The following is a 127,137-nucleotide window of genomic DNA, read 5'->3' on the forward strand; positions in this document are numbered from 1 at the left end:
CTGTTTCCCTGGTCATACCCAGCCCTAGCACACACATCCTTGGCAGGCTGCCCCGTGCGGCTTCTGAGCTGGGGAGGCTGATGGCAGACCGTACATGGCAGGGTTTGCTTATCGGTCTTTCTGGGGCAGTCAGTTGGCCTTGCCCCAGTGGGTAGTCCACTCTGCTTAGCTTCATCATCTCCTTTTTAAAAACTGAGCAGTTACTATAGTCAGAGCCTAATGCCATATGCATAGTCTCGTCTAATCCTCCCCAGGTACTTACTATTATATTACAGACGAAGAAACTGAGGCTCGCAAAGGTTTTTGTGCTCTAGATTCTGGAGCACATATGGAGTGAGCTATGTGATTTAACCACGTCTTTTTTTTTTTTTTTTCGAGACACAGTCTCCCTCTGTTACCCAGGCTGGAGTGCAGTGGTGCAGCTGTGGCTCACTGCAACCTCCACCTCCCAGGTTCAAGCGATTCTCATGCCTCAGCCTCCCAAGTAGCTGGGATTACAGGCATGCGCCATCACGCCTGGCTAATTTTTAGGGGCTATTTTTACTAGAGACGGGGTTTTGCCATGTCGACCAGGCTGATCTTGAACTCCTGGCCTCAAGTGATCCACCCGCCTTGGCCTCCCAAAGTGCTGGGATTACAGGCATGAGCCACTGCGCCTGGCCAAACCACTGTCTTACATTGCCTTCCATAGACCTCAGCATCTGATACTATAATATGCCCTTAAGCACAAGAGAATCTTCTCCAAATACTTAGACCCAAATTGTGTGAGAAGCCAAGACACTGGGAAATTTCCTGCCATAGTTGAGCAGCTCATTCTCAAAATACACAGGGCTGACTTCTTGGGTCACTGTGGGCCCAAGACTGAAGAGGATGACTGGGTAGGGCCTACCAGGCACCTCTCAGGGAGGCTCAGCCCTCTTTTCCAGCCTTTTCTCCTCTTCTAGCACTTCTTGGAGGTCAGGACAAGAGGACTAAAGTGTTTGTCCTCTCCAGAGAAGAATGCTAAGGTCTTGCAACACAATCCTGGAACCAACAAATATGCGTCCTTCAAATGCCACGCCAAGTGCTGTGCCATGCTTGCCCTCCATGGTTTTACTGTAGCTGTTCCTCTGCCTGGATGCCCCCCATTTTATTGCCTTAGTCTCTATTTCAGCTAATTTTTTTTATAACTAGCGTGGGCCCTCTTGAAAGGAGACCCTGAAATATACACCTGGGTGCCATACCCATAATTTATTTGGGAGGCGATCTCAAGGAGTGCGGAGATGGAATAAGGAAGTGAGACAGGGAAGGAAAGGCACTGATGATGTGTTGATGAGCAGAGACTGCCATGGACAACTGGGGCTCCATCTTGCTGGGGGCCTCATCTTGCTGGGGGCCTCTGTAAGACTGTGTAGAGCATACCTCAGGATTGTTCCATTAAGTGGCAAGGAAGAGGGGATATCTATCCACCAGCTTCTGCTTTTTGTTGGTTTGAGGGTTCTTCTGTGGCTTTAACTTCCTGGCACATAGATCAAGCAACTCCATGGAGGGCTAAGGGGATAGGGTAGGCACTGACAGCACCTGCTATAGCATCCTTCAAGATTTCACCCAAGCGGATGCCCCCAGGCGAATTAAGTGCCTTCCTTGGTATTCTTTCCTAGGTAACATTGGCTACCTTTCATCAAGCAGATTGATGTGGCTCATTCTGTAGTTTAGGACTAAACTTCCTGATAACAGAGCCGCATGGTTTATTTCCTAGCCCTAGTGCCTGGGGTGGTGTCTGGCACACAGGAGAAATGTTCTGACAAATGAATGGGAAAAGGTATGACAGTGTACATGGAGGATCATGGTGTTCTTCACAATTCCCAGGAGTGGATGGGGCAGGACTCAAAACAGTAAAAATCAAATTCAAGTTCCTGAAATTCACAGCTCAAGTCCTCCAGCATCCCAGCATTGAGAAGGGCTAAGATGAGAGTTGAGACGGAGGAGTGAGCAAAAGTGGAGGTAGAAAATTGAGTCCCAGAAAACCTTCCAATTCAGATTCCCCACATTCTTAGGATCTTTGAGAGAAAAAATCTGTTGGAAGATTACAAGGTTAGACAGTAAAACTATAGCAGCAGGGGGAAAAAAGAGCCAGTAATTATATACTTGGCCACACTTTTATGGATTTAGATAAAAATCAGAGTCATGGATCTTTGGCCTTAGAAAGAACTTTAGAAGTTGTCTGGTCCCATCCCTCCTTGTCGATTTTAGGAGAAAACTGAGCCCCAGAGAGAGAAATTGGCTTGTCTGAGGTCACACAGTGTTGAGTTCCTAATTACCCAGTGAAAAGCAAAGGCGATCTAATTCTCACTGTTTCACTCTGGCTCTGGGTTTATTTGCACAGCTAACCAGGTCTCACCTGCCCTGATATTAGCAATGTGAGTCTTTCCCTGAAGGTATGGCTAAGTAAACACACCTGGCAAGCATCAAGCCACAGAGCGGTTTCAGGGGCTCTGACTCCAGCTGTTCCCATTTACCCCCAGAACTCCAGGAATAATTACTCCCAATACAGACTGCCCCAGAGACCCAGAATTGGTATCTTCTAAGTGAGTCCTGTCCAGCTCTCTTTACAACTCTTGCAGCCTGCAATGGGGTGATGAGGGCTGGCCCAGGTGACAGGTGACTGCTTGGCCAGCTGCCCCTGCCCTGCTCTCCAGATGCCAGTCAGCTACGCTGAGGGGTCTTCCCCAAAACATGGGAGTCAGAATGTACACGCCTAAAGATTACATTCTTCTCTGACACCAGAGATAAGCCAGAAGAATGGGAGGGTGATTGTGGGAGGAGACGGTACCAGGTTGTCAAGTCTCCGGGAAGAGCCAGCTCTCTCCCAAAATGGAATGTAGAAAAGAGGCTTCCAAGTGGTAGAAACCAAGATATCTGAGTGGGTTCACTGACGTGGCTGCCCTGCCTGTGAGGAAATGATCTGGAGGAAATAAAGTAGTAATGGGTTGAGACGCATGTTTATTTTCTTTTTGAAGTGTCACTCACCAAGTCATATTTCAGCATGAGGATTGATAGAATGCTTAGAATTTTAGAAGATACCATTTGAGATCCTTTTAAAATCCATAGTGGAAAAGATTCAAACAGAAATGTGAGTTCAGACTCTAACCTGCCACTTTATTTTGCATGTGACTTTAGGAAGTGGGATGGGACAGTGGATAGGAAAATTTACAAATTATATTCTGGAATTTACCACAGCCAGAGGCAGCATACTAGGGGAAAAGGACCTTAACTGGGACACAAGACGCTGGATTCTCATTCCGACACCGCTACCATCTTTCTGGGTACAGTGTCTGTGTTCTTAAGCTTCTGTCTATTTCTTATTTTTCATCTGTAAAGTAAATGAATTGGCTTAGCAGTTCAGCACATGTATCTTGAGACCATGCTAGTGTACGACCCAGGTGCTCAGGAGATAACACGGGGGCTCAGAGATGAACAAGGCTTGGACCCTTCCCTCAAGCAGTTCCCAGCCTAGAAGGGATGGAAGACAGAAAAAAATCATGCACAGTGTGAGCACACAGCACATCACAAAAAGTTGAACTGTGAGCTCTGTTCATCCAGAAATTATGTCTAACTTGTTCACTGCTGCATCTGAGTATCTGGCAGCAACTGCACACCATAGATGCTTAAGAGAGATTTACTGGGCTGGGCGCGGTGGCTCACACCTGTAATCCTAGCACTTTGGGAGGCCGAGGCGGGTAGATCACCTGAGGTCAGGAGTTGGAGACGAGCCTGGCCAGCATGGTGAAACCTCATCTCTACTAAAATACAAAAAATTGACTGGGTGTGGTGGCACTCACCTGTAATCCCATCTACTCAGGAGGCTGAGGCAGGAGAATCGCTTGAACCCAGGAGGTGGAGGTTGCAGTGAGCTGAGATTGCACCGTTGCACTCCAGCTGGATAACAAGAGCAAAACTCTGTCTCACAAAAAAAAAAAAAAAGAGAGAGAGAGAGACAGATTTACTGAATGAATGAGTGTGACTGTGCCCTCTCCTTCTCCTGTTTCTGATCAGTTACATTTCCTTATTTGGAATTTTCTTCAGAAGAGCAGTCGGGGTTTGTCTGTGCATTTATTTAGATTTCTAATATGTTAACGAAAATTCTTTCAAAAATAGAAGTGCTTGACAAACAAAGCAATGATTTGGAATCTTGTGGAGCTCGAGTGTTATTTATTCCCCATTGCTATAGAAACGTGCAGATGCATTGTGGATGTTCAGGAACATTTTGTTGAATGAAAAAATGCATGCTGTTCAATAAGTATAGGAGCATATGCTCAACATCATTATTTACCACTGAAATGCAAATTTAAGCCATAATGAGATACTATAGTACACCCACCAGAATGGCCAAAATTCAAAAGATTGACAATATCAAATGTTGCCAAGGTTGTGGAGCAAATGTAACTTTTTTTGAGGTGGGGGTCTCACTATGTTGTCCAGGCTAATCTCAAACTCCTGGGCTTAAATGGTGCCTGGCTAGAACTCATATGCTGCTGGTGGGAATGTCAAATGGTATAGCTACTTTGGAAAACTTCTTGGCAGTCTCTATGAATGCTAGGCATATGTCTACCCTATTACTCAGAAATTACACTCCTGGGTTTATACTCAAGAGAAATGAGTGTGTATAGCCACCAAAAGAATGTTTATAGCAACTTTATAAATGCTCCAAAATGGAAACAACCCAAAAGGCTATCAATAGAAAAACTGATATGTAAATCATGGTATAGTCATACAACGGGTTACTATACAGCCACAAAAAAGAATGAACTATGCCATGCTTAACAACACAGATGAATCTCTTAGCCAAACACAAAAGAGTACATACTATATGGGTTTATTTTTATGAAATTCAAGAACAGGCAAAACTAATCAATGGTCAGAATAATGGTTACCTCTTAACAGCATCCCAGGCAGAGGGAATTCCCGTTCTAAATCAGTGGTCAGAATAGTGGTTATCTTTTAAGAGCATCCCAGGCAGAGGGCCCAGTATGTGAAAGAAATGGAGGCTTGACAAGGCGTGGTGTGTTGAGCAAACAGGTAGTTCAGTATGGTGGGGGGGGGGGGTGGGAGGATGTGGGGGCCATGGAGGAGGAGTGTAGGGAGGAGAGATTGGAAAGGTTATTTGGGGTCATTCTGTGAAAGGCTCTGTGGTAGTCATCAGGGCTATTGGCCATATACTTCAGGTTTTGCCTCTTTTGGCTACTGGTAGGATTGTACTGCCTGGCCCTTTGTGGGTGGGTGGGGCCATGTTTCCACGTTTTGTTCTGGCCAATGATTTGCAACAGGAAGTGATGTGTGTCACTTCCAGACAATGCCATCCAATTGTTAGTATGAGGCCCTCCAGAGCTCTGTCTTCCTCACTGGCATGCCAGTTGCCACTATTTGATGGTGGTTGCTCCATCAGCCTGGATCCCTAGGAAGACCCGAGCTCCCCCAGGGCTGATCACATTGCATAGATAGTATGAGAGATAAAACTTTGTGGTTTTTGGGTGCTTGTTACCACAGCATAACCTGTTTATTTGGACTGACACAGGCCTTGATTACAGTGTCACGTTCATAGGTTCATTTATTCATTCACTCATCACGTTGAATGCTGCTCTGTGCTAGATACTGTTCTAAATGCCAGAGCAGGCATAGTCCCTCCTCTCAAGGAGCTCTCATTCTGTTGGGGAACACAGACAATATGCAAATAAATGAACACGGTCATTATGGATTTTTAAATTTTTATTTATTTAAAATTTTTTAATTTCTGTGGGTGCATAGTAGGTAATTATAGATTGCAATTAGAGTTATAAAGGAAATAAACAGGGTGATGTGACATAAAGGAATTGGAAAGGAGAGTGGAGATGGTCATCAAGAAGGGTGACTTTATTTGAACTGAGACCTGAGGATGAGAGGGAGCTGTCATGCACGGGGCCATGGGAATTATGTTCCAGGCAATAGCAAGAAAGAGCCTGCTATGTTTGAGATGCCCTTGTTGCTGTGTGGATTGCAGGCAAAAGCAAAGCTGGAGAGTTACATTAGGAAGCTGTTGAAAATGCCCATGGGGGGAGGTGGTGATGTTGCCCTGAGAGTAATGACAGTAAAGGCGAAGACAAGTACACGGATTTGAAATATGTTTTGAAAGTAGAATCAACAGGATCTGTTGGTGGATTGGAAGTGAGGTGTGTTAGGCTGAATAATAGTCCCCAAAGACATCCATGTGTTAGTCCCTGGAACATGTAAATGTTATCTTATATAGTAAAAGGAATTTTGTGTGTATGATTAAAGTAAAGACCTTGAGATAAGGTGATTATCCCTGTGGGCCCTGAATGTAATCACTACTGTTCTTTTTTTTTTTTTTTTTTTTTTTTTTTTTTTTGAGACAGAGTTTTGCTCTTGTTGCCCAGGCTGGAGTGCAATGGCGCAATCTCAGCTCACCACAACCTCCACCTTCCAGGCTCAAGCGATTCTTCTGCCGCAGCCTCCCGAGTAGCTGGGATTACAGGCATGCGCCGCCACCACGCCCAGCTAATTTTGTATTTTTAATAGAGACAGGGCTTCTCCATGTTGGTCAGGCTGGTCTTGAACTCCTGACCTCAGGTGATCCGCCCACATCAGCCTCCCAAAGTGCTGGGATTACAGGTGTCAGCCACCCCGCCTGTCCTATAATCACTACTATTCTTATAAGAGGGAGGAAGAGGGAGAACTTACTACAGAGAAGGCAATGTGAAGACAGAAGGAAGGCCGGGCATGGTAGCTCATGCCTGTAATCCCAATACTTTGGGAGGCCAAGGTGGGAAGATCACTTGAGCCCAGGAGTTTAAGACCAGCCTGGGTAAGATAGAGAGACCCTGTCTGTACAAAAAGTTTAAAAATTAGCCAGGCATGGTGGTACATGCCTGTGGTTCCAGCTACTTGAGAGGCTGAGGTGGGAGGTTGAGGCTGCAGTGAGCTGTGATTGCACTGCACTCACAGTGCACTCAAAGTGTTGAGGAGACAATTGGCCATCCAGCTCTGGAATTCAGGGGAGAGCTGGGGCTACATTTGGGAGGCATCAGAGTGAGATGGTGCTTAAAGCCAATAGACGGGTTGAGGTCACCTAGGGAAGGTGAGTAGAGACGGAAGAGAAGGGGATTAAGCTATCATTCTATCCTTTGAAGGTGGGCAGAGGAGGAGGAATGAGCTGAGGTGGATGAGAAGGAGCAGTCAGGGAGATAGAAGAAAACTCACGAAAGTTTGATACCATGAAAGGGGAGAGGCCTGTTTCATTGAGGAAAGCATGGCTGATCAGGTTTTTAGAGACTAAATAAGAGGAGACATTTATGACCTGGACAAGAGCAGGGTCTACTGAGGGGTTGAGACTGAAGCAGGAGAGGAGTGAGTTAGGACACGGGAAAGTGTGTGTTAGCCTTCTTAACTCTCTGGAGAAGCTTTAGGGTGAGATGGAGCAGAAGAATAGGGCGAGGTAGAGTTTAAAAACTATTTAAGGTGGGGGACGTTGTTGTGATTATTTCTTGCTGACAAGTATCCCAAAACTTAGTGGCTTAAAACAAGTCATTATTCAGTACATCGTCACTTAACGTTGTTGATAGGTTCTTGGAAACTGTGACTTTGAATGAAGCCATGTATCATGAAACCAATTTTACTATAGGTGAATTGATATAAACAAGAGTTAGGCTCCTGTGGCATATTTATGGTCACGAAAACATCACCAAACCTTATAAATAAAGACCAAAACACTTCTAATGTTAAATATTAAAATAAACGGCCTGGTGCGGTGGTTCATGCCTGTAATCCCAGCACTTTGGGAGGCCGAGGTGGGCAGATCATGAGGTCAGGAGTTTGAGACCAGCCCGGTCAACATAGTGAAACCCCGTCCCTACTAAAAATACAAGAAATTACCCGGGCGTGGTGGCGGGTGCCTGTAATCCTGGCTACTTGGGAGGCTGAGGCAGGAGAATCACTTGAACCTGGGAGGCAGAGGTTGCAGTGAGCCAAGATCGTGCCACGGCACTCCAGCCCAGGTGACAGGGCAAGACTCCGTCTCAAAATAAATAAATAAAATAAATGTGAGCTATACATATATTTTATATTTAAGAAAGATTAATAAAAACAAGATCATTATTTACCTGCTTATTCCAGTTCAGGGTAGCAGGTGGTCAGAGCCTATCCTAGCAGCTCAGGGTGCAAGGCTGGAACCAGCCCTGGGCAGGATGCCATCCCATTGCAGGGTGCGTTCAGACACGCATACACACTCACTCAGACTTGAACCATGTAGACACGCCAATGAACTTGATATACACAGCTTTGAGACGTGAAAGGAAACCAGAATGCCTGGAGAAAACCCACGTAGACATGGGGAGAACCTGCAAACTTCACAGAGACAGTAGACCAATTTTTTTTTCTCATCCACATTATAAGAAAATGATATTGAATAAAACAATATGATTTGAGGACCTGCTGTATTTGATTCCGTTATTTTGTGGGTTAGGAATTTGGTTAGCGCCCCCCTAGATGATTGTTTTGCTTCTTGCAGCATTGACTGGGGTCATTGCTGGTAGTCAGCTGTTGAAAGGGCTGGTTTGAGGGTTTAAGGTGGCTTCACTCACATGCCTGGCACCTTGATGGGGATGACTAGAAGGCTAGGCTCCACCAGGACTATCGACTGGAGTGCAGACATGTGACTTCTCTAGCATGGCGGCCTCAGGGTAATTGAAGTTCTTGCAAAGTGGTCTCAGGGCTCTGTGAGGGAGTGCTCCAGCACAGGACAGATGCTGCTTGGCCTTTCATGACCTATGCATGGAGGTCACATAGTATCCCTTTTGCTGTACTCTATTGGTCAATCTAGCCACAACCCCTCCACCCCCCGGATTTAATTAGTGGGGACGTAGATACCTCCTTTTTTTTTCTTTTTTTTTTGACAGAGTCTTGCTCTGTCACCCAGTCTGGAGTGCAGTGGTGCAATCTCGGCTCACTGCAACCTCAGCCTCCCGGGTTCAAACGATTCTCCCACCTAAGCCTCCCTCATAGCTGGGATTACAGGTGCACGCCACCATGCCCAGCTAATTTTTTGTATTTCTAGTAGAGACGGGGTTTTGCCATGTTGGCCAGGCTGGGCTCGAACTCCTGACCTCAAGTGATCCTCCCGCCTCGGCCTCCCAAAGTGCTGGCTTTACAGGCATGAGCCACCGTGCCCTGCCAGATCCTCCCTCTTGATGGGAAGACTGTCAAGGAATTTGCAGCCATGTTTAAACCCCCACAGATACAGAATATGTTTACAGATTAGATGAGAAGGCACTGGGGAGTGGGGGGAGGTGAATGATGCAGAAGAGAGAAGAGGAAACTGCAGGAATAAAGTCCTTCAGAGGCCACAAGGGGATAATACTCTGAAGGCACTCCTCACTGAAACAGAAGAAAATAAGATATGGCGAGGACAGGTGCACAGTGAAAAGATGAGGCTGTTCCCATATGATAACTTCATGCTGCTCGATAATGTGCAGGTGAGCTCAACAGCTGAGGGGCGGATGTGGAGGGTTGAGAAGAAAAGAGGGTAGGACAGTAATCTCAGAGAATTGGAACATTAGGTATTTTTTTGAAGAAGATTTTAATAGTGATGACATTTTGTCATTTCTGGAAAGATTATAATACATGATTATTAATCCTCAGTAATATATTAATAACACAATCTCTTTACTAGCAATTATTAATTATGCCAACTATTTATGGAACCCATGAGAGATACTCCAGATTCTAGGTGTTGCTGACCAACTCTTGTTCACCACATTTCTTTAGGAGGGAGGCAAATGCTATTATTTCCATTTTATTGCTGCAGAAATTATATTCAATTTCATAAAGTAAATCTGATAAAGGACCCAAGATGAGAACTCTGAGACCATTTCTGAGGGAGGAGTATTGAGAACATGGAGAATACTTGCTTGTTTTACTTGAGAGAATGTTTGGATTGCCAACTTTTAAGAGAGATAAAAAAGATTATTTGGCAAAAGTCAGTCTTCAGCAAAATTACTTAGTTAAGTGAAATATTTTTGCAAATGATGCTTCCAGTGTTAAAAACATGTTTGTAATTCATGTTCTGGAATTGCTTTCAGGAGGAGTTTCTGATACACGCGTGCGCACACACACACACACACACACACACTCTACAATTATCAGGATTATGTTTATTTATTAAATCACTCACCCAAATATTTTATTTATCCTAATCTCATAATGCACCTTACTTAGTCTCAGATATTTCCAAAAATCAACCCCCCATGAAAGTACTGAAAAATCATCGACAGTGAGGAAATTACAGAGAAGGTGAATCAGGCTTTGCTGAGAATTTCCAAAGGGGGGTTCCAACGATGTTCTGAGCAGCTCCATTGCAAAGGTCCACACACATGCGTCACAGAATCCCATTATGTCAGGCATGACTGAGGTCTTAGAGTCACCCAAATAAAACTTATCTATGTGCTCTGACCTCTCCTCCTTCTGACACTCTTTATATTTATCTACCAATTGGGCTTCCAGTCATTCAATTAGTCAAGCTAAAGATTGTAGGGTCAACTTGACCCTCTGCTCCATTACTGTAAAATTCACTTGTTCATTGCTCACCACTATCAGTTAGAAATGCGTTCAGCTATGAGGTACAGAAACCCTACCTAACAATGGCTTAAATACATTCATTTATTTTTCTTACATAACAAAAAGTCACATCCACATTCAAGGCAGGAAGAATAGGAAGGTGAAGGGTGACGTCAGCTGACTTTCCCTTTTGTTAGGATAGAAAAATCTTTCCCAGAAATCTCCAAAGCATACTTCCCCTTAGGCCTCATTGGTCAGAATTGGATCCCATGGCCCCTCCCCGGCCCCGCCAACCTACAAAGGAAGCTGATCAGTTAGGGAATAAGATTGTCATAATTGGCATAGACCAGTGTAGATCTATCACTGATCTGGACACATTGATTCAGCCCAAATCAAGTTCTGTTAGCAAGGAAGATGGGAAAATGGTTTTGGGTAAAAAATGGTGTTGGCCACAATTGCAATCTGCTCATTTTAGTTCTGCAGCAGCTGATTTTAGGTATGGCACAGTGGCTCATGCCATATATAAATGGCCGGGTGCGGTGGCTCATGCCTATAACCCTAGCACCTTGGGAGGCTGAGGCCAGTGGATCTCCTGAGCTCAGGAGTTCAAGACCAGTCTGGGCAACATGGCGAAACCCTGTCTCTACCAAAATCACAAAAAATTAGCCAGGTGTGGTGGTGCGTGCCTGTGGTCTCAGCTACTTGGGAGGCTGAGGTGGGAGGATTGCTTGAGCGTAGAGGTGGAGGTTGCAGTGAGCTGAGATGGCACTGCTGCACTCCAGCCTGGGTGACAGAATGAGACCCCATCTCAAACAAAACAAAGCAAAAACCATAATCATGAATACTAAGGGCATGCCTCACAAATCCCTGTGGTCTCATATCTGACCAACTGTGCCCATGTATGTTTCTTACCCCAACACACAGTAACATGTGCAGCCCCTTATCTTAAAAGGGTGAACTTTGCTTGAGTTACATGCAATGGATTCAGCAGGTTCTTGCCAAGTGTTGGCTGCCTGTTTGCTCTCCTGATGTCTACCTGATTAAAAGAACCTTATAAAAGGAGGAAAAGGTCAGGGTAAAAACATTTCATGCAGCCTCTAGAAACAGAACTCAGTCCCTTAGGAAAAGTCACCTCTCTCTGGTAGGACTTGGCACCAACGATTGCCACACACTAGTGAGAGTTGGGCCAACCAGTTGTAGGGGTGGAAAGTCCTCTGGTTTGGTGTCGTCTTTGTCGGGAAAAAAGGCAGAACCCTTTCCTCCCCTTCTTAACTCCACCTCTCACCCAGATTTGCAAGCAAACGTTACATTGGACCAACAGTGGGAATCTGAGAACTTTTTAGCAGAAATTTTCACTATTTTGGCATTTGAAACCTAGTGTAAAGTAATTGGAAGAAAAAAGTGTCTATGGAGTTCTGTAGGTCTTACTCAAACATGTTCTGAGAAAAATCAACTCAAGGACATTGTCACGAGTAAAGACTATCTAGGGTCCTTGGCTCCGGAGGCCTTGCCTTCTCATGGGAAATCAAGAGTAGTGTTGAGGAGCAAGCTCAAGTCAGAAGATTTTCATACAAATCCTTGCTTCCCACATACTAGCTGAGTGACTTTGACAAGTTGCTTGACCTCTCTGTGCACAGTTCCGATGTGTGCTGGAGCTGGTTTATCCCCACTGGAAAGACGGATGTTTGCATTTCTTCCCAACTCTGTGTTCACTGACATCATGTTGGCTGTGGTGGGAATCTTTATACCATGGGAATTGGCAAATCAGTGTTTCCCCAGTCCACAGAGTTGTAAACATTTACCAGTGCACCACTGCATGTTTTCTACTTTGTACAATGGGCTGATAATACCTTCCTCACCTAGGGGATGAATTGAGAGAACTCATAGGAGACAAAAGTGATAGCCCTTAATACACACGAGTTTTCTAATTCTTTTAGCCATGTAAATGTTTGCTATATTATTGTTGAGACTGCTTTTTGGAGAGGTGGGAGCTGATTTCACTTGCTCTATCATTGGTTTGCAAAGCCACTTACCATTTTGGTATCCCTGTTGCTCCTGGGGCCTATTTGACTGCTATGGCAACCTGTCAACCTACCCTGAAATTCAGCAAATTATTTAACCTGATGGCATGGCCGGAATAATGGGGTTGTGTTGGCAGAGAGACACCGGAGTCTCTGAAGAAAACACATGCATGATACAAAGGTCCCAGATTATTACACCTGAGTCGGGGATATATCTTGACCTGATTGTGGTGGAGATGGACTGTAATCAATGGAGGACTACAATGGCATGGTCTCAGCTCACTGCAACCTCCACCTCCCAGGTTCAAGTGATTCTCCTGTCTCAGCCTCCCAAGTAGCTGGGATTACAGGTGCGCTCCACTTCGCCTGGCTAATTTTTGTATTTTTAGTAGAGATGGGGTTTCTCCATGTTGGTCAGGCTGATCTTGAACTCCTGACCTCAGGTGATCCACCTGCCTTGGCCTCCCAAAGTGCTGGGATTACAGGCGTGAGCCACTGTGCCTGGCCAATTTCCATGAATTTCAAATGGCTTAATAGATAGCTTATTAAAATACAAAAACAAAAACCAGGAGACAGGATGGTATAAAGATGAGAAAGACACACTCTGAAATGCCATCAGCTGTGTCTTAGGATACCGCTAGAATGGGATAGATTTCTTATTCTCCTTTTTGGGGATATCTCATCCTGCATTAGTCAGCTATTCCACAATGATGCTGCTTAACACACTGCTCCAGAACTCAGTGGCTTACAATAACAAGAATTTGTTCCCACACAAATTGTCTGTGGGTCAGCTGATCTAGCTCGGCTTGGCTCCAGGCTGTGGACTCCATTTAGATCTGCTACATGGATTCCATTCAGTGGCTCAGGTGATGACCTGGGGAATCCTGTTCTCACAGTGGAGGCAGGAGTGCAAAAGGATTGCAAAAGCACAGTGGCAGCCTCTGGGCCAAAGGAAGTCAAACGGCCAAGTCCAACAGTAAGTGGGCAGGTAGTATGTGCCACCCATGGTAGGAGAGGAGAGGGGAGAAAATATTTGCTGAACAATGATCCAAACTGTCACACAAACCATCACACTTATTTGAAAATAAGCTGATAAACTATTTTTCTAATTAAAAATATGTTCTTGTTAAAAATAATACTTTACATTTGTATTGCATATTATGGTTTTAAAAGCATTTTTGCACCATTCTCTCATACGTTTCTTCCAGTGATAGAGTGGAAAGGTAGCATCCCCATTTTTAAAGATGTGAAGATTCTGGCTGCATTATTTTCCTAGAACTGGTGTAACAAAATTACCATAAGCCTTGTGGCTTGAAACAGAAATTTATTCTCCCACAGTTCTGGAGCCTAGAAGTCCAAAATCAAGATGGCGGCAGGGCCATGCTGTCTCTGAAGGGCGCAGGGATGGATCCGTCCTTGCCTCTTCCTGGCTTCTGGTGTTTGCTGGCCGTCTTTGGGACTCCTTGGCCTGCACCTGCATCACCCCTGTCTCTGTCTCCATCATCACATGGCCTTTCCTGCTCTTTTCCTTTGTTAGTTAGTTTGTTTGTTTAAGACAGAGTTCTGTTCTTGTTGCCCAGCTGGAGTGCAATGGCACGGTCTTGGCTCACTGCAACCTCTGCCTCCCAGGTTCAAGCGATTCCCCTGCCTCAAGCGATTCCCAGTAGCTGGGATTACAGGCGCCCATCACCTTGCCTGGCTAAGTTTTGTACTTTTAGTAGAGATGGGGTTTCACCATGTTGGTCAGGCTGGCCTCGAACTCCTGATCTCAGGTGCTCTGCCTGCCTCAGCCTCCCAAAGTGCTGGGATTACAGGCATGAGCCACTGCCCCCAGCCTACCTTTTCCTTTTTTTAAGGACACCAGTCATATTGAATTTAGGACTCACCTTAATCCAGTATGACCTCATCTTTACTTGATTACATCTGCAAAGACCCTATTTTCACATAAGGTCACATTCACAGGTTCTGTGCAGATGTGAATGTGGGGGGACACCATTAACTCAGTACACTGGCTGGCAGAATTTATGGCATCTACACTCTTTCTTGACAATTCCTCTGGTGTCTGGTATCCTCCCTGCCAAATCCATGCCACATCTCTAAGGCCAGATCTTCTTACACTCCTCTGGGCATACATATCGCTGAGAGTCTTGTTAAAAGGCAGACTCTGACTCAGAAAGGTCTGGGTGGACCTCAGAGCTGGGATTAGGGTGAGCCGAGGAGGTGCCCTGTACGACCCTGACAGTGAGGGCCTCCTTAAATGCTGTGCCCGGGATGCCTCACCTGTGCCACCCTAGTCCTGGCCCTGTGAGATTCTGCCTTTCTGACAAATGCTGCTGGGCCAAGGACCACACTTTGAGTTGCAGTCCACGTGGGTTTCATGCGTGGTATCTCACCCTCAATAGCAATGAGGGTGTTTCTATTTTGAAGTTGGATGTCTGTAACTCCTAGAAAGGTAACAGTGGTTCTGCTACATTTTTCTTTTTCTTTTTAAATAACATTGGGTCACATGGGCTGGGCTGGCTGCCAATAATGTTGGTTCTTTAGTGACATTTCAGGAAATTAAGCTGGTAGCACAGAGATTCAGGGCCCCTTTGTAAGCACCTGGTCAGACCTTCATCCCCAGCCCTCCTGGCTTCCCAGAATATCCCACCATTAGTTCTGCCTCCTGACCTCTGTAGCACTGCCTGGAAGAGGTCTTTGCTCTCTTCCAATAGCCTCCCCTACCAGCCAGGGGCTGGGCCCAAACCAGCTACCCCATCACCAGCAATAGAGCCTATGCACTGAGCCCTGACCCCAGGCCTTGCTGCAAGCCCTACTCTTTCCTTACAGTTTTATATATATATTTATTTATTTATATTATATATATATTTATATATTTATTTTAAAATTTTATTTTTAGAGAATAAAATTTTCTCAGGGTCGTGCTTTGTCGCCCGGGCTGGAGTGCAGTGGTGCAGTCATAGCTGTCTATATTTTTGAACTTAATTTGCCTTCCCTGTTACCGGCCCCATTTATGTCCATCAACACATCTCTTGAGTCAGAGGGCACAGGCTTGGGGTGTTGGGCCCTTCCCTCCCCCAGATCCTCTGCTCCTCTCACACAGGGCTCTGCCTTCTCTCCACGCTCCACTTTTGCAACTGAGGGATGTCAGAGGGCAGCCAGAGGCCTCCCCGCCCAACTTCCAGGGGTGAAGAAGAGAGACACTATCCTGTTAAGTCCCCATGCAGCTTTTGTCATTTGCAGTGGCTAGGGAGAAGCGGCTATAGGACTTTTCCTCTGTGATGACTGAAGACACTGCAGCACATGGGGAATTATGGGTGTTTTTGGAGCTCACAGAGTAAGTTGGAGAAAAGAGGTAAATCCTTTTAGTGGAAAGAATCTTCCCCACAGGTGTTAGTCAGGAGCATTCTCATTCAGGTTTTTTAAAAATTGGGACTCCTCTGAGATAACTGAGCCTTTACAAAAATTATTATGATTATTTTAAATAGAGACAGGGTCTTGCTGTTGCCCAGGCTGGTCTTGAACTCCTAGGCTCAAGCAATCCTTCCGCCTTGGCTTCCCAAAATGCTGGGATTACAGATGTGAGCCACCACACCCGGCCAATCACTGAGTCTTGATGCAACATGAGATGTGTGTGCAAATGTCAGGATAGCTTTTTCTTTTCGGTTTTTGTTTGTTTGTTTGTTTTGTTTGTTTTGTTTTTGTTTTTTTGAGATGGAGGAGTCTCGCTCTTTCACCCAAGCTGGAGTGCAATGGTGTGATCTCGGCTCATCGCAATCTCTGCCTCCCAGGTTCAAGTGATTCTCCTGCCTCAGCCTCCCGAGTAGCTGGGATTACAGGCAGGTGCCACCACACCTGGCTAATTTTGTATTTTTAGTAGAGACGGGGTTTCTCCATTTTGGTTAGGCTGGTCTCGAACTCCCGACCTCAGGTGATCCTCCTGCCTCGGCCTCCCAAAATGCTGGGATTACAGGCGTGAGCCACCGTGCCCGGCCTCCCCTCTTTCTGATAGCACTCAATATTTCCACACAACTCCAGTGAGGTTCAAGGAATTGGAAAAACTTTGAAGCAAGTGAGGGCCAAGGGCTTCACTTTTTCAGTTTTTCAGATTTTCCAGCTATGATTTCCTGGACTCAAGAGTCCTTGGCTGTAGGGTGCATGAGAAGGAAAGATGGGTGAAATAACAAAGAGGAATGTTCCCTTTCTGTCTCCTACCACTGAGAGATTCTGGGGTGACAGGAGTGGAAGGGGGAGAGGCAGGAAAGTCACGCTATGTGAGAAAATAATTAAAATGAATATAGAGATACTAAATGTAGAAGCCAATTTTTTTTTTTTTTTTTGAGACAGGGTCACTGAGGCTGGAGTGTGATGGCATGATCATAGCTCACTGCCACCTTGAACTCCTGGAGCTCAAGGGATCCTCTCATCTCAGCCTCCCAAGTAGCTAGGACTACAGGCATGTGCCACCATGCCCAGCTAATTTTTTAAAATCTTTGTAGAGATGGGGTCTTGCTGTGTTGCCCAAGCTGGTCTTGAACTCCTGGGCTCGGGTAAGCCTCCTGCCTTGGCCTCCCAAAGTGCTGGGATTACAAGGTGAGCCACTATGCCCAGCCCCCAAAAATAAATCTTGTGAGTTAAAAATAAAATTTTAAAGTGATTTTAGAAGACAGATATTATAAAATATCTTGACTTCTTGTATTAAATGAGTTTTCAAATTAAAGCTTCCTCATTTCCTTACTTTTCTGACCGTGGGACTAAAAATGAAACTTTCCCAAAATTAAGCACGGTGGCTCACGCCTGTAATCCCAGCACTTTGGGAGGCCGAGGCAGGCGGATCACCTGAGGTCAGGAGTTCAAGACTAGCCTGACTAACATGCAGAAACCCCGTCTCTACTAAAAAAAATACAAAATTAGCCAGGCGTGGTGGTGCATGCCTGTAGTCCCAGCTACTCGGGAGGCTGAGGCAGGAGAATCGCTTGAACCTGGGAGGCGGAGGTTGTGGTTAGCTGAGATCACGCCATTGCTCTCCAGCCTGGGCAACAAGAGTGAAACTCCATCTCAAAAAACAAAAACAAAAATTAAAACAAAGAAAAAAACAACAACACTCTAAGCACCTCATTTCTCTGGCTCCCAGACCTTTTTGGTCCAGCCTCTCCTCCCACAGCTAACTGCTCTTAATGCCCCTGGTTCTCTCTTACTGGTATGAGCCTGAGCTCAGGAACGCCTGCTCTGGAGCTAGGGTAAGGGGCATTTCAAGGCTGGGCAAGGCTGGGAAGGAAGGGTGGGGTTTGCTGGGTTAAGCTTAGTGGCTTCTGGAGTCAAGACAAACACTGCTCATTGGCAGTGTGACCCTGGGCAAGTTCACCTTCTGAACCTTTCTCCTTTGTAGAGGAAGCCATTTCTACCCTCTGTGGGCTGACAGGAGAATTGCACAAAGGGATATCTATAAACTGCATGTCACTAAAGCAAAGTGCCCTCAACACTCAGCCATCAGAATCAGAGGCTTCTGCTGTTCTATTGCCGCTGGGGATCTTTGCTTGCTGGTGTGTGTGTGTGTGTGTGTGTTTTAATATAGAACTGGAAAGAGACAAAAGAGCTCATGATAAGGCAGGATATGCCAGGAAATCTGTGACCAAGTCAGTGAGAAAGGAGTTGAAACCAGCGGGTAAGTGAGGTTTCTAAGGGGCTCTCTGAGGACCCCTGGAATCTGCCACTCCCCACACCACGGGAGGGAACGACCCGGAATCTTGGCGCTGTGAGGAGAGACACATGTTAGACCTCAGAGTTGCAGTCCCTTTTCATAAGAGAGGAAAAAGTCACCTTTTTGGAGACAGTAGGTTGGAGAGGACACAACAGGACCGTACTCAAATCCATATAAATCTTTTACTTAAAAGTCATATAAAAGAATAAAAAATGCAGATTTCTGAATCAACTGTAGATAAGGAAGCAAATGATGTTGAAAGGTGCCCATTAATTTAAAATTTCATCATAGGAATTTGGGTGACCTTTTGCACTCAGTATTAAAAAAAACCATCAAGTTGCTCTTTGGAACAGTAGCATTTAGGTTTGTTTTTTTTTTTTTTTGTCACACTTGTTTATTTCTTTGGGATGTTGCTGTGTGTCATGGAAGAAACGCTCCCCTGAAAACTGTAACCAAACAAAGTTTGGTTAAAACAAAGTTGGTTCCTTTGTTTTCATGGAAATGTCAGACAACTATGAAAAGCTAAGGAAGCATGTTGAACTGAAGGTCTGGCTTTGGTAAATTAGGCAGAGATGTTCTCAGCAGCAAACAGGTAAAATCTGACATCGAGAAGCATTATTTTAATGTAGGACCAGTTATAATCTTAAAGAACTGACTAGGTTCTAAAATAATAGAACTGAGAAATAGGACTGAGAAATGACCAACATCAAGTATATACGGTACACTTAGCACTTGTTTCTATAGAAAACATTTCAAATCAAGTTCTTTATGATGTGAACCAGATTTTCCAAATGCCTAAACCACTTCTGAGCTTTAAGCAAGGCCTCAGAAATTCAGCGGGTGCCTGGGAGGCTTCATTCACATTCACCTCTAAGGAGAGGCTAAAAGAGGAATTTCCAGATGGCAGCTACTGGCTCAGAACCAGGGGGTCCCTTGCCAAGTCTGTCTCTATGTGGCTCCCGGAATTGCTGAGGTCTCACTTCTCAGAGGGCTTTGATGGAAAATAAAGCAACAGCTGACGCTCACGGGCCTCGGAACTCTGGCCAGGCTCCCTGAGGGGTGCATCCTAGGAGAACTGAAAAATGGGATTGGAGCTTTTGCCTTATCCTTACACCCCAAGTTCTTTGTGTGGCAGAACATCTATGAAAAAATAATAAAATATTGTCTGATATTTCCCTTTACTTCTGGTATTGCTTTTGACCTTCTCAAAACCCACCCCTCCCACCTCTAACAAACCAAAATGGAAAATGACAATTCAGGCAGCTGTTAATTGGCTCACTCTCTCAAGGCAAGCACTGTCTCAAGGCAGTCTCAAGGCAGAGATGACACAGCAAAAAACAGAGGGGGAGAAAAAAGTCTATTATTGGCTTGTGATTTACAAAAGCCAAAGTCCTTTAGATAAAAGGCCAGGAGTCGTACCAACATAGATACCAAATCCAGGAGAACACAGACCAGCGATAAGAGGGACGCTTCCCCATGACCCAGACCAGCCTAAAGCCCCTGTGGGGGCAGCCAGTGGGGAGCTGTCAGACCTTGGACATGGTGGTCTTTGAGAATGGGTCTGCCCTTCTCTCCCTGACCAGTTGGGATAGACACCTGACTGGAATCCTTGACACTGGCAGGTGTTTCTATGAACAGAGAGGACTGTGCCTGTCTTCCTGAATCCCAACCCAGAGTAGAAGCAGTGGAGACATGGATCTGGGTTGAGAAATGGGTTTTCCTGTCCCCCTGTGTCACCCACATCTTCACAAAGGACTTACAGGTGGCTGAGAGATCTGTAGGAATGGAATGGGGCTTGCAGGTGGCCCCAGAAATCTGAGGAGACCAATGACTAAGACCAGATGTGGGTCAGTGGTCATCTTGGCAGGTATCACTGTGGACAGATGACACTGAGGGCCACTCCTCTGACCTTGGGTTGTCAACTGCTACCTGGTAGCCCCACCCCTCCCCTTTCTACCCCTAGACCTTGGCCTCCAGGGAAAAAGTGTGTGTAGGAACTCCCTCTGCCATTTTGAAAAGACAGGAGCTAAAAGCAGTTCCATGAAGGACAGGCGTTTCGTTTCATACCTGAGTTTGTGAAATAAGAGTTGTTCTTGCTACACGTGATTTTTACCTTTCTGTCTTCTCCATTGACTTAGTAATGAGACAGATCAGCACGAGGATAACTTGTAGCCATACACCTGGCAGGTTCTGCAAGTCAGAGAACTGTAACCACATGCTGGGCCTTAGAGCAATCTTAGGGCACCTGCTTTTCTCCTGCCTACCCATTTTATAGAAAAAACAAGAGAGGCTCCTTCCGTGGCTGGTAGCACAGGGCAAAGTAAGGAAAGGGATGTGCCAGCAGTGGGTTTGAATGAGGATCTGGGTGACCAGCGGTGAATGTATGTTGTCTGTTAGTCCAGAATCTACATGCTGGGCACGTTAGGGATCCCTCTGGGGAGGGGCGCCTTTGGCTTGCCTTGTTGGTGTGAGCCGAGCACGCGTGCTTGTTTCAATCCTGACCGCCGGTCAATTTGTGGAACAAGTCCTCATCGAGTGTTTCATTCTGGTCCTTGGAGCGGGTGGACAAGAAAATGTAGCCGCCAATGTACTCGTGCACAATCTTGCAATCTGCACTCAGGCAGGTGAAAGCAGTAAAGACGTTTTGGTCAAACTCGATGACCACCTGGAAGAGGAAGGCACAGAGAAGCTTAAACTCTGACAAGGAATGATGAAAAAAAAAGTGCTTTGCTGGACTGGCCCCTGGAGCTGAGGGCTGCTGAGGTGGATAACAGATGGATATCCCTCTAAAACACACAGAAAACCATCACTTCCATTAAACGCTTCCAGAAAACATCTTTGCTCTCTTTGCGCCCTCTGGTGGTGTCGACTTTGCTGCACGTCTGGTTAAAAAAACTCCCAACACATTTTCTGTCTACAGTTTAGATACAAGGATTTTGCCCAAGCACTCTCTGTCTCCCTGTGTTGAGGGGCAGGGTGCTTCGCAGGCACTTTATTTTTATTTTTATTTTTTTTTTGAGATGGAGTCTCTCTCTGTCACCCAGGCTGGGGTACAGTGGCACGATCTCGGGCCACTGCAACCTCTGCCTCCCAGGTTCAAGCGATTCTCATGCCTCAGCCTCCCAAGTAGTTGGGATTACAGGTGTGTGCCACCACACCTGGCTAATTTTTGTATTTTCAGTAGAGACGGGGGTTTCACCATGTTGGCCAGGCTGGTCTTGAACGCCTGACCTCAAGTGATCCATGCCTCGGACCCCCAAAGTGTTGGGATTATAGGCGTGAGCCACTGCACCCGGCCTGCAGGCTCTTTAATGAATAAAAGTCTGCCTGAATTTTCCTACAGCCACTGCCCGGAACCCTTTCCTAGCTGCAAGTCATAAACTCTAAGCACTAGAAGAAAGACTTAGAGACTTTGCTGGTTCACAACCTTGGCTGCCCATTGAAATCACTTGTGGACCTTTAAAAATTACTAATGGTTCGTTCCTCCTCCCAGAGATTCAGATTTAACTGGCCTTGGGTGTGGTCTAGGCAGTGGTGTTTTAAAGCTCCCCAGGTGATCCTAATACGCATCAAGGCTTTAGAGCTACCGCCTTAGAGGTCATCTAATCTCTGAACTTGATTTTACAAATAAGCACCCAGATGATTATCAACACTGCTGAGAGGAAGTCAGGGTTCTTAACAAATGTGTGGGTCTCTTACCATCCCTCTACGTCAGTGACTTTCTATTGGAAAATGAGAATGCCAAAGGAATGAGGGAAGATTGAGTCTGTATCAGCAACATCTGAATGTTTTAATTAATTCAAGAATGAATGAAACAGGGTCTTGCTTTGTTACCCAGGCTGGAGTGCAGTGGCACAGTCACTGCTCACTGTAACCTCGAACCTCAACTGATCATCCCTGGCTGAGTAGCTGAAACTACAGGTGCACACCATCACACCTGGCTAGTTCAGCGTTTTTTTTTTTTGTTTTTTTTTTTTTTAATTTTCTGTGGAGACAGGGTCTCATTATGTTGCCCAGGCTGGTCTCGAACTCCCAGCCTCAAGTGATCCTTCCCACCTCGGCCTCCCAAAGCACTGGGCAGAATGTTTTAAATTAGCGGCAGGATGCTAAGCTGCCTCTAACTTCATCTGGAATTTTCCATGATACAGGCTTGGCCTGAACTTAGCTCCTAGGATGGGAGATGATGGGAGGCTGTAACATAGGCTAGGGGTTTGAGGGCTCCTGGTTTTAAGAGGTGAAGCTTTTCTCAGTCATCACTATGGACCTCACTTTCTTCTTCAGCAGTTTTTCCCTTTTGGGCCTGGAATGCTCTCCAGGTGAGCAACTGAATCTTCCAGTCCTCCATCGGGTTTCTTGGCAGCCAGTCAGATGAGGCTTTTTTTGGATTTATTTTGCATAGCAGTTACATCTCCAGTAGTTTCTCATAAGTAAGTATCAAGCTAAATCCTGTATAATCCTATGCTGAGTCAATGAAAATTAATGAAACTGCTCAGCGATTTCAGAACCTGTCTGTATTGAAAGTCTGCATGGAGACTAAGCCAACTTGCAGTGCTAATGCAAGAGCATTTGGCCTGTGCCTGTTAGGAAGCTGCCCAGAATTGCATATGATGATTTTAGCAGACAGACAGTTACCATATGCTTGTGGTTTCTTAGGTCTAAATAGAAGAACACCTTTTAAAACTCAGAATAATCTGCAATTCTGAGGGACACACATTTATAGGCTCAACACTGAAGAGCAAAAACTTTCACTTTACCTGCCGGGTTTCCCAGTTTACATTCCACTGTTTGATATTTGTGAATCTCCATGTTGTCACTGGAATCCCGGTGGCTGCATCAATTTTAATCAACCTGTTATATGAAACTCCCAGAATGTCATCTTTTTTGCTTCCTTTAAATCTGAAAAGAATCATAATATTAGTTAAGAGAAGCAACTGCTTCCTATAATACAATGTTCACTCACATATAACTTCTTAAAAATACTACCAGTATTTCTGAATCATTTCAGAGGAATGGACAATGAAGAATTAACTTTCTGCAGGGGGGCATTTTTATTGGGATATAGACAGCGTGAAAAAAGAATGAAGGCTATCCTGCAGATGGTCTTTAAGTAAAACTGACATCAGAGAGAAGAAAAATAAGATGGAATCAAATAAATTCATTCAAAATGATTACTGACTCTGTGTTGGGCACCCTTCTAGGCATGGGAGATATAGTAGTAAACTAAACGGATGGAAAATTTCTGACTGTGGGAGGGAGAAGATCATAAGTATGAGGTACATATGCCAGATAAGATGAAGGAAAATAAAGTTGGAAGGGCTACAGGGAATACTGGTAATAAGGTGGTTACAGTTTGAAACAGGGAGGTCAGTGAAAAGGTGACATTTGATCAAAAAATGGATATGCATGAGGATGTGAGCCGCGTGGATATCTGGGGAAAGAGTATTCCAGGCAGAGGGCACAGCCACTTAAAAAAATTTTTTTTTTAATGTGCTTAAGGACCTGCCAGGAGGCCCATGTGGCTGACACAGTGAAGGAGGGGAGAGAAATGTGAGTTCAAGAGCAAAGGTCTTGTAGGCCACTGTAAGGATCTGGCTTTTACTCTGAGTGAGATAAGAAATCCTTCAGATTTTGTGTGTGTGTGTGTCTTGTAGAGACAGGGTCTTGTTATGTTGCCCAGACTAGTCTTGAACTCCCGAACTTAGGCAATCCTCCTGCCTTTGCCTCCCAAAGTGCTGGGATTACAGGCATAAGCTGTCACACCTGTCCCAGATGGTTTTGAGCAGAGGCTTCACAAAATCTGATTTAGATTTTAAAAGGATCCCTCTGGCTGCTAAGTTGAAAATTTAGTGGGATCAGGGTAGAGGCAGGAACACCAAGCAGGATCACTCTGGACCGGCTCTGTGATGGTGGTGGTGGAGGAGGAGGCGGAAGAAGTGGTCGGATTCTGTGTGTACTTTGAAGGTAGAGTCACTAGGAGTTGCCTATGGGCAGGATGTTGGTGTAAGAGAAAGAGCAGAGTCAAGAATGACTCCAAAGGATTTGGCCTGAACATCTAGGGCGAGGAGTTGCCTTCTACTGAGATGAAGAAGTATGTAGCGGGGAGCCAGTTTAGGGGGAAGATCCGGAACTTTGGACATGTAAAGATGAGATGCTCATTAGATATCCAAGGGTCACTGGATTTATGAATCTCCAGTTCAAGAGACAGTTCTGGGCTCAAGATATATATTTCAGAGTAATTGGCATATAAATGAAGTCAAAAGAATGGCTGAACCCAAGAAGGTGAGTAGAGATTGAGAAGAGGAATGCTTTAAGAACTGAGGCCTGGCTGGGTGCAGTGATTCACATCTGAAATCCCAGCACTCTGGGAGGCCGAGGCAAGGGGATTACTTGAAGCCAAGAGATTGAGAGCAGCCTGGGTAACACAGTGAGATCCCATCTCCTAAAAGAAAGTTAGCTAGGTGTGGTGGCTCACAAGTCGCAGCTACTTGGGAGGCTGGGGTGAGAGGATCACATGAGCCCAGGAGTTTGAGGTTATAGTGAGCCATGATTGTGCCACTGTGACAGAGTGAGATCCTGCCTCTAATTAAAAAAAAAAAAAACCAAAAAACTGAGGACTGTGCACTCTGGTATTATAAGAGATTGGAAAGATGAGAAAGAACCAGCCAAGGAGACCAAAAGAACTGGTCAGTGAGGGAGGAGAAAAGCCAGGAAAGTCAGCTGTGTTGGAAGGCAAGTGATGCAAGTTGGCAAAGGGTAAGGGGTGACTCATTGTGTCAAATGCTGCGGAGAGGGTAGCTGGTGCAAGGACTGAGAGGCGACCAATGGACTCAGCAATGTGAAGGTCATGGGTGGCCAAGAGGTGACCTTGATGACAGAAAGTAGCAGGGGCAGTGGGGTAGGGAGGGAGAGAAAACCTAACTGGAGTGGTTTCAAGAGAGAATGGAAGCAAGGAATTGGAGGTAGTAGGTACGTACAATACATTCAAGAAGTTTTACTGCAAATTAGGGCAGAGCTTGGGGAGAGCAGCTGGAGGGGGTTGCAAGAAGGGGAAACTGATGTGAAAAATGATGCTGCAGGAGACAGAAAAGCATAATTTTAAAAGAATTCCTAGCTGAATATGTCACTTTTCACATCATTCTTATCTTCTGCATGTCACCCTTGGTTAAAATTTACTCCCCTGTTCTGGAATGTTTTCCACATTATTCCTTCATTTCACCACCTTAATGCTTAATATCACAAATTAACCCACTTCTTACTCCACCCGCTTCTCTCTAACCTATGGGAGTTCCCTGGGCTGCTCTCCATCATCCAGGGAGCGGTGAAGCAAGGACCTAGGTCTCTCGGGTGTGGGCAGATCCCGATTCCGCCAGACATCCTACACACAGCATGGCTGCTCCAGGCTTTGACTCTGACTGACCTTGGAAAAAGCAGATCTTCGCTACACCTGGGCCCACTGCCTCAAAGCCTCACCTCCATAAACAGGTGTTAGAGATAGAGGGAGGTGCAGGGGGAAGTAGCTGGTAAAGGAGGAGTTGTCACCGGAAAGTTGTTCAGGCCCACACCACGCTTCACCACGTATCAGGCACTTTGCTTGCAGGCTGCACTGGATTCTCTCAACACAGTAGGTTCGGAGAGCCCACTGGACACATGGAGAAGCTGCGCTTGGGGAGCGCAGCAAAAATGCCCGGGTCACAGAGCTAGCAGAGGCAGAGGTGAGACTGAAAGCTGGGCCTGGTCAGTTCAAGTATTTATGTGGTTTTCACTATGCGGGGTTGACTTCAGGGTTACAGGTGAGTGTGTGTGTGTCCGCACATGGACACATATGCGCGCACATAGTGGGTATCCAGTACGACTCCGCGCTTCCTCACTCCTTTGTTGGGGTAAGTAAAGCAGAAGGAGTTGCTTGTTTGGGACAAACGTTGGGGACTGATATTCAATGAGATATTTCAGTGAATAGGAAAGTCTGTTTTTTCTGTTGTTTTGTTTTTGTTTTAGAGACAGTCTCACTGTGTCGCCTAGGCTGGAGGGCAGTGGCGCGATCTCAGCTCACTGCAACCTCCACCTCCCAGGTTCAAGTAATTCTAGTGCCTCAGCCTCCTGAGTAGCTGGGACTACAGCTGCACACCACCACGCCCAGCTAATTTTTTTTTGTATTTTTAGTAGAGATGGGGTTTTGCTACGTTGCCCAGAGTGGTCTTGAACTCTTGAGCTCAGGCAATCCGTCCACTTTGGCCTCCCAAAGTGCTAGGATTACAGGCGTGAGCCACCGCGCCCAGCTGGAAAGTCTGAATAGACTCCCCTGTTAGAAGTAATGGAGGAATGGAGTCTTTGGAAAGGGCCAAGAAAACAAAAACTGCCAATGATTAAAAATACAAACCAATTATCCCACCCCGAAATTATAAGATGAGAAAGTGACAGTACTTGCTGTACTGTAGGATTGGGGGTAGATTTTGCTTAAGCATCAGTCTCCTTTTCTGAACTGAAGAATGTAATTTGATTTACAAGCATGCTTGTGGATATGTTTTGGGAAACCATCCATTGTATACAGTGGGGCAGAGCCATAGTGCTAGGCGGGGATAACAAATGAGGATGCAGGGCTTTATGCCAAGTGTGCCCTGGACTGGGGGTGAACTTGGACAAGTCACTTAAGCTGTCTTTCTGGGGGCAATAGATGGGCCTCCTATGCATCCTTCAGACCCAGAAATCTTCAGAGACCAGTGAGAACAGGGTTGCTACCTGATAAACCTGGGTAGAAATAAGACAGAGCTTGCGGGGACCTCTCTAAAAACCTAACAATTCTGCAAAGCCACACCACGAGACACTATGAGACACAAAAAGGAGGAAGCTGACATGAAAGAAAGTCGTAGCCAGGTGTGGTGGCTCATGCCTGTAAACCCAGCACTTTGGGAGGCTGAGGTGGGAGGATTGCTTGAGATCAGGAGTTCGAGACCAGCCTGGGCGGCAAAATGAGACACCCCCCCCCCCGGCCACCCTCCCCACACCCGATCTCTTAAAAAAAAAAAACAAAAAAAAAAAAACCGAAAAGAAGTTACAGATTTCATAAAATCAATATGTGATGTTTACCCTCTGGTTTTGGAAATGTAGTTATCCTAAAAAAAACCCTCCTTTTAAAATTTCCTTTCCCACATTTAGCTGAGTTTCAGGGGTATTGGAACTTAGAACAGAAGGTATGGAAAATGTTTATGAGCAGCCCAAAGTGTCAGGACTATTTATAAAAGGGCAATATTCTCAAATAAAAAGCATTCTATATTCTATGCTAAATGAGAAAACTGGGGCTCCCCAAAAGCCACTTAAAATTGAATGGAAAGTGTGAGAAACAAGTGAACATTGTAATCACCTGACAAGGTAGTAGGTGAGGCCAAACTCAGGCAGTGACTGCCACGCCTGGATGAACCGCAGCTTGGCTTCGACCAGGGGCATCTGGGCCACGTTCTGGTGCGCCTCCAGGATCCGGGCGGCCAGCTGAACAGAAACAGACATCAACCTCTCTTCACATGCACCGGCTGCTCTGTGATCACCCTGTTAGCTCCAGATCCCCCATAAGAACAATACACTCAAGGTCCGTCTGCAGCTCTACAAAGACAATCCATTCTCATCCATTCATTCTCTCTCTTTTTCTACAAGATACAACAATCACTGGAAGAAGCAGGAAAAGGATCACCCAACACATAAACTTCTAAAGTTGGTGCAGTTGGAGAGCTCTGGGGTCCCTCTGTCTGAGGTCTGTGGAGTGTCCACAGACAATGATTCTACATGAATCAGCTCATCTGTGCAACTTTTAACCCACTCCTATAGAAGCATAATTTTAATTATTAATTTGTGAGAACTAAATAAGTTCAATCTGGGAATACCTACATGTTTAGTCAGCAGTACAGTCACCTCTAACAAAATTAACAATAATTTCATAACATCATCTAATATTCAGGACATAGTCAAATTTCAGCATCAACTGATTTTTTCATGATGATACTCTTAATTAGATGGAATTACTCCTTTTTTTTTTTTTTCTGAGACACAGTCTTGCTTTGTTGCCCTGGCTAGAGTGCAGTGGTGCAGTCTCAGCTCACTGCAGCCTCCACCTCCTGGGCTCGAGCAATTCTCCTGCCTTAGCCTCCCAAGTAGCTGGGATTACAGGTGTGCACCACCACGTCTGACTGATTTTGTATTTTTAGTATAGAAGGGATTTTACCGTGTTGCCCAGGCTGGTCTTGAACTCCCAACTTCAAGTGACCCACCCACCTTGGCCTCCCAAAGTGCTGGAATTACAGGTGTGAGCCACCATGCCCAGCCGGAAATCCTCCTTTTATTTCTGTTTGCATAAAGAATTTACTGCAAACAATTGCCCTAACAAGATTAACAGTACCTGTTTGGATTTGTGTCTTTTTGCACACCGTGGTGACACAAAACATTCTGGGTTCATATCCATGTTTTCGAGACTGGAAGCCACCTGAGATGCAGAGTTCCTGTTTTTCATCCTCAGAAATGAAAGGATGTTGAGGACCTCTGGCTGGTAGGAGCTGTCTGCCATGGTTTTGCCCTTCGATGCCAACATGCAGGCAGCCATCCATTGGGCGTATTGATTCTCCTGCAGCAAACAGAAGGTTGAGAAGCAAGCTCAAGTGCAAAGCCCCCTGCTGCACACAGAGGGGGACTTGGGCTTTCTACCCCATTACAGTGCAAAACCATCACCTTCCAAGCAAGATGTGAAGTGGCACACGTTGTGAGTGGCTGCTCATCAGCTAATGTAACACCTAACAGTAGTTTTTGAGTCCTGTGTTGAGTTTCTAGATGCTGGGAGGCTAGAGGATAGGAATGTCAACTTTGATAAATTGCATGCAGGGAATTTGCATTTAAAGATGATCCAAGGGCCAGGTGCGGTGGCTCATGCCTGTCATCCTCAACTTTGGGAGGTTGAGGTGGGTGGGTCACCTGAGGTCAGGAGTTCGAGACCAGTCTGGCCAACATGGTGAAACCCTGTGTCTACTAAAAATACAAAAATTAGCTGTGCGTAGTGGCAGATGCCTGTAATCCCAGCTACTTGGGAGGCTGAAGCAGGAGATCCCTTGAACTCAGGAGATGCAGGTTGCAGTGAGCCAAGATTGCACAAACGCACTCGAGCCTGGGCGACAGAACAATACTTTGTCAAAAAAAAAAAATACCAGGTGTGGTGGCTGACACTTGTAATTCCAGCACTTTGGGAGGCCGAGGCGGGTGGATCACGAGGTCAGGAGATCAAGACCATCCTGGCTAACATGGTGAAACCCCATCTGTACTAAAAAATACAAAAAAATTAGCCAGGCGTGGTGGCAGGCACTTGTAGTCCCAGCTACTTGGGAGGCTGAGGCAGGAGAATCACTTGAACCTGGGAGGTGGAGGTTGCAGTGAGCCGAGATTGCACCACTGCACTCCAGCCTGGTGACAGAGCGAGACTCCATCTCAAAAAAAAAAAAAAAGGTCCAAGGACACAAAGAAGTGCCATGGGGCACAGATAGGTGGTGAAACCGCAAACTGTCAGCTTTCCTTGATATGTATTTCTGTTTTCATATCACATCTGGTCTCTACGCCCAAAAGAAAATGATGAAAAAAATTAGCTGATTTCCTATATTATTTGTATCCTGGTCTATCCTTGGTAAAGACTCTAACTCTAAGGTAGCAATCATGGCCATTATGGGATCTTAACAAGTCAGTGGTGGCTTCTATTGCTGTTTAATTTCTGTGTTTTATTTCTGACTTCAGGGAGTGAACAGGGGTGGTCCTCAGAAGTGCAAGGGATACAGTTAAAGAGGGGCGTTCTTCAGTGCAACAGTGGGTGAGGAACGTTGAATTACTGGCCTCAATCTTCACTGCCCCTGATAAGGTTTGGCTCTGTGTCCCCACCCAAATCTCATGTTGAATTGTAATTCCCAGTGTTGGGGGAGGGACCTGGTGGGAAGTGATTGGATCATGGGGGCAGATATACCTCTCGCTGTTCTTGTGATATTGAGTGAGTTCTCATGAGATCTGATGGTTTAAAAGTGTGTGGCACTTCCCCCTTCACTCTCTCCCTCTCCTGTCACAATGTGAAGATGTGCTTGCTTCCCCTTCACCTTCCGCTAAGATTGTAAGTTTCCTGAGGCCTCCCCAGCCATGCCTCCTGTATAGCCTGTGGAACTAGGAGTCAATTAAACCTCTTTTCTCTCCCAGTCTCAGGTAGTTCTTTATAGCAATGTGAGAATGGACTAATACACCCCCCACCACTGCCATCCACAACCTTCGCCATATAACTTTACAGTTCCTCCCACCAGGGAGGAATTCCCATCCCTTGACTGCAGGCTCAGTCATGTCTTCTGCTTTGGCCAATGGAATGTGGGTGGAAGTGACAGTGTGCCAACTTCATGCCTAAGCTTTAGGAGGTGCATGTGTTGCTACGTGCCCTCTCACACTTCTGCCCTCACCAAGAGGAGACCTTCCCTAGGCAGCCTGGGACCCAGAATAAATAAAATCAGCTCAACCAGAGGCACAGTCCCACCAAACCTGTGTCTCCAAACCCATATGACCAGCTGACACCATCCTGGATCATCCAATCCCCAGCCTACCTTTCAGCACATCTTTCAGAAAACAATGTTTATTGTTTTTCTTTTTCTGGGGGAACAGAGTCTTGCTCTGTCACCCAGGCTGGAGTGCGGTGGTGCCATCTTGGCTCACTGCAAACTCTGCATCCTGGGTTCAAGTGATTCTCCTGCCTCAGCCTCCCAAGTAGCTGGGATTACAGGCACCCACCACCATGCCTGGCCAATTTTTGTATTTTTAGTAGAGATGAGGTTTCACCATATTGGCCAGACTGGTCTTGAACTCCTGACCTCAGGTGATCTGCCCACCTTGGCCTCCCAAAGTGCTGGGATTACAGGTGTGAGCCACTGCATGGCAAATGTTTATTGTTAGAATGTCATTGTGATTTTGTTACACTGTGATTGTTTGTTACAAAGCAATAGCTGAGTGACACAATAGTGCTCTAAATTTGTGAAAACATTTTTGGGTTTTGCTCTTAGGCTTAGTGGAGGTGAAGTGACTTAATATTTTTGGGGTTTTACTCACATGGTCACATCTCAAATACATTTCATTCATACCATCGGCAACAGGGATTAGTAACTTGATTCCAAATTTTCTTCCTGCTACATTTACATCGGGCACAACTTCGCAGCCTGAAGGACAAAGATCAGAGACAAAACTGAGTTCTGAGGCATCTGTTAGATAAACATCAGGTGTGTATCTGAAATAAAGACTTTGAATACAAGCCCCTCAGATTTGCTTTGGTTTTGAAAAATGGAGGAGCAAGCTGATAACATTAATTAATGGATAATTAGATAAATCTTATGAACAATTAACATAGATAAAGAAAAATGCTTTTCTTTTACAGTTTTCTTAAAAAGTCAATTTAGTTCATTTTCAGGTTAATGCTGGCTCTCCAAACTCATAGAAAAAATTGTGGATATGAACTTTAAAATAAATCAAAGCAGAAGGAATTCTCTGATTGTCACAATAATGTGAGTTGAGTGTACTGGTTAATTAAATATTTCAATTAATAGATGGTTATCAGGACGCTCACAGTGACCTTCAGAAATTAGAATAGGCATTAAAGTGACACTGAATTAAATATAACTGTTCTGGAATACAGAAAACTTTTCAGGATCTTACAGCACCTCATGTGCTATACTCTTGGACATGAATTACCACCACATCATAAACTCTGGACACACTGAGAAAGATGGAACAGCAGAATGCAAATAATCATGTTTACTAGACTGCATTCAAGGCTCATGCTTGGAAGAGCAGCTGCAGCCAGGCTGTCATTTGGAAAACAGTGACACTGGTTCTGGTGGTTCCTCTAGAAGTAAGTAAACCGTGCCTCATGGTGTCGAAACCCTGACTTTAATCTGCTCACCTCTTTTTTTTTTTTTTTTTTTGGAGACAGAGTCTCACTCTATCACCCAGGCTGGAGTGCAGTGGCATCATCTCGGCTCACTGCAACCTTCACCTCTTCAAGTGGTCCTCCTGCCTCAGCCTCCCAAGTAGCTGGGACTACAGGCATGTGCCACCACGCCTGGCTAATTTTGGTATTTTTAGTAGAGATGGGGTTTCACCATCTTGGCCAGGCTGGTCTCGAACTCCTGACCTCAGGTGATCCGCCCGCCTCAGCCTCCCAAAGTGCTGGGATTACAGGTTTGAGCCACCGCGTCTGCCCTGACTTACGATGAGCCACAGCAAGATATAGGGTACTCTTACCTCTAAGATTTAGTTTTTCTAGTGGTTCTCCTTGTTCAAGTTCCTTATTTTTAAAGTATGCTATGGATGTGTCTTTAAAGATAAACCAATATTGTTTGAAAGCTTTTGGTAGTAACTTCTTGGGCCTGCAAATTCAAAGATAGTGAATGTTTAAACCACCACCCAGAAATGTGGAACACGCTGCAGATTTCAAGCAGATCAGATCAGATGTTTGTGTCAAAGAAAACACACTTTGTTTTTTCAAAAATAATTTCAAATTGCTAATTTCCAAGCGCTGGAAATGAAATGCTGATATGTGATGTAGATTTTAACACTAAGCCTCCACCTGGGGCCACACCTGGCTCTGCTACTGTCTACACGTGTGTCCTGGGAAAGATCCTGCACTTACCTGGGCTGCGTGCACTGCCTCTGTGTGATGGGGACCGTCGTAGTCTGGGAACCCAGGGCTTTTGTGAGGACAGAATGAGTTCATCTACATGAAGAGCTTATCACAACACCTGATGCAACTGAAGTGTTAACTGTGATGGTGTATGTGAGGAACCGACATGAATCTGGTGACATTTGGAATCTCGGCATACTTTTTGCATTTGAAAAAGCTGTCGATATGGACAGCCCAAGCTTCAGGTTACCATACATACAAGTCAGATATAAACATGAGCAGCATTTTCTGTAGTTTCCTCTTCACCCTTAAGAGAAACTATGGGAGAATTCTCAGTGAACCATGGAAATCAGCGATATCTACAGCTAGTCAATATAGACTCTACTGTTATTAAAAACTATTTTGGGGAAAGGTATCCAGCTGTGGTATTGGTATCTGTTGGGGCCAGAAAACTTTATACAGTGGACTAGACAAGGTTGGTGGTGCCAGTGGCAGGCCTAAAGGTTGGGTCATTCAAAATAGGAAACGTGAGAATGAGCTAGGGGGAGGACAGGGGTTGGAGATAGGCAGAGAAAAGAAATTATTAGTATGCGGTTTGTGGAAGAAACCTGGCCGTGGGGGCAGATCAGGGTATCTCATGCCAGAGGGGCGGACTTCTGCATCAAGAATGGGAGAAGAAAGGAACCTTGGTGTTCCTCTTGGAGAAGAGAGGAACCATTCATATGTAATTTGGGGCAATTTTTTTTTTTGGAGACGGAGTCTCGCTCTGTTGCCAGGCTAGAGTGCTGTGGCACGATCTCGGCTCACTGCAACCTCCAACTCCCTGGTTCAAGGGGTTCTCCTGCCTCCGCCTCCTGAGTAGCTGGGATTACAGGCATGTGCCACCATGCCTGGCTAATTTTTGTATTTTTAGTAGAGATGGGGTTTCACTATGTTGGCCAGGATGGTCTCGATCTCCTGACCTTGTGATCTGCCCGCCTCGGCCTCCCAAAGTGCTGGGATTACAGGCATGAGCCACCACGCCCAGCTGGGACAATTTTTTTAAACATGTCAGTACTAGTCTTTCCTTAGCTAAACATATGTTATCCTTAACACAAAGATAGGAAAGAAGTTGCACATTAAAAAAAAAAAGTATATGCTGGGTGCCAGTGCCATCATCTCAGCACTTTGGGGAGCTGAAGTGAGAGAATTGCCTGAGGCCAGGAGTTTAGGACCAGCCTGGGCAACACAGGAAGATCACATCTCTACAAAAAAAGAAAAATTAGCCAGGCGTGGTGGTGTGTCTATAGTCCCAGCTATGTGGGAGGATTGGTTAAGCCTGGGAGGTTGAGGCTGCAGTGAGCTATGATCACCCTGGGTGACAGAGTAAGGACTTGTTTCTAAAAAATAAATAAATAAAATTTAAAAACCCAGCAAAACCCCCTCAGTGTATTACAGAAGAATATTACATATAATTTATAAAATAAATTTGAAAAACATTATATGAACTTAACATTTCCAGGATTAAGAAAAAACACTGTATTAAAATAGTATTTATTTGCTGGGTGCGGTGGCTCGTGTCTGTAATCCCAGCACTTTGGGAGGCCGAGGCAGGCTGATCACTTGAGCTCAGGAGTTTGAGACCAGTCTGGCCAACATGGTGAAACCCTGGCTCTACTAAAAATACAAAAATTAGCTGGCCGTGGTGGCGTGCACCTGTAGTCCCAGCTACCCGGAGGCTGAGGCACAAGGATTGCTTGAATTCAGGAGGCGGAGGCTGCAGTGAGCCGAGATCACGCCACCGCACTCCAGCTTGGGTGACAGAGCAAGACTTCGTCTCAAACAAACAAACAAAAACCAAAAAATTGGTATTTATCATGTTGAGGGCTGTAGTTAAGACAGTTCTTTTTTTTGTTTTGTTTTTTGAGATGAAGTCTTGCTCTGTCACCCAGGCTGGAGTGCAGTGGCGCAATCTTGTCTCACTGCAGCCTCTGTCTCTTGGGTTCAAGCGGTCCTCATGCCCCAGCCTCCCGGGTAGCTGGGATTACAGGCACGTGCCACCACGGCCGGCTAATTTTTGTATTTTTAGTAGAGCTGGGGTTTCATCATGTTGGCTAGACTGGTCTTGAACTCCTGAGAGCTCAAGTGATCCGCCCACCTTGGCCTCCCAAAGTGCTGGGATTACAGGCATGAGCCTCCATGCCCAGGCAGTTCTAAGGAACATATTGTTGTTTAATACTCAGATTCTCCAAAATGAATAGTATTTTCAGAATAATAAAGACAGCACCTTTAACCAAAAGATACAGGTAATAAGGTCTTGGTTTAATCTTCAGCCTCTAAATATTTCTCTTTAGGATTAAGAATGAGGCCCTACTTCTCTGTTCTACCTGGACCTTAAGAGTATCAAGAGATCTCAAGTTCCTCCTCCTATCTCCTGCCTGGAAGTTTTGTCATCTTTCAGGATGCTTCTGACACATTAACAAAGCTAATCATTGCTGCTGCTCTATGCAGCAAAGCCTGGGGCAGGGTAGGGGAAGGGGCAGCGGAGGCGATGCTGGGTGGTGAATGACGTGCATAAGAACGAGCGAGACAGGCTCTCCAGGCTCTCGTTAGAATTTTTTTTTTTTTTTTTGAGACAGGGTTTCACTCTGTTGCCCAGACTGGGTGGAGTGCAGTGGTGCAATCTCGGCTCATTGCAACCTCTGCTTCCCAGGCTCAAGCGATTCTCCTGCCTCAGCCTCCCCAGTAGCTGGGATTACAGGCGCGTGCCACTACCACCTGGCTAATTTTTGTAGTTGGTTGTGGATATTCCCCTCTAGGTATTTTTGCAACTACATATGTTAGGGCTTCATAGGTTTTGTCATCCCGGATCAGTTTCTATTTTATGTTTTCAGGATTCCCTTATTACATAAACACATAAGACATTTAAATTTGTATCTAGGCTGGGCATGGTGGCTCATGCCTGGAATCCCAGGACTTTGGGAGGCCAAAAAGGGAAGATCTTGAGTCCAGGAGTTTGAGACCAGCTTGGGCAACATGGTGAAACTCTGTCTCTACAAAAAATACAAAAATTAACCAGGCATGGTGGCACATGCCTGTAGTCCCAGCTACTCAGAGGGTTGAGGTGGGAGGACCGCTGGAGCCTGTGAGGTAGAGGCTGCAGTGAGCTGTGATCACGTCACTGCACTCCATCTTGGGTGACAGAACGAGACTTTGTCTCAAAAAAAAAAAATTATATCTACATCTGTGTGTGACACAGCCTTGGCTCTGATTTCTCAAGAGATACTTTTCATTTCCACACAGAACCCCATGCAAGGATGAACTTCCTTACTGCTTTCTTTGGCTAATGGGTAGTTTTTCTATTTTTCATTCAACAGAAGGGCAGCCTTTGCTCATTTCCACCTTTAGGCAGGCGCTTCAGTTCTCACTTCCTGCTTCACACAGGACTGAAAGGTTCATCTTCTATCCCTACATGGGAATTAAAATCCTAGCCTCAAACCATGACAACCTGTCTCTATTCCCTAAATTCCTCTGTGTGGCTGATGCTGCGTTTGTAGAACTAGATTCCTGCCTCATTTCCTGTAAGTTGGCATTTCTGTTTCACTTCATGATTAATTCTGTATTTATAATTCTTTTATTTTATCTAGCATGCATATGTATTCATAGCAAGATAAGAGTTTGCATTAGAGCTGATACCCTGTTGCTAGAAACTGAAGTCCACTATTTATATGATAAATTTAATAGATTTTTTTAAATAAAAAAAGAGCTTCACTGTAATAGAAAGAACTTAAAAATCAAAGGATTAGTTCAATGCTCTTAGTACTGATGAGGAAAGAAGGTCTAGGGAAATGAAGGGCCTATTAGAGGTCCCACCTTACCAGGAATAGAGTTCCACTCTCGAATCTCCCTCCCCTCTTCCCTCCTACGAGCTCTCTCTCCTTCCTTCATTTGTTTCTTCTTTCCATGAACTATATTATATATTCAATGCAACATCTTGAGACCTTAGATAGTATCCACTGGCCAAATATGAGGGCAATTTTGAGAGTATAAGTCACACCGAAAGCCTGTGACAGTTCAGGGTAGCATAAGTGATATGGATTCAACTCCAGCATCACTTTCTTCATCAGAAACATCTATAGGAAGGCTACAGTCACCATTTGGTTCATGAGGGGCTTGATTTGCCCTCTACAGAGAATGTGGCAACTCATTTTTTTGTGGAACAATTATGAATACTTTATTAAGATGTACTTGTGGATTCAAATTGTTACTTTTTTCCTGTAGCTCTGATTATAACAATATGAGTGAAATGTGGTTACAACCATTTATGCCAGGGAAGTTAAATGAATGACCCTGACCGGGCGTGGTGGCTCACGCCTGTAATCCCAGCACTTTGGGAGGCCAAGGCAGGCGGATCACCTGAGGTCAGGAGTTCAAAACCAGCCTGGCCAACATGGTGAAATCCTGTCTCTACAAAAATACAAAATGTAGCCAGGCGTGATGATGGGCACCTGTAATCCCAGCTACTCGGGAGGCTAAGGTGGGAGAATTGCTTCAACCCAGGAGGTGGAGGTTGCAGTGAGCTGAGATCACACCATTGCACTCTAGCCTGGGTAATAGAGTGAGACTCTGTCTCAAAAAAAGAAGAAGAAGAAGAAAAAAGAATGACCCTATTGTTTGCGACCACATCCTACAATCACAGTAAGAAATCCCCAAAACCATACCTGTAGAAACCCAGTGACAAATATTGTTACCTTTGGACACTTGTTTGTCATTTATACCGGCTTCATTGCTCATTCTTTCTAATTCTTTCTTTGCATCATGTGTTATCAAAAGCAACTTGTGTTTCCTTTAAAGCCAACTGCCCCAGTGAAGTGCCCGTTGGTTAAGAAAAGTCAACAAACCATAAAGTGAAATAAGGAACTGACAGGACTTCAAAGAGCCTTGTTTCTTTCAACCTAACATACGCTGGCACCATTGCAGAGGTGGCAGTTCATTATTTCCATGGAAAAATAAAACTCCTTCTCTGCCTTTTTAGCAGTTTCAGGTCAACCTGAGGTGATGGAGGAGTTTATCAGAAGTACTTAAACAGGTAGATAAACTAAGGTGACTACTCTCTGTAAGCCCAGGATCAAAGTTCTAGAGAGAAATGGCTTTTAAATTATAAGCCTTCAAATGGTATCAGCGTACTGAGCCTCCCAGATGGAACCTACTAGAAGCTCTAGTATGGCGGATGTGTTTATTATTGCTGATGTGAACCCAGCCATTCACTGAGGGTTCACGCTGCCATTCACTGAGCATGTACTATGAACCAGGTACCACGCTCAGTGCTTCATATGCATTATTTCATTGAATCCTCCCAACAAGCCCAAGGGGAGGTATATTCCCATTTTATAGATTGGAAAATGGAGGCTCAGAGACATAATATATTGCTCAAGGTCACCTAGCTGGTGTGTGTGGTAGAGCTACGACTCAACCCATTGTTTGTCTGATGGCAAAGCGCACATTTTACCTTTGAACCATGAACCTGCCTCAGGGATATATAATTTAAACTCCTGCACTCTTTATCTTCAAGACTTTGTTATGAGTAACTCCTTTTCCCCATAAAAGTTTACTTACCTAAATAATTTGAGATTATCTGCAAGTTTAGGGATATCAGTAATGTCCTCCTAAGAAAAAACAAATAAAGTTTCAAAAGCAGGAACTTCATAAGTGATGCTGATACTCAACCTGCACTGTCTAATATGGCAGTCCCTTGCTATATGTGCCTATTTAAATTTGAATTAATTCAAATTAAATAAAATGAAAAACTCAGTTCTTCAGTTTACACTCGCTACATTTCTGATAGTTAACTGGGTGTGGGAGTAAGGAGGATTGGGAGGAGAATGGGGGCCCTGTTGAGGTCCCCTAGGTGGCTGGCAAAGTTCTGTTTCTTGATTTCAGTGGTGACTTGGGTGACAATTGAATACTAATTTGTTAAGCTGTACATATGTGTATTTTTCACTTTTCTGTTTGTGTCGTAGATTACAAAAATGAAAAACGAGATGAAAAAAATGAAAAAGTGGATCAAGTACTCCCTATAACTATCATTCAAGTTAAAAATCTGAATTAGAAATGACTACTTTTATATGCAAACAAAAGATTTTATAATTTTTATATAAGAGTGGGTAACTCCTGCTACACCTAGGTCACTGATTAAACTTTCAAAGTGAACCTTGTTCAAAGTTCATTCTGTAATGTAGGCTGGTGCCTGTTTTCAAACTGAAAAGCCTATTGTTAGCATCACGTAAAACTATTAAGGGAGGGAGGACATAACTTTTTATTTATTCTAAAAAGAATTACTTTCCTGTTGTATTTATTCAGCGGAGAAAGTAGACAACAGAGAACTCCAAGTTCATGGGGCCTATGTCTTCTATAAACGTGACACAGGGCCCTGCATCTCTACAGAATCTTGGCGTTTAGTTTGCACGAAGTATTTGCTCCTGAATGAGACCAGTTTCTTATTTTAGGACATTTAATGATAAGAGAACATACATTGAATGCAGAAGAATATAGTAACTAATTCTAATCCATGATTACTGCTTACATCTAATTATGGTGGACCCACCTCTCTGATTCAATGTGATTAATAATTATTCCCATGGCCGAAGTTAAACAAAAGTGTGGCACCTCATGAGTGAATTAAACAGGAGGGGCATTTCAGTTATAAAGCTGACATTCACCTTTCATGGATAAGGAGAAAGAGATGACAAAACAGTTTTCTTTGTTTTATTGGAGGGTTTTCGTTTGTCTCCTGAAGTCAAAAGCATTCAGAAACTTTTTGCAATGTTCCAGAAAAAGGCCACAACTTTGGTCAAGCTTGTCTGGTTGAAATGGATGACCAAGTAAATAGAAATAAGGTTTTTATCGGTAAAGAATTTTCTTGGCCGGTCACAGTGGCTCATGCCTGTAATCTCAACACTTTGGGATGCTGAGGTGGGAGAGTCACTTGAGCCCTGGAGTTAGAGACCAGCCTGGGGAATATGGCAAACCTTGTCTCTACAAAAAATACAAAAATTAGCCAGGCACAGTAGTGTGTGTCTGTAGTCCCAGCTACTCCGGAGGCTGAGATGGGAGGACTGCTTGAGCCCAGGAGGCTGAGGCTGCAGTGAGCCTTGATTGCACTACTGATTGTCTCAGAAAAAAGAAAAAAGGAAACAATTTTCTTTATTCTATTCTCACAGCTGCTCCATGTAATAGACAGGGTGGTATTTTCTAGACTTAAGTTTAGGGACCAAGTCCACATTCCATGCTAGTGAAGTGGAGCCCTCAGCAGTGGCTCCTTCACACCATGCCAACTTACCTCTAGGAAGAAATATAACACAAAAGTATTGTCATTAGTAGAGATGAAAATATAGTCCCTTGTGGAGCTAACCCATGAAAAGTTAGTTCACTAGGTTGAAGCTTGTTAGGTGAAGAGCATCTTTTTTTTTTTTTTTTTTTCAAAATCAGATGAAATATTCTCTTCTAATAAAGAAAAGTTCATTTATACTTGTCAATCAGAAGAAAGCCACAGTTCTGGGTGATCAGAAAAAGTTCATACCAAAAGGCTGTCCGCTTTTCCACCTTCTAGGGTTACTTCCAAATTAGAAAGCGCCGCTTCTATTTCATCAACCTCGGACTCGCCTGCAAAATCCTGTGTTTCAGCAGACAACGACAGTTTGCTAATGTGGTACTAAAATGAAAACAGACGTTTTAGAAATGTTATAAACAGAAATGTTATAAATATAAATGAATCCATTAGCCATTTTTTTCTTTGAGGACTATTCCCTTGGAATACTGAACATCTCCTAAACAGAGGTCTCCTTCCCGTGTGGGGAAAATGACATTTTAACCTGAATCGTTCTGAGGTTCATGGTTAGTCATGTTACAACTGGCTCTTTCTCATCACTGATTGTGCTCACAGTAGGGAAGAGATAATAATTGCAAGACTAGTGTCTTACAGAGGATGTGAGCGTGTGTGGATTATGAGGAGCATTTTAAATTAAAAATTTGTTCTGGTCTGAAGAAGAAAGCAAAATAAAAAATACAGAAAACAATTGCTCTCCTTATTTTCAGATATTTCTTCAAAGAACAAAAAAAAACCAGTATGAAGCATATGAAACTTCAAGCAGAACAAACTTGGTTTGTCTCCTTCCAGAGAAAAGGTACTGAAGTTCCCATACCTGTAGAGCTGCAAAGATCAACATTTCTTCCTCTGTGCAATCAATTTCTTCTAAGAGAATGGCCCACCTGGCTTGCTCATAGAGTTGGTTTATTCGGACAGCATCATACTAGAGACAAAAACAGAGGTGTGTGTGTAATGAGGTATATTTATATCCCACAATACAAAGATTCTGAAACAACTGAGGCCATTCTCTGTTAATCAGATGCAGCAAACTTCAGCTCAGGTAAGTGAAAGGAATACTTCTATTGTGCCATATACTCAGCACTTTTTTTTTAAAGTTTTTTTTTTTTTAATTTTTTATTTTTTTGAGACAGGGTCTCACTCTGTCGCCTAGGCTGGAGTACAGTAGTGCAATCTTGGCTCACTGCAACGTCCGCCTCCTGGGTTCATGCAATTCTTGTGCCCCAGCCTCCCAAGTAGCTGGGACTACAGGCATGTGCCACCACACCTGGCTAATGTTTGTGTTTTTTTGTAGAGATGGTTTCGCCATGTTGCCCAGGCTGGTCTCAAACTCCTGTGCTCAAACGACCTACCCATCTCAGCCCCACAAAGTGCTGGAATTACAGGCGTGAGCCACTGCGCCTGGCCCTCTGGCCCATTTTACTTCCAGGGCTGCTGCTGCTTCTTCACAACCCAAATTTGATTCCATTATTTTCTCTCTCTTTTATTACTACATATTGGTAGTAATAGATAGTAAAAATGGTTTATATGATAAACAGTGTAATAAGTAAACAGTGTAATAGAAGGGATCCCCATGCTGATCTGCAAGCCCAGTGCAATCCCAAGCAGAATCCGATAGGATTTTTTAAATGAAACTTTATACAAGCTGATTCTCAAGTTGAGGCTGGTGGAAGACATAATGTTCAAATATTGCCAAGAAATTGAAAAAGAACAATGTTGAGTAAAGCACTTCTCCTCCCAGATATTAAAACCTATTATAAAGTTGCAGTAATTAAAATGGTATGGTACTGGTGTAATGATTGATAAAGTATCAATAAAGCCTTATCTAGAAACAGACTTATATATGTATATAAATTTAATATAAAATATTAATTTTATATTAAAATATAAAAATGACATTTTACACCAGCAGGGGAAGGAAGAATTCAACACTATAAACAGTGTTGAAAATGCCTAGCCACTTGGAACACAAATTGAAACAAAAAATAACTTTACACTATCCAAAAATATAAATTACAGATGGATTAAATAATTTAAACATATAAAACCACAATAAGATACTACTTCACACCTACTAGAATGGCTCTTATCTAAAAGACAGGTAATAACCAGTGTTGGTGAGGCTGTGGAGAAATTGGAGCCCTTGTGCACTGCTAGGTGTAAAATGATGCAGCCTCTGTAGAAAAGTTTGGCAGTTCTTTAAAAAGTTAAACATAGAATATAATCCATCAATCCTACTCCTAGCTGTACACCCAAACAAACTGAAAGTGGCATCCAAACACATACTTGTACAACAATGTTTACAGCAGCAATATTCATAATAGCCAAAAGGTAGAAACAGCAGAATGGATAAATAAAATGTGCTGTCCACATACAATAGAACGCTATTCAGCCTTAAAAAGGAATGAAATTCTGGCTGGGCACAGTGGCTCACACCTGTAATCCCAGCACTTTGGGAGGCAGAGGTGGGCAGATCACTTGAGGTCAGGAGTTTGAGACACGCCTGGCCAACATGGTGAAACCCCGTCTCTACTAAAAATACAAAAATTAGCCAGGCATGGTGGCAGGTGCATGTAATCCCAGCTACTTGGGGGAGGGTGAGGTGGGAGAATCACTTGAACCTGGGAGGCAGAGGTTTCAGTGAGCCAAGATTGCAGCACTGCACTCTAGCCTGGGCAACAAGAGTGAGACTGTCTCGAAAAAAAAAAAAAAAGGAATTAAATTCTGATACTTGATACAATATGAATGAAGCTTGAAGATGCTATGCTAAGTGAAATAAGCCAAATACAAAAAAACAAATACTGGATGACTTCACTTATATAAACTATCTAGAATAGGCAAATTCATAAAGACAGAAAGTAGAATAGAGATTACCAGGGGCAAAAGAGAGAAGGCAATGGAGAATTATTGTTTAATAGGTACAGACTTTCTTTTTGGGATGGTAAGAAAGTTTTGAAAATGGACAGTGGCCCAACCTGGGCAATGTAGCAAGACTCTTGTCTCTATTTTTTTAAAAAAGTGGCTCTTGTCACTAGTCCCAGCGACTTGGGAGGTTGAGGCAGGAGGATTGCCTGAGGCCAGGAATTCAAGACCACCCTAGGCAACATGATGAGTCACTGTTTCTAAAAAAAAAAAAAAAAAAAAAATTATCCAGGCATGGTGGCATGCACTTGTTCCAGCTACTCAGGAGGCTGAGGTGGGAGGATTGCTTGAGCCCAGGAGTTTGAGGCTACAGGGAGCTATGATCACAGCCTGGGTGACAGAGAGAGACTATCTCAGAAAAAAAAAAAAGAGAGAGAAAATGGATAGTGGTAATAGTTGCACAACACTGTGACTATCCTTAATGCTACTGAATTGTACATCTAAAAATGGTTAAAATGATAAACATTATGTATATTTTACAATAAAAAAGTCAAAGAAAAAATCCCAAATGTATACATGAATATTCATGGCAGTATTATTCATAATAGTCAAACAGTGAAAACAATCCAAATGTTCATTGATTGATGAATGAATGTAGTATACATAAACAAGGAAATATTAGTTAGCATTAAAAAGACATAAAATATGATACATGCTACAATAGGAATGAATGAATGAATTCTGAAAATACTATGCTAAGTGAAAAAAATTATTCATAAAGTACCACATTTTGTGTAATTCCACTTATAGGAAGTTTCCAGAATAGGCAAATCCACAGAGACAGAAAACAGACTGATGATTACTCAGGGCTGGGAGGGTAGGAGGGAACTGGGGAGTGACCGCTAATGGGTATGGAGTTTCTTACTGCGGTGATGAAAATGTTCTGAAATTAGATGGTGGTTAATGGTTGCACAACTCTGAATATACTAAAAACCACTGAATTGTACATATTAAACAGGTAAATGTATGGCATGTAAATTATATCTCAAAAAGCTATTATAAAACAGCTAAACAGAAAAACCATGACTATTATTAGATGGACACATGAGGGAATACTTTCTGTAATCTTTAAATGGGGAAGTCTATTCTAAGCAAGACAAGAGGCCTAAAAGTTGTGATGCATAAGGCTGGCTTGACAACCTAAAATTAAACATTTTTAATGGTAAAAAATATCCTAAAGAAGGTTACAAATTTATAAAATATAGGATACAGATTGAAAAAATATTTGAAATATTTGAATAATTAAAAAAGTTTGTAATAAATATAAAAAATGATGTCCATCATATACACAGTACTCCTATAAATCATATGAAACATATAAATAATTTAATAGAGTTTGTGGCAAATATATAAACAGGTAGTTCACAGAAGAAAGCAAAATGGCCATAAAAACATTGGAAAAGATGCTCAATCTCACTAATTACTAGAGAATTCAAACGAAAACAAGATGACCTAATTTCCATTTTCCTATCACATCTACCTACATTACAAATACTGATAATGTTTGATGTTGGTGAGGATGTGGGGATATCAGCCCTTTCACAGATGCCGTTAGTAGAAAGGTAATTTGGTGACATAAAGCTTTAAGCTTTTAGTATCGTTTTGCCCTTTGATAAGCACATCCAGTGTTACTGTTCCAAAGAAATGCAAGCACTTGCGAGATACTTTTACAAGAATGTTCAGCACACTTAGGTCCTGATAAACTACAGTTTATTTAGCCTTTCCTTTGATTTTTTTTCAGTGGTTAAAAAAAGTGAGTCTGACTTACTTATACTGACATGAAAGATAGCCATGATATGTTTTGAAGTAAAAAGAAGCAAGCTACAGAGAAAACAAATGATCCTACTTATCTAGGGAACACAAAGTCTTGAAAATCTATTCAAAAATATGTTTGTAAACATGTCTAAACAAGTCTGCAAGGATGGTTGGTCATGAAGCTAACTGTGGCTGCCTCTTAGGAGAATGGTCATGATACAGAACTGTTTTCCATTTTTACTCTAAATAATTTCTTTCTTATTATGTTTGTTTGTTTATTTATTTTTGAGATGGACTCTTGCTCTGTTGCCCAGGCTGGAGTGCAATGGCGCGATCTCAGCTCACTGCAACCTCTGCCTCCCAGGTTCAAGTGATTCTCCTGCCTCAGCTTCCCGAGTAGCTGGGATTACACGAGCCCGCCTCCATGCTCCGCTAATTTTTTTTGTATTTTTAGTAGAGACAGGATTTCACCATGCTGCCAAGGCTGGTCTCAAACTCCTGACCTCAGACAATCCACCTGCCTCAGCCTCCCAAAGTGCTGGGATTACAGGCGTGAGCCACTGTGCCCGCCCTATGTTTGAGTTTTAAAAAATTAATTTAATTGTGGTAAAATATATGTAACATAATATTTACCATCTTAACCATCCGCCTACTGTTTTTTAGAGGCACGGTCTCACCCTGTCATGCAGGGTGTAGTGCAGTGGTGCAATCATAGCTCACTGCAGCCTCGAACTCCTGGGCTCCAGCAATACTCCTGCCTCAGCCTCCCTAGTAGCTGGGAGTTCCCTCTCTGGAGGCCTGTTCCCATTTCTCCAGAGACAATGCTGCATCACAATGTTCCAGATCTTTCACAGGTCATTGACAGGCATCCTATAGGACTTCCCCCCAATACCCCCACCCCGAGAACTCTTTCAGTGGGTTCTCCAGTGACTTAGAAACAAATTTTTTCCTTGGTGGGGTTGGCTACTCATACCCTCTCCTTGGCCCTTTTCTTTGCTTAATTGAAAATAGAGATGGGCACGGTGGCTCAAGCCTGTAATCCCAGCACTTTGGGAGGCTGAGGCAGGAGGATCTCTTGAGGTCAGGAGTTTGGGACCAGCCTGGCCAACATGGTGAAACCCCATCTCTACTAAAAATACAAAAATTAGCTGGGCGTGGTGGTGCATGCCTGTAGTCCCAGCTACTCGGGAGGCTGAGGCAGGAGAATCGCTTGAACCTGGGAGGCAGAGGTTGCATTGAGCCAAGATCGTGCCACTGTACCCCAGCCTAGGTGACAGAGTGAAACTGTGTCTCAAGAAAAAAAAAAAAAAAAAAAAAAGAAAAGAAAATAGAAACCTCAAGCTGGAAACCACATGAGTTCTGCCACCTCTCCACTCCTTCACTCCTTGAATCCCTGTTTCTCCCTGTCTAGTCAGTTCAGTAAACCCTCCACCCTCGTCCATCATTCCAACAACCAACAATAAAAATAAATAACAAAACCTACTTAGCATAGTTTTCTTGCTCTTTCTTAAGAAGGGGTTACTATTTAGATCTAATTATTTAAGATTCTCTATTGGCCCAGGAGCAGCTTTCAGTATCTTCCAAGCCTCTTTTTAGAACAGATGTGCTTTTCCTGTACTGAACACTAAAATACTATGAACTATCAGAGTTCTAAAATGTGTGTTTTTTTAATTCACAAATTTTGAACACATTTAAAAAGGGGCAAAAGGTATGTGATAAATGAATTCATTATGAATGAATTTGAAAGGGACAAAAGAGTGTTCAATAAAAAGTTAGTCCCCCTCTCTACCTTGTTCCCTGGAAATGGTAGTTTCTCTATGGGCTGTTTTGCATCTTTTAATAATGCACCTGGAGTCTGTTTCATATCAAAAAAGAGCTGATTCATTCTTTTTAAAAACAATATGGTATGAATGTATCATAATGTATTTAACCAATTCTGTAGCTATGGACATTTAGGTGGTTTCCAGTCTTTTCCTAAAACAATATAATAACCGCCCCTGTATACCTACATGTCAGTTTGCATGTGTGAGTATAACTGTGCTATAAACACCTAGGAGTGGATTTGCTGAATCAAAGCTATGTAGAACTGTAATTCTGATACTGCCAAATTGCCCTCTATAGACTAATTTATACTTTGACCTGCAAGCAGTCTATGACAGAGCCCATTTCCTGACACTCTTGCCAAGATAGTATGTAACTTTTTGATCTTTGCCACTGTAAAGCATTGTAGTTCATTTTCTATGAACTATATATTTACATCCTTTGCTCATTAGTCTTCTGGGTTGTTGGTCTTCTTATTACTGATTTTTAGGAGCTCTTTACATATTAGAGAAATTCATCTTTTGTTTGTAGTATGTGTTGTAAAGACTTTTACTTTGTTATAGTTTTTTTTTTTTTTTTTTGGCCAGATGTACAATTTTCATTTTTTATTAAAATGTACCAATCTTTTCTGGATTCTTCATTTTTTGAGTCTATTATTATTATTATTATTTTATTTATTTTTTGAGACAGAGTTTTGCTCTCATTGCCCAGGCTGTAGTGCAACAGCATGATCTCGGCTCACTGCAACCTCTGCTTCCCGGGTTCAAGTGATTCTCCTGCCTCGTTCTCCCAAGTAGCTGGGATTGCAGGCACATGCCATCATGCCTGGCTAATTTTTGTATTTTTAGTAGAGATGGGGTTTCACCATGTTGGCCAGGCTAGTCTCGAACTTCTAACCTCAGGCGATCCACCCGCCTCAGCCTCCCAAAGTACTGTGATTACAGGCATGAGCCCCTGCGCCCGGCTGAGTCTATTATTTTTGAAATGTTGAATTCTAGCATTTTACGTATCTGAGATTTTAATCAGCACCTGTTACTAAGGACCTGTGGCCAGTATGAATCTCTCTGAAAGCCAGAGAAGCTCTCTAGTCCTCACTGTAGATTTTAGTTTCTACTTGTAGGGTGCCTTGTAAATTTGCAGTGGCTTCATGGGTGTTCTTTCTTCTTCTTAGATTTGATTGTAGCTGCCACGAGAACACAAATTACATCTAAAATTTCTATATCCCTCTATTTATGCAGCACAGAGTAGGAGTCTTAAACTTGATTTTATCTATAGCACTCATAATTTTGAGAGAGGGGGAAGGGAATACTGCCATAAGTACTAAAGTGGTTGAGGATCACAGTGTCCTCCAATGCCATGTCCCATTATCCTGAGTCTTCCTGTCACCTTTGGGTTGACAGTTTCTGTGTGGCTGTTAGATTCAAATCGGTTTCACTTTTTAGGCTATGAAGAGGGAGCTCCTCACCAATTAAGCGGGCAGAGGCTGGAGGCCAAAGAGCCAGAGACAACAGCCCTTGTGACCCTCAGCTTCAGTGTCCTTGTCCCCTTCTGGAGTACGATTCGTTTGATTTCTTCCACTTTTTAGACAAATACATATTTAACCCTGCTCCTCTATATTTATACCAATGATCTGCCATTATCTGGCTTATTTGACTGTGAAGTCACTTACATGTTCCTAATGGTTTTTCAGGGGGCAGATGACTCAGCTGCATTCTTTTTAGCTCAAGCTTAGTTCTGAAGCAGCGGATTGAATCGGGGGAGTCTCTTGGCAAAGAAACTGCTGGAAGGGTCCCCAAGGACCCTATGAGTCCTTGGGCTGAGTGATCCTATCATCCATCAGGTGCCTGAACTGGGAAAGCCTGACTCACAGCGTGTGGGGTGAGGGGCAAAGAAAGTACCAGATGCAGTCTCTGTCTCCAAGGACTTGATTGTCTATTTGTAGAAAAAAATCCACAGATGTGGTGTGATTAGAGGAGTGAGTCCTGAAATTGTACAGTACTCAGCTGTGGCTCAGAGAAGGCAAAGGCCCATGTGACCGAGAGTAGAGAAAAGCTCCTTTCTGGAAAGAGTGGAACCTGAATGTGGTCTCAGAGCAGGGTTCTGATTCTGGGGTTCTCAGACTTGGAAGTTTGATTATCAGGTGGTCCACAAGCTTGTATGAGGAAACACAACCTCTCCAATTGCATCGACTTCGAATGGAAATTTAGCATTTCCTCTCAGGATGCTAAACCACAGCATTGCAGAGTACTTGTCACTCTGTGACCACCAGAATCAAGATTTTGTTCCTTCTGTATGCCAGTTGTTGCTGCTGTCTTCAAGCAAGGCTCACCCACATCACTACTTTGAAATTATGGTGGTTATGAGAACTACAAATCTTCTTTATTCAATTAACTAAAAATATATTACTATATACATTTTCAAAAAGGGTTTGGCTACTACAGTTTAATATAAGTGTTTCATTTTGTAGTCCTATGTATTTTATCTCATTAATTTGAAAACATTATTTTAATATACAACAGTTTTGAGTTCTCAGTACCCAGCTTAGTTCTTGGCCTACAGTAGTTGCTCAATAAATAAACACACAAACAAACAACAGATGGGGCACAGATTTGAATAGATAAGATGGGACCAAATTACTGACTTAGTAACTGGAAAATGCATGGGCATATTTTATGTATGTGTTATCTATTTTCAGAAAAAATGTAAGGCAGTTTATTAGAATAGATGGCATACAACAAGATAGCTTAAATTAAGAGTTAAGCAAGGAAATGCTAAAGTTGAGTCATGAATGAGGCTTAAATATAAAATCACAAAAAAGTATGGATTTGGTTTTAGCAGGCAATGAAAAAACAAAAACAAAAACAAAAAACCTGGACAGTTGCAAATTCACAGTAGAGTTAAAAAAAAGCCAAGCCAATTGCGTAGGAGAAGCAGTACAGTAATTTCTCCTGGAGATTTTATCGAAGAAAAGCCAAAATTTGCCCTTTTGCCATGATTCACTTATGCATTCCAGACACAAGCTTGGTCCACAGGATAAAAATCAAGGACTGAGCAGGAACCTCTCCTTAGAAATGACAAGGGACAAGGTTTGTTTTGAAGATGGCAGTTGGGGAAACAGTGGAAGCTGAGGTGAGCCTTTGCAGACCAGACCTAAAGTCAGGACCAAGAAGAAGACAGTGCCTCTTACAAGAGGTGGAAATGCTGGTGTAGATGAGAAAGGGTCTGTACAGAAAGGCTGACCAAGGCAAGCTCCTCCAAGTGTCTGGCAGTAAATGGAAAAGAGCAACAGGCACAAAACAGTGATGGGAGCATGCAACACAGTGACCCTGCGCACTCAGAGGACCAGTCATCCAGTTTATATCGTCGACACTGGGCCATTGTACCGCTGACTCTCAGCTCTTCAAAAGGGCTCATCAGAAGGAAGGAAGAGGCAGAAGTTCAAAGGACTTATCTCACCCCTCATTTGTTATTCTAATAGACTTCAGGGGGAGATGTGCAGTGAAAATAGAATTGGTGACCAGCTGGGTGACCAGGTGAGAAAAAGGCATTACATAGATGATCCCTTTCCCTCAGTTCCAAAGAGTAAGCAAGCACTGGAGTGTGGAGTCCTATGTGCACCATCATGTGATCCTAGCTTGTTCATGGGAACCTGCCTTTAAACCTGACCTCTGACAACTCCTTTCCTTCCTCAGCATTAAGAACTTCAGTTCTGGCCAGATGCGATGGCTCATGCCTGTAATCCCAGCACTTTGGGAGGCCGAGGTGGGAGGATCATGAGGTCAGTAGTTCGAGACCAACCTGGCCAATATAGTGAAACCCCGTCTTTACTAAAAACATAAAAATTAGCTGGGCATGGTTGCATGAGCCTGTAGTTCCAGCTACTCAGGAGGCTGAGGCAAAAGAATCGCTTGAACCCGGGAGGTGGAGGTTGCAGTCAGCCAAGATCGTGCCACTGCACTCCAGCCTGGGTGACAGAGCAAGACTCTGTCTCAACCAAAAAAAAAAAAAAAAAAAAAAGAACTCCAGCTCTCTGAGCCACTCCCATCTTGTTTGACCATTCCTGCAAATGGAGGGGGGCAGTGCATGCCACGCTAGGCGCAAAGATCCTCAGAGACTCCGGCTAATTTGGTAGCAGCTTACTGTGCTCAGTAGCGACCAAAGGATAAAAATTCAGAGACCAGGGTCCATGTATCAGTCTCACCCTGCAGGGCTAAACAGGCGATCACACAAATAAATTCATCCTAATTTTCATAAGCAAATGCCTCCATTTTATCCTTTCATGCATTCATATTAAAAAGAGAAAGACAAAAGAGAAAAAGTTGCTTACTTTAGGATTCAAGTCGAAGAAAGAATAATATTTAAATCGTAAGAGCAGCTGCTCATCCTCTTGGATGCCTTGTTCCATAAGGGAGCGTGAGGAGTCTAGCCAACTAGAAAATGACAGCATGAGTTTTAGAAGCCAGTCAATTTTACATATATATCCATTATATTATTATGTCATATATTATATACTACATATATATATCCTTGAACAAAATCAGGGTATGTAATACAGATTGAGTATCACTAATTTGAAAATCTGAAATTCTCCAAAATCTGACACTTTCTGAGCACTGACCTGAGGCTCAAAGGAAATGCTCACTGAAGCATTTTGTTCTGCTTTGTTTTGTTTTGTTTTTGAGCCAGAGTCTTGCTCTATCACCTAGGCTTTAGTGCAGTGGTGCAGTCTCGGCTCACTGCAGCCTCTGCCTCCCAGGTTCAAGCGATTCTCTTGCCTCAGCCTCACGAGTAGCTGGGGCTACAGGTGCATGCCACCATGCCCGGCTAAATTTTTTATTTTCAGTAGAGAGGGGGTTTTGCCATGTTGGCCAGGCTAGTCTTGAACCCCTGACCTCAGGTGATCTGCCTGCCTTGGCCTCCCAATGTGCTGGGATTACAGGCGTGGGCCACTGTGCACGGCCTCGCTGAAGCATTTTGAATTTCAGAATTTTGGATTAGGGATGCTCAACTGGTGAGTATAATGCAAATATCCCCAAACCTGAAAAAGTGTAAAAAACAAATTCTGAAATTCAAAACACTTCTGGTCTCAAGCATTTTGGATAAGGGATACTGAACCTGTATAACAAAAAATCAGTAAGCACATAATAATAGCTTATATTTGCATTTTATCTTACAGTCTTCAAAGTGCTTTATAGATTTTTTTCTCATGGATACTCTAAAGTAATCCAATGAAGGGGCCAGGGCAGTTCTTATTATCTCAGCTTTGTAGACAAAGAGACTTAGTCTGAGTGACATTAGATCATCCTTAAAGATCACAGGCCTCAGCAGGGTGCGGGGACTCATACCTGTAATTCCAGCACCTTGGGAGGCCAAGGCGGGTGAATCACCTGAGGTCAGGAGTTTGAGACCAGCCTGGGCAACATGGTGAAACCCTGTCTCTACTAAAAACGCAAAAATTAGCCAGGTGTTGTGGCACATGGCTGTAATCTCAGCTACTTGGGAGGCTGAGGCAGGCAGGAAAATTGTTTGAACCCGGGAGGTGGAGGTTGCAGTGAGCCGAGATCATGCCATTGCACTCCAGCCTAGGCAACAGAGACTCTGTCTCAAAAAAAAAAAAAAAAAGTCACAGGCTTGGTTATGGGGCCAGCTTGAGAATCCATACGTCCTGACTACCTGCACCACTTCTCCTTTTACCAGATGGTTTGCCCCAATGCCAGCTCTGTATTACTGTCTAGAACTTTCTGCAATGAGAGAAATATTCATATCTGTGCTGTCTGATGCATTAGCCCCAGCTGAATGTGGCTGTTAGTGCCACATTTTAATTTTAATTAATTTAAAATCCTGTCCACATTTAGATATCCACATGTGGCTAGGGGTTCCTGTACAATGCATAGTAGAGTTCTAGAGTTGAGAAATAAAAACTGGGGAAAGAGGATGACCAACACAAAATCACCATCCTAAAAGAGTTGACAGTCTGCTGGGGGAGACCAAGCCTCAAATAAAGGGACAATGTGATGTTGGAGTGAGCAAAGTGTCAGGACAGAGCTACAAGGAGGGGGCCGATCTTGAAGGTAATACTTGAGCAGGAGACAGCATGTGGTTGGGCCTTAAATGACAGGTAGGGACTGAACAGTTGGTAAAGGGGAATGGTCCTGGAGGTGAGGCAGTGACAGAAAGAATGAGTGTGCACCCAGGCGGCACGGGGCCATGGGAGCATGGGAGGACACGGAGACACCTGTTGGGGCCAGATCTTCTAGGAAGGTGAATGCTGTTGACGAGTTTGACTTTATCTGGTAGGCAATGGGGAACAACAGAAATGGTAGTTTCAGAAATAGTTTGGGTGTATTTTCTGAGACCATTTCAAACAGAGCTCAAGGAAGTTGCTCATTAGAATGCCTAAAGAGAAGAGCGACAGCTGGGCGCGGTGGCTCATGCCTGTAATCCCAGCACTTTGGGAGGCCAAGGTGGGCAGATTACCTGAGGTCAGGAGTTCGAGACCAGCCTGACCAACATGGAGAAACCCAATCTCTACTAAAAAAATACAAATTTAGCTGGGCATGGTGGCGCATGCCTGTAATCCCAGCTACTCAGAAAGCTGAGGCAGGAGAATTGCTTGAACCCAGGGGGGCAGAGATTGTGGTGAGCTGAGATTGCGCCATTGCACTCCAGCCTGGGCAACAAGAGCAAAACTCCATCTCAAAAAAAAAAAAAAAAGAGAAGAGTGACATTCTACAAAAGACAATGTAAGCCTGGTGGGTCACCTTGGATTTATCCCACTGGCCCATGGGGACCAACACACTTATTAACTACCCTACATCCCACAAAATATACTTTGCATATCTGTAGTGGTAAAGAATTAGTATTCACAGATAGTAAATCTACTGAGTTACCCAAACATGTAAATTTAGGCACACTTTAAATATACTGAAATGACCAAAGGCTGAATTTTTCCCCTTTGTTGCTAAAATCAGCACTAACTTTTGCAAATAAAGCACAATCCCTAGGCCTACCAACTTGAAAATGAAACGTGACATCCCATCTCTTACTGTGTCGGCACTAGCTCAGAGAGAAGTAAAAGGAGCCGTGTCCTTACCCTGCATTGAGCTTGGCTTTATCAACCAGAGACCGAGGCTGGTACATATCCGCAAGTGCTTCTGGGGACTGGGGGGGTTGGCTGAATGCGAGGATGCTGCAGTTTTGTTCCGTCAAAGGGCTGTCACTGAACCAAGTCATGGTGGATGATGCTGGTGTTCCATTGATGGGGTCATATATAGGGGTCATGGTTTTACTGTATAAACCAGGACTTACTGCAAGGCAGGGGGATCAAGAACTATGATATGAGAATCCAGGGATATAAATCTTCAAGAAAATATTAACATTACTTACACTAAAATGAGTTTTGACTTTAAATTTGGCACCATTTAAAATAATATAAGTCAAGCTGGGCACTGTGGCCCGCGTCTATAATCCTAGCTACTTGGGAGGCTGAGGTTGGAGAATTGTTTGAGCCTAGGAGTTTGAGACCAGCCAGGGCAACATAGCAAGACTTCATCTCAAAAAACAAACAAACAAACAAACAAAACCCAAAAAATAATATGGATCATGATGGTACAGAGATTAGTAATACACAGGTAATGGTCTTATCTGTAAATTCAGCTCCTCAAAAGCCTTGGAACTCAAATATGTAAAAGCCTTCAAAAATCAACAGGGACAAACATTGGGGACCACCTCTTTTCTTTCTTTTGTTTTTTAGACGGAGTCTCACTCTGTCGCCCAGGCTGGAGTGCTGTGGTGTGATCCTGGCTCACTGCAACCTCAACCTCCCAGGTTCAAGTGACTCTCCTGTCTGAGCCTCCTGAATAGCTGGAATTACAGGCATGAGCCACCACACCCGGCTAATGGAGACCACCTCTTTTCTAATAATTCACAGTTTTCCTATTTCAGTAGGAGTCTTGGCACTATTAGAGAACTGGAGACCTCATAGAATGCATGTACCCAATATGTTTCAGGTAGCCCCTTAAACAAATAGCAGGACTTGCCAATTTTAAGAATTCAGTAGGCTGATGATTTATAAATCAGCTGGCTCTAATTTGTACAATTTGTTCTTTTCATTGGAATACACTATGCAAGAAAGCCCTCAATCTTGGCCGGGTGTGGTGGCTCATTCCTGTAATCCCAGCATTTTGGGTGGCTGAGGCAGGCGGATCACTTGAGGCCAGGAGTTTGAGACCAGCCTGGCCAACATGGCAAAACCCTGTCTCTACTAAAAATACAAAAATTAGCCAAGTGTGATGGTGCACACCTGTAATTCCAGCTACTCAGGAGGCTGAGGCATGAGAATCACTTGAGCCCGGGAGGCAGAGGCTGCAATGAGCCGAGATTGTGCCACTGCACTCCAGCTTGGGTGACAGAGCAAGACTCTGTCTAAAAAAACAAAACAAAACAAACAAACAAAAAATGAAGAAAGAAAGCCTCAATCTTGCAAGCAAGCTAGAGATTTGATTGTTTTGATATAAAAAGAAAAGGATGCTTCTCCTCCAGAATTTTCACCTGCCCTCCTCTTGCATGCCCCATAAAAAACTGAATTCAGGAAAGAATCACACAATGATAGAATCATGAAGAGAGAAGTGTATTTGAGTGATTTAACTTATCTTTTTTCTTTTCTTTTTTTTTTTTTGAGACAGGGTCTTGCTCTGTCACCCAGCCTGAGTGCAGTGGCACAATCTTGGCACACCGCAACTTCCACCCTCAGGGCTCAAGCAATCCTCCCATCTCAGCCTTCTGAGTAGCTGGGACCACAAGCATGCAGCAGCATGCCCAGGTTATTTATTTATTTATTTTTTGTATTTTTAATGGAGATGGAGTCTCACCATATTGCCCAGGCTGGTCTCAAACTTCTGAGCTCAAGTGATCCACCCACCTCAGCCTCCCAAAGTGCTGGGATTACAAGCATGAGGCACCGTGACCAGCCAGTTACCTGTTTTCTAAATATCACTCTTTTATCCCAAATTTGTGGTCAGTGGTACTAAAATTTTGCATTCATTGGCAACATCAGATATACAATTCAAGTAATGAGTTATTAAACATGCTTGATGAAAAAAAGTCTGAAACACATTTCTGTTAATTCTAAACTTGACTAGATAGCCTTTCCTCATCACATCAGTTCTGCAATTTTATTTCTCCTTTGTTTGGTGGGGGTGGGAGGAGAGATATATTTCTCTCTTGAGTTTTACTGTACGTTCAAACAACAAAACACCTGTAACAAGTCTTACCTGATGAACCTGAAGCTGTTGGAGAACTCTCCAGGTTTAGAATATCTTCAATTATGGGTTCCTTATTATTTTTGTCTTTTTTCTTCTTCTTCTTAAAATAGTCACCAGACGGCTTTAACAAGGAAAGCTCTTCTGATCTTCTAATATCTAGAAATAAATATTTTTTAAAAATGAAGAAAAAGTAAAAAGAAAACTCCTTCTAAGACTCAGGGTCATTTTGTGCATTTAAAATCATTTCTCAGGAAATTTCTGAAAAGTAAATGGGACTAAACTGCATCCCTTTTGAAGAAACAGAAGGGGAAAGGGGAACAGAGACCTCCAAAGTAGGTGGGGGGAGAAAACGGTGGAGGGAGATTCAGTCTAGTGAAATTTCTGGTTAGAAAAATTATTATAAAAATATTTCAAATGTATCTAAAGCAAAGGGAATGGTATAATGTCCCCTTCATGGGCTCCCCAGCTTCAGTCATTACTAGCATTATGCTATTCTTGTTACCTATTTACCACCAACTTTACCTCCCTCTCCCCTTTCTTCCTGATATGGTTTGGATGTGTCTCCACCCAAATCTCATCTTGAATTCCCATGTGTTGTCAGAGGGGCCCAGTGGGAGGTAATTGAATCATGGGGGCAGGTCTTTCCTGTGCTGTTCTCATGATAGTGAATAAGTCTCATGAGATCTGATGGTTTTATAGGGTGTTTCCCCGCACAAGCTCTCTCTTTGCCTGCTGCCATCCATGTAAGACGTGACTTGCTCCTCCTTGCCTTCCTCCATGATTGTGAGGCCTCCCCAGCCATGTGGAACTGTAAGTCCATTAAACTTCTTTCTTTTGTAAATTGCCCAGTCTCAGATATGTCTTTATCAGCAGCATGAAAATGAACTAATAGACTTCCCTTCCTTGCTCCCTCTCCCTTTCCTTTTTCCAGTTTTTTAAACAACCAACAAAGGTCCTGCTTCCTTTTTTCTTTATAGATCACAGATCTTGAACGTCTTTCTTTTACACATTGCCCATCAGCTCATTTTATCCCTGTGGTGACACCCTCATGCCCTGCCCATTTCTTCTTGGTCCTCACCATTTCAGCACACCTGGCTTCTGGCGGAATCTAGACCATGCATCTTTCTGCCAGAGGCTTTGCTCTGATGGCTCACCAGGGTCTGCACTGCAACAGCCCACATATTCCGGGAATTAATGCTCCCCAAGAGCAACCTTCAGTGACTATCCAGGGTGCTGCATAAACATCCTTACCCTGAGGCTGTGTCTACACTGTCTCCCAGGGGTCACCAGCTGCTGAAGTGTAACCTGATTGGTGACACTCTTCTCTTTTCAGTCTTACTTCCCTGTCCCCAACAGTATTTCCTGGCATCACCTCCCAAATAAACTATTTGTACTTGAATCCTTATCTCAGGGTCTTCTTCTGGGAACTGAAACTATGGTAATCCCCATTTCTCCCATTAATCAAATATATTTATAATTGCTGATCAGAATTGCTGATAACCTTTAACTACACTAGTGGCTATCATTCCAGGTAAAAACCAATTAATTTGGACTTTTAGTTTCTGAGCAGCTTTGTTGAAGGTAAGTGCACTGATTCCATTAAGTTCTCTCATCATTTCGTTCATATACTGCTCAGTGTTGAGACTGAGCCTAGCAGTTTAGCTTGACTCTCCCCAGCAGCCAAGGATTGTCAGGTTGCAACACACGTGTGACCATTCCAAATGCATAATTTATACACAAACTCGGTCATGAATAAAAAATTTCACTGTGAGCACTAAAAGCAAAACAATGAAACAGAAACACCTGTATCTTCAAGGTTAAGATTTGTGTCTTTTCTGTTCTTCAAGGGAAAAACCACTAAACTGCTGCATTTGATTTCACTTCAATTGATAAGATATAAAATGCAATGATTAGAAATGCCACGCTGAGCCTTTAAAACTATTACAAAGAGATAATCAGGAAAAGAGAACATCTGACTGCTTCTGTTTACTTGAAAACTTTACATTTTTGGTATCAGCTGTGATGTGTGCTTCCAGTCCACTGTGGTGTATGCAATATACTATTTTATGTAATCATTTACTTTGCTTTCAAATCCTCATTAGAATATTACCAAAAACACAAGGTGTCCTCATGCTTGCCATTTGCACACCAGGGACAAGACTGCAACTTACATTCTGTAATGAAAGTTTCCATTCATTTGTTCACTCAACAGTTATTGTATGCTAGGCATTGTGACTGGAGTGAGGAATGCAGAGATGCTCAGGAAACGGTTTCTGCTCTCACCCTACTTCATATACCATACCAGCCCCCACTGCCCAACCCTGGCATTCCCAATCCTGCTCATACTTTTTCTCTTTTTTGGGGTACTATCCATCCCATTTTAACCTCTTATATTCTTTTTTAACTTGTTCCATTTATATTTTAAAATTTGTTACATTTACATTTATTGGTTAGTGTCTGTCTCTGCCTGCTAAAATGTAAGCTCCAGGTGGCAGGGATTTTAGCTCTGTATTGCTACTATATCCCTAGCACTCACCACAATGCCTGGGACACAGTAGGTGCTCAATAAATATTTGCTGAATGAGTGAATAGTTTATGGTTTAATGGGAAAAATAGATTACTCACTATATATCACTATATATTATCTATTCTGGGTTCAAATGTTGATTTTTGGTTTTGGAACCAATGAATACACCTATAATACTTTCAAAAATTATAAAATGAGAATACCTTCATGGGGTGTTTCCTTCCCTTTATGGAGTTTTATAAAGAAAAATTGGTTTGGGTAGTGTTGTCTTTACGACTGTTAAATTATAGGATACCAAATCTATAAATAATTAGGTTTAAATTCACAATTAAGTGTACTTTTCTGCTTAATCACTTCATAAGTGATTTTTATGGGCAGAGTTATTTACTTGAGCCAGGTCTTAAGCAATTAAGACTTTGGAACACCATTATCTCAAAAACAATAAAGACACATAGCTCTATGGTGATTAAGTATTTAATACAACTCTTTAAATCTTAAATACTGTACAATAATGTTTGAGTATAGCTTGGATCAATAAATTTTGGGGGGCAATCTTAGTGGTTTATCTTGTCTATTAACAAATCTCTTTTGGAATAGTTTTAAGCTTTGTGGAGATGTACCTGATTTATGCCAATAATGTTCCACTTGGCTTAACTCCACTTAAATGGCTGCAATACCCAGAAGGGCTTAAACATGTGCTTCCTAATAGGTGAGTGTTCTGTAGCAATTACTTGAAGTAGGCAGAATGCACACATAATTTTCCTGTCTAGCTTTGCAAGAGTCTACAGGGCACAGGGGCCTTTCCTGGGTACTTACTCAGGATTTTGCAGATATCACTGACAGCTTTAAAAACCACAGCTGAGAAGCTGACTCGCAACCTCACCATCTTCAAATTCGGCAGACGAAGGCGCAGCATTTTATGCTGAGGGGTGAAGAGAAGCTTTGCATCTGCCTGGACCCCATATTTGTCCAGGGTCCAGTGGGTTTTCAGAAGCCAGCAATGCTTCTGTTCCCACCAAAGAGCAAAGTCTGACCAGTCTTGGGATATATCTGCAAAAATGAAAGCACAATTAAGTAAAATGAGAGAGGGCCCAGCTTGGAGGGTCCTGGAGCTGCAGAGTCAATTTCATTGTGTGCGAAAATGGAAACCAACAACTGATCTCCAGCTCCTCATGGCCTTTTACAATTCAAGGCTTAACAACTTTTGGCTTCTTTCCAAAGTCTCCAGGGAAAAAATAGGGACTGGGATGGCATTAGGCAAAATACCTAATGTAGATGACAGGGTTGATGGGACAGCAAACCATCATGGTACATGTATACGTATATAACACACCTGCATGTTCTGCACATGTATCCCAGAACTTAAAGTAAAATAAAAAACATTTAAAAAATTAAATCAAATAAAAAAATTTAAAGATAAAATAATTAAAAAAGAAAAAGAAAAAATAATAGGGTCGGGTGCTGTAGCTCACACCTGTAATCTCAGCACTTTGGGAGGCTGATGCAAGCGATCACCTGAGGTCAGGAGTTCGAGACCAGCCCGGCCTACATGGCAAAACCCTGTCTCTACTAAAAATACAAAAATTAGCCAGGTGTGGTGGTGCGCACCTGTTAATCCCAGCTACTCCAGAGGCTGAGGCAGGAGAATCACTTGAACCCGGGAAGTGGAGATTGTAATGAGCCGAGGTCACACCATTATATTACAGCTTGGGCAACAAGAGCAAATCTCTGTCTCAAAAAAAAAAAAATGGAAAATAGGGACTAAATCTTACCATCATTTACATTTAGATACCGTGGAGGAAAAGAAACATAAAAATGTGTTCACAATGAATGCTAAAGTTCTGTTCGCTAAAATCTCTGTGCCATGGCCCTTTCTGAGAAAGCATCTGACTTTGTTTAATCAAGATTATTTCTCTTATAGAAATGTATCCTTATACCACTGTGTCACAAGGGAGTAGCAATAGCCTCCAATCAAAGTCCACACAGAAGTACTGTACAACTGACATTTCATTCTTCTCAGTAATCTCCAACTCTTTATCAGTACCACCATATCCAAAGTGTCCAAATTGAAGTCAGAGTTAAAATATTTTCTCCCTTTCAATGTTAGCACCAATGTCAATCTTTCCCCTCCTTTAACGTTGGCATTAAAATAGAATCTTTACCCTTCATCAATATTGGAGTCAATTTTCAATCTTTTATTTTGCAAAATGAAGAGTTACCAGTATCTTTGTTTTCTTATTTTTCTTTAAATGATTTTTTCTTTCTCTTTTAAATTAGAAACTCTTTTTTTTTGAGACAGAGTCTCACTCTGTTGCCCAGGCTGGAGTGCAGTGGCATGATCTCGGCTCACTGCAACTTCTGCCTCCTGGGTTCAAGCGATTCTCCTGCCTCAGCCTCCCAAGTAGCTGGGATTACAGGTGCGCACCACCATGTCAGTCTAATTTTTTTTTTTTTTTTGAGATGGAGTCTCACTCTGTTGCCCAGGCTGGAGTGCAGTGGTGTAATCTCAGCTCACTGCAACCTCTGCCTCCCGTGTTCAAGTGATTCTCCTGCCTCAGCCTCCTGAGTAGCTGGGATTGTAGGCACGCACCACCATGCCCAGCTAATTTTTGTATTTTTTGTAGAGACGTGGTTTCACCATGTTGGTCAGGCTGGTCTCGAACTCCTGACCTCGTGATCCACCCACCTCAGCCTTCCAAAGTGCTGGGATTACAGGAAATTTTTGTATTTTTAGTAGAGATGGGGTTTTACCATGTTGGCCAGGCTGGTCTTGAACTCCTGACCTCAGGTGATCCACCCACCTCAGCCTTCCAAAGTGCTGGGATTACAGGAAATTTTTGTATTTTTAGTAGAGATGGGGTTTCACCATGTTGGCCAGGCTGGTCTTGAACTCCTGACCTCAGGTGATCCACCCACCTCAGCCTCCCAAAGTGCTGGGATTACAGGCGTGAGCCACTGCTCTCAGCCAGAAAATGCTCCTCTTAATGCTGTTAGTAGAAGCATAAATTGGCACAACTATTTTGGAAAACCTTATGAATCAGCATTTTTTTTCTCTGAACTATACCACCCAACAGAAATGATCTCTGAAAGACAGGTGTTACAGCAGCTTTTTCTGTAAGTGCATGAAAATGTAAACAACCCAAATGTCCATTAAGAGGTAAATGGATAAATAATTGTGGCATATTCATACAATGGAATATTATATGGTAATGAAAACGAACCAAAACAATATGCAACAGTATGGATAAATCTCACAGATATAATGTTGAGTGAAAGAAAGTCAATGTGTAAGAGTATATCCTTTATAATCTCATTTGTATAAAGTTCAAAATCAAGCAATGATTCCTGTGGTGTTAGAAGTCAGGACAGTGGTTACCTTTGGTAGTGGTGACTGGGAGGGGTCGGGGTATGGGGCTTGGGTGGGGAACAGCTGATGTTCTATTTCGTGATCTGAGTGGTTACAAGACTTTGTGAAAATCCATTGAACTGTTTATGATAAGTGAAGCCTTGTTTATAATAAGTGAATTTTTCTGTATGTATATTATATGTCAGTCAATAAGGACTGAAAAAAAAACTATCTTGCTAGAGCAAATGAAAAGCCCGCATCTAAGGCCTTAAATAGAAGGCAAAAGAAGCACAAAGAAAATAGAATGTTATTAAATTCTAGGTTGATAATGTTGACATCTGACACGCTACAAGGTGAAGAGTGTAACCCTGAAGATTTCTTTCTTTGTTTAAACAGGGAGCATAGTAAACGGTGGATAAGTGTTGAAAAACTCCTCAGCACCAATTTATCACTAAGCTCTCAAGTATTAACAGAGAGTTAACCCAGTAGTCTAATGCCAAGCTACTTAAAGTCACATTAGATGTCACCGGTGGAATGGGTCCCATCCCTGTTGAAGTCCAGCATTATACCTACTGGGAAATTTAGCTTGCCACCAAAGACTCAAGGTTTTTTTTTTTTTTCCCCCGACACCGAGTCTTGCTCTGTCACCCAAGCTGGAGTGCAGTGGCACGATCTTGGCTCACTGCAACCCCCGCCTCCCGGGTTCAAGCGATTCTCCTGCCTCAGGCTTCCGAGTAGCTGGGATTACATGCACCCACCGCCACGCCAGGCTAATTTTTGTGTTTTTAGTAGGGATGGGGTTTCGCCATGTTGGCCAGCCTGTTCTTGATCTCCTGACCTCAGGTGATCCGCACACCTTGGCCTCCCCAAGTGCTGGGATTACAGGTGTGAGCCACGGCACCCAGCCTGGGCTATTTCTTTCTCTCCTCTGGGATGAGGGGTGGGGGATTGCTCTCCAGGGCATTACAAGATAAATGATCAGAAAAACCTACACCAGCCATTAGTGGTGATGCACCAGACAGGGTTTCTAATACAGAGAAACCGTAAAGCAAGAGTAACTTACTGATCTGTTCTACTAACTTGAGCATCACTCCTCCAACATGAAGGTCTCCAGATACTCTCAGTGTGACGTCTTTCTGCTGCTCTTCATTGGGATGGTCAACGCGGACCACAAGCTCCCAGGAAGCAAATGTAAAGTCAGTGGATGACAGCATTGTGGCAAATGCTGGTGTCTGCTGAACAAAAAGGCAGACATAGATTGGAATGTGGGAAGGAAACGGGACTTGTCAGTAGACTTGCAGAGCAAAATTTCTTTTTTGTTTTGTTTTTCATTGTAACCTCCTCTTCAAAACACTCTGCAAGGTTCCAGGTGCTCCAGATATCAAATTTGGCATCTTAACTTTGAAGACAAAAAGTTTTATAAAAATGGTCTCAAATCATCTAAATTTACATACTTCATTTTTCCATTCACCCACTTCTCCAAGACCACTTGGCTATGTATTTCCTTCGTCCACCCAATGCTTCAATCCTCATTTTCTCTCTATTGACTTCTTTTGACCTTCTCTCAACTATTCTGGCAATAGGCAATCTTCCATATTATCTTTTAAAGAAATCAATTTTATTAAGGTATAATTTGCATGTAATAAAATGCGCAGATTTTATATACTATAGTTCAACATATTTTGTTGTATGCAAATTATACTTCAATAAAGTTGATGTTTAAAAAGGATGCCATTAAAGCCTCTTATCTTTAATATCTTTAATATATGTATATTATTACATTCCTCCTACAAAAATGTATATCTTCCCATAATAAAGCTCAAAAAATAAAAAAAAGCAAAATAATTCCTATTTCAGTCATTATAATATATAGTTTTACCTTAAATACATATAGATACAGGTCATTAATAATTATTGCCATGTATTCGATTTACTTATTGTTCTATGTCATATAAAAATTGATTATAAATGCACCAATTAAAAATTTGGATACATCTTTGGCAAAAGATTTAAAAACAGGAGTAACAGATATAAAAAGCTCACTCTTCAAAGTACAGATAGGGATGTGAATTTCAAACCCATCGTTTTCCCCTCATGGGAGAAGCTAGCAGGAAAGAACGTTCACAACTGAAATGTTTCAGGGGGTAACTGGAACACTGGAATCCAAATTGGCAGAACTGAAACAAAACTTGAGATGTCAGTTCTCTCTTACTTTTAAACAGAAAGAAATAATGCTACTGCTCCTGGCTGTTTTAAACATTTAAAGTAAAAATTATTTAAATGATAATGAGTCTTTTTCACTTTACTATGTAAAGCCAGCTTATGAGAAATTCATGTTTTCATAAGGCCTATTTTTAAGAAACATCAATGCACTCAAACTCCTAAGAAAGGGCTTCTCTGAGGGTGTACACAAATCCCCCAGGGATCCTATTAAAATGCAGATTCTATTCAGCAGGTCTAGGGAGGGGCCATACATTTCTTAACAGGCTCCAGATGTTGCTGGTCTGTGGGTATACTCAGTTCTTCCCTTCAACCTATTTAGATCAATATTAAACCAGGGATGATGGTAATATCCGAGGAACATTACTTTTAATAATAATTAAACAACCAGTGTCATATCTGTTCTGCATGTTCATTCGAAACGACTCATTTGTAAGCATAAGAGAATCTCAAAATACGCTACACAGATAAATTGAATACTGCAAATCTGAACAGATTTAGGACAGATTTTATGGGTGAGGATGAAATTCAAGAGTTCAGAAGTAGCTCCTTATGTTTTTGTTTTGTTTTTGTTTTTTTTGAGATGGAGTCTTGCTCTGTCACCCAGGCTGGAGTGCAGTGGCATGATCTTAGCTCACTGCAACCTCTGCCTCCCGGGTTCAAGCAATTCTCTGCCTCAGCCTCCCAAGTAGCTGAGATTACAGGCGTGTGCCACCACGCCCGGTTAATTTTTGTATTTTTAGTAGAGACAGGGTTTCACCATGCTGGCCAGGCTGGTCTTGAACTCCTGATCTCGTGATCCACCTGCCTTGGCCTCCCAAAGTGCTGGCATTACAGGCGTGGGCCACCACGCCCAGCCGTTCCTTATGTTTCTATAGTCAGAAGCATGCAACGATGCAATGCATCTCCTCCCCATGCACAGAGATCCACACAGAACCCTCTGCATGAGGAGTGCCACTCAGTGACTGCATTAGGCCTAACTGCTTGCCTCTGTCATCATCAGCTTCAGGTATCATTTATTACCTACTGACTGTATGATGTGCTCTGTGTTAACTCCTGTCTTCTGTTATCCCTTTTTCATCCTCTCAGCAATCTCATTTAGAAATGAGGAAACTCAGCCTCAGAGAGATGAAGCAAGTTGCCTGAGGTCACACAGCAAGTTAGATGCTGGAGCCCAGGTGGAAATCCAGGTCTGCCTTTCTATTTCAAACTCTTATTCACCACACTGGGAAACCACTTTGATAATGTTGCAATGCCAAAATGAAAGAAAACTCCTCAAACTACGTGAACTAAATTCTCAGTAGCCTTTACTAAGCATTTCTATCAACACAAATCTTGCGCAGTGAGGAGACAAAAGATGCCCCTTCATCGTCAAACTCATAACTTGGCATTGAACTGTTCGACTTTAAGATCCTTACAATTTCTTAAATGCTATAATTGTGAAGTCTAGTTATTTAAAATGTTTTGTATATAAAGAAAATAACTTTTAAAGGTGATTCCTTACTGCTTATTTCACTGGGCAATCTGATATAAGGTCTTTTCCTAACTTGGGTGATCAAAACACTACTCATTCAGGCAATAGATGCTGATTCCCCTTACAACAAAATGCAGGCTAAAATTAGCCAAGCTGGTTTTCCTGCATTCCTTTCCTATCTTTCTGTGCCTTCATTTTTGAGTGAACGTCTAGTCTGCAGCAAGCTGTTACTTGTCAAGGATAGCAGCAAACTTCAGCCGGGAAAACGCATCTAAGGAGACCAAAACAAGAAGCAAAGTTACTGGCAGAGTGCTGAAAAGCCCTTCGCAGACAGTCAAAGAAACGAAAGCATGGAGGGATGGAGAGCAGGAAGGAGGAAAGATGAGGGGGAAACAGTCCCCGACCCTTCCCCTGGAATATCTGAAGGTGCTTGGTGTTCGAAGGCCACCCGACCTGTCTTTTGCCAGCTCTGCAGGATCCTGGGGCGGATGTTGGGTGGATAAAGCATGCCCCTTACTCCCATTAAGGCAGCACCTGCGGCTGAACTGAAAGTTTATTTTGCGGCCAGATGCGTAGGGCCGGAGAAGGTGGTCACATCCAGACGAAATTATTTTCAATCAACAGCTATTTAAGTACAAGAGGCTGCAGAAAGAAAGGGGCTAAGGGGGCTCAGGAGCCACTGGTGCCCATGAAAGCCTCCCAACCTCTAGCTCCCCAGCCCTAGCTCCGGAGCACCCACCTCCTTTCCAGGAGCCCGTAGCGTCCAGCCTCGCAGTCGCGCACGTGGAGAGCTGCGTCCCTACAAACTACCCCGGGCCGAGCCGAGGAGCGGGCGCTGGCGAAGTGGGGAGCGGGGGGCGCCCAGTGGCGGCGGCTGCTCAGCTAAGGCTGCGGCAGGTGAGGGCTGGAGCCAGGGCGAGCAGGCGAAGCTGCCTCGGGACCTCCCACGGAGGCTCGGTGCCTGCCCCCAGCCTGGCGCGGCGTGCCCGGTGCACTGCACGGCCCCAGCGGCCCGGCTGAGGGCAGCGCGCAGCGTGGCAGGCGAGGGCACGCCCAGCCCCGGGCCTGCTAGGTCTCGCTCCCGCGGAGAGGAGGCGCAGTCTGCAGATTTTTAAGGGCAAAGGGTGGCCGAAGGGCTGCTCGGCGGAGAGAAGGCGGCGAGAACCCGGGGCGCACGCTCAGTATCTGCAGCTCCTCTTGCGATGTCTCATCCTGACGCTTTAAGGCCGCCTCCAGTTTCCCTGTTCCCCCAGGCCCGCCGGGGACTAGCCCAGATGATTAAAGCCGCGCCACTTCCCCTCCTTTCAGGCATACCCATCACTCACACCCCGGGGTGCGTCCAGGCCCAGGAGACTCCAGCCTCCCGCCTAGAACAGCTGCCTCCCTCAGAAAGAGCCCCGGAGCACTTGTGGTCAGGGAGGTGAAGGCAACGACAAAACGATTCGTCTCTGAGTAAGAGGGTGGTGTCAGTCTCCAGAAGGCTGAGGCTCCCGACCAGGGGAGACTCCAGGAGACCCAAGGGCAGGCTGCATGCGGAAGTCTGGGCCACACCTGGTATGGCTCACCTCAGGATCACCACCGGTCCCGCCAGTCGCCTTCCTGTTGGATTTATTTTCAAAGAGGGCTGGGGCCACCCAGGAAGGGTGGGTGACCTGGGCAGTTTACACAACCTCTCCAAGCCTCCTTTGTTCATTTAATCACATTTGTTGAGTGCTTACTGCTCTACAGGCCTCCCAATGGGCCTGGGCTCAGAGAATACAGTGGTTAATAAAACAGACATGGAAATGACAGTTTCCTCATCTGTGAAATAGGTACAGAGATAGAATGCGTGCTCTTCCACGGAGGGATTTCATGCAATATAGTACAGGCTTTAGCGATTTGCATTAAAAGGCTTGTGAACACTTAAATTTTAATAAAGAAGTTATAAAATTTAGAAGTTGAATCTGTTTTCGCTTAAACATTACCATATTCAGGAATTATTATGGGTTTGAAAGTACATTTAATTTAAAAAGGTTAGTTGAACATTGTTGGCAAATATAGGATATTATAATTGAAATAAAATCATTAAAAACTTGAAACAGAATGTCTTCACTTGGTAGCGTTTGTCAACGATGGGAAGGGTCATCTGGTCCCACTTCCCTACCTCTTAACATCATGAAACCCTGCTTATGGCCCATTAGAACTTAGACTGTGGTCAGTGCGCGCGCGCGCGCGCGCACAAACACACACACACACACACACACACACACACACACACATATATTTTTTTGAGATGGAGTCTTGTTCTGTCCCCAGGCAGGAGTGCAGTGGCACGATCTTGGCTCACTGCTGCACCCTCCGCCTCCCGGGTTCAAGTGATTCTCCTGCCTCAGTCTCCCGAGCAGCTGGGACTACAATTTTTGTATTTTTAGTAGAGACCAGGTTTCATGATGTTGGCCAGGATGGTCTTGATCTCTTGACCTTGTGATCTACCTGCCTCGGCCTCCCAAAGTGTTAAGATTACAGGTGTGATCCACCGTGCCCAGCCTGTGGTCAAGATTTTATGTGTGACCTTGAATTATGGCTCTATCTATTCATACCAATATGGTTTTTCTCTTTTCAATTGAAAATATCTGCATTGTGCTAAAGAATTCGACTGGTTTTAAGCGTTCTTCTTGGCCTAGGTTAATTTTTAAACTTGTAATTTTATGTAGTGACTTGTGTGTATATAAATGTGTATCATATATATACACACCCATACATATACACAATATATATAGATAAGAGCACAAATCGTGAATGTATAGCTGATGAGTTTTCGCAAACTGAACACACCTGTATACAGAGTATATAAAGACACTAGCGTATAAAGAGTGCCCAGTTGAAGAAACAGGACATCACCAGTCCTCGGAAGCCCGTTAGTGACCCCTTTTAGTTATTCCTTTCAGTTATGATCACTGCCGCTGCCTGCCCCTACCCCCGACCCCAGGCCCAGGATAACCATTATCTTATCTTCTAACTCCTCAGAAGGGTTTTGCCTGTCTTTGTACTTTATATAAATGGAATCAGACCATGTGCACTATTTTGTGTCTGGCTTCTTGTGTTCAACATTATGTTTGTGAGTTTTATCCATATTATGTGTCCTAGGCTTTTTTTTTTTTTTTTTTTTTTGAGAAAGGGTCTTGCTCTCCCCCAGGTCAGAGTGCAGTGGCATGATCATGGCTCACTGCAGCCTTGATGTCTCAGGCTCCCAAGCTGGGACTACAGGTGTGAACCACCGTGCCTGGCTAATTTTTAAATTTAGCTGCCTGAGCTGGTCTTGAACTCCTGGGCTCAAGCCATCCTCCCATCTTAGCCTCCTAAATTGTTGGGATTGCAGGTGTGAGTCACCATGGCCGGCTGTCCTAGGCTTTTAATTTAACTTTATGTTTTACTTATTACACGGTTACTGTCGTTTGTGTGACACAGGTCCAACCCATCCCCCAAGGTCCTGGGTTAGAAGTGGGTTAAAAAGTGTATTCTGAACTTCAAAATTTTGTACATATATATTAAAAAAAGCACACCCTTTGCCCCCTTAAAAAACAAGCAGAATCAATTCACTGAGTCTGTTATTTAATTAATTCATACATATTAATCAGCAATGGATTATTTATTTGCTAGTCACTGTATTACTGTGAGCTAGACATCGTAATATATGTTGAAAATACTCAGATTAACTGGGCACGCACTTTGTCTTCAGATGATAGGAGGGATGCTAAGGAATACAGAAGAATGTGTCTACTTCTGCCAGGTGTTTGGAGTGGCAGGGAATATGAGAAAAGGCTTCAGAAAGGAGGTGATTTTTGAGATGGAATTTGAAACATTGGATAAGAGCTTCATAGTTTCTTATAATAACCTGAGGTTTCTAGAGAACTGTTTTAAGGTATTAATATATTTTTTTTAGTTAGCAGATAGTTGCGCTTCAGGTAGCAGAAGGGTGGAAGATAAAGAGAAGCTCTATTTCTTGACTTTGAAATCTTATACATTCAAGTTGCAAATATTGAAAAAAAAATCTGTTGTCAATTACCCATACACTGATAAACTCACCTTTGAACTAGTACCTTCAAAAAGGTAAATCAACTGGGTGTGGTGGTTCAGGCCTGTAATCTCAACACCTAGGAGGCCAAGACAGTAGGATTGCTCGAGCCCAGGAGTTTAAGACCAGCTCAGGCGGCATAAGGAGACCCACATCTCCACCAAAAAACAAAAAATCATAAAAATTATGCGATGATCTGTGCAGCAAACCACCATGGCACATGTTTACTACGTAACAAACCTGCACATGTACCCCTGAACTTAAAATAAAAGTTGAAGAAAAAAATTTTTAAAATAATAGAAATTAGCTGGGTGTGGTGGTATGTGCCTGTGATCCTAGCTACTTGGGAGGCTGAGGTGGGAGGATCGCTTGAGCCTGGGAGATCCAGGCTGCAGTAAGCCATGATTGCACCACTGCACTCTAACCTGGGTGACAGAGCAAGACCCTGTCTCAGTTAAAAAAAAAAAAAAAAAAAAGTAAGTCATGTCATGTCTGGGGTATGGGTAGATTAGACTGAATGAGAGATGTGGCCATATTCCGTATTCACTGAACACAAAAGGGAAATAAATGAGTAGAGAACTTTGAAAGTCTCTGCTGCTTTAACTTGTTAAACACAAATGATTTTTTCCTCTAGCACCTTTTTGCTAAAAATTCTATAGAGTTAATTTAGGTAGAATAAGAAAGCTGCTTGAAGGAGAAAAGAAGTGGATTTTTTTTTCCTGATTGATGATTTTGATAAATATTTACCCAATATAAAGTTCTCTATTAAGTTTTCAGCTTATAAACCTGCTAGAAGTCTGATGACTTCAAAACGGCAACAGACACCTAAAATATATTTTTATTTGCATTGAGTCCTTGGCACATACAAAATGGCAGCTGTGTTCACGTGTGCAGTGAATACATTTTGCTGAGTGCAAAGAAGCAGAATGTGCCTATTATTGCTACACCCTCCTCCCCAACTGGATGGATAATGAGCACTTTCTATGCCCAGGCAAGTTCTAAAGTTTTCTCCTTGCCAGGGTGAAAAGGGTGTGTCTCAATGTACTTACAGGGCTGAATGACAAAGAGCAAAGAAGAGTAAAAATGGCTTTGCTGGGGGCCATGCTGGAGCCCACCTTTGAGAATGAGAGAAGCAAGAAACACAGTGCCTCCCTCCTTCCATCCCTCTTCTCCTCCATCCCCTGTTCTCCTTCCTTAGATTGCATCCTTCTTAATCAAAGGGTACAAGAGAGTATACAGTGATAATTAAATCTTCCTCCCATCCTTGATTATTGAGTTCCCTTCCCTAGAGATAATAGTTACCTGTTTCCCCTGAAACCTTCCAGAGATAGTCTATGCATGTAGACAATTTCTGCTTCTTATGCAAGTGATAGTAGTCTATACATATTGTTCTGCATTTTGCTTTTCTAACTTGAAAATATCTTGATGATTGTAGCAAATATCAGTCATACTCATGGCTGCCCATCATCCTTGGAATGGCCTCCTTAATATTTGTGGAAATCTTTATGTCTTAATCCCAGTCTAGAAGTCAGAACTCAAATTCCCAACCTCGCTTGCAGCGAGGGCACAGGCCTATGACCTAGGCTGTGTCATTCAGATACTCAGGAATGACTTTAATTTGAAAGTGAGTGAGGTGCAGAGACAGGATGTACTTGGAGCTTCCATCTTTTCTGATGTGAGTGGTGTCAGGAATGACTATGGTGGTGGTAGTGGCAGTGGCGATGGTTTTCTGGAGGCTGAAAGGTTAAAGTCCCAATGCAGAAGTGATGTCAGGGCTAGTGGGTGGTGGTAGCAGGTGCAGTAAAGTCAGGTTCAGATGCTTCAATGGTGACTCCCTTCTCGTGTTAGTCCTACAGCATCATTTCAGACTTTGTTCTTGGTGCTTAGCTCCAAGCCTCTTCCTCCTGCTGTCCTGTCAGGTTGTGTCCACTATGATGGAGCAAGACCCTGTCATCTATGATGATGATGACGACTTGCCTAATTATTTTTCTGTTTAAGCTAGCCATAGTGGATTCTGTTATTTGTGCCTAAGAGCTCTTACTGACAAAGAACGTGTTACCGGAAGTGGGATGCTACAAGTAACAACACTAAAAGTAGAATTGACTAAGTGCAGCAGGCAGGCCTTTGAGCAAGGAGGGGACACACATTACAGGCTGGAAAGCTGGTGACTCTTGTAATGCAGTGGCAAAATTTTGCTTCAACTACTATATACAATACTTGAAGATGCACACTGCAAGCTGAGTGAGGCTGTGATAAGAGGGGAAATAGTGGGGAGCATTCAGAATGTTGGTTTACATTGATGACTTCTTGCTCTTTCAGCAGTCTTGATAGAGCAGCTATACCCACACCAGAGTCCTCCAGCTGACAAGAGAGGTAAGGAGAGAAACTGCTTTGCCAGGAGGGGCCCTCTGCTGCAGCTGGAGGTCCAAGTTGACCGAGAGCCCAAAATTTGGGCTGAGAAAACAAACTACCACTTTATTCAAACCAAAGCTGGCATAAGTAGCTATTGAAGGGAAATGAATACAACCCTTATTATAATAGCACTATTATGAGAGTAAATGAAAGAGCCCGTGTATGTGTCCCATGCCTTCAAAATGCTATTGTGATTTATATTAATAAATTATTATAATTATTATGGGTGTCTGCTGCTGTCTATATTTCTACCTGACTACTGGGTTTAGAATATGGATACAACTGCTAGCATGGTTGTTTTGAGGGCAACTCAGGTTTATACTTTTTGTAGCCCAGCAAATAGTTCAGTATGCTTTAAATAAAGTCCGGGAAGTAAGGGGAAAGTGAGAGATAGGAACGTTGTTCCCCACTTTGTCACACCTTCTAAACTGGAATTACACATTCATACCTTTCACCATGGGATCTGCAGTTCCCCCCATTGGAGTGGAGTGGACTTCCCTGCACCTTGATTTTGGTCTTGGCCATGTCTTTTGCTTTGGCCAATGAGCAGGTGTGATACAAGCAGAGGCTTGAAATAGATTTGCTTGTGGTTTTGGTTTGCTCTTCTATACTCAGCCTTTCACCACGGGAAGATTGCTCTGCCTTGAGGAGATGGTTGATTCTAGAAGTGGGATGGAAAAGCACAAGATGAGTCTGGAACACCTTGTGATGCCAGACAATGAAGACGTCATCGAAAACCCATGGGGGCATGTCAGAAGGACACAGGAGTCACCTGAAAGGAGATCCTATGGGCCAGTCTGGGACAATGGGAGCAGCAAAATATATAATGGTAGTAATGGATTATACCCCATAGAATAAAATATTCACCAGCCCCCCTAACATAAACAAAAATGGGATCCCAGCTAGGTTTTATTTAAACATTTTTTCCACGTTTAGAAATGCTAAGTGACTGGCTTGAGGCCACCCCGCTAACAGATGCCAGATTTGGGATTCGAACCCTGCCCTAGTGGCTCCCGTGCTGGAGCTTCTCGCACTACACTGCTCTCAGTCTCCATCCTCCGGGCATCTCTGTATGAGAGCAGGAACAAGAAGACAGAATGTTGCCTTGCTCCACCTCCACTGGGCACATCCACGTTAGAGGTGACTCAATGTTTTTGCTACCAACTACAAAAGCACCGTGAGTACTGATTTTGGAGTTACAAATACATTTTACCTAGTAGGTAAATTCACAAATATGAAATTTTGAGTTACGAGGGTGGACTGTATGGAGATATAGATTTAACACCCAGAAGATAGAGTAAAAAGAATTAGAAATAGTTGCCTCTGGGGAATGGGAGGCTGGATGGGAAGGAGAGGGGTGTGGCACTGTTCAGATTGAATAATTTTTCAAAAATATTTGATATCCACTCCTTCTCCCAGCACTCCTCCCCTCCCCCCAGTGGGCTGGTGAGAAATGTAATTTGTCATTACTGGATCTTGCTTGCCCAATCTCCAGTATCTCAGGAAGATCCCAACTTTACTTTAGAAAAGTAAGAGCTTCCTGGAAGGGCTCTGTGGATTCCAGTTCCCACTGGTCTCTGGAAGTCTTCATTTTCTAAGCACTTACGTGAAGGAAGTGTCTGTTTTTCCTTCTGAGTCCAGTTTGGGCCTGAGTCTTGCCCTGTGGCTCCCAAGGCCACCTCCTTGGCATCATTGTTCTGGGAAGCGGATGGTTCCTGGAGTGGGGCAACCCCAACTACATAGTAGGAATTGCAGATGGCACAGTTCTTGATCTGTAGTGGGTGGGTGTAGGGGTGGAGGTGGGGGTGGCGCTAGGTTGATGAGCTCAAACTTGCAGTTTTCTGTCTCGCCCAGGCAGCCTTCAGCAATTACCGCTTGTAAGCACTCTCTATGTCCCAGGTACAGTGCCTAGTTCTTTGCATACATTATCTCATTTAATCCTCATAAACTAGGAGTATTTCCTCACCTTACAGGTGAGGAAACTGAAGCTTAGGGAGTTTAAGCAAATTGCCCAAGATCACCTAGTTACTAAATGGCAAAGTTAGGATTTGAATTTATCCCCATTTAACTTCCAAACCATTGCCCTCAATGGCTTACAAGACTTTACACACACATAGACTCTTTTGCCTATTTCCAATTCTATTTAGTTTTGATAGGTTGAGTTTCTGGCAGCTTCTGAAACTGTGTTGCCATTGTGAGGGCATCCCCTTCCCTCAGCATCACTAAGGATGGTGTGCCCTTTGTTGTCTTCCTCCTTGTTTGGACAGTTCGTTCTTCCATCTGGACTGCTCTCCCCCTTCCTTTCCTCTTGCAGAATTCCTACCCATCCTTTAGGAACTAGCACTGCAGGCAGGCTGTGGCAACAACAGCTGAAGGAAGGAGAAATTTTAACTTTGAGTAAAGATTGATATTTTAATGATTACATTGAACTGGACTAACCATTACCAAACTGATTTTTTTTCTTTTTTCTTTCTGTTTTTTTAATGACCAGCAGTGTCTGGAGCACTTTTCATGATCTAAGAGAGCCCAGATGTCTCATGAAAGCTATCCTGGTTTTCATCCAAGGAGAGGAAAATAAATACCCCTTCTCCTGTCTCAAAAGGCAGAAGGGTAAACAAAATAGCTTTTTTTTTTTTTTTTTTTTTTTTTTTTTAAATAACACTACAGGAGTGTTCCTTGGCCAGTGTACTGGTGATAAATATATTTCCATAATACCTAATGCAATGTGAGCTTTGTCTTGTTTGGATACAAATGATTTATCTTACTTCCACTGAGCCTATTTTTTTGAATTATCTCCATTTCACCCCCCCAGTATAAGGCTGTGCTAAATCTTTGTGCATGTGCTTAATTAATTCCTTAAGACAAATTCGTATGAGTGGAATTACTTGGTTAAAGGTTATGTGTATTTAAGAAGTTTTGGTTAATTGCCACATTTCTTGCCAGAAAGATTGTACCTATTAATATTCTCTCCAGCCATGGGTCAGAGCTCCTCTAAGATTAGTATTTATTGTTAGCAGACACTGCCTTGTATTAAATATTTGGACTGTGCCAAGTGCTCTACCAGGCCCTTGGGATACTGCTTTTGACATGTAAGTGAAATTGGGCAGGAAGATACAGCAAACAACTGAAAATAAAGTATCGATAATGTATGTGTTTATTGCTTTACAGCTTACAAAACATTTTCAGGTACTGTAGTTCAAGGCTTTTCAAACTATAATGTGCATATGAAGCCCTGGGGGAGCTTTGTAGGTTTATGTGGCTGACTCTGTCTTAAGAGGGTGAAAAAACAAAATGAAAGAAGCTTATGATAAGGATATGGAGATATAGCTCACAGAATCAAGGAAAATCTCCCAAGTAGACTTTGAAAAGCACAGGAACTAAGGCAAGTTGAAAATCAAGGGAATCCCCTCCAGGGGGCTCTTTTTGGATGAAGGGGCTCTGCATGGTTTCAGGATTCATGTCTGTTATTAGTTGAATTTTGTTCCACAAAAAGATATGTTGAAATCTTAACCCCCAGTACCTGTGAATAAGACCTTATTTGGAAATAGGGTCTTTGCAGATATAATTAGGTTGAGATGAGGTCATATTGGAGGAGGGTGGATGCCAATCCAATATGACTGGCGTCCTTATGAGAGGAGAAGAGACTGAGACACACAGGGCAAAGCCAGCCACATGGTGACAGAGGCAGAGACTGGGGTGATACCTCTGTAACTCAAGTAACTCCAGGGACTGGCTGCAAACGTCAGAAGCTACAAGATGGAGGAAGGTGTTTTAGCCAGCTTGGGCTGGTGTAAAAAATATAAACTGGATGGCTTATAAACAACAGAAATTTATTTCTGACATTTCTGGAGACTTGGAAGTCCAAGATTAGGGTGCCAGCAGGGCGGGGTTCTGATGAGGGCTGTCTTCCAGGTTGCAGACGCTGCCTTCTTGCTGCATCTTCACATGGTGGAAAGGCAGTGAGTCAGGCCTCTGGATTCTTTTTTTTTTTGTGAGACGGAGTCTCGCTCTGTTGCCCAGGCTGGAGTGCAGGGCGCCATCTCAACCCACTGCAACCTCCGCCTCCCAGGTTCAAGCGATTCTCCTGCCTCAGCCTCCCGGGTAGCTGGGACCACAGGCGTGCACTGCCATGCCTGGCTAATTTTTGTATTTTTAGTAGAGATGGGGTTTCACCATGTTGGCTAGGCCAGTCTCGAACTCCTGACCTCAGGTGATCCACCTGCCTTGGCCTCCCAAAGTCCTGGGATTACAGGTGTGAGCCACCACGCCCAGCCTGGATTCTTTTTATAAGGGCACTGATCCCATTCATAAGGGCTCTGCCCACATTACCTTCCACTTCCAAATACCATCCCATTAGGGATTAGATTTCAACACATGATAGCAAACATTCAGTCACTAAGAGAAGAATTTTCCCCTACAGGTTTCAGAGGGAGCAGGGCCCTGCTGACAACTCGATCTTGCAGTTTCACCCTCCCAAAGTTTCTGTTGTTTGGAGCCACCCAGTCCATGGTCTTTGTTACAGCATCTCTGGAGACAAACAGTATCCCTCTGCTCCAGGTTCAAATTCCAAGGAGCAGACATCTGAGGGGCTCAGCCTGTGTTATGTTCTCATGCACAGGATCATATTTGCAGGAGTGAGTGGTTCTCCAAAGGGTAAAGAGAGGCTGTGGCCAGGATTAGGGAGACTAGGTGATGGCAGCAAGAACAGGAGATGCCCCAGCACCAACCCACCAACCCACGTGTGCTGCTGGAGCCTCACGACCTGGGATGATGATTGGGAAATACGCAGGCTCTTTCTGCTCCATGGGGTACTTTTTGGTCCAAGTCCCACATGGCTGGAAGTGCCAGTGGGTGAGTGGTTGTTCTGTGCCTTTGAAGCCATTTCTGGCTCCTTCTCAACTGCCCTAACATAGGCCTGCTCTATAATGAGGAGCTTTCCCTCCCCCACTCCTCATCCTGACTCCTGGATCCCTCTCATCCTGCACCTGTATCACCAACTAAGGTGTCTGAATGAAGAAGATAGTGTGGTGTGTCACCTGCAGGGATACATGGGTGAGTGTGGTAGACCATGTTCCCATGGCACCCCCATTCCCTCATGCCTACAGCTGTCAATGGCAAATATTTGCAGCTCTCTGTCTGAAGGGGTCTCTAGCTAGGAAGTTTCTTGGCTTAAAGGCAGAGCAGGACAAAATACTGGAGAAATTAACACCCCCAGGAGCAGCCCTTAGCCAATGAGATACAGCAGTTGGTGAATCAATACCCTAGCATCCTTGTCCACAGGGTGAACAACTCTGAGATTAATTCTTCACAGTTCCCCAGAGTTTCCTGGAGACTGGAGCCCAGCTGTCCACCGCAATAATCTGCTCATGAACACACCTGTGACTGGCTTCTTGCTTTCCCTATCTCATTTCCCCACCTCCTTCAGGTGCTCCCTGTGATATGGTTAGGCTTTGAGTCCCTACCCAAATCTCGTCTTGAATTGTAATCCCCATAATCCCCATGTGTTGTGGGAGAGACCAGGTGGGAGGTAATTGAATCATGAGGGTGTTTTCCTTGATGCTCTTCTCATGATAGTGAGTGAGTTCTCACGAGATCTGGTGGTTTTATAAGGAGCTTTTCCCCTTCGCTCAGCACCTTTCCTGCTGCCTCGTGAGAAAGGTGCCTTGCTTCCCCTTCACCTTCTGCCATGACTGTAAGTTTCCTGAGGCCTCCCCAGCTATGTTGAACCGTGAGTCAAATAAACCTCTTTCCTTTATAAATTACCCAGTCTTGGGCAGTTCTTTATAGCAGTATGAAAATGAACTAATACACCCTGGGATGGATCACCTCCCAAATACGCTTTAAATTCTTGTCTCAGGGTCTGTGTATGGGTGGTCTACCACACAGTAACCCTGCAGTGGTACTGATGTGCTTTGCCACAACTGCTGAAAAGCATAGAAAAAGTACTCGTCTGTATGAATGTGCCCAGTAATGGCTTCAGAACACCCTGCCCCCTCCACACCCCTCACACTGACTTTTCTAAGAGATAGGCCAACATAGCAATGGTGCTGGATATGAGGTAGCATGGACCCTTTGTTTTGACAGCCCCCAGCTAAATTGGGGTTCCAGTACCAGAGCAGCTAGCAGCCCTGCCAGGAAATGGAGGGGAGCTGAGCATGGGTGTCTACACGTGTTTTGCATCGGATACTTATTTCACGTGGTGGATAGCCTAATGCTTAGTTGTCTCGACTGTTACCAGGGTGTCCCTCACGTGGGAAAGTTGTTTATATTGGCAGATGTCCTTGCAGCTCTTGCTGACCTGTGTCCAGTTTCTGCCTGACTGATGATTGCTCTGGCCTGGGAGCCTGCCCTCATGTTCTCCCTGGCACCCCAGGCAAAACCTGGCCTGGAGTAGCTCCTGGTTCAGACGGAAGGTGCAAATTCAGTACGCCATCGTGATAGGAAATAAATCCAAAGATTTATTACTTACTGGCCCTGAAGGCCCTCCAGCCTCGGGTCATGAAAAGCAGAAATGAAGAGGAAGAGTCAGGCAGAAAGAGATAGAGAAAGAGAGAGTGAGCGAGCACGTACAGCAATGAACAATATATATTAGGGAATAGGATGTGGCTCACTTGAAATTCACAGGCAAATGTCTGAATGGTCCATTTAATGGAAGTGGCAGGAAAGCGGGGAGTCTATTCTGCTAGGTTGGAAAGACACGGTGAAGTTCTTATCCCCAGCTACTGGCTTGGGCCATCTGGGTGTGGTTTTCTACTTCTAATGCCCAGGCAGCAACCTTTGCTGTGTCATTCCGTTACACCCCTCCTGAAAACATCCCACCCTGGAACCCTTGGTGATGTTGCTGTCACAGGAGAGAGAAATGGGGCCCCTGGTTACAGCATAAGGATAGCAACAAAGGCCTGAGCTTTACTCTATGTCTGGAAAACGTTATGCAGATCATGGTAACGGGGTTAAAGAACTGCCTTAGGTCAGGCTCCCTAGAGGCAGAGCTTTGAGACGGCGATCCAGGGGCATGCGGTTTATTGATGGCTCTCAAGGGAGAGTGGGCAAGGAGAGCAGGACAGGCAGGGGAAGGAACCAAGCCAGGGCGTGACTCCTGTAAAGTCTAGCTTGGGCTTGTAGAGCAATCTCTCCTTGAGATGAATGGGCTGGCCTTCTGTACCCCTGCATCAGTCAGTCAGTGGTTGTGGCCACCTCAAGGAGAGAGGAAAGTTATAGCCTTTCGGGGGAGGCGGTGCCCATCTGTCAAGGGGTCTTGTTGGATAAAGGATGCAGCTCTGAAAAGATGCAGACACAGAAGCATATAAAGCGGAAGGGAAGGGCGCGTCAGCCTGGTGAAGGGGGCGTCAGCCTGGTGAAGGGGTCCTGGGCAGGCTGCAGTCGGTGTTTATGATAGTGGGTGTGTGTGTGTGTGATCTGGCAATTGGTGGATTCTTTTTATTTAAAAAGTTTTAATTTTTAAGTTGACATACACTAATTGTACACAATTATGAGGTACATAGTGATGTTTTGATACATATAATGAATAGTGATCAGATCAGGGTAATTAGCATATCCATAATCATAAACACATCATATCTTTGTGTTGGGAACACTCAATATCCGTCTTATAGCTACTTGAAATTATAGAATATATTCTTGTCTTTATAGTTACTTTTTTTTGTTTTTAAACATGTCGCTGAAGACCATTCTAAGTGCTATATGACACTAACACTTATTCCATCTATTAGGTGGTGCAAAAGTAATTGCTCATTTTGCCATTACTTTTAATAACAAAAACCACAATTACTTTGGCACCAACCGAATAACTAGCTGTAATTTTGTATTCTCCAACAAATCTCTCCCTATCCTTTCCTTCCCCTTCCCAGCTTCTAGTATCCTCTGTTCTGTGCCTGGCTTATTTCCACTTAACATTATATCCTCCAGTTCTATCCATGTTGCTATGAATGAGAGGATTTCATTTTTTTTTTTTTTTTGTGGCTGAATAGTACTCCATTGTGTATACATACCACGTTTTTAAAAACCCATTCATCTGTTGTTAGATACCCAGGTTGATTCCATGTCTTAGGTATTGTGGACAGCACTGCAATTAATCATGAGGGTGCAGCTGGTTGGTGGTTTCTATGATAATCTACTATTGAGGACACAACTGCCTTAATTATTCCCTTCTCTCCTCCTTAATCTTATTCATAGTTAAGAAAAATGGATTAAAGAAGAAACACAGAGAAAGAAGTCTCATGATTCAGCTAATTCTTCATTCATTTATTCATTTGCTCTCATTCACCCATTCATCCAGAAAACATTTATTCCATACCTCCTGTGTGCCAGGGACTATGCCATAAACACGTCCAAACCATGGTGGTGCTTCTGTGATTTCTTTCACTGGAAAAAATTAAAATTTATTTACAAAATGAACATTATCACAAGGATCCAGATCACTATACTGAGTCTTTCCATTTGTAGAATCACCCCCTCGACACACATCAACCCAACCATCCATCTAACTCACCTACCCATTCACCCACCCATTGCCCTATTTACCCTTCTACTCTCCCATTCACAATTCACCCATCTCTGCGTTTATCCACTTATCTGTTGTATTACCTGTTCATCTACCTAACTATCCACAAATGAACACCTCTGGCCTGCCTAGCAATATTCCTAGGCTCATTCGCTGATTTGTTCAATCAATCAATATTTGCTGAGTGTCTTCTAAGTGCCAAACACTTTTTAGGTGCTGGAGATAAAAGTGATGGATAAAAGTGGGGATAAAATGACAGACTGCCCTCATGAACTTTGCCATACATGTGTGAAAGCAGACATTAAACCAATACTTAGGAAGATAAAATGTGAGGCTTCTTCTCCCTCTCTCCTAATGTCCTTTTTCCTGAAATCCCTCTCTGTTTGTTGTGCTTGAAAGCATTGATTTTGGAAAATGTACAAAGCACTTAGCATAGAAAGATAACTGGGTTGGAGAAAAAGAACATCACTTCCGGAGATGAGTGGGATTTATGTCCACTAGATTCTAAAATCCTGGAGGGCACGAAGAGTGTATGTTTCAATTCCTCACTTTATCCTCAGAGCCCGTTACCCAGTAGGCACAAAACAAATTTTTGCTAAATGATAAAGAGGGCAGAATCACTCTGTCATTTTCTGAGTTTTGACTCATTGAAATGTTTAAGGAAAATCATTTTTAAAAAGAAGTTAAGGACCAGGCGCAGTGGTTCATGCCTGTAATCCCAGCACTTTGGGAGGCCAAGGCAGGAGGATCACTTGAAGTCAGGAGTTTGAGACCAGCCTGGCCAACATGGTGAAACCCAGACTCTACTAAAAAAATACAAAAATTAGCGGGCATAGTGGAGAGTGCCTGTAGTCCCAGCTACTCGGGAGGTTGAGGCAGGAGAATCGCTTGAATTCTCCCAGGAGACTTCTCACTCCTGGGAAAATTCAAGCCAGAGGTGGAGGCTGCAGTGAGCTGAGTTTGCACCACTGCACTTCAGCCTGGGCGACAGAGTGAGACTTGGTCTCAAAAAAAAAAAAAAAGAAATTGAGACCTTAAGTACTATTTTTGCAGATTCTTGGAGCTGTTCTAGCAGAGGCAGAAAATCATCCCAGGAAACAGAGAGGTTTTGTAGACTGAAGGATCCAGAATTGATAATTTAGAGTTGATTGAATTTTAAGGACTCCCAAAGAAATACGTACAAATACCAGGAAAAGATATAAGAAATACTAGTATATAGGAAACAAATACTAGGAAAAGAATATTCTCAACACCTCTAAGCTTGGCAGGATGGAGACAGTCAAACAATTCGGAGGATATTTTCTAACTATCTACAAATGAGCACCTACAACCTGCCTGACAACGTTTTAAAGCAAATATTAAATAAGTATTTGCTTTTAAAATGTATTTTCTTGTATTATAAGATGCATGTTGGCTGGGTGTAGTGGCTTATGCCTGTAATCCCAGCGCTTTGGGAGGCTGCGTTGGGAGGATCAGTTGAGCCCAGGAATTCAAGACCAGCTTAAGTGATGTAGTGAGACCTCCATCTCTACAAAAAATAAAAAAAATTAGCCTGGCACAGTGGTGCACCCCTGTAGTCCCAGCTATCTGGGAGGCTGAGGCAGGAGGATCGCTTGGTCCAGGGAGGACAAGGCTGCAGTGAGCTGTGATGGCACCATTGCACTCTAGCCTGGGAGACAGAGTGAGACCCTGTCTCAAGACAAACAAACAAACAAAAAACTGGTGTGTTGGTGGTGGAAGATTAAGAATGCCCAATGAGAGAGCCCTGTGTGGAAACCCATTCCCCTCTCCTCAGGGGACCACCTGTATTCTTCTACTCACTTTTTGGGAGAGCTCCCAAAGGAACCCTAAGCTGTTTCTATGGCCCTCTGACCGTCCTTTACTGAGAAGACACCAAAGGGAAACAAAAGGCAGTTTTATGACATGTCTGGAAGGTGGGGCGTTCAGTCCAGCAGCTTAGGACTCAACCGAGAGACACTGGGGCAGGTGGGCATATGTGGAGGTTATGAACAAATACAGACTCTAGCTTCAAGAAGATTCCCTCAGTCTTCCCAGGTAAGGTGATTGCTGGGACCCAGACAGCCCTCAGGTAGCACTGGGGAGGGTGGAGGTCAAAGAAACCTCACACCCCACACTTCCCAGTTGTTGAGTCTTTGGAAGCCTCTTAATTAAAGTCCCTGACATGCAGAAACAAGTTATCCATTGCTCCCTACCCAGAAATGATAACCTTGCTAATATTTTGATATAAGTTCTTTCAGTTATTTTTTCCTGTCTACATGTAGACAAACATACATAGAAAAGTATTTTTGGCAATAATGGAGTGTCATGTTTTTATTGTTTTGTAAACTGCTCTATTTAAAGGATTAATGTACACATATTTCTATCCTATTAAATATTACCAGTCAGTGGGTATCTGTTTACTCTCTAGTGTTATCATGGTACTTGCTAAGGAATTTTAAAGATTTTTTTTTTTTAAATTTTACTTTAAGTTCTGGGATACACGTACAGAATGTGCAGGTTTGTTACATAGGTATACATGTGCCATGGTGGTTTGCTGCACCCACCAATCCATCATCGAGGCTTTGAGCCCCACATGCATTAGGTATTTGTCTTAATGCTCTCCCTCCCTTTGTCCCCCAGCCCCCAGCAGGCCCCGGTGTGTGATGTCCCCCTCCCTGTGTCCATGTGTTCTCATTCTTCAACTTCCATTTATGAGTGAGAACATGGGGTGTTTGGTTTTCTGTTCCTTGTTAGTTTGCTGAGAATGATAGCTTCCAGCTTCATCCATGTCCCTGCAAAGGACATGAACTCTTTTTTATGGCTGCATAGTATTCCATGGTGTACATGTGCCATATTTTCTTTATCCAGCCTGTCATTCACAGGCATTTGGGTTGGCTCCAAGTTAAAGATGTGTTTATCAGAGTTCCTAGTGTTAAGGAGATTATAATTTAGCTAACAAGAGGACATACACATTTAAATTGGTATAGCAATAAAATAATAAAATAACACAAGACAGCATAATAAGAGTCTACATATTACAGCTTGGGGAAGATTGTTGTTAGGAATATAGACTCAGATGACTTGAAATTATCTCAGTGATATTGTTCACTATATGAGTTTGTCACACCATCATTTTTAGTCTGCTCATCGACAAAATAGGAATGAGGATAAAAATAATGCTGATATTGAGGGCTTATTTTGGGGATAAAATAATAACAATACTGATAGTTATAGTAATAGTGGCATTTGCATAGACCTTACCATGAGCTGGGAACTGTTCAAAGATTGTAACACATATTAACTAACCAAACACAGTGGCAGCCCCATGAATCAGGAGTCACAATTATCCCCATTTTACAAATGAGGCAGTGCAGGCACAGAGAAGCCAAGTAACCAGCTCAACGTTGTATAGCTAAGAAGTGTCAGGCTGGCTATAGCCAATAATAATTTAATTGTACATTTAAAAATAACTAAAAGGGTATAATTGAATTGTTTGTAATACAAAAGATAAATGCTTGAGGGGACAGATACTCCATTATCTATGATGTAATTATTATACATTGCATGCCTTTATCAAAACATCTCATGTACCCCATAAATATATGGACCTACTATGTAGCTGCAAACATTAAAAAAATTAAAAAGAAGTGGCGAAGATGAAATTTAAACCCAGGCAGCTTAGCTCTTGTCTGGACTATATATTTGAAAAAGGTTTTGAAACTGGAAAATGCTATGTAAGTGGGGTTATGATTTGTTATTGGTGTAAATGAAAAGTTCCAAACAAGGGGACTAAGCAGCAAGAGGGATGGGCTTCAGTGCAGGGGGCTCACTGCTGATGTGAGGGCTTGGGCAGGCTTCTGGGAATGGTGGACCTTAGAATGGGGGCAGGGAGCTTCTCCACTTGGAAATCAGCTTCCATCCTCATCTTTCATTAGATCAAGAGTGAAATCAGAAAGAATGTTCATTGCAAATGAAGAGACCCATTTCAAACTAGCTCAGGAAGAAAAGGAATTTATTGGCCATAGCTGGGAAGTCTGGAGGCATGGCTGGATCCAGAGATTCACCCAAGACCTGCCTCTTTCCTGCCATCTTTGGCTCTCTTCTCCTCTGTGGTGGCATCATTCTCGGGCTGGCCCCACCTGGTGGAAAGGATGACCTACAGCAGCTCCAGCCCAATAAAACCGCACAGTTGGAGACAATGATTTGTTCTGCAATGTCCTGGGAAGGCTTCTCACAGCCTGGCTGGAGGCACGTGCCCACTCTTGGGGAGGTGGAACCAGCCTCAAACAAACCACACAGGCTGAGTGGGCTTTCTGTAGAATAGGAGAGGAGTGAGTTCTCCAAAAAAAAAAAAAATGGGATGCTGGGCAGACAAAAATCATGTCTACTGCAGCCTTGCCACTGGCCCCTGAGCAGCATCAACCTGGGAGCTGTTAGAAATGAAGGTTTTGGTGCCCCATCCCCAGACCCACTGAGCCAGAATCTGCATTCTAAGAAGGTCCCAGGGGATTGCTGTGCATAATGAAGTCTAAGACATGTTGGCTGACAGAGGGCTTTTAGAAAGACATGTGTGGTTTGTCTGTCTCTCTCATTCTTATTCCACACACACTACGTACATGCTTAAACCGTTGGCTGCCATCATAAAAATGGTCCCAACCAGGAAATGTGCAAAAAGGCAGGACAGGTAAGAGCAGTACTACCCTTAGATTTTGGCAAGAACCCACAATGTAGAGGCCCCTTGCAATGGACTTCTTCTGGCCACATCCGTGCCACTGACTAGGGAGACCATCAGGCAGAGGACAGTGTTCACCTGGAGTCCGCCTCTGCTCTTCTAAACCTCACTTTGGGTACCTGTACCTGGGACTCAGGAATTCCCTGGGCAAATGACCCTGAACATGTTTCCAGGAACTGCACGGGATCTTCTCCAGCCATTTTACTCTGACCACCCAGATTTCAACCTGTCCTTAGGAGTAGGACATAAATGTGTGTACTTTTGGCCTGAAAGGTGGCCGAGGGGGCCTCACTTTCCTTCAAACACAATCCGTGCTCCTTTCACCTCTCCCCCTTTCTCTCACTGCTGTTGCATTACCTGTAAAGCACGCTGGATTTGGTGAAGGAAGGAAAAATGAATGATCCAAGAGAATGAGAACGTGGAAGCAGTTTGTGGAACTGAATGACCCTACCCTAGGTCTTCAATATCATAGCCTACTTCAGTACACATGTTTTTCTTTGTTCTTACAGAAAAATATCGCTTGCCTAGGTTTGTTCATTTAATACCTGCATGACTTTTTACTTTGGCACGGAATCTCCAATTAGTCTGTGTTAGAGAAAACAGCCAGAATAATTTTCTTTACCTACTTTCTATCTGGGACTTGGCTGAGGTGCATGTGCATGAGGCCACTCATGATGTGGGATGCAGCCCGAGGAGAAAAGAAGACGGATGGGCTGCCGGCCAGGGCCTGACTCGATATTAATCTATAATAGGTGTAGCAAATATTTCATGAACGTGGCTGGCTGTGCATGCCTCTTTGCAGTAAAACACTAGAGGTGCTTTATCAATGGTTCCCACTAGATGTCGCTGTCGTCACGTTTGTAAATCCTATAACCCTCCTTATCTTCCACCTTGGTTTAATTTCATTAGATTTAGAACATAAATATGTCAATTTTTAAGTTGGAGAACAGATTTTCCTATATCAATTCTTAGAATCCTTGCTTTATTTTTATGTTGTCACCGACTTCCCGTTACTTTTGTTGTTTCTCTTGCCCATTTTGAGCATACAAAGGTCTCTGTACACAATAGGTGCTTAGTAACATTTGAATTGAGTTGAAAAAGGGGGGTTTCTATGGATTTGAGAAGGATAGTGCCCTTCCATTTTAACTTTCTGGAGCATAATTTATTTATTTATTTTTTGGAGGCAGAGTCTCACTCTGTGGCCCAGGCTGGAGTGCAGTGGTGCCATCTCAACTTACTGCAGCCTTAACCTCTTGGGCTCAAGCAATCCTCCTGCCTTGGCCTCCCAAGTAGCTGGGCTACAGGCATACGCGACCATGCCTGGCTTTTTTTTTTTTTTGTGGAGACAGGGTTTCCCTATGTTGCCTAGGCTGGTCTCGAACTCCTGGGCTCAAGACATCCATCCACCTTGGCCTCCCAAAATGCTGGGATTACAGGCGTGAGCCACCACACTGCTGTTATTTTTAAAAAATGAAGTAAGTGCCTTGATTACAGGGTTTTAAGTAAGATCTTAAGCCAAACTCAGTGTGAATTCACATGGGGAAAAATCACTAGCCTCTAACAGAAAATTAGTATTTCCTTTGATTGTAAATGCAGGCAACAAACACAGTAACAGTAGTACCTGGGACTATGCTGCCAATAGAAATTTCAGACTTTTATATTATATTATTGTAAACAATCTTTTAAAAAAAACTTTTGTTTGAAGTTCAGGGACACATGTGCAGTTTCATTATATAGGTAAACTTGTGCCATGGGGGTTTGTTGTACAGATTATTTTGTCACCCAGGTATTAAGCCCACTATCCAATTGTTATTTTTCCTGATTCTCTCCCTCCTTCCACCCTCCACCCTCCAATATGCCCCAGTGTGTGTTGTTCCCCTCTATGTGTCCATATGTTCTCATCATTTAGCTCCCATTTATAAGTGAGAACATGTGGTATTTGGTTTTCTGTTCCTGCATTAATTTGTTAAGGGTAATGACCTCTACCTTCACCCATGTTCCTGCAAAGGACATGATCTCATTTGCTTTTATGGCTGCATAGTATTCCATGGTGTATATGTACCACGTTTTCTTTATTTTTATTTTGAGACGGAATCTCGCTCTGTCGCCCAGGCTGGAATGCAGTGGCGCGATCTTGGCTCACTGCAAGCTCCGCCTCCCGGGTTCACGCCATTCTCCTGCCTCAGCCTCCGGAGTAGCTGGGACTACAGGCGCCCGCCACCATGCCTGGCTAATTTTTTTTGTATTTTTAGTAGAGACCGGGTTTCGCTGTGTTAGTCAGGATGGTCTCGATCTCCTGACCTCATGATCCGCCCGTCTCGGCCTCCCAAAGTGCTGGGATTACAGGCGTGAGCCACCGCGCCCGGACCCTGCACCACGTTTTCTTTATCCAGTCTGTCACTGATGGGCATCTAGGTTGATTCCATGTCTTTGCTATTGTAAATTGTGCTGCAGTAAACATATGTGTGCATGTGTCTTTATAATAGAATGATTTATATTCCTTAGAATATATACCCAGTAATGGGATTGCTGGGTCAAATGGTATCTCTGTTTTTAGGTCTTGGAGAAATCACCACACTGTCTTCCACAATGGTTGAACAAATTTACACTCCCACCAATGGTGTAAAAGAGTTCCTTTTTCTCCGCAACCTCACCAGCATCTGTTATTTTTTGACTTTTTAATAATGGCCATTCTGACTGGTGTGAGATGGTTTCTCATTGTGGTTTTGATTTGCATTTCTTTAATGATCAGTGACCTGGACCTTTTTTTCATATGATTGCTGGCTGCATGAATGTCTTCTTTTGAGAAGTGTCTGTTCATGCCTTTTGCCCACTTCTTGATTTTTTTTTTGTAAGTTTAAGTTCTTTATAGATGCTGGATATCAGACCTTTATCAGATGCATAGTTTGCAAAAATTTTCTCCCATTCTGTAGATTGTCTGTTTACTCTGTTGATAGTTTCCTTTGATGTGCAGAAACTGTTTAGTTTAATTAGATCCCATTTGTCAATTTTTGCTTTGTTACAATAGCTTTTGGTGACTTCATCATGAAATCTTTGCCCATTCCTATGTCCTGAATGGTATTACCTAGGTCATCTTCCAGAGTTTTTATACTTTTGGGTTTTACATTTAAGTCTTTAATGCATCTTGACTTAATTTTTGTATATGTTGTAAGGAAGGTGTCCAGTTTCAGTTTTCTGCATATGGCTAGCTAGTTGCAGCACCATTTATTAAATAGGGAGTCCTTTCCCCATTGCTTGTTTTTGTCAGGGTTCTCAAAGATCAGATAGTTGTAGGTGTGTAGGCTTATTTCTGGGTTCTCTATTCTGTTCCATTGGTCTATGTGTCTGTTTTTGTACTAGTATCATGGTGCTTTGGTTACCGTCACCCTGTAGTGTAATTTGAAGTTGGGTAACGTGATGCCTCCAGCTTAGTTCTTTTTATTGCAGACAATCTTGAACATTTTATTGCAGACAATCTTGAATCTGTACATTCATCTCCACTTTGAAATTAAGGTAGTTACCAGTTCAATTATAGATCTTCTAGTATGTTAAAAAAGATGCACATGTATTACTACATCACACATTTGTTTTTAAAGTATTTTAATAACTGCATTAAAGTATTTTAGTAACTGTATTCAGTGGAATTAGTTTCATTTGGAGTCATATGTCTGTGATTTTATGCACTTGAAAGTGTTATCCTGAAAAAGGGTCCACAGGCTTCACCAAACTGACTGCAGGCAGAATAATGGCTACCCAAAGATGTCCCTGTCCTAATCCCAAGAAACCGTGAAATGTTAATGTTATGTCGCAAGGAGGAATTAGGGTTGCAGATAGAACTAAGGTGGCTAATTAGCTGACCTTAAGATGGAGAGATTAATCCTGGAGCATCAAAGTGTGACCAGTGTCACCACAAGGGTCTTTATAAGTGAAAGAGGGAGGCAAGAGAGTTGGGGTCAGAGTCAGAGAAGATGATGTGGTGATGGAAACAGAGATGGGAATAAAGTGATTGCTGGCTTTGAAGACAGAAGGCGGCCATAAGCCAGGGAGTGTGGCAGCCTCTGGAAGCTGGAAAAGGCAAGGAAACACCTGCTGATGCCTTGATTTTGGCCCCACAAGACTTGTTTGGACTTCTAGCCTCCAGAACTGCAAGATAGTAAATCTGTGTTGTTCTAAGCCATTGAATTTGTGATCATTTGTTATAGCAGCCATAGGAAACCCATGCATCAACAAAGAAGTCAGTGGCACAAAACAGTTAGAAACCCCCTGTGTTGAGCCTAAAGATCAGAGAAGAATAGTTCCATGTGTGGTGGAGGTAGGGGAGGCGGTGAATTAAGGATTTGCCTATTGCTGCATGACAAACTCCTCCAACATAGCAGCTCAGTAAACATTTATTATCTTATAGTTTCTGTGGGTCAGGAATTTTGGACTGGCTTTGCTGGCTGGCTGTGGTTCTGGGTGTCTCATGATGTTATAGTCACATTGTCAGCTGGGGCTGCCATTGTTGGAAGGCTGGACCAGGGCTGAAGAATCTACTTCCAAGTTGGCACACTCACATGGCTATGGGCAGGAGGCTTCTCGTCCATATTGGTGTTTGGCAGGAGGCCTTATTTCCTCATTACACGGGCCTCTTCTCAGGGTGGCTTGAGTGTCCTCACAACATGGCTTCCGGTTTCCTCCACCTCTTAAAGGAAGTAGTATTAAAGAAGCTATGGACATATTTTAAAACTACTACACCATTTCCCTGTCTGTTTGCTCCTTTAAAAAAATTTCTGTGAGCAAATTGATACCAGGAGAAGAAACCAAGATCATTTGGATACAGAATGCAAATGATCGACAAGACTTATATCTAGAAATTTTCATTTTTATTTAATCTACTTAAAGCCTTAATTAAATAAAATTACTTAATAGTAATTGAAGTCTTAAAGCAAAGAAATAAAATTCTTCTTTGTGGAAATTCTGTCTTTACCCACTTGGCCTGGAACAGTTTTATTAAAAATAAACTTTTAATTTCAGAATATTTCATAGTTTCAGGTTAACAGAAAAGTTGCCAAGATAGTATAGAGAGATCTTGTATACTTCACACTTAGGTTCCCCTCATGTTAATGTCTTACATTACTATGGTACATTTGTGACAACGAGTGGACCAATATTGATATACTACTATTGACTAAAGTTTATACTTTATTTGGATTTCATTAATTTTTTTTTTTTTTCTCTAGACAGAGTCTTGCTCTGTCACCTGGGCTGGAGTGCAGTGGCATGATTTCAGCTCACTGCAACCTCTGCCTCCTGGGTTCAAGTGATTCTCCTCTCTTAGCCTCCCAAGTAGCTGGAATTACAGGCATGCACCACCAAGCCCAGCTAATTTTTGTATTTTTAGTAGAGATGGGGTTTCACCATGTTGAACTCCTAGCCTCAAGTGATCTGCCCACCTCTGCCTCCCAAAGTGTTGGGATTACCGACGTGAGCCACTGCACCTGGCCAGACTTCCTTAATTTTTACCCAATGTCAGAATAGTGCATTTTTAGAGTGGAGTTTTCTCCAGGTATCTCTGATATCTTAACAGTATCAGGGCTTTTTGAAAAAGCAACAAAACCAAGATGTGCTGTGGCATAGAGGACAACAAACTCTGGGTAGATTTGAATTTGAATCTTGCCTGTCATTGCCAGCTGCAGGTCCCTAATCAAGTTACTTCTCCTTCCTCACCTCAGTTTCCTCATCTGTAAAATGGAACTGAGGATACACGATGGGAAGACCAACAAATCTTTACAACAAAACTTCACAACAAATTTGTTGTGAAGATCAAACAAATTCATGAGTGTGAATCAGCTTGGATAATTTTTGACACATTAGCCGGTTGGGGATAGCTATTACTGTGTGGAACTCAGGGTTTGCTGAGATAATCTGGCCCAGAACAAGATCCTTCCTATACAATGTGGAAAGTGCAGAGTCCCCATCTGGGCCTGGGGATAATGAATAAGGAAGGCCTCCTGCAGAGGTAGCATGAATTGTATCTAGAAGAATGGGTGAGAGTTCGGTGGAGGAAGGGGCCCATGCAATGGGAAGAAGATATCTGGGAAGAGGGACCTGCCTGGCAGAGGCGATGGTGTGAAACAGCCTGGTAGCTTTGGAGCAGGCAGCTCAGTGGTGTGTGGTGGTTGTGATTTCTTTCTAACTCAGATGAGGTCTGTCTCTCTGGAGAGTGGTTATAAACTCTAGCACTGCCCTGACAGGGATCCTGGGGAGGTGGTTGTGGATGTTTAAAGTGTGCCTTTCACAGGATAATTCATCCTAGTGGATGGCCTGGTACCTCCGTGCCCAGTCGTGACCAGGTGTCCCTCTTACCTTGCTTATCCTGGCGGTATCTTGTGGCTGTTGTCTGACCTGTGTCCAGTTTATTTCCACCAAGACGCCGCACTCTAGGAGAGCTCTAGCTGGGAGGAGAATTCTGTTTGGGTGTGCCAGTCCTGTGAGACACAGGGCAGCACAGCACAACATATGCTCTAACAGAAGACATGTTTACTACTTACAGACGCCAGAGAGGAGGGCAGCAGGCCTCTCCAGGCCAATGGGAAGGGGAGCCAGCTGGGAACCACACCCTCAACCAGAGGGTGGGGAGCGGGCGAGGGAGAGGAATCTGAGGGCTGAAGCTTTTGTTGGGATCCAGGGCATTACCCAGGCAGGTTTCCCATGGGGAATTCTAATTGGTGGGTTTAGAGCAAGCAGGCATGATTTAGGCGGGGTCACCCTGCAGCTGAGAGGTGGTCACTGTGGTCATAAGCACGCGCTGTGGGGTCTTTGGGAAGAGTCAATTGGGTGGTATCCTGCTGTCCCCCAGGGAAGTGCTCACCAGGAGGTGGTTGCATAAGGCAGATATCTGGATCAACTGTACTGAGGAAGTGGGAAGAGAACTGGAGACTGTGTCAAGAGTGACAACACTGCTCCTTGTATGAGAAAGTTCAACTTATATTTACAATGGATATGGAGGCAACCAAAAATTATAAGAATTCACTACAGAGGTGGTGAGTGGCCAGGAGCTGGGTTGAGGGGGAGCTTACAGGCTGTGGTGTAATAAACCATCACAAAGGACTTTTAGGGCCCAGGTGCTGAAGGTGGCAGAGAGTGAAGGAGCCTGACTCCTCTGGCCCACCCCCCATTGTTTGGAGGAGATGCCTAATGAAGGACAATACTTGTTTGGGAATTTATATGAATGAGATAAACTTGTATTGCATTAAGGTGCTGCTATTTAGGAGTTGTTATGGCCGTGAGCCTACCCTGATACAGCCTGTATGGATTGATGATATGGCAGGGAAGAATATCAAACACAAATAGATTTTATGTTTTAAAATTCTGGCCTAAATTTGCAAAACCCAGGGAGATAACTTTGCCTGTCTATAATGAAGGTCTATAAAGCAAACTGCAGTTGCTGCTATGTAACAGAGATCACAGTGGGACGATTCTAAATCATTTCCAAAGCCTAGAAGCAGGCAGAAATGAAATGCGGAGGCTTTATGTTCAAGCTTAATGTACTTCATCACACAAAGATGAGACTTTAATTATGTTGTTTCCTTGGAAGAAAATTAAATTATAGAAAGAATCTACTTTTTCACAGGAGTGTAAATAAACTTAAGAAAGACCACATAAAGAGACAGACAAAAAAAGATTTTTATCAGACCAAGTGCCATCTTAATGGTCAATCCTGCATTAGAAGTGGAGAGACACAGGTGTTTTTGTTTCTTGTTTTTTTTTCCTCCTGAGACAGAGTTTCACTCTTGTTGCCCAGGCTGGAGTGCCGTGGCATGATCTCAGCTCACTGCAACCTCTACCTCCCTGGTTCAAGTGATTCTCCTGCCTCAACCTCCCAAGTAGCTGGGATTACAGGCATGTGCCACCATGCCTGACTAATTTTTTTTTGTATTTTTAGTAGAAATGGGGTTTTGCCATGTCAGCCAGGCTGGTCTCTAACTCCTGTCCTCAGGTGATCCACCTGCCTTGGCCTCCCAAAGTGCTGGGATTACAGATATGAGCCACCGTGCTGGGCCGAGAGACACAGTTTTATCAGGTATTTTTGAGCAGTCTTTCAAGAGAGCTTACTTGATTACTTATTTTCAAATTTTCAAATTTTTTCTCAGAGTAAGGAGACATTTTATTTGTATTTAGAAGTGTCTTAGATTAGCTTAATATTTGATGTGTTAATTTTAATCTTCCCTCTTTTTAATTAAAATATGCCTTTTCCTATCATGCTTTATCAATTTTACATATTTCCCCTACAATGAGGAAGCTCAGTGTAACCCATCATTTCCTATTTATAAACTTTTCAAAGCAGGAACCAAATTTCCTGAAAAAACACATCTATGAAACCTACAAAGACCATATATTACCTTTTTTATTGTATGTAATGGATCTTTTAGAATAACATATATAAAAATCAATGACTAGTGTGAAATTAGAACAAAATTCTTTTTAAAAAGTTGCTGCTTATCAGCTGTCCTATATTATGTTATTCCCAATCTTTCCTATGCAATTCAAAGTTTTAGTTTCTAATCTTATTGTATAACTTTTTATTTCCTTTCTGAAAATTGATCTTACAAAGAAGGGTTTCAACTAAGCATTCCCTTGAAAAATACTTGGATAAAATGTGTATTTCCTTTTTAGTATTTTAAACTGTCTGTAATAACTTTATGCTGTAGGAAAAACCTGGAAAACTAAATAATCAGGCATAATGTTGTTCCATGTCATTTTCTGGAAATTATGCCCACTCTGCCTTTCATTCTTTAAAAAAATCTAAATAGGGATTACAGATAACTTCAAATGAGTACAATACATGATATTTATGATGTGAAAGTCAAAATATAAAAAATAGAGACAGATCTCTAACATTTTATTTCGGAAATGAAGAATTCCAGTTCAGGACATACACACAGACTACGTGTCCTTCAGTATGTCTGAAAAACCAAGAGCACATTGGGAGTTTTATTACAAAGAGAAATGTTACATATTGTTTTGAAAGAAAACTCTTTTGCACTACAGAAGCTTTTGGGAGCTGGCAAGCTCTGATTGGTGAGTGTCTGAGTTCATTTAGTGTTGCTATAAAGGAATACCAGAGGCTGAGTAATTTATGAAGAAAAGAGGTTTATTTGGCTCACCGTTCTATAATCTGTACAAGAAGCATGACACTGGCATCTGCTCGACTTCTGGTGAAGCCTCAGGCTGCATTCACTCATGGCAAAAGGCAAAAGGGAGCTGCTGTGTGTAGAGATCAAATGGTGAGAGAGGAAGCAAGAGAGAGAGAGAGAGGGGAGGTGCCAGGCTCTTTTTAGCAACCAGCTCTCAAGGGGTCTGATAGTATGAGAATTCACTCACTCCCTCAAGCCCAGGAAGGGCGTTAATCTATTCATGAAGGATCTGCCCTCCTGACCTGAACACTTCTCATTAGGTTCCACCTCTGGCATTGGGGATCAAGTTTCAACATGAAGTTTGGAGGGGACAAATATCTAAACCACAGCAGTGAGTAGCAGTCTTAGAGTCATGGCAGATTGTTTTAGCAGCTACTAGGTAAAACTGGTCTTAGGGCTGTAGCAGACTGTTTGAGCAGCTGGCCTTGTAGAAAATTTAATTCTTGGAGCAGGTGCTATATCACCCAAATGCTTTTTTCCCCTGGCCACTCAACTCTGATTTAGTCAGGTATGACAAGGATGACCCAATTTGTATAATCCACTTTCATAATGAAGACAAACTGAAATGGGACATAGAGGGTGTTATTTTTTTTTTCTGCTTCAACTTTTACTTTAGAATTGGTACATGTGCAGGTTTGTTACAAAGGTATATTGTGTGATGCTGAAATTTGGGATAGGACTGAACCCATCACCCAGGGAGCACATACCCAATAGGTTGTTTTCAACCCTTGCCTCCCTTTCTTTCTCCCCACTCTGTAATTCCCAGTGTCTGCTGTTACCAACTTTATGTCCAGGTGTACCCAATGTTTAGCTCCCACTCATAAGTGAGATTATGTAGTATTTTGCTTTCTATTTCTGCATAGTTCACTTAGGATAATGGACTCCAGCTGCATCCATGTGGCTGCAAAGGACATTCATTTGTTCTTTTTTTATGACTGCATAGTACTCCATGGTGTACATACGCCACATTTTCTTTATTCAATCCGCTGTTGATGGGCCCCAGGGTTGATTCCACGTCTTTGCTATTCTGAACAGTGCTGCAATGAACATGCAAGTGCGTGTCTTTTTGGTAGAATGACTTGTTTTCTTTTGAATATATATCCAGTAATGGGATTGCTGGGTCAAATGATAGTTCTAAGTTCTTTGAGGAATCTCCAAACTGCTTTCCACAATGGCTGGACTAATTTGTATTCCTACCAACAGTGTATGAGTGTTCCCTTTTCTCCACAGCCTCACCAACATCTGTTATTTTTTGACTTTTTAGCAACAGCCATTCTGACTGGTATGAGTTGGTATCTCACTGTGGTTTCAATTTGCATTTTTCTGACAATTTGTGCTGATGAGCATTTGTTTCATATATTTGTTGGCTGCTTGTATGTCTTCTTTTAAGAAGTGTCTGCTCGTGTCTTTTGACCACTTTTTAATGGGGTTATTTGTTTTTTGTTTATTGATTTAAATTCCGTATAGATTCTTGATATTAGACCTTTGTTGGATGCATAATTTGTGAATATTTTCTCCTATTTTGTGGATTATCTGTTTAATTCCTTGATAATTTCTGTTGCTGTGAGGACGTTCTTTTGTTTAGTTAGGTCCCAATTATCAATTTTTGTTTTTGTTGTGATCACTTTTGAGGACTTAGCCATAAATTATTTCCCAAGGCTAATATTGAGAAGGGTATTTCCTAGATTTTCCTCTAGGGTTTTTTATAGTTTTAGGTCTTACATTTAAATCTTTAATTTATCTTGAGTTAATTTTTCTATGTGGTGATAAGTAGAGGTCCAGTTTTATTCTTCTGTATATGGCTAGCCAGTTATCCCAGCACAATTTACTGAATAAAGAGTCATTTCCCCATTGCTTATTTTTGTCCAGTTCATTGAAGATCTTGTGGTTGTAAGTGTGCAGCTTTATTTCTGGGTTCTCTGTTCTGTTTCATTGGTCTATGTGTCTGTTTTTATACCAGTACCATGTTGTTTTGGTTACTATAGCTGTGTTAGTCCATTTTCATGCTGCTTTAAGTTACCCAAGACTGGGTAATTTACAAACAAAGGAGGCTTAATTGACTCACCGTTCTACATGGCTGGAGAGGCCTCAGGAAACTTATGGCGGAAGGTGAAGGAGAGGCAAATACCTTCTTCACAAGGTGTCAGGAAGGAGAGGAGAGAGTGTGTGAAGAAGGAACTGTCAAACACTTGTAAAACCATCAGATCTAATGAGAACTCACTCACTGTCATGAGAATAGCATGGGGGAACCACCCAGATGATCCAGTCACCTCCCATCAGGTCTCTCCCTTGACACATGGGAATTGGGATTACAATTTGATGTGAGATTTTGGTGGGGACACAGCCAAACCGTATTAGTAGCCTTATAGTATAGTTTGAAGTCAGGTAATGTGATGCCTCTGGCTTTGTTCTTTTTGCTTAGAATTCCTTTGGCTATTCGGGCTCCTTTTTGGTTTCATATAAATTTTAGAATGGCTTTTTCTAATTCAGTGAAAAATAATGTTGGTAGTTTGATACAAATAGCATTAAAACTGTAAATTGCTTTAGGCAGTATGGCCATTTTAATAATACTGATTTTTCCAATCCATGAGCATGGAGCATTTTTCCATTTATTTGTGTCATCTCTGATTTTTTTTTTCAGCAGTGTTTTGTAGTTCCCCTTAAAGAGATGTTTCACCTCCTCGGTTAGTTGTATTTCTAGGTATTTCATATTTTGGTGGCTATTGTGAATGGAATTGTGTTCTTGATTTGGCACTCACCTAGAATGTTATTGGTGTATAGAAATGCTACTGATTTTTATTACATGTATTTTGTATCCTGAAACTTTACTGAAGTCACTTATTAGTTCTACGGGCCTTTTGGCAGAATCTTTAGGGTTTTCTAGGTATACAATCATATTGTCAGTGAAGAGAGTTCAACATCTTCTTTTCCTATTTAGATGCCTTTTATTTCTTTCTTCCGCTTGATTGCTCTGGCTAGGACTTCCAGTACTATGTTGAATAGGTATGGTGAGAGTGGGCATCCTTGACTTGTTCCAGTCCTCAAAGGAAATAGTTTCAGCTTTTGCTCATTCAGTATGATGTTGACTGTGGGTTTTTCATAGATGGCTCTTATTATTTTGAGGTATGTTTCTATGATGCCTAGTTTGTTGAGGGTTTTTGTTGTGAAGGGATATTGGCTTTTATTGAAAGCTTTTTCTGCATCTATTGAGATAATCATATAGTTTTTGTCTTTAATTCTGTTTATGTAGTGAATCACATTTATTGATTTGTGTATGTTGAACCCATCTTGTATCCCAAGAAGAAAGCATACTTGATGATGGTGAATTAACTTTCTGATGTGTTGCTGGATTCAGTTTGCTAGTATTTTGTTGAGGATTTTTGTGTCTATGTTCATCAGGGATATTCACCTGAGGTTTTCTTTTTTCATTGTGTCTCTTCCAGATTTTGTTATCAGGATTATGCTGGCTTTGTAGAATGAGCTATGGAGGAGTCTTTCCTTTTTGATTTTTTGGAATAGTTTCAGTAGGCTTGGTACCAGTTTTCTTTGTACATCTGGTAGAATTTGTAAATCCGTCTGGTCCAGGGCTATTTTTGGTTGGGAGACTTTTTATTTCTGATTCAGTTTTGGAACTCATTATTGGTCTGTTCAGGTTTTCACTTTCTTCCTGGTTCAATCTTGGGAGGTTGTATGTTTCCAGGGATTTATTCATTTCCTCCAGATTTTCTAATTTGTGTGCATAAATGTGTTCATAATAGTCTCTGAGGTTCTTTTGTATTTCTGTGGAGTTGGTTGTAATGTCACCTTTGTCATTTCTGAATGTGCTTGTTTGGATCTTCTCTCTCTTTTCCTTTTTTAATCTATCTATCTATCCATTTTGCTTATTCTTTCAAAGAGTCAAGTTTTGGTTTCATTGATCTTTTATATGGACTTTTGGGTCTCTTAGTTCTGCTGTGACTTTGCTTATTTCTTATCTTTGGCTGGTTTTGAGGATGATTTGATCTTATTTTTCTAGTTCCCCTAGATATGACGTTAGGTTGTTAATTTGACATTTTTCTGACTTGTTGATGTAGGCATTAGCACTATAAACTTTTAACACTGTTTTAGCTGTATCCCAAAGATTCTGGTATGTCATGTCTCTGTTTTCATTAGTTTTAAATAATTTTTACTTTTCTGACTTAATTTCATCCTTTACCCAAAAGTCATTCAGGAGCAAGTTGTCTAATTTCCATGTAATTGTATGGTTTTGAGAGATCTTCTTGGTATTGATTTGTATTTTTATTGCATTGTGGTCTGAGAATGGTTGGTATGGTTTTGATTTATTTTGAGTTCATTGAGACTTGCTTTATGGCCAAGCATATGGTTGATCTTAGAACACGTTCCATGTGCAGATGAGAAAAATGTGTCTTCTATGGTTGTTGGGTGGAGTATTCTGTAGGTGTTTATTAGGTCCAATTGATCAAATATTCAGTTTAAGTCCAGAATTTCTTCTAGTTTCCTGCCTTGATGATCTGTCTAATGTTGTTTGTGGAGTGTTGAAGCACGCCCCCCACCCCCACTATTATTGTGCAGCTATCTGAATTTTTTTATAAGTCAAGATGAACTTGTTTTATATGGGTGATCCAATGTTGAGCGAGTATATATTTAGAATAGTGATGTCTTCTTGCTGAATTGAACCCTTTGTTATTATGTAATGCCCTTCTTTGTTCTTCTTGAGTGTTGTTGGTTTAAAGTCTGTTTCTTTTTTTTTTTTTTTTGAGATGGAGTTTTGCTCTTGTTGCCTAGGCCTGGAGTGCAATGGCATGATCTCAGCTCACTGCAGCCTCCGCCTCCTGGGTTTAAGTGATTCTCTTGCCTCAGCCTTCCAAGTAGCTGGGATTACAGGTGTCCACCACCACACCTGGCTAAATTTTTGTATTTTTATTAGAGATGGGGTTTCACCATGTTGGCCAGGCTGGTCTCGAACTCCTGACCTCAGGTGATCCATACATCTTGGCTTCCCAAAGTGCTGGGACTACAGGCGTGAGGCACCGCAACTGGCCTAAAGTCTGTTTTATCTTTGATAAGAATAGTGAATCCTGCTCTTTTTGATTTCTATTTACATGATAAATCTTTCTCCACCCTTTTACTTTGAGCCTGTGGATGTTGTTATGTGTGAGGTGGGTCTCTTGAAGACAGCAGACAGTTGGTTCTTGTCTTTTTATCCAATTTGCCACTTTCTGCCTTTTAAGTGGGGCTGTTTAGATGGTTTATATTCAAGGTTAGTATTGATATGTGAGATTTTGATCCTGTCATCATGTTATTGGCTGGTTGTTTTGTAGACTTAATTGTGTAGTTGCCTTATAGTGTCTGTGGAATATGTGCCTAAATGTGTTTCTGGGTAGCAGGTATCATTCTTTCATTTTCATGTTTACTACTCCCTTAAAAATCTCTTGTCAGGCTGGTCTAGTAGTAACGAATTCCCTTAATAATGTTCCTTGTTCGAAAAGGGTTTGGCAGAATATAAAATTTTTGGTGGGAATTTCTTTTAAGGATGCTGAAAATAGTCTCACCAATCTCTTCTGGTTCGTAAGGTTTCTGCTTAGATGTCTGCTGCTAGCATGATGGGGTTCCTTTTTTAAGTAATTTGATACTTCTCTTTATCTGCCTTTAGGATTTTTTTTTTTTTTTGCATTTTCCTTGGTGAATCTGATGACTATGTGTCTTGGGGATGGTCATATTGCATGGTATCTCACAGGGATTCTCTGTTATTTATTGAATTTGCACATCAACCTGTCTAGTGAGATTGTGGAAATCTTTGTGAACTATATCCTCAAATATGTTTTCCAAGTTGCTTACTCTTTGTACTTCTCTCTCAAGAATGTCAGTGTGTTGTAGGTTTGGTCTCTTCACATAATCCCATATTTGTCAAAAGTTTTGTCATTTTTAACAATTCTTTTTCGTTTATTTTTGTCTGAGTTGATTTGAATAGCTGGTCTTTGAGCTCTGAGATTCTTTCCTTGTCTTTGTCTATTCTGCTGTTAATGCTTTCAACTGTATTACAAAATTCTTGTAGTGAATTTTTCAATTCCAGAAGTTCAGTTTGGTTTTATCTTAAAATTGCTATTTAGTCTTTCAGCTTTTTGACCATTTTGCTGGATTCCCTGGGTTCCTTGGATTGGGTTTCAACTTTCTCCTGACTCTTGATGAGTTTCCTTGCCATCCAGATTTTGAATTCTATTTCTGTCATTTCAGTCATTTCAATCTGGTTAAGAGCCATTGTTGGGGAATTAGTGTGCTTGTTTGGAGGTAAGGGGACACTCTGACTTTTTTAATTGTCAGAGTTCTTGCATTGATTCTTAGAAGGCTGGTGTTCCTTTTTCTTTTTGGATTTGCTGTTGTTGGATAGGGCATTTTGTTTATTTTTTTTATTGCCTTTGAGGTTTAACTGTGGTGTAAATTGAGTATAGTCAATTGGCTTAATTTCTGGGTGCTTTCAGAGGGCCAAGGCTCTGTACAGGACTTTTATTTGTGGCTGGATTCTTGTCCTAGGTTTCACAGCTGATGTATACTGGCAGAATATTTTTCGTGTTGTAATTTGGGCTGTGATCCAGTAGATGGTGCTTAAGAGTAATGGCTGGCAGATAGGTTGTTACTCAGTGGTAGGGCTACTTTGTATTTATGTGTGTTCACAACAGTGCTCTGTGGTGAGTGGTGGGAAGAGATGACTCCCTTGCCAGGTTCACTCCTGGGCCTTAGCGGAGCCCTCTCTGATCACTGGTATAGTGCATGCATTTCCTCTGTTACATGTTCCTGGCTGTGAGCCTCCCTTGGGCAGAGGTCATGGCTGGTAGATAGGCTACACCCCTCCCCAACTGGCCTTGTGGAGAGAGGCGTGCTCCACTCCCATGCTGGACCATAAACCTGCATCTCACTTGTCTCACAGATCTCAACTCAGCACTCCTGAGCTGTGTGTTGCAACCCTGGGGTGCTGGGACTGGGCCCGCAGCTCTATCCTCCAGCCCCTTGGGGTCTGGCATTGGCTGCTCTGGGGGATCAAAAGTGCTCCCAGGCCACTGTAAAAGCACTCAGGTGGGGCCACTGGCAAAGCACTCAGCTTAGGCAGTGGAGGCTGTGCTATGCACATGCTCCTGTGGGAGCAGCCAGGCAGGGGCCTTGGAAGGGGCTGGCAGGCAGGAGGCCTGCATAATAGATGCTCCCCTGTCCTGTGGGAAAGATGGTATTGCTGTCTCCTGGACCAGTGGTCAGCTGGAGTTAGAGCTACTCAGAAGAAGATGGCCCTAGGGGATGGACATCTATGGCCATATTCCACTGCAGCTTCCCTGTATGCATACCCCGCCTCTGGCTTAATGTTGGAGCTCTGTCTCTGCCTACTCTCTGGTAAGATCCCTTTGCCAATTCAAATGTCTGTGGAGGTTGTGGGGTCTCTTGTATGTAGGTTCCCAGAGGTCCACAGCAAGAGTGGGCTGCCCTGCCATCACTTCACTCACTCCTTCCCTAGGAGCTGTTCAGGGCCAGGAACTAGCTGTCATGCTCAGCAACCTTTTGCAGGGTTCTCAGCTTCCTTCCTCTTCAGCCTTGGTGTCTGCATTGTCTGTCTATCAACTCTCAGTGTTTTTTCTCTGAAGATGTGTTTGAAGTATGTTGGTTTACTCCATATTTTCGTCTCTCTTGGTGGGAGTGGCACTTCTTGGCTGCGTCTAGCCATCTTGTCCTGCATCCTTAAAAATTACTTACATATTTTTATTTAGAGTCTTCCAGTGAAGTTGACCCTCCAGAAAGATGGACCAAGGATATTCTGCTCTTTGCATCCTCCCTGCACAGAATTGAGTCTGTGCCTACTCCCGTTTCAGAAGCATGTATTAGTGGAGTACTGAGTTAATCTGGAAAACTTGCTGGTCTGTGAGAAATCAAACTTCAGGCAGACAAGTCAGGAAGCCAACATCTTGTGGGGATGTGGTGTCACTGTTACAGGGGAGAACAGCCACCCTGACCATCCTGGCTCCCCACAGGCAGGAGAGATTTAGGAACCCGTTGGGTGGCTTTTTAAACCATGGTTATTATCAGGACTTTGGTAGGGGCAGTCCCTGACTTACATCATTCACCGTATTTGAGGATGGTGAGGTGGTATTAAAATAGAGAGTAGTTTCAGTTCATGGCATCATTCTAAAACACTTACTGATCTACAGAGTTTGACTCAGAGATACCTGGTCAGGTGTATTGAGGTGTCCTCTCAGGAAAATGATGAGCACATCAATATATCCCTGTAAATAAATACCCAGGGTCTTTGTTTACCCAGCCCTCCCCACATAGCTCTTGTTTGGAGATGTGCAACTGAAAATATGGGATGGATTTTACTATAGAAATGATGTCTAAAATGGAAGTTACGTGTTGGTAAAAGATAATGCTTCAGGCTCAACTTCCAGTAAAGTGGATCTGCCACTGAAGAGGCTTTTGTAGAATAGCCTGGAGACCACTTTGTTTCTCACTTTCAGTATTCAATCAATTACATTAGATATTCAACATTTTATTATAAAATAGGCTTTTTGTTAGATGATTTTGCCCAACTTTAGGCTAATTTAAGTGTTCCGGGCACATTTAAGGTAGGCTAGGTTAAGCTATGATGTTCGGTGGGTTAGGTGTATTAGATGCATTTTTGACTTACAATATATTCAACTTATAACGAGTTTATTGGGAGAAAGCTTCATTGTAAGTTGAGGAGCACCTATATGTACGTGTGTGTGTGTGTGTGCATGTGTGTATGTGTGTATTTAAATTTATCTTATGTGGTATTCTCTGAGCTTCTTAGATCTGTGGTTTGGTGTCTGACATTCATTTTGGATAGTTCTTAGCCATTATTAATTTAAATTTCTTCTGCTCTATTCTTTAGTTTCCTTTTGGTATTCCAATTGCGTACATCTAATACTTTTGAAATTGTCTCGTAGTCCTTGGATGCCTTATATTTTTATTAATTTATTTTTAAGCCAGGTGCATTGGCACATGCCTGTAATACCATCACTTTGGGAGGCTGAGCCGGGCAGATCACTTCAGGTCACGAGTTTGAGACCAGACTGGCCAATATGGTGAAACCCCAACTCTACTAAAAATGCAAAAATTAGCTGGGCATGGTAGTACACACCTATAGTCCCAGCTATTTGGGAGGCTGAGGCAGGAGAATTACTTGAACCCTGGAGGTGGAGCTGGCAGTGAGCTGAGATTCACATCACTCCTCTCTAGCCTGGGTGACAAAGCAAGACTCCGTCTCAAAAAGAAATATATTATTTTTTCTTTTTTCTCTTTGCATTTCAGCTTGAGAAATTTATATTGACTTGTCTTCAAGTTCACTAATTTTTTCTTTGGCTCTGTGAGCCTACTGATGGTATTATCAAAGGCATCCTTCATTTTGATCACTGTGTTTTTTATATTTAGCACTTCCTTTTGACTTTTTCTTAAGAGTTTCGATCTTTCTGCTTACATTATCCATCTTGCATGTTGTTTGCTTTTTCCATTAGAGTCCTTAACATAGTAATCATAGTTATTTAAAATTCTTTATCTGATAATCCCAACATCTGTGTTTCATCTGAGTGTCATTCTCATGATGGCTTTGTCTCTTTAGACAAAGAGTTTTTCCCTTGTGTTTCTTTTGTGTTTTTCCTTGCCTTTGCATGCATTGTAATTTTTTTTGTTGTTGAAAGCTGGATATGTTGCATTTGGTAATAAGAACTGAAGTAAATCGTCTTTGGTGTGAGATTTTATGTCAATCTGGATAGGAGTTGGACTGTGCTTAATGTTTGTTGTAACTATAGGTACAAGAGGCTTCATGTTCTTCTGGTGTCTGTTTTTGTCTCTCCTCTTGGCTTTGGAGCTTCTCTGTTTATTCAGAGAGAGTCTGTGTCTTAAACTCTTTTCTCTGTCATCTACTCTTTTTATACTGGAAGCTTGTGGTGGTAGGTTGTGGGGAGGTAAAGTTTTCTATAGTGTTGTGGGTAAGTCTCTTTCAGCGGGTCTGTGTCTTTGGGCTGTGACCTTTGCAGGTGTTTCCGTCTCCCCCTGTGGTATTGTTCCTCCACCTGCCTACCCCATGGCTGCAGCATTACCGTTCCTGGAGCCCTGACCCCTTTTGGACATGTTTTTTTTTTTCCCCCTTAGGTGATACAGGAGCCAGAAGGCCAGAGTGGGAGGAATTTTCTTCTCTCATCTGGGATGAGGCTCTGGCAAAGTCCTTTGTTCCTGGAGAGTAGGTGCTTGTTATGCAGAAGGCTCTGAGTATATTTCTCCATCACTCAGAGCCATCACTCAGGGTCTCTTTCCCCCACCCCTAACCAGGACCACAAAAAGATCTTCCTCAGGTTCTCAAAAGGAGAACATGGTAGGGTTCCTGGAGGGCAAGTTCATGAAAGTGTGAGGCCTATCATGGGTGCAGCCCCAGAAGTTTCTCTCCCCTTGTGCTAGTCTACACTGTCTTCAGCAATTCATCCAAATTACCATTTAAATGTTCCCCTTAGTTTCTGCCTCCAGCGACTTCTGCTTCAGGTAAATAGATCTTAGTTTCTAAGATTTTAGTTTCAGAGATCTGTATTTCTCTGGATACATCAGTCTCTTCATATTTTGAGGTTTTCTCTGTGACCTGTATTCTGATGGGTCCAAGAAAAGCCTTGATTTGTACTTTGTCCAGCTTTGACTTATAAAGGAGGAAATGATGTATTCTAAACTCTTTACACATCAGGGCTGAAACTGGAGCCACATTTAGGTTTGTGAAGCACATCAGGGTAGATGTTTATGTCCTAGAATGAGGGTGGTCTAGTGGATCGCATGGGCATGACGTTAGAAGATTTAGATCTGGCTTGAGGGAACTGTCACTGACTCAGGAGACATCCTTATTTGTTAGATGGGAGTTGCTGAATCCAACACAGAGTGTCACGAAAGAACAAATGTGACAATGAGAAGTGTTACAAGGTCTTTCTGTCAGTGTTAAGACAGCTACACTTCACTTCCCTGGAACCAATGCCTCTGGTGTGGCAGAAAGAAGGCTTCAGCTTTCTGTGGCATTGGCTTTCTTGGCTATCCTTCCTGTCTTTTTTGACTTGCTCCCTTATCATGTAGTCAGCTCTACATTTATTAAAAAAGCAGTAGCCTGGTGCCAGGATTCTTTCAGGCTGCCTCTCTCTTTCTCTCTCTCTCTTTCTCCTTTCTTTCTTTCTTTCTTTCTTTCTTTCTTTCTTTCTTTCTTTCTTTCTTTCTTTCTTTCTTTCTTTCTTTTTCTTTCTTTCCTCTCTTTCTCTCTTTTTCTTTCTCTTACACACACACACACACACACACACACACACACACACACACTTCAGCGTTGGACTCTGGCCATCAGAAACATGCATTCTGTCAGTTTAAAAGGGAGTTGACAGGAATCATTGTGAAAACACACTTGTTCTGGAATCTGGGCTCATGGAATTTGCTCCTGCTGGACATTCCCTGGACCCGGAGTGATGCCAAAGTAAGGCAAGGCCACAAGCAGCCCCACTTTGCCTGACCTTTCCTCACTCCATGCCTGTGGGGCTTGGAGAGCAGCTGCGGAGGATTGGGTGACTTCCAAAGTCAGCTCTTGAGAGCAGGTTGCCAGGGAATTCTCTTGAACAGGGCCGTCCAAGGGATGGACACATTTCCTGGTCCTGAAGCAGAGAAATTAGAAGCAAAAATAGGCATGGAAAGATGCTCTGCCCAAAAGAAGTCCCCCCTCTCTTCCCCAGGAGTTGAATAACAGTTCTCTTTCATTTGGGTATATTTTACTTTTAAAAGCTTAATTTAGTCATTTTTAACAACAAAGTAGAATAGTTCAGAGATTTATAAAAACAGCAGCAATAACAACAAAAAACTTTGCTGCAGTGTTTGCTTTTCCTGCAGGCCCTCCTGGTGAGGCTGCTCTTTGAAGCACTTACACAGGTTCTCACAACTCTGCTTGGGCCACCTTCCCAAAAGCAATGGCCTTTTATGCCCCCAGGTGACCCATCGCCCCCACCTTCTTCATTCTCCTGATCTATGTCATTGTCCCACTTACTTCTCCTCAAGGCAGGAAAAGGGCTGTGGGATGAGCTCATTGATATCATTCAGGTGAGCAGCAGACTCCTTTGTGTCCAGGTGAGAACATGGGATGGCTCCTTCACGTGGTTTGGGAATAAGTGTAGACTCCTTTTCCACTTTTAGGGAACCCTTGCTCAGTTTCCTGGGAAGAGTTGGGATAAGAACAGATCCTAGGGATGCTGATAGAATCCATCTGCAGTTGGGGTCTTACCAGCTCAGGGCTTGTCCCAGATAAAGCCTCCGGGGAAGGAAGTGTGGTTCTTTTGCTCCCTCTGCTTTAAAGCACATGTCCTGAAAATTCCCATTGGCATCTTCTTCCTTTTCAGTCCCTTTGCCTCTCGTGGACATGAGTTGCCTGTGTGTATTTGTTTATGTGATTATTTGTTTAGGGCTTAGGGTTTGCCATTCTTTTGTGCTAGGCTCTAACAGGGGTCTTGATCACTAATCATTACTGTGTCTTTGGGGTCTAGTATACTCCCCAACACATAGTAAATTCCTGAATACCTCAGTGGCATTGTTTTAATTTAATCCTCACATAATTTAATAGAGCCTAGGAATAGCTCTACCACTATTCCCATTTTAGGGATGAAGAAATTAAGACTTTGAACAACTCACTCAAGTCCCCCAAATGAAATCTAGATCTGAGAGTTTGATTCTTAAGCCCATGTTCTCAATGGACACCGAAAAATCCTCCTACTAGGCAAGGGAGTGAGAGAGAAAATGAACACAATATATGATCATATGAGAACTCAACGGGAACAGAAAGACAAAATATACCTGAAGGACCAGGAAAAAGGAGGGCTTACAAATGTATTTCAGGCAAGAACTTTCTGGAAGACCCTTTCAAGTGGCAAGCACCTACTCTGAACCGCTTTTGGTCAGACTGCTCACGTTAATATTCATTTTGGTGAATCAGAGTTAGAAACTTTTGTCTTTTGGCAATCATTGGAATTTTGAAAAAAAAGTTCTATAAGTGGATCTAAAGATTTGATAGTTTATTTCAATGAAATTTTTTTTTGGCTAAAAATGTGGGTTAACGGTCTATTTCAAATGTATTTGACATTGCAGCCTTTAAGTGATACTTTACCAGCTAGAATTCAATTTGCTTACTTAGGGGAAGGGTAGGCACTATCATTTTTTGAGCATGCATTGTATGCCAGGCCCTTCACATTGAACCATGTTAGGACATCTTTGAAGACAGACTGTATCTCCTCCCTTGCTTGACTGTCTCCTACAGTGCTCAATAAGTGGCTGGGGTTGAGAGGTCCAGGAAAAATTCTGACTTCTACCTTTGGTAATCCCAGGCAAATCTTGTGATCTTTGCAGGGCACCATTTTCTTCTGAAATGAAGGAAGGTGGGGGAGGTAAGGTAGATGGATCTTTAAGGATTCTTCTGGGTTAAAAGTTCAGAAAGTCTGTGATTCCAGATGGGTGTTCTCGTCCTTCTTTCACAGTCCTTTCTCTTTAGGAATCATGGAAGGGCCAGAGAGGCAAAAGCACTGTTCAGCTAACACCTGCACAGCTTGGCTGACAGGTGGGCCCTGAGAATGAACAGCGTCTGTGTGTGCTGGCCAAGTGCTGAGCCTGCAGCCTGCAGCTGGCCTTCTTGGCTTCTGTCGACCCCTTGGCTGCCTGAGTCTCCGGCAACTGTTCAATCATTTGTTTTTTCCCCTCCGAAGAGACAGTCAAGGGTGCTGGGGGGCTTGTTGCTTTGGGAATTCTGCCACATTTACAAATGCCTTGTAACCCTTATTGAGTGACAGATTTATTTGACAATTTTTGATAAGTGGGTTGTTTGCGACTTGCTGACGGAGGGAATTATTTGTAATTCCAACTTGAAAGGCTGGCCATCTGAAAGCCATGACTAAGCGAGCACATGTATTAAAAGGTCATTCATAGTTGCTTAACATCTTGGCATATATCATCTTCTGATCTCTGTTTTTATTGTTTTGATCTCAAAAAGAAACTTTAAAAAATGTGAGATGTGGAAATTGGGAAGTGACAGAACTATTTATGGTCCCCATAAGCAGCTGACCTACTTCAGTGACAAATGTTATAAACATGTCGTGTTAAAAGCCCAATCTTTTGCTCTCAATTCTAATTACTTGGAATTCACTGAACTTGAGGGACCCTGGATTTTGTTTCCTGCTGGGATTTGGTAATGGCGACATTCTGACTTGGCAGAGTGAGAGCCACTCTGCTGAGTCACAGTCCTCTTAACTTCATCCAGGTCTCTACAAATCTAAGAACTAGAATTTGGTCACTTTGCAGGTGTCTGGAACTGTTCCCAGTGCCTATTGCTGAGTTAGGAGACTGACCATAAACTTTTTGCTTTAAAGAAATGCAAAGCATGTTCTTGTCTCCCACCAGGGTGCTGCTTCTGAAAATTGAAGTGTTTTGTGTCCTGTACTGTTAAAGGTTGGTTCTGAGGCTAGTTGATCAGCTGAGCTCTAAGCAGTTTATATGGATTTTTCTCATTTAATCCCCAACATACCCTTTGGAGATAATTGCTGTTACTGGTCCCATTTTCAGGTGAAGGCTGGTTAGCTAACTTGGCTTAAGTCATTCAGCAAGTAAACAATGGAGCCAAGATGTAAAGTCTGGGAGGTCTGATGCCAGGACTTGTATTATTATCCATGATTCATTCAAGTTAAAATGACTCTAGTTCTTGGCCACTTATACCAGGAAGCCACCTGGGAGATGTGTACAACTGGTCATGGTTAGGGAAGAGGGAACATGTGGTAAAGACCATCAGATGGAAGAAGGGAGCGACCCAGAGCAGCTTCTTCCAAGTTACTGGAAAACCAACCAACCTACCTACCAACCTAAAAAATCAGGGTGAACTCATCAAGATGTAGCATAATTTTTGTAGAAAAAGTACATTACTTTGGGGTTCAAAGACCCCCAAATAATATGAATATCTTGTTCCTAAAAAAAAATGGACAGAAGGAAAGAATAAGATTTCAGAGGTGGAAGCCAGGCTACAGACTAAGAACAAAGTTGTGGGCTAGGCTCATGCCTGTAATCACAGGACTTTGGGAGGCAAAGGTGGGCAGATCACTTGAGGTCAGGAGTTCAAGACGAGCCTGGCCAGTGTGGTGAAACCCCATTTCTACTAAAAATATAAAAATTATCCAGGCATGGTGGCAGGTGCATGGAATCCCAGCTACTAAGGATGCTGGAACCCGGATGCTGGAACCCGGGAGGGGGAGGCTGCAGTGAGCCGAGATTGTGCCACTGCACTCCAGCCTGGGTGACAGAGTAAGACTCTGTCTCAAAAAAAAAAAAAAAAAAAAAAGAACAAAGCTGTGAGGGGCCATTGACGTCAATGGCTGATTCTTCTCCCCTGAAAGACAGAAACTTCTATTGAAATATATTTTCAAAGGCCTCAGTCAAACAGTGCCTGAGAAGAGAAAAATGGAAAAGTAATGATGACAAATCAATTAGCACATCAATTCATGGGTTTACCAAAGACAGCTAAAGAATAATGTCACGTGTGTAAACTTGCTTTTTTTTTTTGAGATGGAGTCTCACGCTGTCGCCCGGGCTGGAGTGCAGTGGTGCTATCTTGGCTCACTGCAAGTTCCGCCTCCTGGGTTCACGCCATTCTCCTGCCTCAGCCTCCCAAGTAGCTGGGACTACAGGTGCCCACCACCACACCCGGCTAATTTTTTTTTGTATTTTTAGTAGAGACAGGGTTTCACCTTGTTAGCCAGGATGGTCTTGATCTCCTGATCTTGTGATCCACCTGCCTTGTGTCATCAAAAGGAATAATGCTTTTTGTAATTAAACCAGGTTTGTTTGTTGTCACAGAAAAAAGAGAAGAATTCTGCAATTTCTTTTGTTATTTTCACTCAATGATGTCTTGGATATTTGTTCAGGTTAGCACATATAGATGTACCTGGTTCCTTTTAACTGCTTTTTAATGTTCTACAATGTGGATATGTAGTTATTTTGTTACCTCTTTACCACTTGACCACTGGGGTTGTTTACTTCTTTGCTGGTACAACCAATGTTGCAAAGAACGTTCTTTTTTTTTTCTTTTTTTTTTTTTTCATTTTACTAAGTTCTGGGATACATGTGCAGAACGTGCAGGTTCGTCACATTGGTATACATGTGCCATGGTTGTTTGCTGCACCCATCAACCCATCATCCAGGTTTCAAGCCCTGTATGCATTAGGTATTTGTCCTAATGCTCTCCCTCCTCTTGTCCCCAACCCCCTGACAGGCCCCAGTGTGTGACATTCCCCTCCCTGTGTTCATGTGTTCTCATTGGCAAAGAACATTCTTAGTGCATGCGTCCAGGGGTGGCCGTTGCCCTTGGAGAGACCCTGCTGTGGGAACAGAGCTGATTGATGTTCCAGCTGCCACACCTCTGGATCCATTACAGCCAGGCCACATTTCTACCATGTTGCTCCCAGTGAGTGACAGCATGGCAGCAGTACTGTAACTGGGACTGATGTGTGGTTCCAGGGCAACTTTGGCTGAACTACTCCCCATCAACTTGGCTTAAATTTTCTCAGAATTGTTCTCTGCTCTGAAGCACATCCTACTTAATTTTTCCTTCTCTCTCTCATAGATATCAGATCTTTATCATAGCCTGAAGGGTCTTCCTGCTTTCTTCTGCTCCTTTTCCCTTTATTCTTCATAGACATTTCTCCCAATAAATCATTTGCATGTCCAGTCTTATCTTGGCACCTACTTCTCAGAGGACTTGCACTGAGCTACCCCCGAACATGTTGGTCAGCATTTCTCTAGAATGAAACTTGGAGAAATAAAGTTTTGGGGCCTTAAAGTATATAAGCATATCTGTCCACATATTTCCTTAACTTTACATATATATATATATATAAAAAAAAATATATATATAAATAAATATATGAAGTGCACATATCATTAATAAGCAGCTCAACAAATTTCACAAACTGAACATATCCATGAAGCCAGCACCCAGATTATGAAACAGAACATTATCAGCCTTTCAGAATCAGAAACCTCCTTATACCGCCTTCTGATTCAGGACACGCAGGCCTCCAAACTGGGGCTTAGCCTGGGAGGGTTCTTGGCTTTGCCCAGGAAAATATTCAAAGGTGAGCCAGTGGTGTTAGGCAGGAATCTTTTATTGAATGGCACTGCTCCTTGTGGAGCACAGATAACTCATAGGCAATGCACCCAGAGTCAGCAAGGTATGGGCTCTTGACAACTGCATTTATACCCACTTTTAATTATATGCAAATTAAGGAGTAGTTTAATGCAAATTGAAAATATGGGTAGAACTTTCTTGGAAAGGGGCAGTAACTTCCAGATTGTTGCCATGGAAAGATGTAACTCCCAGGTTGTTGCCATGGCATTTGTAAAGTGTCATGGTGCTGGTGGGAGTGTCCCATGCTAATGAACAATGAGGGAAGCTGGGGATTACTGTCATTGCCATCTGCTGATTTTGGCCAGTTTCTTCACATTATCCTGTCTGGACCAGATCCTCCTTTGGTCAACAGGGTTGTGACTAGAAAACAAGTCTCCTACCTCACTTCCAGTCATTTCCCACCTCCCCAAGGCTACATCTGACTCTTAACACCATAGATTAGTTTTGTCTGTTCTTGAGTAAGTTATACAATCATACAATGTGTTTTAAAATAATACAAGATGTATTCTTTAGTGCTGGCTTCTTTTGCTTAACATTATGCTTGTGAGATTAATTCATGTTCATTTATTATCATCGCTTGTAATATTCTGTTGTGTGATGTGACTAAACAACAGTTTATTCATTCATTTTTTACTGTTGTAATTTCCAGTTTTTGGCTTCTAAAAACAGTGCTGAAATGAACAATCTTGTACAAGTCTTGGTGAACATACGCATACATTTCTGTTGGATGTGTGCTTAGAAGTGGAATTGCAGGATGTGCTTTAAATCTAGCTGGGTATAGTGGCAAATGCCTGTAATCCTAGCTGCCTGGGAGGCTGAGGTGGGAGGATCGCTTGAGCCCAGGAGTTCAAGGCTGCAGTGAGCTATGATCATACCACTGCAATTCAGCCTGTGTGACAGAGGAAGACACTATCTCTTAAAAAATCAAAGCCTTTCTTGCCCAAAAGTTTAGTGTTAAATACCTGAAAACAAACCCAAACTACTGTATCAATCAGGGTCCAACCAAGAGATAGAAAGCACACAGTAATTTGAACCTGGAAAGTTTTGTATGAAAAATTATTAGCTATAACAGAGGGTTGATGTAATGAGGATTGTCTAGTAAAAAGTAAAGAGAACTGTAAAGAATGGAAGAAGCAGATATGAGAAGTAGCTTCTACCCATAGATAGCACTCCCAAGAATGTTCCTTCCTCCCCTCAGGGAGGATCCAACCTTATTGGGCAGACAAGGCCATGGCTTTCTGCATGGTGAGTAAGTTGGCTGAGATGTCATGACAGTGGAATTTACTGGAAATCATCCCTCTGAGATGCTGGGTGTCCACAGAGAGGTCCCTGGTAGTGTTGAGTGAACTGCCAGCCACTGGGTGCTGCTATTGCTACATGCTGAAGAAATCATTCACTTCAGAAGCCAGACACTGGAGCAGCCTCACACCATAGAAGCTGGGTAGGGGGAGAACATAAGACCTGAAAGAAAAAAACCCCTTCCTCTTATGTCCCCTTCTTTCCCATTCCCTCTACTGACAAGACTTAATATCATGCCAGCTGGTAAAGGAGAAATATTTTCAGGGTCTAGCTCAATTTTTGCAGAGCAGGCAATGAAAGATGAATTTAGAGCTGAGAGACCTCAAACTGTTAATTGGCACACTATTATCTATGATAAACAGATATACAATAGAAATAGTGAAATACCAATTCTGTTAAATATTGTCCATTGTCAATAAATATGCTACAGTGTGTTTTGAGGAATAGCTTTCTAGAAAGAATTGATGTTATTGTATGTGGTCCGGGCGTGGGATTTGGGATGCTGGACAAATGGTTATTATGACTTACTTCCAAAGGCCCTCTTTGCTTATTTGCTTCACCAGCTTTGAATTTCTTGGCAAATCCTAATGGAAACTCACCTATGTAATGGGCTTGAATTTGACTACACAAACTCAGATGTGCAAGACATGCATGTCATGTTATTTTTCAAGAATAAATTTAAATCTGTATCTGAGTCCTAATCTTTCTGAGCTGCTGGGATAGTACATCTCATTCATTGTTGGAGTTTCCTGTCTGCCCCCATCCCAAGTCAGGTATAAGCCTCAGAGCAGACATTTGCAGAGAATCCCATGGTATCCATTAACAAGCTCATGGTTTAAGTGCACATTATCTTTTAAGAGTGGACATCCGGCCGGGCGCGGTGGCTCACGCCTGTAATCCCAGCACTTTGGGAGGCCGAGGCGGGCGGATCACGAGGTCAGGAGATCGAGACCATCCCGGCTAAAACGGTGAAACCCCGTCTCTACTGAAAATACAAAAAATTAGCCGGGCGTAGTGGCGGGCGCCTGTAGTCCCAGCTACTTGGGAGGCTGAGGCAGGAGAATGGCGTGAACCCGGGAGGCGGAGCTTGCAGTGAGCCGAGATCCCGCCACTGCACTCCAGCCTGGGCGACAGAGCGAGACTCCGTCTCAAAAAAAAAAAAAAAAAAAAAAAAAAAAAAAAAAAAAAAGAGTGGACATCCTTTCTGTGGAAATGAGAATCTTTGTGGAACCCTGGTGCTTTGGTCCAGTTGTACTGGGGGCATCAAGTAGTCACTTCTCCTGAGATCCTGCCTCTAGCTTGAGGTGTGGCAAAGAAACACCAACTAATTTCTCATTCCAAAGCTTGGACAACCTCACTCCTTTTCTCTCTGCTTCTGCTATACTGTATCAAAGGCACCTGTTTCTCCCCCATTTCTCCAGTAACCTCAGGCTTTTAAAAACAGAGGGCAAACAGGGAGATGTTCTTATATACCTTTTTGTGTTGCGTCCAGAAAATACATCCTATCTGATTCTTCTATAAAGAAAACACAGTATCTAAATACGTTTTCCTAGCACAGTTATTTCTATGTTTAGTTCCTCTTACAGGATAGCAGATGTGATATGTGTAACCCCTTACTTCTTTAAGCTTCAGCAACATATCAAAAAAGATGAAGAGGTATGAAGAGCCATTATACCAGGCAGGGTTCTTAGTTGCTATATCAGTTAGTTTAGTTGCTAGGTAACAAATTACTCTAAAACTTAGTGGCTTTGCATAACAATCATTTATTATTCTTAAAAAATGTATCGACTAGCTGAGAGATTATTCTAGTTTAGCTGAAATCACTCCCATGCCTGAAGTCAGTTATGTTTCTGATGGCCATCTCTTCTGATTTGGGCTGGACTTTCTTTACGTGTTTGGAGTCAACTAGCTGTAGGCTGGTGTAGGTTGATCTTGGTTGAGCCAACAGGCTATCTTGCATATGGTCTCTCATCCCCAAGCAGGATAACTTTGGCTAGTTCTCATGGTAGGAGCAGGGACCCAAGAACGAGAGAAGTATGAAAGCCTCTTGAGGCCTAGGCTTGGAGCAAGCACACCACTACTTTCACCACATTCTACTGGACAAAGCAAGTCACAGGGTGAGGGAAAACAGACTCCCTCTCTTGACGGGAAGAGCTTCAAAATCATATTGCAAAGGGTATGGATTTAAGAATTAATTGGGGCCACCAGTGCAATCAATGTACCACAGCTGCCAGCAACAGAATTCACTCTGCCTAGTTCAAGCAGAAAAGGGTGTTTGCCTCCATATTTCCTTTTCTTTTTCTTTTCTTTTTTTTTGAGACAGAGTCTCACTCTGTTGCCCAGGCTGGAGTGCAGTGATGCAATCTTGGCTGACTGCAACCTCTGCCTCCCAGGTTCAAGTGATTCTCCTGCCTCAGCCTCCTGAGTAGCTGGGATTACAGGCGCCTGCCATTGTGCCTGGCCAATTTTGTATTTTTAGTAGAGATGGGGTTTCACTATGTTGGCCAGGCTTGTCTCCATATTTCTAAATATCAAGGATATACAGCTCCATCTTGATTTGTTTTTTTAGTTGTAGGTATTATCTGCTCATTTTCTACTGTGGAATATGATGATTTAAGCTGTCAAAGTCTCTCTCACATGCACTCTTTTATACACATGCACATGTGTGCACACAAACATTTTCCTCTCTTCTTCAAATACATATAATTTTTGGTTAGCTCAATAGTATTTATATTATTGATACCCAAGTGTTATGGGTTGAATTGTGTCTCTCTAAAACTCAGATGTTGAATTCCTAACCCTCAGTACTCACAATGTAACCTTCTTTGGAAATAGTCTTAACAGAGGCAATGAGGTTAAAATGAGGTCATTTGGGTGGACCCCAATCCAATATGACCAGTGTCCTTATGGAAATTAGACATTTTACGAAATTTAGAGACAGGCATGCACACAGGGTGAATGTCACATGAAGACTAAGGCAGAGATTGGAGTGATGCTTCTACAAGCCAAGGAATACCAAGGATTGCCAGCGAACATCAGAAGCCAGGAGAGAGGAATGGAACAGATTCTCTCTCATAGTCCTCAGAAGGGACCAGCCCTGCTGACACTTTAATATTAGACTTTTAGCCTCCAGGAATGTGAGACAAGATATTTTTGTTGTTTAAGCTACTCAATTTATGGTACTTTGTTATGGCAGTCCTAGCAAACTAATACATAGAGTCATATAGTATATGCTATTATTATGCTTCCTTTCTTAAACTGCTTTTTTTTTTGTTTTTCTGGATATTAATCATTCTTTCTCTCTCTGTCTCTTCCCTTACTTTTCTATAGATCTATTACCAATGCACCCCAAACTCCCACCTTAAGTGTATATCTCTTTTCAATTTATTAGAAAAAGATTAGATCACCATTCAATGTCCTCTTCTTCCCTTGGATCTGTCCCTTCTGGGGTTCTTTATCTTTGTGCTCCACCTTGAACCTTATTGATTTCTAGAACTGTCACTCGGCTGATGTTCTGGAATCTCCCCTTTTAAACTCATCTTGGGGATCCCCTTTCCCTGTCTCTTGTGTTGGCTCCCATGTTTTCATAATTCCATGTGTTTGTTTCTAAGAAAAAATAGAGCAAGGGAGGTAAATTCTTTGAAACGTTGAATATTTGAAATTGTCTTTAACTATACATTTGATTGATAGTTGTTTTTTGTGCATAATAAATTACCCCCCAAACTTGAAGTAGCTAAAAATAACAAGCATTTATTATTTTCTAGTTTCTGTGATCAGGAATCTGGCTGTGTTCTCTGGCTGAGAGTGTCACACAGGCTGCGATCAGAGACAGCAAGGGCTGCAGTCATCTCAATACTGGATTGAGGGAGGATCTGCTTCCATGCTCACTCGTGGCAGTTTTCAGGATTCCTTTCTTCATAGGTGGTTGGTATGAGGGCCTTAGTTTCTCACTGGCTGTTAGTTGGAGGTCTCTCTCCGTTCCTTGCCACATGGGCTCTCCATAGGGCAGTGAACAACATGGCAGCTGGCTTCCTTCGGAGTGAGCAAGTGAGAGAGAGAGGACCAGCAAGAGGAAACCAGAGCCTTTTTGTAGCCTAATCTCAGAAGTTACAGTCCAACACTTTTGCTGTCCCCAATTCATTAGTGAGTCACTAGATGTCACAATAAGCCTGGGCTGCCATACCAAAACACCACATACTGGGAGGCTTAAATAACAGATTGTATTTACTCAAAGTTCTGGAGGCTGGAAGTCCGAGATCCGGGTGCCAGCATGGTTGGGCTCTGGTCTGGGCTCTCTTCCTGGCTTGCAGACAGCTGCCTTCTTGGGAGACAATTCTCTAGTGTCTTTTATTATAGGGACTTAATCCTATCATATCAGGGTCTCTTATGACTTCATTTAAATGTAATTACTTTTTTCTTTTTTCTTTTTTTTTGGAGACTGAGTCTTGCCCTATCTCCCAGGCTGGAGTGCAATGGTGTGATCTTGGCTCACTGCAACCTCCGCCTCCCAGGCTCAAGCAACTCTCTTGCCTCAGCCTCCCGGGTAGCTAGGTCTACAGGCGTGCACGATCACACACAGCTATTTTTTGTATTTTTTAGTAGAGATGGGGTTTTGCTGTGTTGGCCAGGCTGGTCTTGAACTTGTGACCTCAGGTCATCCACCAGCCTCGGCCTCCCAAAGTGCTGGGATTATAGGCATGAACCATGGTGCCTGGCCTAAGCTTAATACTTCTTAATCCAAATATAGCCACACTAGGGGGTTAGAGCTTTAACATGTGAGTTTGTGGGGACACATTTCAGTCCATAGCACTAGGGTCCTGCCTATATTTCAAGGGAAAGAGATTATACATGGTCATGAATACCAGGAGGCAAAGAATAACGAAGGCCGTTTTAGAGGATGCCCACTGCAACCGGAGTATAAAATTCTAGATAGAAAAGCACTGTTTTTTAGAGTTCATTGTTGCTATTGATAAATCTAATGCCATGCTGTCTTTAATCTTTCAATATGACCAACTCTTTTTCTCTTTTGGAAATTTCTTTGTCCACAAAGTTCTGAAAATTTGTGGTGCTGCACCTTGGTGTGAGTCTATTTTCTTCCATTTTGCTTGATGCTCAGGGGACCTTTTCCATGTGGAAACCCATATCTCTCTGTTCTGGGAAATTTCCTGAATAATCAGGAAATATTTGATTATTTTTTTTCCCCTGAGCAGATAAATTTTCTTATTTTTTATCTACATTTTTCTGTCTTTTTGTTTGGTTTTCTGGGAAATTTCCTCATCTTTATTTTTCAAATACTTTATGGATTTTTAAAATTTCTGCTTAGTTTTAATTCTAAGATATCCTTTATTTTACTCCCAAGTGTTTCTTCTTATAGATTCCTGTCTATTATGGATGCTATAATACCTTCCCTTATTTATGAGAATTTTCAAGACAGTTCATAGAAAAACATTTTTTTTCCTGAACCCCATCCTACTTTGTCCATGTTTCCTCTGGTGTTCTCTTATTCTGTTAGTTTATTTTAATCTCATTTTCATGGTGGAAGTTTCCCTCAAAGGTGACTCTTGGTTGTATTGAGAGTGAGGCTAGGCATGGTAAGGATTGTTGATTGGTGGCCTTCACTGTGGGGTGATCTGATTGGGCTATTTTACTGAAAAATCTCTATATCTCAGTATCTCTAGGTTTGTTTTTTCTCATTAGTTGGTTTATTTTCTAAAAATTGTGTTGATTTTTTAAATCAATACATTTAAATCTGCTTTCTCCAGTAAATAAATTTCAATTCTCCTGCTGAAGAGGGTATAGACAGGCCTGCCTGTATCCTCGTTGCTGAGAAGGGAAGGGGAGCCAGGACTTTTACTCTTTTCTCTGTGGACTTTTTGCTCAACGACTCTGTTTTCAACATGGCACCTCACCTTTGGCTGTGCATGGGCTCTACCAACTTTATGCTCTTTAGAAACTGAACAACTAATTATCTGCTATAATCTCTTCTGTTTTCTTTGTCCCTTTGGATGTATGCCTTAGAAATCCTGTTACTACTGTTTTAGGGAGGTTCTGGCCAGCAGCCTCAACATCAGCCTCACTTTCCTGCTAGTAGCTACTTTGACCTCATGCAACCAGCTCTTCTGTAGGCCCATCTCGGTTTTCAGAAGTCTTAGGCTGGGATTTCCATTTTGTGTCAATTAGAGAAACCCTTTATGCTTAAGTTTAGCCAAACTGTACCTCATTATCTCTGCCTCTTGCTAAACCAATGCCAAAACAAGGATGAAAGTGGTTTGGGCATCTTCAGGTAGTGACTAGAACTAACCCTGGGGCCAAGTGAAACCCACCACAATCAACCATTTGCTGAAACAAGTAGATGACAAATGTTCTTAGGCAGTGTGATCTTTAAATCATAAACTACTCAGAAACAACTAAGAATCTCAGGACACAAAGTTAGTGTTTTCCAAAATTGTGTTTATCTTCAGATTCTTTTCCTGTAAGCAATGGAACTCATGTTATGAATAGCTATGTCTTATGCCATGGAGCCATTTCACTCTCTATAACCTGAAAGCCCTTATACAGCATCTAAACATGTAAGAGTCTGTGGAACCCAGGTATGAGATATTAACTGCCTCTCTTCTGAGACTTGCTCTGGAGCAGTATGAGAACAAAAAGTCCAAATTTTAGCCTCTCAGCTGCTCACTGCCTGCTGTCCCTGTAAATATATGTGAAAATGTTTGCCAGATCATTATGGTGGCTAATCAAATACCACCCTCCCTGTAATTTAATGATTTTCTGTATATATGTAATACTTCTTCTACATTGAAAAATGCTTTATTTTTGTTAATTTTATGGGTAATATATACTTCTTGGAAACATTAAAACAACATACAAACCACAGTTTTCTGAGGCTTACTCACTTCCCTGGGATGATACCCTGGGAAACTTTGTAAATGTACAAAGGCCAATCCTCTTCTACTTCAACCAGCCAGGGCTTCTGTGCACTTTATCAGCTCTCCAGATGATTCTGATGTACATCACTGTGTGGGAGCCACAGCTTTAGCTCACTGACTTGTATTCTGGTTCTATTTGCAAGACTCTTTCTCCAGGGAGGACACAGCAGGCTATAAGTACAGTTGATTCTTCTAACCCCCTTTATGCTGATTTCAGCCCCAGTAAATCATCTTCTGATTATGATTCAGCTCCCACATATATCCAGACAGGTAAAGAATGCAATGATCCTATGGATTCATGCCTTTCCTTTCCCATGACAATGATTTCTCATTGTCAACTGAGAAGATGTCCTTGAGCTTGATTAATGTGAGTCTATGCCATTGGCCATTAGAATGAGAATCCCATTAGAATCCATTAGAATCACCTGGGAAAGCTTCTAAACACCCAAATGGAAGGCCACCCCCAGATCAATTAAATGAGAATCTCTGATGATGTGATTCAGATGCCATACTTTTTGGAGTTCCCCAAGTGATTCCCAGGTGAATCCATTCCCAGTGTGCTGACAAAACCCGGTACTGAGACTGAAGGGGCTGAGGGCCAGGCTTCACTTTAGGATACTCACAAAGGCAATCCGTGTGTCCCTCTGAGACCTTTGGATGGACATCCAGCTGGCCTTTTCTGGAGAGGAACAACATACTACCCAAATAATCCTATTGACCAGTCCCCAGAAAGGCTCTGTACAATTTTATGCAATGTTAACCCAAACCAGCTGTATTGGTCAGGGTTCTCTAGAGGGACAGAACTAATGAAATATATATATATGAAGGGGAGTTTATTAAGAATTAACTCGCACAATCACAAGGTCCCACAATAGGCCATCTATAAGCTGAGAAGCAAGGAGCGTCAGTCTGAGTCCCAAAACTGAAGAACTTGGAGTCCAATATTTGAGGGCAGGAAGCATCCAGCACGAGAGAAAGATGTAGGCTGGGAGGCTTGGCCAGTCTAGTCTTTTCATGTTTTTCTGCTTGCTTTATATTCTAGCTATGCTGGCAGCTGATTAGATGGTGCCTACCCAGATTAAGGGTGGATCTGCTTTTCCCAGCCCACTGACTCAAATGTTAATCTCCTTTGGCAACACCCTCACAGACACACCCAGGATCAATACTTTTCATCCTTCAATCCAATCAAGTTGACACTCAGTGTTAACCATCACACCAGCTTAGCTAAACTAAAATTTGAACACCTTCTCTGTGAGATTTGCAAGCAACTCTGGGGTTTACTTTCCCAAGGAACTGGGCTGAGGGGGATTGGTGGGTGGGCTAGAGTCAGAGCATCCTCAGGAGGAAGGTTCCGAAGGATAGGAGATGAGAGAGATGGGAAAAAGGGCACTTGAGTTCTTGCATTACAGACCCTCTTTTTTCCTAGAAGGGTACTCCTGAGGCACTATTCCCATCCTAAAGACTAGCTGACTATTCTTCAGTTATTTGCTCCAATCCAAATTGCAAAGGTGAAAATGAGAGTTTTAACTGAACCTCAGAACTTGTTTCCAAGTAAGAAATTATCCATTCCAGCCACTTCTGACACGTCCATGTCAGCACTTCCTGTGGTTCCTGCCCCCTACTCTTTTGGTTAGTGCTATGGCTGCTGGGCTGTTGGTTTTAACCCTTCATATGCTACTGATGTCAAAGTCTAATAGGAGAGAATTTCTCAGTGTCCTTGCAGAACAGTAAAAGATGAACAGCTTCCCCAAAGGAGGCTTCCTAGAAACATTAATTTATGGGACATAAAACAACCAACTAGAATACAGAGACACAGAAGGAGGATGGAGAAGAGAGGGAGAACAAGAAATAAAGGGGCTATCTAGATTTTAAAAGTCAATAATTAGTCTGCTTTTAGCATTACTAAGATCAGATTGGGCCAGAAGGTGAGCAATCTCCTGAAATATAAGGAAAAATATCAGGATATAATTTCTGTAGATGAAATTCAACCAAGAGACTGGACTTAGTGCTTCTGATCCTAAACAAATCCTGAAAAACAGTCTCAAAAGGCAGGATTGATGGGATAAAATTGAGCACATATGAAATGTTCTGAGTGCTAGGACCTGAACACCTTTCTGAAGTTTATCTTTTAAGATTTCTTTCTTCTTGTGCCTTACTTTGAAATGACTCTACCTAAAATGAGAACAATGGCATTCTAAGATTACTCCTCAGTGTTTACAAGCCTTTTGACACATTAGGGTTTCAGATTTAGGCTCTGTGGGCCTTTTTCTCCTTTGGTAAGGAAATGTGAAGTGTAGGTGAACCCATGAAGCAAGTTCGTCCTTTGTGCTTCATGGAAAAGTGTTTTCCAGCAGAGGGCATCCTTATGCAACGAATTTCTCTACCCTCAGAATTATTTGCGGATATTGAAGTGCATTAGGGAACAGATTTTGCTTTTAAAGGCTTTGCAGTTCAGTTTGTTTTTGGCAAGTCATTTATACATAAGGTGCTAAAGTGTTAAGAGGACTTGTTCCAATTTTTTTTAAAGTTGGGTAAGTGATAAGTTGTGCTATTAATGATGATGGTAGCAGATCATAAAATGGTTTAACTAAATTTCTGCTGTTTTATTTACTCATAAATTCAACAAATACTGATTGAGTGCCTTCTGTGTGCAAGACACAGGGGTAGAAGTGGGTATATGAAAGTGAGCCTGAATCAAACCTTCCTGGAAAAAAGCTTACTATATATAAAAGGGATAGGACACAAATGCAGGAAAATAAAATACAAGACACTCTCTCTCTCTCTCTCTCTCTCTCTCTCTCTCTCTCTCTCTATATATATATATATATATATATATATATATATATATATATATATATATATATAGTGTGTGTGTGTGTGTATTCTTATTAGAAGCACTGACTTCTCTAATATTAATTGTTAGTAGGCTTTCACATTTTTTCCATTTCCTGCTAGAGGGCAGCTAGAATATTCAAGTTGTTTTCGAATGTTTTAACTTCTGCCAAAATTGATTTGTTTAGGCTTCCTTTCTTCCTATTTTCAAACTCCATCTATATTTTAGGAGGAAATTAATCTGTACATTGCAATTCTGCCTGCAATTTTAAAAATAGATTATTTGGAAAGACTTGTTCATTGTCTCGGTATTCTCTAAACTCTTTCCATTTCTAGTGAAAAGGAGGAATTATTGTAACTTGGCCCTCTTCAACCCAGAGGAAATCTGGAGTGAAATCTGAAAGCGGCAGACTTGCTTAACCTTTTCCTATCAGATTGCTGGCAGTGGAAAGTTTGTTAAAAGTGTGTGGATTGAGTGAAACACCATGGGTCTCAGACTGGGCCACAGGTTCTGGGAGATGCATCTTGACCTCACTTCAGCCTGACACCACTGGATAAAAGCAAGCAACATTCCAAGTTCAGTTGCTTTTGTCCCAAGGATGAGACCACTCAGACCCACAAGGCTCTGTCAGAACCAGCAGTTTCAGGAGCTTGTTAGCTTGACTGTGTGGCTTGCAGCACCTTCCAGAGAATGCAGCAGGGCAGGTATGAATATGTGATGCTTTTCATCTTGGGTTCCATGTCCGGTAAACGCTCTAGAAGCTGTATCTGAAACTCAGGCTGCACCATGGGAGCTAACTGCTGGACCTTAGAACATAGTAGTAGATTTGGGCTCCTTCAGAGGAAACACAGATATTTTGCTCAGTGGCCTGGGTTGACCACACTTTCTGTAATTGTCCTGCTACAGGAGAGACCAGAATGGCTCAGTGTGCCAAGCATCTTGAGGAGAGTGCCATTCTAGAAGCCGGTTAAGTTTTTCAGTCCTCAGGTCTATTTTCAGTGAGAAAATCTATGGCAGATACTGTTAGTGCTCCACCCAGATCCCTTCTACTGGACTGGGGCACACATCCTCATATGTACAAGTTGATGCCTAGTGACACATAGTTGCTTCTTTCTCCAGAGAATTGTCCCCCATTGAAGGAAGTTACTTCATCTTTTTTTTTTGGGCAGAAACCAAAATTGGGGCATCCAGCAATTCAGACAATGACAGACTGAAAATGGGATACAAAATGTTGGTCCTTTGCCCAAAGGTAGAAACAATTTTGTGATATTACGCACACTCCAAGGTTCCCCATGAAATCAGGCTGAAAGTAAAGTCCAGCTGAGACTACCTCCTACTTGCGTAACACGATTCCTACTCCATCCTGCTTTTCCCACTCCCCTTTCCCTGAGAGCCCACCTGCAATAGATCATGTCTCAGACTGCTTCCAGAAACCTTACCCGAGACGGCACCTCTTTTCACTTGGTAGTGCAAATAGTCCTCTTTTCTTTACATAATGTGTTTGTTGCCTATCAGCAGTTGCCACTTCCTCTTTTTTTAAGAGAACACACTTTATTCATGTATCAGGTGGCTATGGGCTTCAGTCCATTCTGGTCCCCAAGGGTGAATCTTGTTAAATTCAAGCCAATAGTGATAGTTTTATTCTCATTTCTAGTGAGTGATTTAAGAATAGAATGTGACCCAATTCTTGTCAATAGCACTGAAAAGAAGTCAGCTGGAGAGCATCTGGACATGTTTTCTTTGATCTTAAAAGGGGAGCAGAGAAAAAGATATGCTTATATTCCTATCTCTGGATATTGCCAAGTGGGAATGTGTTAGCAGAGCTTCAGCAGCCATTTTGTGACTATGAGGGAAATCCAGGATAATCTCAGACTTTGAGGGTTATGATGTGATTGAGCCTTGAATTAACTGATCCTGCAGCTGCTCCACTTTAGTTATGTAAAATAGTGAAAGTTGTATTTGTTTAAACAAATTAGTTGAGTCTGTTGCTATTTGTAAATGACAGTGTACTAGATATCTGCAAAGCTAGCCTCAAGAAAAGTTACTTTCTAAAGGCCAAGTGATATTGAGAATATAGAACAGAAAAAAACAATTTATGTTCTCCATTCTATTTTCCTATCATAAAGAGAAGAATGGGCTGGTAAGAATTTGTATGACATTTTGTTTTGGCTTATATAGCTGGTTTATTGAATGGGCTTAACTTGATGGAAGCAAAACAGGAAATAGGCTTATTTTCTATCCATTACTGACCTCAAAATTCTCTGTTGCATTTGCCTTGCCTCTCCTTCTCCTAATGACAGCTTTTTGTTCACTTTTAGCTGTAAGAACAATCTCATTTTTGTATTATAAAATGTAGTCTCAGCTACACCAATACGTTCAATCTTGCATTCAGTTAAAAATGTTATTTTTCCATAGCTCAGGCCTCAAGACTCATGGCTCAGGGTCTGGAAAAGGGGAAGGAATGGTGGTTGATTCTTTTAATATCCCATTCCTTATCCCATTTCCTGATTTTTTTTTTTTTTTTTTTTAAGTGGGTGTTCAGTGTAGTTCTCTTACCCGTTGGCCACCATTTTCACTGTGATGGCTGGTGCCCAAATGCTGACTCTTCTGTGGGACACATTTATGGGTTCGTTGGGTACCTTCCCTTGGGAACTCCTGTGGTTTGCATACGTGAGGCTAGTGATTCACCCTCTGCTTGATCTTCTGGAACCCCCTCCTTAGCTCCACTGGGAGGCACGTGGATGGCTAAAATTCCCCGTCTCCTTTGAGTTAGTCGTGGCAATGTGACTTTCTGAAATATGAATAATAAACATACATTTCACTTCTGGATGGAAGTATTTAATTGCCAGCACTTCACTCCCCAGCCCATCTTTTTCCTTAATGGCAAACTGCAAAGACTTGCTTTCGAAATATTGGAGTTGTAAGAAAACAGTCCCTGAGTGACATGGCGCAGAGCCTTCCACAAACCTACCTTAGACGTGCTGTCTAAGCAAAACCCCAAATCTTTATTTTAAGCCACTGAGATTTTGAGGCTGTTTGTTACTATAGATTTACCTTGCCCATCTTGACTGATACGGTTCTTTGCTTTGGGATTTACACTGAAATTTTGAGACATGAGAAAAAGTCTCATTGAGCATGCTGTCACTCCTATAACTGAAGGATTTTTTTTTTTTTTGGAATATTTTTATATACTTCCTGAGAGTACCTATGTCTTAATCTCATAATGCTAAAATAACTTTAATAAGCTAATTACTTTTAGCTGTTCTACAAAGAAATCCCATGAGAAAACCTCTGAGCATTTATTTCATGGGGGAAGACCATCATTTAGAAATCTGGTCTCATGTGGTCTACCTGTTCAGCTTTGACTGCCCCTCTCTCCAGCCTATAACCTCCAGACCGAGAAAATCTCAGCATCCACTTGTTCATTTTTGCCTCTGGAAATTTATCCTAACATTTATCTTCCTTTCTTGGAGTTTTCTCTTTCTTTTTGGTCTCACCTCTTCCATGAATTTAAGTCGACTAACCAAATGGTGATATTTATTCAGCATTGTCTTAGACTGAATTCCTCTAGACAGACTCCAAAACAAGGATTCCAGAGCAGGTATTTATTTGAGAGGTGATTTTGGGAAATGCCAACAAAAATGTAGAGAGTAAGAATGAGCTGGGAAGAGGGCCAATACAGGGTTCATTAATGAGCTCAAGACAACTAGGACTCAAATCTGGTGGGGACCTCTCAGAGACTGTGTAGAACATGCACCTCAGGGTTGTTCTGTCAAAGAGACAAGGGAGCTTCGGGTATTAATCCACCAGTCCATGACTATAATTGGCTGAGGGATGTTCCCAGGGGCATTTATTCCATAGTTCTTTTTTTTTTTTCTGCCCAGGCAAGCACAATCTAGTCACAAGACAAAGCCCCCGAGGCAGGTCCACAGGCACTTATAGTAGAAAGTCTGGATCTGAAGGAGAATGGTGAGTTCAGAGAACCCAGCAGCATCTACTACCAGCCATGTCTTGAGTTCAGAGTGCTGGTTCTTTGCCTCAAGTACTTAAGATTGAGGCAGGCAGGCAGGCACCTGTTTACCATACCATAAGGCAGGATATTATATGTTAACAGAATGACTAAAAATAAACAACATAATAAGCATGAAGGAAGGAGAAATTAATTTTACTTTGAGAAAGCAGAGAAGATGGATTTTCATTTGGCTTTAAAGGGTGGAAAGGATTCAGTAAGAGGAGTTTCTTTCAAGTCAGGGACTAATGTTAGCACAGGCTTGGCTGCTGTAGCATCAGTTTATGTTTTGGGAAAA

General features: G+C 42.7%; 1 protein-coding gene and 1 long non-coding RNA gene across 5 annotated transcripts, besides 2 other annotated features; both read right to left on the minus strand.

Moving 5' to 3' along the window:
- Window positions 1-3,117: 3,117 nt before the first annotated feature.
- LOC124904865 (uncharacterized) lies at window positions 3,118-3,862 on the minus strand. The gene is made up of 2 exons (XR_007067512.1): window positions 3,822-3,862; window positions 3,118-3,492 (listed from the first exon to the last, which is right to left on the minus strand). It is a non-coding gene; the product is annotated as an uncharacterized LOC124904865 (long non-coding RNA).
- Window positions 17,910-18,059: a silencer, noted in NCBI's record as "silent region_12662". NCBI's record gives its function as "represses an Ori minimal core promoter by ATAC-STARR-seq in GM12878 lymphoblastoid cells {active_cell/tissue: GM12878}" and the evidence as "EXISTENCE:reporter gene assay evidence [ECO:0000049][PMID:35858748]".
- Window positions 18,470-66,655, minus strand: FERMT1 (FERM domain containing kindlin 1). Of its 4 annotated transcripts, none has more exons than NM_017671.5 (15): window positions 66,399-66,655; window positions 63,029-63,197; window positions 59,436-59,669; window positions 56,102-56,248; window positions 53,923-54,136; window positions 51,157-51,259; window positions 41,149-41,256; window positions 40,527-40,658; window positions 38,564-38,613; window positions 32,590-32,714; window positions 31,402-31,508; window positions 28,691-28,912; window positions 27,665-27,789; window positions 23,061-23,202; window positions 18,470-20,971 (listed from the first exon to the last, which is right to left on the minus strand). In NM_017671.5, exons 2-15 carry the CDS (start codon window positions 63,177-63,179, stop codon window positions 20,798-20,800), a joined length of 2,034 nt encoding a protein of 677 aa, NP_060141.3. In that variant the 5' UTR covers window positions 63,180-63,197; window positions 66,399-66,655; the 3' UTR covers window positions 18,470-20,797. The 4 variants fall into 4 exon arrangements, with proteins under 4 accessions (NP_060141.3, XP_024307703.1, XP_047296215.1 ...); XM_024451935.2 differs by having other exon boundaries at window positions 63,029-63,200; XM_047440259.1 differs by having other exon boundaries at window positions 63,029-63,364.
- Window positions 66,541-66,660: a silencer, noted in NCBI's record as "silent region_12663". NCBI's record gives its function as "represses an Ori minimal core promoter by ATAC-STARR-seq in GM12878 lymphoblastoid cells {active_cell/tissue: GM12878}" and the evidence as "EXISTENCE:reporter gene assay evidence [ECO:0000049][PMID:35858748]".

This window comes from Homo sapiens, chromosome 20 (genome assembly GCF_000001405.40).
Source record: "Homo sapiens chromosome 20, GRCh38.p14 Primary Assembly".
Classification (NCBI taxonomy): domain Eukaryota; kingdom Metazoa; phylum Chordata; class Mammalia; order Primates; family Hominidae; genus Homo; species Homo sapiens.

Bases quoted from the DNA above. Each gene is read 5' to 3' on its own strand.
- FERMT1 (NM_017671.5), bottom strand. From the start codon at position 63,179: ATGCTGTCATCCACTGACTTTACATTTGCTTCCTGGGAGCTTGTGGTC. The intron at 41,257-51,156 runs GTAAGCAACTTT...TTTTGTCTCTAG, and splicing joins TCTTCGACTTGAATCCTAAA to TATGATGCTGTCCGAATAAA. The intron at 20,972-23,060 runs GTAAAGTGAAAG...TTCCTCTTCCAG, and splicing joins TAAACTGGGAAACCCGGCAG to GTGGTCATCGAGTTTGACCA.